The following is a 144,179-nucleotide window of genomic DNA, read 5'->3' as shown; positions in this document are numbered from 1 at the left end:
GTGTGTGCTAAACAGCAGCAGGCGGCTGTGGCCTGCGGGCCGGTTCTAATACTAATCAAATATCATCCCGGGGGCCATAGATATTTATTTCGCGGTCCGGATCTGGCCCTCGTGTCTTGACTTTGACACATAGGATTTAGGATCACTGTGCTTCAACATCTTTGTAGCCTCCCAGTAAATCCAAACAAACTGCTCATAAATATGCTAATAAATAACAAAGTCAACTATCTTACATTCTAAAAATGTATTAAAAAAAACCCAAACAGTATTGTGCTTTAATATTCTCTCAATATGGTGGTGGCACGACATGTCATGTTTATGAAATAGACTGGTAAAAAGGCTATAACATATATCTAAAGAAAACTGTCAACATTTCTGCCCTTTCTTATTTCGTTAGGCCTTTTTTACTCTATTTTCTGTTTTTAACCCATTTAACTTATGGAAGCGATAAAGGTTGTTTGCACGCTTCTGGAGGTTTTCTGCACACTATGGTAATGCAATCTCCCTGGGCTTGTGGTGGCAGATCTCCGCTCTCACTTTCGCAGTGAATTATTTCGTGACCGCTTGTATTTGATTCGCAAAATGCATGACGCATAATAAACCTCTCTTTCACCTTCAATATGTAATTCTACTCGCTAAATATAGCGGCAAAGTTGGTAAAGTGCATCACAGATCATTTTTGCTACGTGTTATTGTTTCCTTCTCGAGCGGAGGATATCTGAGGGTGCGAAGTTGAAGCTTAAAGGCATACTGAAATGCGATTTTCTTATTTAAACGGGGATAGCAGGTCCATTCTATGTGTCATACTTGATCATTTTGCGATATTGCCATATTTTTGCTGAAAGGATTTAGTAGAGATCATCGACGATAAAGTTCGCAACATTTGGTCGCTGATAAAAAAGCCTTGCCTGTACCGGAAGTAGCAGACGAGTAGCGTGACGTCACAGGTTGTGGTGCTCCTCACATCTGCACATTGTTTACAATCATGCCCACCAGCAGCGAGAGCGATTCGGACCGAGAAAGCAACGATTTCCCCATTAATTTGAGCAAGGACGAAAGATTTGTGGATGAGGAAAGTGAGAGTGAAGGACTAGAGGGCAGTGGGAGTGATTCAGATAGGGAAGATGCTGTGAGAGGCGGGTGGGACCTGATATTCAGCTGGGAATGACTAAAACAGTAAATAAACACAAGACATATATATACTCTATTAGCCACAACACAACAAGGCTTATATTTAATATGCCACAAATTAATCCCGCATAACAAACACCTCCCCCGTCCCGTCCATATAACCCGCCAATACAACTCAAACACCTGCACAACACACTAAATCCCACAGCCCAAAGTACCGTTCACCTCCCCAAAAATGCTACAGCACATATATTTCCCCAAAGTCCCCAAAGTTACGTACGTGACATGCACATAGCGGCACGCACGTACGGGCAAGCGATCAAATGTTTGGAAGCCGCAGCTGCATGCGTACTCACGGTACCGTGTCTGCGCATCCAACTCAAAGTCCTCCTGGTAAGAGTCTCTGTTGTCTCAGTTCTCCACAGGCCAATGGTAAAGCTTGACTGTCATCTTCCGGGAATGTAAACAATGAAACACCGGCTGTGTTTGTGTTGCTGCAGTCGGCCGCAATACACCGCTTCCCACCTACAGCTTTCTTCTTTGCTGTCTCCATTGTTCATTGAACTAATTGCAAAAGATTCACCAACACAGATGTCCAGAATACTGTGGAATTTTGCGATGACGCAGTGGAAGAATGGCCGTGCGCGACCCGAGTGTCCCTGGTTCAATCCCCACCTAGTACCAACCTCGTCATGTCCGTTGTGTCCTGAGCAAGACACTTCACCCTTGCTCCTGATGGGTGCTGGTTAGCGCCTTGCATGGCAGCTCCCTCCATCAGTGTGTGAATGTGTGTGTGAATGGGTAAATGTGGAAGTAGTGTCAAAGCGCTTTGAGTACCTTGAAGGTAGAAAAGCGCTATACAAGTACAACCCATTTATCATTTATTTATTTATTGAAAACAGACGACTTAATAGCTGGCCACCATGCTGTCCCAAAATGTCCTCTACAATCCGTGACGTCACGCGCTGACGTCATCATACCGAGACGTTTTCAGCAGGATATTTCGCACAAAATTTTAAATTGCACTTTAGTAAGCTAACCCGGCCGTTTTGGCATGTGTTGCAATGTTAAAATTTCATCATTGATATATAAACTATCAGACTGCGTGGTCGGTAGTAGTGGGTTTCAGCAGGCCTTTAAAAGTTGTGTTGCATAAATATGATTGAAAAAATAGGGGATGTGCAGTATTTGATACTTAATGTATTATTTTAAATCATAGTGTTTATTGCCACAAGAATGAGGCTTGAGCGTGTTTGTTAGACGTCTGATATTTAATTTATTGAAATGTCTGATATGGTAGCTTTAATGACAAGATAAAGGGCCGATCACCACTGGTATTGCAAACATTTGCAATCCTTCCTCCAATTATGAAAGAACGCAGGCTTTTTCTCACTATAAGAAGAGGCTTATTAATTTACCACAGTGCTATACAGGGTTGGGGGGGGTGAGAGGATGAAGGAAGAGGGGCAATAATACCAAGGTGGAAAAAAAAGTTGGGGAAAAGAAAAAGATTGCAGATGGAGGAACATGAAGCACATTGTTTAAAAGTGAGCTCATGGGGGAATAATGTGATTTATAATCAAGCCAGTGCGTTGCACAGTGAGCTGACGTACATCCAACAATAGGAACCCCTCCTCCCAACGTCTTCCGAAGTCTTTTGGGGGTTTTGATGTCAATGGTGAGGAGCATCACGATAAAAACTGGACCAAACAGTGACTGTCTTCCGAAGTTCTTCCTTCCATATGCTAAAGCCTGGCAACACCAGACCCAATGCGCCCAAACGGGTCTGGGACTACTCAGTCTCATTTTCCATTTCCCCTAAAGCGGCTTTTCAACAGTGTGCAGACCAAGACAAATGCCTTTAGATAAACCTACGACCAGTGCATTGGCGGCTGACTGCGCAAACGGAGTGTGTGATAGAGTGCAGAGCAAGTGAAAAATGTAAACGTTACATTACGGCACAGTGCAGATGGTTGCTGTTCGTATAGAGAAAGTGTGCTATCCACTTGGGTTAGCCATTCAGGCGCCTTGAAAACTAGGTTGAACTTTTTACTCGGGATGGGTACCTTTTACATTGCATTTCAGTACCAATTCCCGGTATCTGGAAACCGATGCCATTACTCAACGGTACCAATTTCCGTAGTTTTGTGTGTGGTCATGTCTTAATAAATCCATCTATCCATCCATTTTCTACAGCTTGTCCCCCTTGGGGTCGCCGGAGCCTATCTCAGCTGCATTCGGGCGGACATTTATCAGTGACAGAGTATATAGTTATATCTTGTTTTCTTACGCTTCTAAGCCTCATTTGCAAGCACTATATAGTAGGCTTTGCATGCAATTGCAATTTCAAGTCGTTAGATGGCAGAAGTGTATAGACTATGGTGTGTTGCCTAACAAGGAAGTAGTCTTTGCCATAAAGCTAAATGTGCCAGTACAGTCTTATATTGCATGTTTATACTGTAAGTATTGCACGTATTACACACTGGCTATTTGATTGTAATGTGCATCTTAGCTGTGGTTTTTATTACCAAATTTAGAGGTTTTGAACTTGCCATGTAAAATCGCTAATGCTAATTACGAGCATGTATATGGCCCAGCCTACGTAAATTAGCATCAACGAAAAAGTGGAGCCTTACTGTACATTTGAGCGTTTTCTCTCAGACATACCGTATTTTTCGGACTATAAGTCGCAGTTTTTTTCATAATTTGGCCGGGCTCCAGTGCGATTTACATATGTTTTTTTCCTTCTTTATTATGCATTTTCGGCAGGTGCGACTTATACTCCGGTGCGACTTATACTCCGGTGCGACTTATACTCCGAAAAATACGGTACTTGCTTTGTTGGCATTGCTTGTTTCTCGAGCCAGTGTTTAGTCTGCAACCTGTCCTGACGTCACAAGCAACAAAGGTATCGAAATATGCCATCGTTTGATTTTGCATGACTCGATACCCAGTAGTACCAGCGGAATTCGGTAGGTACAGAATTCGATACCCATCCCTCACTTTTTACTCTAAAGAGGAACTGCACTCACAATCCTTATGTGAGACAAAACAATATATATATTTTTTTAATGCATTCTAACTCGTAAATAAACGCAAGCAAGAGTCAGCTAAAAATGGAGGTCCTGGACTTCGCTCTATTCCGCCTGTAAAGACCTCTAAAAAAACTTCCATAAACCTCCATCAACGTTTCATATACACGTAATATATATTTAACGTAGTAACAGGAATATTCATAATAACATGTAATATTTACAGTATTTTGCCCAATTAAAGCATACAGTGGCGCATCAATTTCACAGACCCATCACATAATTCGCTATTTCCTTCAACAACTACTACAACTAATTATGGCAGACTTCATGAGAGCCAACGACTACTACTTTGAGACAAATCATTATCCAGAACTTTATATTTTTGAGCCTGAATATAAGGAGGATACGCTACAAGTTTTAGAAGCTGTATGATAAGCAGATCCAGTAAGTAGCACTTTTGCTAAGTGTTAAACAGGAAATACCTATGAATAGGAATACCAACATAATAAAACAAACACTAACTGTACAATGTTTACTCTCACTGGGATGCCGACTAGTGTAATGTTGATATCTTCCCGTTTAGATGATGAATGTATCATAATTCTCACACAGGTAGAAAAGAAAATCTAGAATCATTCAATGATCTTGAAAATTTGAAGTATCAAAATCAGCATTGGTATGACCAATACTGCCCCTGAAACTACTTGGTATTGGATAACCAAATTTGTGGTATCACCATAAACTAATGTAAAGTAGGGCTGGGCGATATGGCCGAAAACTATATCACGATATATGTTTTTATATTGATCGATATTGATTATTGATACTTTTTATGACTTATATAAGCCTGCCAATAAATACAGTAAAACAATTTCCAATTTACCAAGGGTACTATTTATCAGTGGAGAGGGTGTCTGGTAGCCAGGAAAGGTATAGTTGATACTGTTACGTGATTGGCTGTTAGTGTGTCCCTACCATTGCTCAGTGAACTCTGCTAACTGATTGGCTGTTGGCGTGTCCCGCAAGCGTGAGTAGCTTCATGAAACGAATCTTGCTTCATAATTTCTGGTTTATTCCGACCAAAAAATATAAATGTATATCGAATATTTTATCGCATGCATTTTATATTGATATCTATCATGTGTCTATCGCAACATATATCCATACCGTATTATCGGACCAGCCCTAATGTAATGTATCCAAAAGAGAATGATAGGTGCTTACTACATTCAATCAATCAATCAATCAATGTTTATTTATATAGCCTTAAATCACAAGTGTCTCAAAGGGCTGCACAAGCCACAACGACATCCTCGGCACAGAGCCCACATAAGGGCAAGGAAAAACTCACCCCAGTGGGACGTCGATGTGAATGACTATGAGAAACCTTGGAGAGGACCGCATATGTGGGTAACTCCCCCCCCCCAGGGGAGACCGAATGCAATGGATGTCGAGTGGGTCTGACATTATATTGTGAGAGTCCAGTCCATAGTGGATCCAACTTAATAGTAAGAGTCCAGTCCATTAAAACAGAAGTAAAGATAGAAACATGTTACAACAGAATAATCACCAGATATTTACAGTAGATTATCAATTAGATTAATAATAGTTTTAGTAAATAACTCAACTGGAAATGACACAATCTGTCAACAGTCAAATTAGATGCTTTTGTGACCCATTTTGAAATGGTTGTATCATTTACATACCAAATAATATATTGTGATATATGTCGTTATCACAAGTAGCTGCAATTGATATGACAATATACATTTTAGGCGATTCCCAAATGGAAGTAAATGGATCAAATTGGTGCTCAGGGTAAAGACAGTGGGCAATTACCATACTGCTAATCACTTATTCTGTACAACTTAAAAACATAAAATAGTTCACCTAATACTATAGGCTTTATACAAGTGTTCCTAAAATAAATACTGACTATTGAGAAAGCCATGATATAAATGTCATCATTTACTTTGATTAGTCGATTGAATGTTTCTCAAGAATGTTGTCAGTCTAGCCCTCGTATTAACAAATATTTAGCTGCGGGTACCAAAAAAAACACAACACAATTCTACCCAATGGACTGACAAGCATTAATACGCAATTACACTGTCTCACAGTGTTGGAAGCATTCAACGGACTTGGCATGAATCCGGTCTGTCAGGGAGGAAGATTGATCGCGCTAGAAGTTGAGCAAGCCTTGTAATTACTGAGGGTTCTGTGCTCTGCTAATAAATCAAAGACTGTAGTGTAATATCAGAAACAAACAGGTACATGTATTTATTTGCTGTGTGGGTCTGTACTTATGGTCATCTGAAGAATGTAGTCAGAGAGTCTGAGGCTCGCAGTCAGTTGAGGTTAAGAGGTTTTGAGTTGCACATAATTCCCCACTCGAGTGAGACGTCCACAGGGAAAATGGACACTTAGGAACAAAACATTTGGCTGCTCCGGTTCAAAGTTAAGTCCTTTAGCATCAGCCTGTGGTGGACTAATGCAGATGCCAGTGGAGATCAAACTGCAGGCGTCCAGCCCTGTAACCTTTTAGATTGTATCATAAGGCGAGAAAAATCTAAAACTTAGCTCACTTCTCTGAGCCTTAAAAAAACGAGGCCTAAAATCATGTTGACTGCATAAAGCGTGTCGAAAGTTGTAATCAAGTTTCATGACACAATTGACTCATAACGTTGGCACAGAAGCGCATATTTTCTATTCCATTGTTTTTACCAGAAACAAAACACATAGCAGTGGAGAAAAGTGCAATACTCTCTGAAAAACTACATCATCATAACTAAGGCTGCAACTAACTTGATAATCGATTCATCTGTCAATTATTACTTTGATTAATCGATTAATAATCGGATAAAAGAGACAAACTACATTTCTATCCTTTCCAGTATTTTATTGAAAAAAACCAGCATAGTGGCACCATACTTATTTTGATTATTGTTTCTCAGCTGTTTGTAAATGTTGCAGTTTATCTAACCAGCAGCCATCAGGAGCAAGGGGTGAAGTGTCTTGCCCAAGGACACAACGGACGTGACAAGGATGGTAGAAGGTGGGGATTGAACCCCAGTAACCAGCAACCCTCCGATTGCTGGCACGGCCACTCTACCAACTTCGCCACGCATGGCAGCTCCCGCCATCAGTGTGTGAATGTGTTTGTGAATGGGTGAATGTGGAAATACTGTCAAAGCGTGCGGAGTTCCTCAGGGTTCGGTTCTTGGCCCTGCACTCTTTAGTATTTACATGCTGCTGCTAGGCGACATCATACGCAAATACGGTGTTAGCTTTCATTGTTATGCTGATGACACCCAACTCTACATGCCCCTAAAGCTGACCAACACGCCGGATTGTAGTCAGCTGGAGGCGTGTCTTAATAAAATTAAACAATGGATGTCCGCTAACTTCTTGCAACTCAACGCCAAGAAAACGGAAATGCTGATTATCGGTCCTGCTAAACACCAACATTTATTTAATAATACCACCTTAACATTTGACAACCAAACAATTACACAAGGCGAATCAGTAAAGAATCTGGGTATTATCTTCGACCCAACTCTCTCCTTTGAATCACACATTAAGAGTGTTACTAAAACGGCCTTCTTTCATCTCTGTAATATCGCTAAAATTCGTTCTATTTTATCCACTAGCGACGCTGAGATCATTATTCATGCGTTCGTTACGTCTCGTCTCGACTACTGTAACGTATTATTTTCGGGTCTCCCTATGTCTAGCATTAAAAGATTACAATTGGTACAAAATGCGGCTGCAAGACTTTTGACAAGAACAACAAAGTTTGATCATATTACGCCTATGCTGGCTCACCTGCACTGGCTTCCTGTGCACTTAAGATGTGACTTTAAGGTTTTACTACTTACGTATAAAATACTACACGGTCTAGCTCCGTCCTATCTTGTCGATTGTATTGTACCATATGTCCCGGCAAGAAATCTGCGTTCAAAGAACTCCGGCTTATTAGTGATTCCCAGAGCCCAAAAAAAGTCTGCGGGCTATAGAGCGTTTTCTATTCGGGCTCCAGTACTATGGAATGCCCTCCCGGTAACAATTAGAGATGCTACCTCGGTAGAAGCATTTAAGTCCCATCTTAAAACTCATTTGTATACTCTAGCCTTTAAATAGACCCCCCTTTTAGACCAGTTGATCTGCCGTTTATTTTTATTTTATCCTCTGCTCCCCTCTTCCTTGTGCGCTGCTGACCCGTCTCCGCTCGGGATGGTGTCCTGCTGGCCCCACTATGGACTGGACTCTTACTATTATGTTGGATCCACTATGGACTGGACTCTCACAATATTATGTCAGACCCACTCGACATCCATTGCATTCGGTCTCCCCTAGAGGGGGGGGGTTACCCACATATGCGGTCCTCTCCAAGGTTTCTCATAGTCATTCACATCGACGTCCCACTGGGGTGAGTTTTTCCTTGCCCTTATGTGGGCTTTGTACCGAGGATGTCGTTGTGGCTTGTGCAGCCCTTTGAGACACTTGTGATTTAGGGCTATATAAATAAACATTGATTGATTGAAAGCGCTTTGAGTACCTTGAAGGTAGAAAAGCGCTATACAAGTATAACCCATTTATCATTATTTATTTATAAATAAAGGTTTATTTAAAAAAAAAAAAAGTTTTAAAAAGAAAAAAAGAAAAAGAAAAGTAGCCTCTGCGCATGTGCATAGCATAGATCCAATGAATCAATGACTAAATTAATCGCCAACAATTTTTATAATTGATTTTAATGTTTAGGGCACGTCCGACTGGTAGGAGGCCACGGGGAAGACCCAGGACACGTTGGGAAGACTATGTCTTCCGGCTGGCCTGGGAACGCCTCGGGATCCCCCGGGAAGAGCTGGACGAAGTGGCTGGGGAGAGGGAAGTCTGGGCTTCCCTGCTTAGGCTGCTGCCCCCGCGAAACGACCTCGCATAAGCGGAAGAAGATGGATGGCTGGATGGATTTTAATCGATTAGTTGTTGCAGCCCTAATCATAACCTCTGACTATGCTCAGTAAACCTTCAACAGAGCTGCATTTGCAGTGTTTGTACGCCTCTGGTTCGGCTTGCAAATGTGCAAACCACATGTTAGCGTATGAGGATATGCCACACAATAAGAAAACAACACGAAACAGGAATTAATATACGGGGGAATATCCAAATAAGTAAGAATTCTACGGTCACAGACAAAAGTGCACAAGATGGAAACAAACATCATGGCAAGACTCACTGGCTCAGCGAAATAGTTTGCGTGAAACCAACAACAATAACAACATTCCTTCCCAGCTCGCATTGTTGTGAGTTAAACAATGTAACCACTGGTCTGGTTTGAAAAAAAAAAAAAAAGTCAAATAAAATCGAATTATATTAAACGGCTTGAATGGGACAAAATCAAATGAATGGGAGAAGTGAGGCTGCTTTTTGTTCCATGTGTTTTAGCCTCCCTTCAAGCAGAGAAGACAATATTGCTCAACACACCTCTGGTGCAACATACAAATGAATCACGGGGGAAAGCAGAGCACACTTTGACGTCTTTTTATAACAACAACAAGTCTTACAATAACAAGGACACAGCGACTTGCCGTTTCCTTCTGTCATCAATCACAGGGCCGACTAATAGAAGGCGACCATTCATGGTATGGGCTATTTAACGGTCCATATTAAAACAAGCTTGTTTTGTTTTTGTTCCCTGGGTGCACACGGGCTGTTGCAGCAGGTCCAGCAACATATTAACACATCTCTCATTGCCTGACGCGCAACAAAAAACATGTGAACTTTTCAAAGAAAAGGGAATGTTATGATTGTGTAAGCGTGTTAAACCTCCTCTCGTGCGCCTATGGGGGAGAATGGAGTCATACATTTTGGAATTTGACCGCATTTCTTTGGAAAAACATCTTAATAATAGCATAATAACTGGCATTTAAGAATTGATTGCTGATAAATGCCATCTTGAAGCAATTCATACAAACTGTAATGCACTGCAGGTTAGGCGTGCACAAATAAACGATTCACATCCGAATCGTGATTATTCATATCTATTCTAAATTGATTTTTTAATTTTTTAAATACTTTTTTTTTTTTTAAACATCTTAAAATCTGTACAGTACAGGCCAAACGTTTGGACACACCTTCTAATTCAATGCGTTTTCTTTATTTTCATGACTATTTACATTGTAGATTGTCACTGAAGGCATCAAAACTATGAATGAACACATGTGGAGTTATGTACTTAACAAAAAAAGGTGAAATAACTGAAAACATGCTTTATATTATAGTTTCTTCAAAATAGCCACACTTTGCTCGGATTACTTTTTCGCACACTCTTGGCATTCTCTCGATGGGCTTCAAGAGGTAGTCACCGGAAATGGTTTTCACTTCACAGGTTTGTTTGAAGCTCATCGAGAGAATGCCAAGAGTGTGCAAAGCAGTATTCAGAGCAAAGTGTGGCTATTTTGAAGAAAATAGAATACTAAACATGTTTTTGTCACGGCGCATGAGCAATCCCTCATTTCATCCGCTGCAAGCGCCGCCGGCAGCTCCGCGGGGAGCGCCCTGGGACACGCCCCTGCTCGCTCCTCCCGCTGCGGGCAATCTACAATCAGCGCACCTGAAACCGATGCCATAAAGACCAGCGGACCCGAAGATCCAGTGCCAGAACGTAGTTCACCTTTAGTAGTAAGCATCCCGTCTCTGGCTTCCCTCTTTGTACCTGCTCTCTGTGTTTTCCCTCTGCACGTGTCTTACATGTCCTCGCCGTATTCCTTCCGTCTCCATTGATCGAGCTGTGCGCCTCGTTTCATTGGACTTCCCTCCGGATTTTGGACTACTTCCCTCGATCCCCGTTTGGACACAGACCTCGACCTCTCGCCTGCCTACGGACTTCCTTCTTGCATGCAGAGTTACACTTGTGAGACAAGTGTAAGTTTAAGCTAACAATTTGACCGAGTAAAAAATGTATCCTCCAGATGGCCGACATTCCTCCACTTTTAATGCGACCGTATCACAGATATAGTGTCATGAAAATAAGATATGCTGGGCAAAATGAGCAAGGTAGTCATCATTTTAACAAGAATAGGAAGAAATATTCCCACACGTTACATATTTTCACCCGCGTCCTCCAGAAAACGAGGGGTGACGTCACGACTATGTCGGCTGCCGATATTATCGTCCGATAAATGCTTTAAAATGTAATATTGGAAATTATCGGTTTCAAAATTATCGGTATCGGTTTCAAAAAGTAAAATGTATGACTTTTTAAAACGCCGCTGTGTACACGGACGTAGGGAGAAGTACAGAGCGCCAAAAACCTTAAAGGCACTTCCTTTATCACATAATATCTACGGCTTTTCACACACACAAGTGAATGCAACGCATATTGGTCAACAGCCATAAAGGTCACACTGAGGGTGGCCGTATAAACAACTTTAACACTGTTACAAATATGCGCCACACTGTGAACCCACACCAAACAAGAATGACAAACACATTTCGGGAGAACATCTGCACCGTAACACAACATAAACACAACAGAACAAATACCCAGAACCCCTTGCAGCACTAACTCTTACAGGACGCTACAATATACACCCCCCGCTACCCCCTACCCCCCGCCCACCTCAACCTTCAGGGAGAGCATGTCCCAAATTCCAAGCTGCTCTTTCGAGGCATGTTTAAAAAAATAATGCACTTTGTGACTTCAATAATAAATATGGCAGTGCCATGTTGGCATTTTTTTCCATAACTTATAAATAAATGATAAATGGGTTGTACTTGTATAGCGCTTTTCTACCTTCAAGGTACTCAAAGCGCTTTGACACTACTTCCACATTTACCCATTCACACACACATTCACACACTGATGGAGGGAGCTGCCATGCAAGGCGCTAACCAGCACCCATCAGGAGCAAGGGTGAAGTGTCTTGCTCAGGACACAACGGACATGACGAGGTTGGTACTAGGTGGGGATTGAACCAGGGACCCTCGGGTTGCGCACGGCCACTCTCCCACTGCGCCACGCCGTCCCTATAACTTGAGTTGATTTATTTTGGAAAACGTTGTTACATTGTTTAATGCATCCAGCGGGGCGTCACAACAAAATTAGGCATAATAATGTGTTGATTCCACGACTGTATATATCGGTATCGGTTGATATCGGAATCGGTAATTAAGAGTTGCACAATATCTGAATATCGGATATCGGCAAAAAAGCCATTATCGGACATCTCTACCCACAATAGTAATAGAGAATGATGATCGTAAAAAAAAATTTTTTTTAAAGGAGGGTCACGTTTTTATGCATACTCCCTCACTCTAAATGAATTGGTGAACTTTTTTTTACACTTATGACAGCGAATAATGTACCTTGATTGTGTACAATACATATATTTTATTATGATGTCAACTCATTCATTCTTCTTCCGAGGCTGAGAATTTCAAAATATCCAACTGCACAACAGATTGATGTTCCCACTGTATCAAACTTTTTTCCAAAGACCGAATATCCTAAAATTCTTCAAATGACATCAAGTCTGCGTCTGAGGAGAATGTGATGTCGTTATATGCTTATTAATGGGGGAAAGAAAGAACCATAAATTGAGCGTGAGTGCTTATTTTCCATGTGAAAGTAAGAACCAGCCACATCGCTGGCATTTGTTCGACCGTGAAGACACAGAAGCCCCGCGATGATTTATACATTCACACCTGTTTTGAGTGGTCACCAGTCAGTACAAGGTGGACTTGATGAGACGGGAGGACACACTCGCTAATGTGTGTGTGTGTGTGTGTGTGTGTGTGTGTGTGTGTGTGTGTCCATTAGCATGGACGGTTATGGAGAGCACGGACAGGGGCGAGCCACTCGGGAGCGACCACCCAACAGCTGGCATGTACGGGCATTACTCCGAGGCGCCTGCTGCATGGACGCCTAGGAGTGTCAACACACACACACACACACACACAATCTTCAGGACCCAGGGGGATCATAGAAGGAGATTTGGTGTCTAGACTGTATAGATTCCACACCTTCCTGCCAAGAAAGCGCAAGTTACACACTAAAAGAGATCGGCTTACTGCACTTGAATGCAGCTGCTGCTAATGCGAGGAGAGAGAAAAACACACATGCACAAATCTAATGATGTCATCGAATGGCTACATGAGTGAGGAAAGGGGGGGGTCTCACTGTCAAACCTATTTTCACAGGCATGAATATGTGTCACCACTGGAGGGCAGAATTCCTCATATCCAAACATACCAGACTGAAGGAACTGATTTCCTATGCAGCCTTTGCCAAATGTGACTGTAGCTTCAATGCTAATGAGCTGTATTTGTTTCAGCTTCCCTCCACTTTTTACATATACACTGTAAAAAAAAAAAAAAAGGCGTAAAATATTTCCGTCACATATCAACATGCAGTGTTAGCATGTTTAGTAAAAAAAAAAAAACAGAACAAAATGAACAAACTTGCTACTCGGATGTCTGTGGCTGACTGACGGATACAACCCCCGGAAAAAACACCTGACTTGGAGTGTTCATTCAGTTGTTTAATTTTGTAGGGGAAAAAAGCAGATACCAGACATGACAAAACTGCAGTCATTTCAAATGGCAACTTTCTAGCTTTAAGAAATAAGAAAATAAATTTTGGTATCAGTAACAGTTTCATATTTAGATCAAGCAGAGTTAAACACTAAATTATGGAATTAGGGCTGGGCGATACGGCCTTTTTTTAATATCTCGATATTTTTAGGCCATGTCACGATACACGATATATATCTCGATATTTTGCCTTAGCCTAGAATGAACACTTGATGCATATAATCACAGCAGTATGATGATTCTATGTGTCTACATTAGGGATGTCCCGATCCGATATTTGGATCGGATCGGCTGCCGATATTTGCCAAAAAATTGCGTATCGGCAAGGCATGGGAAAATGCAGATCCAGATCCAGTTTTAAAAAAAAAACTCCGGTCCGTGTTTTCCAACGCACCGATTTAAATAATACATTCCACTTTTCTGCTGCTCCATAATTTCCGTTCCGCATTTTCCAGCACACCTTCAACACATCCACAGGTCTGTGAATTCTCACGCAGTTGCTTTTAGCTGCTGGCATTACACGACAGGCTCTTCTCACTCTTTCCTGTGTCTCCCTCTCACAGACAGCAAGTGCACCTTCTTACACACGTCACATACTGTCACGTCATACGTCACATACGTATACGTCCTCCCCGAGCAGAGAGGTAGCAGCATGGCTAACGTTAGCTGTGATGCTAGCGCAGCAACGCTCCCTCTAAGGTGCTCGCCTGTGCAATTGCGCACTGTTTAAGCGTCCTCTGCGCATAGCAAATCTATGCCACGCACAAAATCAAATAAAAAAATAAGCGCATAACAATTTTCGACACACGGACACGACAGAGAAAACAGTTTTCGTCATCATTGTTCAAATATTGTGACGTCTGTCGAGACGCTTATCTCCATTCGGTGCCACACGTCCACACCATCAAAATGCCCAGGCAAAAATTTCCACATCAACACCGTATGAAAAAATTAGTGACTTTTTTAGTTGTGATTTCCTTCTCTGCATGAAAGTTTAAAAGTAGCATATATTAATGCAGTATGAAGAAGAATGTTTTAATGTAGACATGCAAGCCTTGAAAGAAAATTTTGAAAATCAAGACTACATTTCCTGCAAATGGGTGCATTTCTACCCTATATTTTAACTTTAGATTTATTCTCATATCAAACTCTTTTGGCTGTCTTTTTGACACTTACATCCGGCGCCCCCCTCCACACCCTGGATTACAAATAATGTAAATAATTCAATGTGATTATCTTGTGTGATGACTGTATTATGATGATAGTATATATCTGATAGTATATATCTGTATCATGAATCAATAAACAATGGACCCCGACTTATCTGTATCATGAATCAATAAACAACAGTGGACCCCGACTTAAACAAGTTGAAAAACTTATTCGGGTGTTACCATTTAGTGGTCAATTGTACGGAATATGTACTTCACTGTGCAACCTACTAATAAAAGTCTCAATCAATCAAAACACATAGAATCATCATACTGCTGTGATTATATGCATCAAGTGTTCATTCAAGGCTAAGGCAAAATATCCACATATATATATCGTGTATCGCAATATGGCCTTAAAATATCGCAATATTAAAAAAAGGCCATATCGCCCAGCCCTAGTTCAATGATGCCATTTCTGTTTGTCATGTATAATTTTGTCTATTTTGTGTTTATCCTTGAATAAACAGGTCAGTTTCTTGTTACCAACCATTGTGTATTATTCAAACTCCCCTAATTCAGATGGCTAGTTGTTATCAAGAGTACTAAAACCCTTTTCAACATGATTCTGACAACTAAGTAGGCTAAATAACTTTAAACTTTAATACATGCTCGGATAGGCCAGTATCAGTCAGTATCGGTATCGGTCAGTATCGGTATCGGATCGGAAATGCAAAAACAATATCGGTATCGGATCGGAAGTGCAAAAACCTGGATCGGGACATCCCTAGTCTACATTAAAACATTCTTGTTCATACTGCATTATTATATGCTCATTTTAAACTTTCATGCAGAGAGGGAAACCCCAACTAAGTCAATTTAGCAAAACTGTATTTATTAAACAGTTATTAAGCAGTGGCACAAACATTCATGTCATTTCAAAACAGAAAGTGCAAGATTGTCAGAGACATTTTAAAACAAGCTATTAGTGCACTTTTGTGCATGATGTCACTAAGATGACATATCAAAACAACACTAAATTAAAGTGCACTTTTTGTACAGAACGCCACTACAATAGTTTAAAAGAAATAAAGTGCACTTTTGTGCATGATGTCTGTAACTCCCTCCAAATAGCACAGACACAATGGCTTTCTTGAACTGATTTATTTGAAGGCTTCTTTTCCCTTCAAATTCACCGTGAAAACTGAAATAAAATAAAGCACGCTATAAACGTAAAAATAACAACATGCACAGCATGTGGATCAAACATTTTACCGAAGTAAATACAAACAGAAGTGACAAACAAATACCTCATTGGCCTGCATGCTTATTTTAGGAGGAAATTGTGATCTTCAGGCTCTTATAGCCCAAACGCTTAGAGTCCTTGTGACACTTTTTAGTCTTTGTGACGGTCAGTCTCTCTCTTTCTGCCTTCACATGGCATCAAAAATGTTTACTCATACCCGGAAGTAGCTTCCTTACATCAGACGACAGACCAAACGAGACACTTCAAAATAAAAGTATGCCCACAAACTTAACAAAAAGGCATGAAATTACATTTTTAACCATAGTAACTTAAATATAGCCTTCTTATGAACTTTTATGCATTTTGATTTGAATTCCCTTTTATGAACTTAACTTATTATTCTGTTTTTAGAGAAATAAAACAAATTATATTAATTATTAGTAGCAACAGTTACAATGTCACACAAGATATTTCAATAACTGTCAAATAAAAATGAGCTGCATAATAGGAAATCCAATAGTGTATGTTCTTCACTTTGTGGTAGGTTACCTCGTTACCTCCTTCTGTTGTTGACTATTTTTTTCATACGGTGTTGATGTGGAAATGGTTGCTTCGGACAGATGTTTACCGTATCCCAATAAACATCTGTTCAGTATTTTAACATAAAAGTGTTTGATTGTGAGGCATTAAAAGCCACAAAATGCGACGGGTCCACCAGACCCACAAACGCTGGCTGAGTAACAACAATATGCACGGAAAATTTCTATGCCAGTCTCTGCATCCCACAGGGATTCTTCTTTTGTGTTTCTGCACCTGCGGTTCCCACACAAGGTTGCAACATTGTTTGTCAACACTGTCTGCTCTCATTTTCTCGCACATTTGACCCTCTGATGTTCTGTGTACCTACACTCTGTCCCTCCTCCTGTCTAGGCCTGTTGTGTGTGTGTGTGTGTGTGTGTGTGTGTGTGTGTGTGTGTGTGTGTGTGTGTGTGTGTGTGTGTGTGTGTGTGTGTGTGGTACACAGAATATCAATTTCCACACTTCTACTAGCCCCGGGTCCAGTGGACCCGGACATCTTATATGTAATAGAAATGTGTAGGGGGGTGTATGGTGTGTGTGGTCATTAAATATGTATTCTGATATATGTTCTTCACAGAAAATGAGCCAAAGTTAGTGAGTCTCAGTTTGAAACATTAATTAATTGTATCATTTTTCTTTTAATAAAAAATGAAAATGGGTCCCACAGACCCGAACACCACACAAGGGTTAAGTTAGGGTCCACGTTAATCAATTCACGGTAAAATTCTGCAATCATGCAACATTTTGGTAGATACAAGTGATGAATTGTGTTGAAAGTCAACAACACAGAGTAATGCAAGAGTACTGGCCTCACATTCAATGTACCGTACCACGCCAGAGTGTACTCGGCTACATGCGGCGGCCGTGCAATCTGAAATCAAGCACGCCGACGAGATGGCAGCACAAGACAGGTCCTCGCTTGCCTCCCGCCTCGCTTTCCAGCCAGCGGCAGGCGTGAGGTTTGAACCTGCCTGTGGAGAAGCCGCACGGTGTCGGCACTTAGTATGCTTGACTCGAGCACTACGGGCAGCAGGAGGGGATAAAATAAAATAAAAAAACATACAAAGACGTAAAATGATGTGTTGACACTACCCTCCTCGTGCACTGTGACTCACATCCCCTCGGACGAGCCAACCTGCTCATCGTGAGGGGAAAACCAATAGGAGCAACTGTCACCCACCCGTTGCCAAGTTCGATCCATTTACCGGCAAACGCGCTCGCTCTATTTTTCTGACCTTCCCTGTGCTGCGTCCACCCCCCCCACCGCGGCTCTACGTCTGCCTTATGCAAGAGGCAGTGGAAAGTATTGTCTGCCAAGGCAATCACAGCTCTACACACACATTTGGTAAACTTATCAGTTAGCGGGACGCTTGGCATGCATCCTTCCCTTAAACGACCAGGGATCATTTATTGTTTCTTTGTCAACTATACTGCAATATTGGCCATTTCTGCAAGGTCAACTCATGTCTTAAAATTAACTCCAAATAACTGTAATGTCCAATTAAATAAATACTGTATCTCCTTTTTTTACCCAAGTGTATTTATCAAAATTTTCAGACTATAATATGCACTTATAATCCTTTCATTTTCTCAAAACTCGACAGTGCGCCTAATAACCCGGTGCGCCTAATGTACGGAATAATTTTGGTTGTGCTTACCGACCTCAAAGCTATTTTATTTGGTACATGGTGAAATGATAAGTGTGACCAGTAGGGATGTCCCGATCCAGGTTTTTGCACTTCCGATCCGATACCGATATTGTTTTTGCACTTCCGATCCGATACTGACCGATACTGGCCTATCCGAGCATGTATTAAAGTTTAAAGTTATTTAGCCTACTTAGTTGTCAGAATCATGTTGAAAAGGGTTTTAGTACTCTTGATAACAACTAGGCAGCTGAATTAGGGAAGTTTGAATAATACACAATGGTTGGTAACAAGAAACTGACCTGTTTATTCAAGGATAAACACAAAATAGACAAAATTATACATGACAAACAGAAATGGCATCATTGAACTAGGGCTGGGCGATATGGCCTTTTTTTAATATTGCGATATTTTAAGGCCATATCGCGATACACAATATATATCTCGATATTTTGCCTTAGCCTTGAATGAACACTTGATGCATATAATCACAGCAGTATGATGATTCCATGTGTCTACATTAAAACATTCTTCTTCATACTGCATTAATATATGCTACTTTTAAACTTTCATGCAGAGAAGGAAATCACAACTAAAAAAAAATCACTATTTTTTTCATACGGTGTTGATCTGGAAATGTTTGCCTCTGCATTTTGATGGTGTGGACGTGTGGCACCGAACGGAGATAAGCGTCTCGACAGACGTTACAATATTTGAACAATGATGACGAAAACCGTTTTTTCTGTCGTGTCCGTGTGTCGAAAATTGTTATGCGCTTATTTTTTTTATTTGATTTTGTGCGTGGCATAGATTTGCCGTGCGCAGAGGACGCTTGAGCAGTGCGCAATTGCACAGGCGCGCACCTTAGCGGCTGCGCTAGCATCACAGCTAACGTTAGCCATGCTGCTACCTCTCTGCTCGGGGAGGACGTATACGTATGTGACGTATGACGTGACAGTATGTGACGTGTGTAAGAAGGTGCACTTGCTGTCTGTGAGAGGGAGACACAGGAAAGAGTGAGAGGAGCCTGTCGTGTAATGCCAGCAGCTAAAAGCAACTGCGTGAGAATCCACAGACCTGTGGATGTGTTGAAGGTGTGCTGGAAAATGCGGAACGGAACTTAGGGAGCAGCAGAAAAGTGGAATGTATTATTTAAATCGGTGCGTTGGAAAACACGGACCGGAGTTTATTTTTAAAACTGGATCTGGATCGGCATTTTCCCATGCCTTGCCGATACGCATTTTTTGGCAAATATCGGCGGCCGATCCGATCCAAATATCGGATCGGGACATCCCTAGTGACCAGTAGATAGCAGTAACACATAAGAGATACGTGTAGACTGCAATATGATGGCAGTCACATATAAGATATACCGGTATGTGTAGACTGCAATATGACTCAAGTAAACAAAACCAAAATTGTACACTGTATGTTCCATTGAAAATATAGAACATTACACACGGCGCTCAAAAATCTATCAAAATGTTTTAGTACGACTTTGGTAAGCTATGAAGCCGCACCGCTCGATGGATTGTACTGTGCTTCAACATATGAGTATTATTATGAAGTGTGTGTATAAGGTAAGACATATTATCTGGCGTTTTGTTTCACAATATCATGAAAAAGCAACTTTTCTTACCTTCTGGTACATGCTAATCTGTCTTTGGGATTTTCATAAGTCCTGAAAATTTGCGCACGTCTGCCTTTGTAGTCCGTGACGAGACCGTAGTCGATAAGCTTCTTCTTTTTCTCGATCTTCTTGTTATGGGACATTCATCCTCCGCTGTTGTCATTTCTAACACAAAGTAGTGTAAAGTTGTAACTCGTATCGGTCAGTAAACTCGCCATGAAAGTTCACATGCATGGACAGCCCCTTTTAGCTCTTATTTCCAAAATTGTGTACACGACTGAATTGGAGTCTTATGGCCACTTATGTGGACACTTATACTGCCATCTGGTGGTGTCAGAAGAGTATAACATACAATGGAATTTGGGGGGAAAAAGTGTACAAATAAGAATTAGCATGTCACTAAACATGAAGTACACGTTTGTGTACTTATGGACTAAGTACATCATATCGAAAGATGATTCTTAGTTTTTATTCTAATTAGGGTCCAATAAGCCCAAATAGCAAAGAGAAATAAAAAAAGCATGTAAAAAACAGCTTGGGCCTTAAGAGGTTAAATTAATATCCACATAACTACCTCGTTAGACCCTCCGAGCGTGGCGCTCCAAACTATAAGCGACAGTTGTGGTCTTATACAAATAATAAATGAACCTACTCATCGTAACAGTAATATGATAGATTTAGTCCTGGTCAGGGTTATCACCTCCTCTAAAAAGGTATAGATCTCCCTTACACCAAAGTCATTTCTGATCAGTACCTCCTAAAATATAAAGTTAATGAATTGTTCATAACCAATGCTTTAGCAGACGTAACAATAACGCTGCTACAACTATGATTCTCTCCAACCTACTGCTCTGGGTAATGGCGCCGTTCCCAAATTATGTAGGCTCCATTGACAGCCTCACTAACAACTTTAATGATCCCTTGCACAACACTATTGATGGTACACAGCACCATTAAAACTAAGAAAAGGCCCCTAAGGCCCCTTTTACACTAAGGTTAGGTGGGATTTACCCATGATAACCTTAGCCCGGCTTAGTGTCGAAGGGGCCTCAGTTTAACGTACCCCTTAGTTTACGGAACAAATCAGAGCTCTTAAACTATCATGTAGAGAGCAGGAAAGCAAATGGTGAGCGACCAAACTTGAGGTCTTCAATCAAGCATGGAGGGATATTTTAACAACCTATAAACCTTAGCTAAAATTAATTATTGCTCTAATCTTATTCGCCTCAATAAAAATGATCCTAAATTATTGTTTAACACCATAGCATCGCGAACCCAACAAGGGTCTTCTCCCAGTAGCACCACCCACTCAGTTGATGACTTTATGCCATTATTACAATTAAAAGAATTGAAAATTAAAAATAAGCTCTCTCGTTTTGAAGAAGTAACATATAAGGAACTCTTACAACTCGTTAGTTGAACAAAACAAACATGTTGTGGAGGGGGGCGTGGCCTGCCGGCCTGCCACAGAACGGGGTGTGCAAGGACCGGCCTCGAAGACAGCGACAGGTGAGTGGATGGCCCAGGTGGGCCTTGTTATCTAATCACCTGTCGCCTTTATTAGCAGCAGCTGGAACGAGACACATTGTTGGAGCTGGAGTGGGAGCGAGAGAGAGAGAGCGAGACACGGACAGAGAAAGCTGTAAAGCAAAACACGCGCACTATCCAGGCTCTCGTGACAGTGTTTGGTGGTCCAAGGAACCCACTGGAGGGTAACCTCCACACATGTCTATTCAACCCGCCCTCTGGGAAACTTATCATGGACACATAATTAGCTGCTGGCCGCTTGACAGCCGGAAGATAAAAATTTTAAATACAGTGTCAGTAAATCGGCGATCGGTGTTTGTGAATCGGCATTAAAAGACATAAATCGGCAAATACATTCGTCCGATACCTATCAGCAGCCGATCAATCGGCACATCGCTGGTATTTAATGTCAATATTTATCATTTAAAATGTAAACGGGTATTTGTGCAAATTGCAAAAAAAAAATATTTAAAAAAATAATGAACTATATTATTAAAATACAAAAAATGGTTCACATAAAAAACATGAGAAGGTGACACTGTATATTTGTGTCACTATGGTCAAAATCTTACAAGGCATACCTCGGTTATACTGTGCATTACATGCAAAAATTTCATTAATTTGTCATTGATGGACTCACTTCACATTTTAACTTTGTTTTCTATGCAATGCACAACCTACCAAATGTCACAAAAAAACCATAAAAACCCGAGGTAACGATTGTATTAGAGCAGGGGTGTCAAACTAATTTTAGCTCAGAGGCCGCATGGAGGAAAATCTGTGCACAAAAACTATTAAAATCATGGCATTAAAACTAGAAAATAAAGACAATTTCAGATTGTTTTCTTTGTCTTACTTTGGCCAAAAATATTACAATAAAAATATAGAAAAAAATACCGGCAGCGGTAAAGTTTAGGAACAAAGAATGTGAATGAATGTTTATAACTGAATACATTTACATATGCGCCCTACGATGAGTTGGCGACTTGTCTGATTGTAGCTGAGATACGCTCCAGCGCCCCCGCGACCCCGAGGGAATAAGCGGTAGGAAATGGATGAATGGACATTTACATATGCATAAAAACGTGTTTTCTTTTGTACTTTTATTTTTTTAATGAATTAAGTAATGTTTATGACAACCTTTTTCCAAAACACAATATAGAATGTGAGATGTAACAGGATAATGCTTACATTTATCATATGTTTTCAAAAATGGTTACAAAAAAGTGGGACCCCAAAAATTTACTGTGGGACCCATTTTTATGACTTGATGGGGTCCCTAGGACCCATTTTAAGACTTGATGGGGTCCCTGGAACCCCATTTTGAAAATTCCTAGCACCAACACTGATGGAGTATTGGTGCGTGCAAAACAGGCGGCTGTGGCCTGCGGGCCAGTTCTAATACTAATCAAGAGAACAGGTTGTCAGCTAATACTCTAATATTGTTCAAATCAGTAACCGGTAGTAAAACTCCTGCTTTTCTCATGGCCCAAACAGTTTACAGTAGCACTATACATAATCATAATACCAGGGCGTCTAGTGAGGGGCATTTTGTACTCCCTTGTCCCAGGAAGAATGCTTTGCGGAAATCTTTTATTCATAGGTCTGTATCGCTCTGGAATAACCTGCCTCGAATTCTCACCGGCATTGAAAGTAAACAGGTTTTTAAAAGGAAAGTAATATTTTATCTGAGTCTGTAAATGAGTTTGCTTGTTGATGATTTTTGTTTGGTTTTGTATTGTGTAGTTATATTTATATGGTAATTATTATTCTGTGACTGTAAATTGTTTGCTTGTTTTCTTATTGATGCTTTTATTTTTTTTCTCTATTGTGTAGTTATAATTATATGCTTTTACTTGTAATTGTATTGAGTTTGTGGACCCCAGGAAGACTAGTGGGTTGTTGTGGTAATCATCTAATGGGGATCCTTAATAAAAATCTAATTAAAATCAAATATCATCTTAGATAACAGATCATTCCGGATCTGGCCCGGTTTTACAGGATCGCCACATAATACTGAGAGCTACTTAGGATATTTTTTCTTAAGAGCATTCAGTCTGAGCACGGTCTGCACACTAGCATCAGTCAAAAGGCGCACACTTTCACTCACAAGTGCTCTGGGATTTTTCTTTTTTATACTAAAACTGTGAGCTGCCCATACGTGTTGAAACCGGCGACGTTACGCAACATCTTCACTTTCTCACCAGCTCCAAGGCATTCTCAGCCACAGGATCAATGAACAGGCTGTGCTAATGCAATCAAGCAATGACTGCAGAGTGACTTCAATCAACAGATGTACAAACAGCAACAAAACACCCTTGGTGGATCAGCTTCATGCTCGACTTTGCTTTTAAACGACTCCTGCGACAGCAATAATGACAACTTTTTAGATGTATGGACAAGTTTATAGAACTTTGAAAACATTTGCACGCTAAGCTGCAAACTTGGGGTTAAACTAGGTTTTTCTTGCCGACTATGTAAATTGAGTGCCTCTCAAATCCAAACCCGTAATTAATTACATTGCAGGGATACAAGGTAGACAAATAAAAACACAGCGGCTGCAGTTTATCACACGTCATCATAAAACAAACCAGACTGACAATGTGATGTTTGCATTTCATCATGGAAGCCTTCACAATGAACGCAATCACTGCAACACAATGGTCAAACTTACAGCTGCTACGTCTGCAGCTGATTGATTCATTTGCTTTATCTTAGAATGTGTAGCGAAGCCAGCCTATTGTCTAGGGGGCGTGACAAAACAACTTGTGCTTTTGTATTTGAATTCAATAACAAGAGTATGCTATAATCAGGTTTAGCGAGGTTAGCTCAGTGAGGAATACATTACATTACAATGCTATACAGTATGTATGTTTCTAGAGATGTCCGATAATATCGACCGATAAATGCTTTAAAATGTGATATCGGAAATTATCGGCATCGGTTTCAAAAAGTAAAATTTACGACTTTTTAAAACGCCGCTGTGTACACGGACGTAGGGAGAAGTACAGACCGCCAATAAACTTTAAAAGCACTGCCTTTACGTGACGGCCCAGTCAAATAATATCTACAGATTTTCTCACACACAAGAGAACGCCAAGCATACTTGGTCAACGGCCATACAGGTCACACTGAGGGTGGCCGTATAAACAACTTTAACACTGTTACAAATATGCGCCACACTGTGAACCCACACCAAACAAGAATGACAAACACATTTCGGAAGAACATCCGCACCGTAACACAACATAAACACAACAGAACAAATACCCAGAACCCCTTGCAGCACAAACTCTTCCAGGACGCTACAATATACACCCCCCGCTACCCCCTATTTAACAAGTAGGTTTAATATTTTTAGCCATTGTAACATTACACACAGTTTGAACAGTAACACTGTGTGGGAACATTTAATCAAGTAATTACCACAGTTTGAGAATCCCTGCCATAAACTATTATTAATCTACTTATCATTTTCTCGGGAATATTTCCTTACTTTCTGCTGCAACGTGTATCTATCGCCACTTCTTAAACTTTATTAAGCACTTATTTATTTTCTTTTTTTAACTAAGCCAGTGTGCCGTGAGATACAGTCTGGTGTGCCATGGGAGATTATGTAATTTCACCTATTTGGGTTAAAAATATTTTTTGCAAACCAGTAATAATAGTCTGCAAATGATGTGTTGTTGTTGAGAGTCGGTGCTGTCTAGACCTCGGAAGAGTAACCGTGTAATACTCGTCCATATCAGTAGGTGGCAGCCGGTAGCTAATTGCTTTGTAGATGTCGGAAACAGCGGGAGGCAGTGTGCAGGTAAAAAAGGTGTCAATGCTTAAACCAAAAATAAACAAAAGGTGAGTGCCCCTAAGAAAAGGCATTAAAGCTTAGGGAAGGCTATGAAGAACCAAACTAAAACTGAACTGGCTACAAAGTCAACAAAAACAGAATGCTGGACAACAGCAAAGACTTACTGTGGAGCAAAGACAATGTACGTACGAACATGACATGACAATCAACAATGTCCCCACAAAAAAGGATAAAAACAACTGAAATATCCTTGATTGCTAAAACAAAGTAGATGCGGGAAATATCGCTCAAAGGAAGACATGAAACTGCTACAGGAAAATACCAAAAAAAGAGAAAAAGCCACCAAAATAGGAGCGCAAGACAAGAACTAAAACACTACACACAGGAAAACAGCAAAGAAACTCAAAAGAAGTCACGGCGTGATGTGACAGGTGGTGAGAGTACACCTACTTTGAGACAAGAGCTATCAATCAATCAATCAATCAAAGTTTACTTATATAGCCCTAAATCACGAGTGTCTCAAAGGGCTACACAAGCCACAACGACATCCTCGGCTCAGATCCCACATCTATTGTGATGCATGCTTGGTTATGGTTTAAAGTCATATCCAACAATTGTGACAACGACTTTTCACTGTCAATAAGTTTCGTTTTTTAATGATTTCTGCTGGTGGTGTGCCTCCGGATTTTTTCAACGCAAAAAAATGTGCCTTGGCTCAAAAAAGTTTGAAAAACACTGAACTAAGCTATTAGCATGCATGCTCCTGACTTGTTCTCGGCGTGAAACATGTTTAGCCCCGTCCTGCGGTGATGATAATAATACTTGATAATGATACTTAAGATACTAAGAAATGCAGCTTATTTGGCGTGATGGAGGTGATTACGTGATGGCTCACGGGAGCAACGCGCCGCACTGTGTATGGAGACACATAATTAGCGAGCTGCTTGTCAGCCGGGGGAATAAAAATAAATACAGTGTCAGTCAGAGGGGATCTGCTTTTCTGATAGTAATTAAAAGGCATTCATCAGCAGTGGCGATCACATACTTTTTCATGAAAATCGTCTGATACTGATCAACAGTAAACAAGATTTTGGATGGTGACAGTTTGATCATGGAACAGATTAGGGATGTCCCGATCCAGGTTTTTGCACTTCCGATCCGATACCGATATTGTTTTTGCACTTCCGATCCGATACCGACCGATACCGATACTGACCGATACTGGCATATCCGAGCATGTATTAAAGTTTAAAGTTATTTAGCCTACATAGTTGTCAGAATCATGTTGAAAAGGGTTTTAGTACTCTTGATAACAACTAGCCATCTGAATTAGGGGAGTTTGAATAATACACAATGGTTGGTAACAAGAAACTGACCTGTTTATTCAAGGATAAACACAAAATAGACAAAATTATACATGACAAACAGAAATGGCATCATTGAAACTAAGGCTGGGCGGTATGGCCTTTTTTTAATATTGCGATATTTTAAGGCCATATTGCGATACACGATATACAGTATATCTCTATATTTTGCCTTAGTCTTGAATGAACACTTGATGCATAATTGACATCAGTATGATGATTCTATGTGTTTTGATTGATTGATTGAGACTTTTATTAGTAGGTTGCACAGTGAAGTACATATTCCGTACAATTGACCACTAAATGGTAACACCCCAATAAGTTTTTCAACTTGTTTAAGTCGGGGTCCACTTAAATTGATTCATGATACAGATATATACTATCATCATAATACAGTCATCACACAAGATAATCACACTGAATTATTTACATTATTTATAATCTAGGGTGTGGAGGGGGGCGCCGGATGTAAGTGTCAAAAAGACAGCCAAAAGAGTTTGATATGAGAATAAATGTAAAGTTAAAATATAGGGTAGAAATGCATCCATTTGCAGGAAATGTAGTCTTGATTTTCAAAATGTTCTTTCAAGGCTTGCATGTCTACATTAAAACATTCTTCTTCATACTGCATTAATATATGCTACTTTTAAACTTTCATGCAGAGAAGGAAATCACAACTAAAAAAATCACTATTTTTTTCATACGGTGTTGATGTGGAAATTTTAGCCTCGGCATTTTGATGGTGTGGGCGTGTGGCACCGAATGGATATTTGAACAATGATGACGAAAACTGTTTTCTCTGTCGTGTCGGTGTGTCGAAAATTGTTATGCGCTTATTTTTTTATTAGATTTTGTGCGTGGCATATAATTGCTATGCGCAGAGGACGCTTAAACAGTGCGCAATTGCACAGGCGCGCACCTTAGAGGGAGCGTTGGTCACACGGCTGCGCTAGCATCACAGCTAACGTTAGCCATGCTGCTACCTCTCTGCTGGGAGAGGGCGTATACGTATGTGACGTATGACGTGACAGTATGTGACGTGTGTAAGAAGGTGCGCTTGCTGTCTGTGAGAGGGAGACACAGGTGAGTGAGAAGAGCCTGTCGTGTAATGCCAGCAGCTAAAAGCAACTGCGTGAGAATCCACAGACCTGTGGATGTGTTGAAGGTGGGCTGGAAAATGCGGAACGGAAATTAGGGAGCAGCAGAAAAGTGGAATGTATTATTTAAATCGGTGCGCTGGAAAACACGGACCGGAGTTTTTTTTAAAACTGGATCTGGATCGGCATTTTCCCATGCCTTGCCGATACGCATTTTTTTGCAAATATCGGCAGCCGATCCGATCCAAATATTGGATCGGGACATCCCTAGAACAGATCATTGTTATTTTGTCGTTAGGCAAACACAAGGTTCTACAGCGCTATCAATGGAGGACACAAAACAGGTGAACACATGAAACGGCCTTCAAGGTGGCGCTTGGTTCTTACCGTGCACAGCAAACACATTGCAGGGCTGGTTCCCGTGGCGCGTCGACTCCCTCTTCACCCCCTTGATGAAGGCCGGCAGACTGGGTCTCCTCTGGTCCCCTACAAACTTCCCCGGCTGCTGCCCCATAAGGGCAGGATGCCAGGCCGCAGCCGGGACCGCGCCAAGCTGGATTGGGTCGCACGCCGTCCGACGGTTGAAGCGTTTGAGAAGAGGGAAAACAGGAGGAGTCCTTTTCCTTGGCTTCCTCCCGGAGTGTCAGGGGTGCAGATTGGTACGACTGCAGTGTGGCTCTTTTTATCGTGCATTAATGGAATTTGGGGTGTTTCACGGGAATCTGGGAGGAAATACAGGATTGTTATTTTTAATATTCAGTGTTTCCCACGCCGTATATTCATTCCACCACATATAGTTTTGGCGCTACCTGCCCTTTGCTTATAAACACATTATAATGAGACTGTAAGTCTTGTCTGTCAGAGAATATAAGACGGAGTAAATGTTAGACCCCTTTATGAGATACTATTTTTCAAAAAAGTAAATGGCGACAAATATAGGAAAGCGGCTTTTGCGGACTAAAAAGCAGAGGCTCTCAAAAGGGTGAAACATGTCAATTGGTGGATTTATTAAAGGGGAACTGCACTTTTTTATTTTTTTATTTTGCCTATCGTTTACAATCATTATGAGAGAAAAGAACACACGTCTTTTTTTTTTTTATCAGGATTTTAAAGATGATAAAAAAACGCTTGGAACATGCGGCTATCGGGAGTCACCAGTGGTGCCCATTACGTCAATCGTGAGCTACCAGTCAATCGTGGAGGGTGAGTCAGTTGATCGCCGTCCAGGCATTAAAAAAATAGACCTTATAATTAGCGATCATCAATCTTCACTTATACGTCACTTTCGTCACTTGATTGACATTCACGGCACCCGAGGGTCTTGTGAGATGACGCTGGCTGCTGCCAGTTCATTATTAAGAAAAAATGACAGACAGGAAGGCAAGAAACACTTTTTATTTCAACAGACTCCCGCGCCGTATCTGCCGTCAAAACTCTAAAGACCGACTGCACAGTCCCTATCTTCACAATAAAAGCGCTGCTTCATCCTGCCTGCGCTAGCAAAATAAAAATCTCAGAAAGCTAGCGTGCACAAAGTAGACGCCGATATATTTCTTGTAAAGCGTATAAACACAAGTATTGAAGCTGGACAAATAAGATGACAAAAATCAACCACTTTCATGTGGTATTGGACAGAAAGGAGGACTTTTTTTCTCCTCCATTTGAAAATTAAAGTTAAAAGTTAAGTTAAAGTACCAATGATTGTCACACACACACTAGGTGTGGTGAAATGTGTCCTCTGCATTCGACCCATCCCCTTGTTCACTCCCTGGGAGGTGAGGGGAGCAGTGGGCAGCAGCGGTGGCCGCGCCCGGGAATCATTTTTGGTGATTTAACCCCCAATTCCAACCCTTGATGCTGAGTGCCAAGCAGGGAGGTAATGGGTCCCATTTTTATAGTCTTTGGTATGACTCCGGGGTTTGAACTCACAACCTACCCATCTCAGGGCGGACACTCTAAAATGTGGACGTTATCATCACTACTGTCTGATTCCAATCAATGCAAGTCATCGTAATCAGGTAATTACACCAACTTATATTCTTGTCTTTATAAAAGAAAGGAATCTATATGGTTTAAAGGGGAACATTATCACCAGACCTATGGAAGCGTCAATATATACCTTGATGTTGCAGAAAAAAGACCATATATTTTTTTAACCGATTTCCGAACTCTAAATGGGTGAATTTTGGCGAATTAAACGCCTTTCTAATATTCGCTCTCGGAGCGATGACGTCACAACGTGGCGTCACATCGGGAAGCAATCCGCCATTTTCTCAAACACCGAGTCAAATCAGCTCTGTTATTTTCCGTTTTTTCGACTGTTTTCCGTACCTTGGAGACATCATGCCTCGTCGGTGTGTTGTCGGAGGGTGTAACAACACGAACAGGGACGGATTCAAGTTGCACCAGTGGCCCAAAGATGCTAAAGTGGCAAGAAATTGGGCGTTTGTTCCGCACACTTTACCGACGAAAGCTATGCTACGACAGAGATGGCAAGTGTGGATATCCTGCGACACTCAAAGCAGATGCATTTCCAACGATAAAGTCAAAGAAATCTGCCACCAGACCCCCATTGAATCTGCCGGAGTGTGTGAGCAATTCAGGGACAAAGGACCTCGGTAGCACGGCAAGCAATGGCGGCAGTTTGTTCCCGCAGACGAGCGAGCTAAACCCCATTTCGACCCTAGCTTCCCTGGCCTGCTGACATCAACTCCAAAACTGGACAGATCAGCTTTCAGGAAAAGAGCGCGGATGAGGGTATGTCTACAGAATATATTAATTGATGAAAATTGGGCTGTCTGCACTCTCAAAGTGCATGTTGTTGCCAAATGTATTTCATATGCTGTAAACCTAGTTCATAGTTGTTAGTTTCCTTTAATGCCAAACAAACACATACCAATTGTTGGTTAGAAGGTGATCGCCGAATTCGTCCTCGCTTTCTCCCGTGTCGCTGGCTGTCGTGTCGTTTTCGTCGGTTTCACTTGCATACGATTCAAACCGATATGGCTCAATAGCTTCAGTTTCTTCTTCAATTTCGTTTTCGCTACCTGCCTCCACACTACAACCATCCGTTTCAATACATTCGTAATCTGTTGAATCGCTTAAGCCGCTGAAATCCGAGTCTGAATCCGAGCTAATGTCGCTATAGCTTGCTGTTCATTCCGCCATGTTTGTTTGTGTTGGCTTCACTATGTGACGTCACAGGAAAATGGACGGGTGTTTATAACGATGGTTAAAATCAGGCACTTTGAAGCTTTTTTTTAGGGATATTGCGTGATGGGTAAAATTTTGAAAAAAACTTCGAAAAATATAATAAGCCACTGGGAATTGATTTTTAATGGTTTTAACCATTCTGAAATTGTGATAATGTTCCCCTTTAAACATGATTGTATTATCATTAAACACCTTTAACTTGTTAACAAAAACGTATCTTTCATAAATAAATAAATATAAATGATATATATGAATGAGGAAGATCTCCTCGGCTTGGTCAATTGAAAAGTGTGCAGAAAAGGTGTGTGCACCCCTGCTCTAAGACACCTTCAAAACCCTCCATCAATGTTTTGTATACACACAGCAAGTATAATGTAGTAATAGACAAGTTCATGGCAATATGTAATATGTTCAATATTTACTGTATTTTGAACATTTTAATCATTTCCTGGGTTGAATTGTTCCGTGCATTGATTTCTGTTTCCATAGCAGCGCACATCCGACTTCCAGTGTGTTCCTACTTCCGGATACAAAACGCTTGTGTGCTCTAATCACGGCAGACTTGGCAACAAACAACAAAGACACCTATTATTCAACAAATGAGGATTCACAACCTTATCTTTTTAAAGCGGAATGAACGAAGGATTAACTGCTGCTTCCAGAAGCGAGCACGAAGAAGAGGGTGAAACGTTGGAGCAGACAGAAGCCAGTAGAGTGAAGTGAAATCGATTCGGAGCCCCAAATGTGGAATTTGGAGACGAGCTATTTTGACATAAATGGTGTGCTTACCAGAAATAACCAGGAAAAAATGTCCCCCGGGCAGCTGGACCAAAAAGACAACTGTCCATCGAGTGAGTCACACTTTATATTGATCATGATACATGCAGCACGTCATGCGTGTATCATGACAGACAGCGTACTAACAAAACATGAAAAAATACTTTACAGATACTGTAATATGATTGTTCATGTTTTTCAGTCCGTACAGATTGGGGTCCTATCGAATTGTGTTTCGCATTAAAAACTCAAACGCGTTTCCTGTTGATGTGGAAGCTAGCTTATCTCTTGCTGTAGTTAGCTTTTACAGCTAATACCAAAGCATGCCGATGTGTTACTACGTTAGAAAGAGAGTTCCTCGGTGTTCGCTTTTACAATGACAATGTCGCTACAGCTTGGTTATTATACAGGTTACAGAGCGTGAATAAAGTATCGGTGACGGGTTTTGAATGCATTTTTAAAGAGATTTAGCGGTAGAATTGATTGCTCCCACTAGCTACCTATAACGAGACGATTTTTACATGTTAGAACGCAAAAAAATATATATATATATATATATTTTGTATACTTCTAATGATTGTGAAAAAACGTGAAGTTCCCCTTAAAGATGCTGTATTGTTGTTTTCATATCACATAAATGTGGTGTGTTCAAGAATTGTCGAAAAAACAAACTAGGGAAATTTTAATTCTTTGACAAACTAACATGACAGCCCGTATCGCTCTCAACGGGCAGTGGGTGTTTCTGTGGGCCCCTGACCGGTCCGTCTGAAGGCCCTAACAAAAAGAAGCATTGGAAGAAAGCCACAAATAGAAGGCAGTCTAATGGGAAACACGTGTTGTTGTTATGCAGATCAGTGCACACCTCCAGAAGAGCTGTATCAAACAAGCCGCCATAACCAAACATGATAATGCTCACTTTTGATACAAACTATCATTTGTGTTCATGTCTGTGGTTGGACAAGTGATATTAAACCTGCACTCTATCATCATTTGGGAGTCATTTCTGCTACTTTTGATAGTGGCGTCTGAATAAAACTCTCACTTCCAATACGATACCGATATTGGAGCCTTCAGTATTAGCCGATACCGATATTGATCTGTTATGATATCATAAAAAATTTGACATATTTGCATTTGTAACGTGGGATGTTACAAAAAGCTTGATCAAGTGAAATTACTCAAACAGTGAACAATGGTGGGTTTGAAAAACACTAACCTATGTATTATTGTGTGAATGCTTTGGAGCATTCAAACATATGGTTTTTCTTCTTCACCAGATTTTGGCGCGCTCTACTTTCCACATTTTTCATCCGATTCAAACCGTTCCAACTTCAAACTGTTCAGCCTATTCAGGAATCGCAGCCCTTGACAAATTCCAAAAATTCCCAGAATTCCCTGTTTTCCGGGACATTTTTCCAATTCAAAATGAATTGGCCATTTTTCAAACTTTGACCATTTCCACATTTTTCAACCAATTCAAACCATTTCACCTTCAACATATTCTACTCATCCTGGACATTCAAACTATAAGTTTTCCAAGTTCAAAAGAATTCCAGGAATTCTCAGAATTCCCGGTTTTTCAAAACCCTATTTTCACCTTTCTTCTGGCGACTACTCCTTCCACATTTTTCTACCCACTTCAACCGTTCCACTGTCAAAACATTCTTCTTAATCAGGACAAAAAAACTAAGTTGTTTTTTGAACTGGAAAATTTCCCGGTTTTCCCGAAATTCCGTAATACCATTTCTCAATAAAAAATTTTACTACTTCAACATTTCTCGACCGTTTTGAAAAATCCCAACACCAACCATTTACACTTAAACAGAAAATGCTAATTTTTTAGCATTTTCTAATAAAAAAAATTAAATTAAATTAAAAAAACAGGTTTTCCCAAATTTCAATGAAATTCCCATTGAAATGAATGGAACGTTTTCTCCAGGTTGTACAATTCCCACATTTTCTATCTGATTCAAACCGTTCCAACTTCAAAATATTCCACTCATCCTGGACTTTCCCAAGTTCCAAACCAAATTCTGTTTTTCCTGGAAATTCTAACTCTTCAACATTCCAACTATTTTAATATTCATACTACATTCTATCAGCATTTCAGTTCAGCTTCAGCATTGGAGCACTCACACGCAATTCCTTCAGGAATTGCTTCATCTAGGTAATTATAAAATTATACTGTCTTTAAGTTGAAGTGGAGAGGTAATTATTTTTGGACGACACTTAGTGGCCAGATTATTTCATTAAGTTAAGCTTATGATGCAGTAAGTTAAATGATGCGGTCACGTTTGTTACTGTATATTTTCTGATATGCTTATGCATTGAATACTTTGTATGTGTACGTTCTCTGCAACAATAATGATTTGATCATTGTTTATAGTGACAAATGCCTTGTTTTAGATTGCAATATTGTTCAATTAAAGACACTTATCTAGCTGTTGTGTAGCCGCTAGCTACTAATAGCCTATCAGCCTTCTAGGTTTACCTTTTGTAAATGACTTTACTAAAATGCAAGAAAAACCCAACCTACATACAATGTCAATATCAAATTGCCCCAAATACTTTACATTCCTTAGCTAAAGTAGGAGAAGGGAGCGTCAGTCAAAACACCCACGGTACAATGAAGGGGTCGTGCGGAATTCTAGCGATTAGCTGCGGGACAAATAGGGATGTATAGAGTACTGGTATTTTTTTGTACAGGTTCATTATTAGGTCAGTCCCGAACTGTGAAAACTCTGGACTAGCGATACTGCCATCTGTGTTTTTTGTTCCAGCAGACCGACGTAATTATGACACGCTGCCACATTCTGCTACACATTACAATCAGCTTTGAATTATGACAAATAAGGAAGCAACACCACACAAAAGTTTGTACCACAACAATAGTTCCTCCTCAGAAGTTCCTCAAAGTCACGCAGGCTGTGTCAGTTTGAGGCGAAAAGTGAAAAATTGAGGTAAGATAATAATCCATAAAGTTACTTCGAAGCAAGATAGCATCTGTTGTGATTGACAGGTCTCCGGTTGCCGTCTGACGTCACTCCATTGTGCCGCGTGGCATTAAAACACATCTTGCTTAAATGTGTTTCAGTTTGTTCCGTCTCTTGACTACCGTATTACATATGTTTTATATTCTAGTTTCTTCAAATTTGCCACCCTTTGCTCTGATTACTGCTTTGCACACTCTTGGTATTCTCTCGGTGAGCCTCAAGAGGTTTTCATGACTATTTAGAAGAAGAAGAAGAGAAGAGAGAGTTTTTATTGCCATTGTTTAAGAACGGGTTCACAAACTAGGAATTTTACTTGGCGCAATCGTGCAACATAAAACACAGACATAACACAGAATAGAATAACATGAGCTGTAACTGAGCTATTTACATTGTAGATTGTCACTGAAGGCATCAAAACTATGAATGAACACTAGGGGTGTAACGGTACACAAAAATTTCGGTTCGGTACGTACCTCGGTTCAGAGGCCACGGTTCGGTTCATTTTCGGTACAGTAAGAAAACAACAAAATATACATTTTTTGGCCATTTATTTACCAAATGTGTAAACAATGGCTTTATCCTTTTAACATTGGGAACACTATAATAATTCTACCCACGTTAATCAACATTAAACTGCCTCAAGTTCTTGCTCAGATTAAATAAAATGACAAAACTTTTCTTCTACATATAAAAAAGTGCAAAATTAAACAGTTTCAAGTCAACTCATCATGCTTCTCCTCTCTGAGCTGCCACCTTACCGTGGTAGAGGAGTTTGCGTGTCCCAATGATCCTAGGAGCTATGTTGTCCGGGGGTTTCTATGCCCCCTGGTAGGGTCTCCCAAGGCAAACTGGTCCTAGGTGAGGGATCAGACAAAGAGCAGCTCGAAGACCTCTATGAAGAACACTAACAAAGGACCCAGATTTCCCTCGCCCGGACGCGGGTCACCGGGGCCCCCCTCTGGAGCCAGGCCCGGAGGTGGGGCACGGCCGGGCACAGCCCGAAGAGGCAACGTGGGTCCCCCCTCCAATGGGCTCACCACCCATAGCAGGGGCCATAGAGGTCGGGTGCAGTGTGAGCTGGGCGGCAGCCGAGGGCAGGGCACTTGGCGGTCCGATCTCGGCTACATAAGCTGGCTCTTGGGACGTGGAACGTCACCTCGCTGGGGGGGAAGGAGCCTGAGCTAGTGCGTGAGGTGGAGAAGTTCCGGCTAGATATAGTCGGACTCACTTCGACGCACAGCAAGGGCTCTGGAACCACTTCTCTTGAGAGGGGCTGGACTCTCTTCCACTCTGGCGTTGCCGGCAGTGAGAGGCGACGGGCTGGGGTGGCAATTCTTGTTGCCCCTTGGCTCAAAGCCTGCACGTTGGAGTTCAACCCGGTGGACGAGAGGGTAGCTTCCCTCCGCCTTCGGGTGGGGGTACGGGTCCTGACTGTTGTTTGCGTTTACGCGCCAAACAGCAGCTCAGAGTACCCACCCTTTTTGGATTCACTCGAGGGAGTACTGGAGAGTGCTCCCCCGGGTGATTCCCTCGTTCTACTGGGGGACTTCAACGCTCATGTTGGCAGCGACAGTGAAACCTGGAGAGGTGTGATTGGGAAGAATGGCCGCCCGGATCTGAACCCGAGTGGTGTTCTGTTATTGGACTTTTGTGCTCGTCACAGATTGTCGATAACAAACACCATGTTCAAACATAAGGGTGTCCATATGTGCACTTGGCACCAGGACACCCTAGGCCGCAGTTCCATGATCGACTTTGTAGTTGTGTCATCGGATTTGCGGTCTCATGTTTTGGACACTCGGGTGAAGAGAGGGGCGGAGCTTTCAACCGATCACCACCTGGTGGTGAGTTGGCTGCGATGGTGGGGGAGGATGCCGGACAGACCTGGCAGGCCCAAACGCATTGTGAGGGTTTGCTGGGAACGCCTGGCAGAGTCTCCTGTCAGAGAGAGTTTCAATTCCCACCTCCGGAAGAACTTTGAAAATGTCACGAGGGAGGCGCTGGACATTGAGTCCGAGTGGACGATGTTCCGTGCCTCTGTTGTCGAGGCGGCCGATTGGAGCTGTGGCCGCAAGGTGGTTGGTGCCTGTCGTGGCGGTAATCCTAGAACCCGCTGGTGGACGCCGGCGGTGAGGGATGCCGTCAGGCTGAAGAAGGAGTCCTATCGGGTTCTTTTGGCTCATGGGACTCCTGAGGCAGCAGACAGGTACCGACAGGCCAAGCGGTGTGCGGCTTCAGCGGTCGCGGAGGCAAAAACTCGGACATGGGAGGAGTTCGGGGAGGCCATGGAAAAAGACTTCCGGACGGCTTCGAAGCAATTCTGGACTACCATCCGCCGCCTCAGGAAGGGGAAGCAGTGCAGTGTCAACACCGTTTATGGTGGGGATGGTGCTCTGCTGACCTCGACTGCGGATGTTGTGGATCGGTGGAGAGAATACTTCGAAGACCTCCTCAATCCTACCAGCACGTCTTTCTATGAGGAAGCAGGGCCTGTGGAATCTGTGGTGGGCTCTCCTATTTCTGGGGCTGAGGTTGCCGAGGTAGTTAAAAAGCTCCTCGGTGGCAAGGCCCCGGGGGTGGATGAGATCCGCCCGGAGTTCCTTAAGGCTCTGGATGTTGTGGGGCTGTCTTGGTTGACAAGACTCTGCAACATCGCGTGGACATCGGGGGCGGTACCTCTGGATTGGCAGACCGGGGTGGTGGTTCCTCTCTTTAAGAAGGGGAACCGGAGGATGTGTTCCAACTATTGTGGGATCACACTCCTCAGCCTTCCCGGTAAGGTCTATTCAGGTGTACTGGAGAGGAGGCTACGCCGGATAGTCGAACCTCGGATTCAGGAGGAACAGTGTGGTTTTCGTCCTGGTCGTGGAACTGTGGACCAGCTCTATACTCTCGGCAGGGTCCTTGAGGGTGCATGGGAGTTTGCCCAACCAGTCTACATGTGCTTTGTGGACTTGGAGAAGGCATTCGACCGTGTACCCCGGGAAGTCCTGTGGGGAGTGCTCAGAGAGTATGGGGTAACGGACTGTCTTATTGTGGCAGTTCGCTCCCTGTATAATCAGTGTCAGAGCTTGGTCCGCATTGCCGGCAGTAAGTCGGACACGTTTCCAGTGAGGGTTGGACTCCGCCAAGGCTGCCCTTTGTCACCGATTCTGTTTATAACCTTTATGGACAGAATTTCTAGGCGCAGTCAGGGCGTTGAGGGTATCTGGTTTGGTGGCTGCAGGATTAGGTCTCTGCTATTTGCAGATGATGTGGTCCTGATGGCTTCCTCCGGCCAAGATCTTCAACTCTCACTGGATCGGTTCGCAGCCGAGTGTGAAGCGACTGGGATGGGAATCAGCACCTCCAAGTCCGAGTCCATGGTTCTCTCCCGGAAAAGGGTGGAGTGCCATCTCCGGGTTGGGGAGGAGATCTTGCCCCAAGTGGAGGAGTTCAAGTACCTCGGAGTCTTGTTCACGAGTGGGGGAAGAGTGGATCGTGAGATCGACAGGCGGATCGGTGCGGCGTCTTCAGTAATGCGGACGCTGTATCGATCCGTTGTGGTGAAGAAGGAGCTGAGCCGGAAGGCAAAGCTCTCGATTTACCGGTCGATCTACGTTCCCATCCTCACCTATGGTCATGAGCTTTGGGTCATGACCGAAAGGACAAGATCACGGGTACAAGCGGCCGAAATGAGTTTCCTCCGCCGAGTGGCGGGGCTCTCCCTTAGAGATAGGGTGAGAAGCTCTGTCATTCGGGGGGAGCTCAAAGTAAAGCCGCTGCTCCTCCACATCGAGAGGAGCCAGATGAGGTGGTTCGGGCATCTGGTCAGGATGCCACCCGAACGCCTCCCTAGGAAGGTGTTTCGGGCACGTCCGACCGGTAGGAGGCCACGGGGAAGACCCAGGACACGCTGGGAAGACTATCTCTCCCGGCTGGCCTGGGAACGCCTCGGGATCCCCCGGGAGGAGCTGGATGAAGTGGCTGGGGAGAGGGAAGTCTGGGCATCCCTGCTTAAGCTGCTGCCCCCGCGACCCGACCTCGGATAAGCGGAAGAAGATGGATGGATGGATGGATCATCATGCTTAATTTAATACAGCATTTGGGAAGCCTGTAGTTGATTTGTTATGTAAATATTATATTTTTATCAACATGTGATAGCAGGGACCCTGCCATTCAAAACTAGGCTGCTCCATTACTAATGATTAATGTAACTATAGCTGAACAAATAGTACAGAAGCAATAGGAGAGACCACACACACACACACACACACACACACACACACACCGCAAAATGAGCTAACGTTACGCTAAAAGCTAATTAGCCTTCACCTCAAGCCAGGACTGCGAGCGAGCTGAGCTGCAGTTTAAGTTTCTAGAACGTCAACATGCTCATAGTGATGTTACTAGTAGTTGACTGGGAGGTGTTTATTTTAATTTGGGGAGAGTATGCTGCCTGATGATTACCTGCTCAACGCTAAGCACTGACTACATGCGCTCTGAATACGCACTGCTGATTGGCTGTTACCGCTTTGAATACGCACTGCTGATTGGCTGTTACCGCTTTTTGTGTAACCAATCAGATGGTTGTGTGGGTGGGACAATGCTGGGTGCTGAGAAAGAGGCAGAAGAAGCAAAGCAGCTTGTTAAGACTTTAGCTTAGAAACTCGTTCGGTACACCCCCGTACCGAACCGAAACGGTTCAATACAAAACACGTACCGTTACACCCCTAATGAACACATGTGGAGTTATGTTCTTAACAAAAAAAAGGTGAAATAAACATGCTTTATATTCTAGTTTCTTCAAAATAGCCACCCTTTGCTCGGATTACTGCTTTGCACACTCTTGGCATTCTCTCGATGAGCTTCAAGCACACCTGTGAAGTGAGAACCATTTCAGGTGACTACCTCTTGAAGCTCATCGAGAGAATGCCAACAGTGTGCGAAAAAGTAATCAGAGCAAAAGGGTGGCTATTTTGAAGAAACTAGAATATATAAAACATGTTTTCAGTTATTTCAGCATTTTTCGTTAAGTACATAACTCCACATGTTCGTAGTTTTGATGCCTTCAGTGACAATCTACAATGTAAATAGTCATGAAAATAAAGAAAAAGCATTGAATGAGAAGGTGTGTCCAAACTTTTGGCCTGTACTGAGCATACCTAGGGACCAGTTACGTGCAGTCACTAGAGGCAGGTGAGGGGTGGCCTCACCTGCCATCATGGAAAGAAAAAAAATGTAAAAAGAAAAAAATGTTATTAAATTGTTATATGTATCCAGTGATTATACTATAGGCTTATTTTCCATTTAACTTCACCAGTTTTAGATTATTTGTATTTAAAATCGCTGAATTTTCACTGCGTTGTGCCTCAACATGGATTGCGGACTCGGCTAACTGCTGGCCTGCTGTGCAGTGAGACTGTATTGCTATATGAATTATATTATACATTTCCATAGTTTAGTTAGCTGAGGTATATAATGTACAGTGTATTTTGTCAACAACTGTATGTGTGTAACGTATTTCTTGTGCTGAGCGATCATAAAACGGCTGCAAAAGACGCACTGGCTGAGGCTCGCAGTAATCCCGCCTCCTGCACCCCCGCCGTAGAATGCACCCCCTGACAGGAGTGTTATATCAACTAAAGCCCACACTTAAACTTTCCACGTGCAAGATTGAATCTATTTAAAAAAGTTATTTCATAAGAAGCCAAAAAGTGCAAACACAATATTGTTCGTGTTGGAGGAGTTGTGAATGACTGCAGGGCCACAACATTAGGTACACCTGCAGACTGCAGGTGTATCTAATTCACAACTCCTCCAACACGAACATTATTGTTTTTGCACTTTTTGGCTTCTTATTAAATAACTTTTGTAACCTATTTTTATGGGATTTCCTCTTTGTGATGTTAAGTTCCTGTTATGCGCTGTTGTACAGTATATGCCTTGAGCTCTTATTTTGAAGGCGCTAAGAGCGGAAGTGATGACACGTTGGAGTGGAGCGGAGGTTTTTGGAAGAATGTAAATAAAGTGGTCCTCGTGTAAACTGGAGCCTCCGTGTTTGTTATTTTGTAGTTTCATACAGTATAGGCCACATTTATAAACCCTCGATTACACTTTTTTAAGTCGATATAACACTCCCGTCAGGGAGTGCATTAATCCAACACAACAGCGGCGCATGGACTTCATTTATAAGTAAAGGTAAGACCATAATAACGTTTTTTTTATTAAATGTGCTTTTTTGTGTGCTACAGTTTGTATGTGTAAAGTTAAAGTTAAGTTAAAGTACCAATGATTGTCACACACACACTAGGTGTAATGAAATTTGTCCTCTGCATTTGACCCATCCCCTTGATCACCCCTTGGGAGGTGAGCAATGGGCAGCAACGGCGCCGCGCCCGGGAATAATTTTTGGTGATTTAACCCCCAATTCCAACCCTTGATGCTGAGTGCCAAGCAGGGAAGAATGCTGGTATGAGCTTTTAAACATAACCCGTTAACTGCTGCCAATCAAATGGTGAATAAGATACTCTTTAGGGTTCATATGTTTGTAAATCTGACTGTGATGAAGTCAGTGCCTCACCGCACGTCACTGCTAGGGACAAATGTCAACGTCGGGTGAAATGACAGCTCGAAGTGAAGTGTTCCAAAACAGAAGTTGGTTTTCAAGCTCCGCCTTCTCCTTGGCATTTGTTGGCGGAGTAGACACATTCCTGTCTGTCGCTTAAGGTGCACCTTGTGGGAACTCTGTAGCACCAAGAATGCAATTACAAATATACATGTGCTACTTCACCCCTAATTAAATAATTAAATATTAAATAGTCAAGTTGCTATTTAGCACGGAGTCCAGTTAGAGTAGTAGTACCTTTCTGTCAATTATAAACAAAAGTGCCTTCATTGAGTTACTTCTGTTAGTTTGTAAAGTGCTGTGTCTTTTTACTTTGAATAAAGTGTAACATGAAGTCAGCCATTATCAAATGTATTTTCATATTTATTATGTTGAAGAATAAACAACAAAGTATGTTGCAGGAAAGTTAGCATAGCACTATTGTTTAAACTTAACCGTCCCGAGACTTTAATGTTGCCGAATGTGACATTTAAAACATTGAGAAGTGGAGTTGAATATTCTTTCAAAACTCTTTTCAACACTTTTATAGATGTCAAATAAAGTAGTAAAAAAAAAAAAAAGTAACTTACGTGGTGATATAAAGTTGTGTTAGCGTGGAAAGTAGCCATGGAGGCTAGCTAGCGTTAGCCGCTGGTTCCTTTGAAGGCAGACCGAGGAAGTCAACAGTTGGCTGCGGCTTCTCGGCGGCACTTTCGCCACCAAATCTTCCAAATTAAAAAGTTGTTTTTGTTTTAATCCAACAACCGGGGTTAGGACTTTTCCTCCAGGCGTCCGAGCTCCTTCCCCACCCCGTGCCGGGAGACTTTTTAACTTTAAGCGAAGACGAGATATAGGCGGCTCCTCCGTCAGCCGGACGCCGCCGACCGGCCGGCTTGTGTCCGCATCAAGGCCGCGCTGCTCTTCTTCTTCTTGCCCTGGGCCGTGGCTGACTCATCCTTCTCATGCGGGACTCGGAGCGGCAAACTTCTGGCCGAGCACTCGCCGAGACGCCTCCTGGGCCGCCATACTTGCGATACACGCAAGGTGGTTGACAGAAATATGTGGGTGGGGCGACGTGTGACGTCACATGCGTGCGTGGGCTAGTCCTGCCAGAAACCGGAAGTCGGGAGTGCAGCAGTCCTGAGTTGGGTACATTTATCTAAGAAACCTTTACATTAAAGATGTTCAATATATATCGCAAAAGACATCAAATCGAAATAAAAAAAATTTTAAACAGTAATTTGAAAAAACTCCCGCCCAAGAAACGATAATAAATATCATGATAAGACACATAATTGATAACAAAAAAAAATAGGAAAAAGGCCAATAGGACTGGGCGATAAAAGGATATCAATATATATCATTACAGACACATAGATATAAAAAATGGGGGAAAAAAATTGGGGGAAAAAATGGAAAAAGTCCGATAAGGCTGGGCGATAAAACAATTGCAATATATATTGCAAAACACATAAAATCGCTATCAATAAAAAAAAAAAAAAACATTCTGGAAAAAACACACATAACATTTTATCAATTTATATCACAAAATAAATAAAATCAAAATCAGTTCAAAAAAATTTAAATATTCTGAAAAAATCCCCATAGGGCTGGGCCATAAAACTAAAATAAATATCATGATAGACACATAATTGATAACAAATAAATTGAAAGAAAAATATTTTTTTTGAAAAAGGCCGATAGGGTTGGGCGATAAAACGATATCAATATATATCATTACAGACACATAGATATAAAAAAAAAAATTTTAAATGGAAAAAGGCCGATAAGGCTGGGCGGTAAAACAATTGCAATATATATTGCAAAAGACATAAAATCGCTATCAATAAAAAAAAACATTCTGGAAAAAACACATAAAATGTTATCAATACATATCGCAAAATAAATAAAATCAAAATCAGTTCAAAAAAATTAAAATATTCGGAAAAAATCCCCATAAGGCTGGGCCATAAAAGACAAATATATATCATGATAGACACATAATTGATAACAAATAAATTGAAAGAAACATAAAAAAATAAAAAAAATAAAAAGTCTGATAGGGCTGGGCGATAAAACGATATCAATATATATCATTACAGACACATAGATATAAAAAAAAATGGAAAAAAATGGAAAAAGGCCGATAAGGCTGTGTGATAAAACAATTGCAATATATATTGCAAAAGACATAACATCGCTATCAATAAAAAAATAAAAATAAAACATTCTGGAAAAAACACACGTAAAATGTTATCAATATATATCGCAAAATAAATAAAATCAAAATCAGTTCAAAAAAATAAAAATATTAGGAAAAAATCCCCATAGGGCTGGGCCATAAAAGACAAATATATATCATGATAGACACATAATTGATAACAAATAAATTGAAAGAAACATAAAAAATAAAAATAAAAGGCCGATAGGACTGGGCGATAAAACGATATCAATATATATCATTACAGACACAGTTATAAAAAATAGAAAAAATAAATGGAAAAAGGCCGATAAGGCTAGGCAATAAAACAATTGCAATATTTATTGCAAAAAAATATAAAATCACTATCAATAAAAAAATAAAAATAAAACATTCTGAAAAAACACACATAAAATGTTATCACTATATATCGCAAAATAAATCAAATCAAAATCCGTTCAAAAAAATAAAAAATACTCTGAAAAAATCCCTATAGGTCTGGGCCATAAAACTAAAATATATATCATGATAGACACATAATTGATAACAAATAAATTGAAAGACATTTCTTTTTTAATAGGCCGATAGAGCTGGGCGATAAAACGATATCAATATATATCATTACAGACACATAGATATAAAAAAAAAGGAAAAAAAATGGAAAAAGGCCGATAAGGCTGGGCGATAAAACAATTGCAATATATATTGCAAAATACATAAAATCTCTATCAATAAATTAATTAATTAAAAAAATTAAAATCAAAAAACATTCTGAAAAAACAAACATAAAATGTTATCAATATATATCGCAAAATATATGAAATCAAAATCAGTTCAAAAAAATTTAAATATTCTGAAAAAATCCCCATAGGGCTGGGCCATAAAACAAACATATATCATGATAGACACATAATTGATAACAAATAAATTGAAAGAAAAATATATATTTTTAAAAGGCCGATAGGGCTGCGCGATAAAACGATATCAATATATACTGCAAAAGACATCAAATCGAAGTAAATTGGATGGAAATCCTGCCCTCATTTTAATTGAGTTCATCCAATGAGGCATTTTTTTTGAGTGTGTGAATTTTGTCTGTCTATCTGTGTTGGCCCTGCGATGAGGTGGCGACTTGTCCAGGGTGTACGCCGCCTTCCGCCCAAATGCAGCTGAGATAGGCTCCAGCACCTCCCGCGACCCCAAAAGGGACAAGCGGTAGAAAATGGATGGATGGATATATGAGGGTAGTTTTAGGACAATATTTGTTTCCAAGCACAATTCATAGACAATACAAGAGTTTACTAAAGTAGAAATAGGTCAACTGAGGCAGTGTTTTTCAACCTTTTCTGAGCCGAGGCACATTTTTTCCCATTGAAAAAATTCTGAGGCACACCACCAGCAGAAAACTTAAAAAATTAAACTCAGCAGCCGATATTGACAATAAAAAGTCGATCTCGCAATTGTTTGATATGAATTCAAACCATAACCAAACATGCATCACTGTAGCTCTTGTCTCAAAGTAGGTGTACTGTCACCACCTGTCACATCACACCGTGACTTATTTGGAGTTTTTTGGTGTTTTCCTGTGTGTAGTGTTTGAGTTCTTGTCTTATGCTCCTATTTTGTTCTTGATTGTCTGTTTTTGAAACACAAATGTAACAATTGTTGATATAATTCTAATTGAAAACAGAAATATGTATCAAATGTACTGAGAAAATATGCTATTAGAAACAGTACCAACATGTGGCAAGTGTAAATACTATGATAACCATAGAACCATAAAATAATCTAATTGCAGCATTTTTTAAATGTAGTTTTGTAAAAGTTGAACCTTTATTTTTACTTCCGTATGCTTGGTTAGAACAAATCTTTTAAAAAATAAGAAAAAAAATTGCTGCTCAATTCTGCAAGTTTATTCGATTTCTGCACTTAAATGTATTAAGATTCAATAAAGAACACCTGGTTTGAGACTTGTATGTTTTTCTTGTTTAGCAATTTTACTTCGAGTAGAATTAAAAAAATAAATAGTACCGTAGTTATCGTTCTACTTCTGAACATGGGAAATAGTCTGGCTTCTCAGTATATGAGTGTAATAAATATAGTACTGAAAAATACAGCAATATTTATTGTATAGTTAAAAAAAAAAAAAAGGCATACAATGAGAAAAGGTTACACTTCTTGATCTTCATCGGCACAACTATGTAAAAGCAGGAAGCATACACAAAAAAAGAGGAACTGGTCCGGTGTGTTGTATTTGGTCAGCGTATGACTCGCCGCTGGTGTTGATAAAACTGTCTTTAACCTTCTTGCGCAATCAGCTTATGCTGTGTCAGCATCACGATCTCCTCCATCACTTCCGGTTTCAAGATGTCCTTCACCTGCAGAGACGCACGTACATCACATGAGACTAACAGAATAAAAACGACATGCTCTTATGTCTTCTAAATGGAAGTAGAATTGTATCACATCAACTTATATATATATATATATATATATATATATATATATATATATATCAATATGACATTAATACATGTGCATATATTAATAAATATACAAATACAAATTTCACATAAAAATAATTTGTATAAATAAACACATTTGTAAATATATTTCTGAGATTTGAAAATATATACAAATAAAATGTATAAATAAAAAAATGTGACATAGAAATAAATCAAGAATTTGTATAAACAAACGTGTATTTGTAAATATATTTTTGAGATTTGAATATAAATATGCTTGATTTTGTATTTGTATTGAATTTGCATATGTGGATCACTTTTTTGCTTTTGTGTCGATGGGACATTCCTCCCACAAACAAGATGCACAAATAAATGTGACCTACACACTCCCCTGAACAACCAGCAGAGGGCACTGCAGCCAGAGCGGTCTGGGTCACAGAACATTATATGCATTATATGCAAAATGCCCGGAGTTCTCTGCACAAAAACAATCCAATCCAAGCTCGTTAACGTTGTATTAGCTAATGCTAATCTATCCAGTTAATCTGAAAGGCCGTGTTAGCTGCTTATTTTATTGTATCAATGCTGTTTAATGACCTTGTCTTGATGTAGATACTGATCTCTTACCAGTGCAATGTGAGTCAAATCATACCAAAAGTCATGACGTAATATGACCCTCCCTAGTGTGCCTCTGATTGGCTCGCCAGTTGTCAGACCATGTCTGCACGCTCTGGCTGCAGTGCCCTCTGTTGGTTGTTCAGGGGAGTGTGTAGGTCACATTTATTTGTGCATCTGGTTTGTCTCATCGACACAAAAGCAAAAAAGCGATCCACATATGCAAATTCAATACAAATGTTGTGTTACGGTGTGGATGTTCTCCTGAAATGTGTTTGTCATTCTTGTTTGGTGTGGGTTCACAGTGTGGCGCATATTTGTAACAGTGTTAAAGTTGTTTATACGGCCACCCTCAGTGTGACCTGTGTGGCTGTTGACCAAGTATGCGTTGCATTCGCCTGTGTGTGTGAAAAGACGTAGATATTATGTGATTGAGCCGGCATGCGAAGGCAGTGCCTTTAAGGTTTATTGGCACTCTGTACTTCTCCCTACGTCCGTGTACAAAACGGCGTTTTAAAAAGTCATACATTTTACTATTTGAAACCGATACCGATAATTTCCGATATTACATTTTAAAGCATTTATCGGCCGATAATATCGGCAGTCCGATATTATCGGACATCTCTAATAAATTATATATACACACACAGAATGGAACTTCAGTTTTTTACTGAATGGGACACCAAAAATGCACATTAAAATAAAGAAAGCGGGATTTACAATATTAACTATGAACAATAAAACACTGAATATTAACAACATACGAACATCACTCCTCTTTTACTTCTCAGTCCAGCTCCTCCATAGACATCTTTTACAATCCAGCAAAACACAACAAAATGTAACAAACAGCAAAGGGTAATGAACACCTACAATATGACATCTTATCACTTTTATTCAGAAACTTGTTGTAAAAATCTGCTTCCGCATCTGTTTGACCCACGCGTTTCGGGCTGGCTGCTCTGAAAACAAACCCCACCCACTCTGCTTTGTTCCTTGTCGGAGCTGCTGTGACGTAGATTACCGTAATAACTCCTATAACACCCAAAAGCGCAGATTTCAACGATTGAAATACTTTCTATAGTTCATTTAAAAACAGCACTGCACATTAGAGATGTCCGATAATGGCTTTTTTGCCGATATCCGATATTGTCCAACTCTTAATTATCGATTCCGATATCAACCGATACCGATATATACAGTCGTGGAATTAACACATTATTATGCCTAATTTTGTTGTGATGCCCCGCTGGACGCATTAAACAATGTAACAAGGTTTTCCAAAATAAATCAACTCAAGTTATGGAAAAAAATGCCAACATGGCACTGCCATATTTATTATTGAAGTCACAAAGTGCATTATTTTTTTTTAACATGCCTCAAAACAGCAGCTTGGAATTTGAGACATGCTCTCCCTGAGAGAGCATGAGGACGTTGAGGTGGTTAGGGGGTAGCGGGGGGTGTATATTGTAGCGTCTCGGAAGAGTTAGTGCAGCAAGGGGTTCTGGGTATTTGTTCTGTTGTGTTACGGTGCAGATGTTCTCCCGAAATGTGTTTGTCATTCTTGTTTGGTGTGGGTTCACAGTGTGGTGCATATTTGTAACAGTGTTAAAGTTGTTTATACGGCCACCCTCAGTGTGACCTGTATGGCTGTTGACCAAGTATGCCTTGCATTCACTTGTGTGTGTGAAAAGCCGCAAATATTATGTGACTGGGACGGAAAGGAAGTGCCTTTAAGGCACGCCCCCAATATTGTTGTCTGGGTGGAAATCAGGAGAAATTCGGGAGAATGGTTTCCCCGGGAGATTTTCGGGAGAGGCACTGAAATTCGGGAGTCTCCCGGAAAAATCGGGAGAGTTGGCAAGTATAACTGGGAGACGCAACTGCTCTGTACTTCTCCCTACGTCCGTGTACCACTTCGTACAGCGGCGTTTTAAAAAGCCATTAATGTTACTTTTTGAAACTGATAACGATCATTTCCGATGTTACATTTTAAAGCATTTATCGGCCGATAATATCGGCAGTCCGATATTATCGGACATCTCTAATTGAAACACTTTCTATAGTTCAATACTTACGGTCATTTAAAAACTGCACTGCACATCATAATGGCTTTGACAGTTTGGATGTTAAAGGGGAACATTATCACAATTTCAGAAGGGTTAAAACCATTAAAAATCAGTTCCAAGTGGCTTATTTTATTTTTCAAAGTTTTTTTCAAAATTTTACCCATCACGCAATATCCCTAAAAAAAGCTTCAAAGTGGCTGATTTTAACCATCGTTATAAACACCCGTCCATTTTCCTGTGACGTCACATAGTGAAGCCAACACAAACAAACATGGCGCATAGAACAGCAAGCTATAGCGACATTAGCTCGGATTCAGACTCGGATTTCAGCGGCTTAAGCGATTCAACAGATTACGCATGTATTGAAACGGATGGTTGTAGTGTGGAGGGAGGTAGCGAAAACGAAATTGAAGAAGAAACTGAAGCTATTGAGCCATGTCGGTTTGAACCGTATGCAAGCGAAACCGACGAAAACGACACGACAGCCAGCGACACGGGAGAAAGCGAGGACGAATTCGGCGATCGCCTTCTAACCAACGATTGGTATGTGTTTGTTTGGCATTAAAGGAAACTAACAACTATGAACTAGGTTTACAGCATATGAAATACATTTGGCAACAACATGCACTTTGAGAGTGCAGACAGCCCTATCTTCATCAATTAATATATTCTGTAGACATACCCTCATCCGCGCTCTTTTCCTGAAAGCTGATCTGTCCAGTTTTGGAGTTGATGTCAGCAGGCCAGGGAAGCTAGGGTCGATATTCTTCTCTTGATCATCTTCGGTGGCATAAGGGACGGTGTGAGTCAAGACATCCAGGGGGTTTAGCTCGCTCGTCTGCGGGAACAAACTGCCGCCATTGCTTGCCGTGCTACCGAGGTCCTTTGTCCCTGAATTGCTCACACACTCCGGCAGATTCAATGGGGGTCTGGCGGCAGATTTCTTTGACTTTATCGTTGGAAATGCATCTGCTTTGAGTGTCGCAGGATATCCACACATTCTTGCCATCTCTGTCGTAGCATAGCTTTCGTCGGTAAAGTGTGCGGAACAAACGTCCAATTTCTTGCCACTTTCGCATCTTTGGGCCACTGGTGCAACTTGAATCCGTCCCTGTTCGTGTTGTTACACCCTCCGACAACACACCGACGAGGCATGATGTCTCCGAGGTACGGAAAACAGTCGAAAAAAAACCGGAAAATAACAGAGCTGATTTGACTCGGTGTTTGAGAAAATGGCGGATTGCTTCCCGTTGTGACGTCATCGCTCCGAGAGCGAATAATAGAAAGGCGTTTAATTCACCAAAATTCACCCATTTAGAGTTCGGAAATCGGTTAAAAAAAAAAAAGGTCTTTTTTCTGCAACATCAAGGTATATATTGACGCTTACATAGGTCTGGTGATAATGTTCCCCTTTAAAGGTCTAAAAAAATGATGTCGAACGTCCGGCGGGCCGGATTGAAAATCTTAATGGGTCGTATTTTGCCTAAGTCTGCTCAAGTGTGACAAAAAAGGCAAAAAAGCAAGGCAAAAGCACCCCCAACCCATGCTGCTTCCCACCTGATGTTGAAGCGAGGATTCATAGCAGTAGAGAACGCTGGTGTCGAACAGGAGGACCTTGTGTGCAGCCAAGGCCAGCAGGCAGTTCCTCAAGCGCGAGATCACCTCCCGGTCAGACAAAGTGACAGGCTGAGACACAAACCAGACATGATAAGCGCACACACGCACCAGAATGAGTGAATACAAGACTCAAAATAACACCTCGATGCTGGTGTAGAAGCCCCCGGCCTCCTCTTCCTGCTGTCCCGGCGTGGGGTAAAGCCACACAAAGCCGTTATTGCCCAGGATGATGGAGGCGCCGCACGGGAGGTTGTGGAAATGTGTCTTCTGACGCTTGATGAGGGACGGAGAAAGCTGGACCAGGACGCCCTGACCCAGCTGCAGTCCAACGAGGGCAGTGTTAGGAAATGTGGAGTCGTCCGCTTCCCGTCAGACGATCGACTTACTTTGCCGTACTTCAAGCTGCGGGTGTGAAGCGACAACGCTCCATCGGAGAAGACGGACTGCACCTCCGCCTAAAACGTACACAAAGTGAGGAATACAAAACAAACATGAAAAAATGCCATAAAGCAATGGTCTTCAACAGAGATACTGCAATTTGTCCACAAATGTAAAAGTCTTTAAAGGGAAACATTATCACCAGACCTATGTAAGCGTCAATATAAACCTTGATGTTGCAGAAAAAAGACCATATATTTTTTTTACCGATTTCCCAACTCTAAATGGGTGAATTTTGGCGAATTAAACGCCTTTCTATTATTCGCTCTCGGAGCGATGACGTCACAACATGGCGTCACATCGGGAAGCAATCCGCCATTTTCACAAACACCGAGTCAAATCAGCTGTTATCTTCCGTTTTTTCGACTGTTTTCCGTACCTTGGAGACATCATGCCTCGTCGGTGTGTTGTCGGAGGGTGTAACAACACGAACAGGGACGGATTCAAGTTGCACCAGTGGCCCAAAGATGCAAAAGTGGCAAGAAATTGGACGTTTGTTTCGCACACTTTTACCGACGAAAGCTATGCTACGACAGAGATGGCAAGAATGTGTGGATATCCTGCGACACTCAAAGCAGATGCATTTCCAACGATAAAGTCAAAGAAATCTGCCGCCAGACCCTCATTGAATCTGCCGGAGTGTGTGAGCAATTCAGGGACAAAGGACCTCGGTAGCACGGCAAGCAATGGCGGCAGTTTGTTCCCGCAGACGAGCGAGCTAAACCCCCTATCGACCCTAGCTTCCCTGGCCTGCTGACATCAACTCCAAAACTGGACAGATCAGCTTTCAGGAAAAGAGCGCGGATGAGGGTATGTCTACAGAATATATTAATTGATGAAAATTGGGCTGTCTGCACTCTCAAAGTGCATGTTGTTGCCAAATGTATTTCATATGCTGTAAACCTAGTTCATAATTGTTAGTTTCCTTTAATGCCAAACAAACACATACCAATCGTTGGTTAGAAGGCGATCGCCGAATTCGTCCTCGCTTTCTCCCGTGTCGCTGGCTGTCGTGTCGTTTTCGTCGGTTTCGCTTGCATACGGTTCAAACTGATATGGCTCAATATCTTCAGTTTCTTCTTCAATTTCGTTTTCGCTACCTGCCTCCACACTACAACCATCCGTTTCAATACATTCGTAATCTGTTGAATCGCTTAAGCCGCTGAAATCCGAGTCTGAATCCGAGCTAATGTCGCTATAGCTTGCTGTTCTTTCCGCCATGTTTGTTTGTGTTGGCTTCACTATGTGACGTCACAGGAAAATGGACGGGTGTTTATAACGATGGTTAAAATCAGGCACTTTGAAGCTTTTTTTAGGGATATTGCGTGACGGGTAAAATTTTGAAAAAAACTTCGAAAAATATAATAAGCCACTGGGAACTGATTTTTAATGGTTTTAACCCTTTGAAATTGTGATAATGTTCCCCTTTAAATACACATGAACATTAGGCAAACACACTCATGTAGTCCAATGTGAATAAATAATATATTACATGAATATCTAATTATATTATTATAGTAATGTTAGCATTTAAGATAGCTAGCGACTAGCGCTCTAGTTGTCAGCTTGCGATTAGCTCTCTAGTTGCCAGCTAAGGGTTAGCACTTTGCCAGCTCGCAATTAACACGTTGATTGTCAACTAGCGATTAATGCCCTAGTGGTCAGCTAGCAATAAATGCCCTAGCTGTCAGCTCGCGATTAGCACTCTAGCTGCCAGCTAGAGATAAGCACTCTAGCTGCCAGCTAGCAATCAATGCTTTAGTTACTAGCGAGCAATCAGTGCTGTATTTACCAGCTGGCGATCAGCGCTGTAGTTGGCAGCTACAAATACCACAATAGTTGCTTTTGGGAAAATAGCAGGCTAGTTACCAGCTAGCGATTAGTGCGCTAGTTGCTAGCTGGCGATTAACATGCTGGTTGTCTTTAAATACACGTGAACATTGGGCAAAAAACACTCATGTAGTCGAATGTGAATAAATAATATATTACATGAATATCTAATTATATTAATGTTAGCATTTAAGATAGCTAGCGACTAGCGCTCTCGTTGCCAGCTGAGGGTTAGCACTTTGGCAGCTAGCAATTAGCGCCGTATTTGCCAGTTAGCAATTAGCACTCTAGTAGCCAGCTAGCGATTAGCACTCTAGTTGCCAGCCAGCAATCAATGCTTTAGTTACAAGCGAGCAATCAGTGTAGTTGGCAGCTAGCAAATACCGCAATAGTTGCTATTGAGCAAATAGCATGCTAGTTACCAGCTGGCGATTAGTGCGCTTGTAGCTAGCTGGCGATTAACATGCTAGTTGTCTTTAGATACACATGAACATTGGGCAACAACACTCATGTAGTCGAATGTGAATAAATATTACATGAATATCTACTTATACTCAGGTTAAAATTTAAAATAGCTAATGATTAGCGCTTTGCCAGCTAGCTATCATCTCCCAAGTTGTCAGCTTGCTATTAATGCCCTAGTTGTCAGTTTGCGATTAGCACTCTCGTTGCCAGCTAGCAATCAACGCTGTACCCCCAAACCCTCCACACGACACCTCCGCTCCGGACAGGCTAACCTCCTCCAACCTCCGAGGACAAAGCTACGAACAATGGGAGACCGGGCTTTCTGCTCCGCCGCTCCCAGTCTGTGGAACGCTCTCCCTGACCACCTGAGGGCACCACAGACTGTGGATGCTTTTAAAAAAGGCTTAAAAACCCTTCTTTTTAAAAAAGCCTTTTTTTTTTTTTAAATACATGCATACTAGTTTTAGCTATTTGGCTGTTCTAGTTTTATTTATTTTTTATTATCTTTTTATTTTTTAATACACTGTAGCACCTTGAGGTTGTTTACTCAATGTAAAGTACTTTTTACAAATAAAATCTATTATTATTATTATTATTATTAGTTGCTAGCTAGCGTTTACTAGTTACCAGCTAGCGATTAGCATGCCCTAGTTGTCAGCTCGCAATTAGCACTCTAGCTGCCAGCTAGCGATTAGCACTGTAGTTGCCAGATAGCAATCAAAGCTTTAGTTACAAACGACCAATCAGTGCTATCTAATTATATCATATTAATGTTAGCATTTAAGATAGCTAGCGACTCGCGCTCTCGTTGCCAGCTGAGGGTTAGCACTTTGGCAGCTAGCAATCAACGTGTTGTCAACTAGCAATTAGCGCCCTAGTTGTCAGCTAGCAATAAATGCCCTAGTTGCCGGATAGCAATTAGCACTCTAGTTGCCAGCTAGTAATCGATGCTTTAGTTACAAGCGAGCAATCAGCGCTCTCGTTGGCAGCTAGCGATTAGCTCCCTCGTTGTCAGCTCGCAATTAGCTCTTTAGCTGCCAGCTAGCGATTAGCACTCTAGTTGCCAGCTAACAATCAATACTTTAGTTACAAGCGAGCAATCAGTGCTGTGTTTACCAGCTGCCGATCAGCGCTCTGGTTGGCAGCTAGCAAATAGCGCACAAACTCATTTACAAGTACCTTTTAAACAATTATACTCTATTCTTGAATCGTTTGAATCTAGTAAGTTCTCAGCTAGCGATTAGCACGCTAGTTGCCAGCTCGCCATTAGCGGCAGAATACTGTTATTTGCATAGCGTTAGTATTTCACCATACACAAGGTACATTTAGGACCAGTTTAACGTAAAATACAATCATTAGGGATGTCCGATAATGGCTTTTTGCCGATATCCGATATTCCGATATTGTCCAATTCTTTAATTACCGATACCAACCGATATATACAGTCGTGGAATTAACACATTATTATGCCTGATTTGGACAACCAGATATGGTGAAGATAAGGTACTTTAAAAAAAATAAAATAAAATAAAATAAGATAAATAAATTAAAAACATTTTCTTGAATAAAAAATAAAGTAAAACAATATAAAAACAGTTACATAGAAACCAGTAATGAATGAAAATTAGTCAAATTAACTGTTAAAGGTTAGTACTATTAGTGGACCAGCAGCACGCACAATCATGTGTGCTTACGGACGTATCCCTGCAGACTGTATTGATATATATTGATATATAATGTAGGAACCAGAATATTAATAAAAGAAAGAAACAACCCTTTTTTGTGAATGAGTGTAAATGGGGGAGGAAGGTTTTTTGGGTTGGTGCACTAATTGTAAGTGTATCTTGTGTTTTTTATATTGATTTAATTTATAAAAAAACAAAAAAAACAAAAAACTGATACCGATAATTAAAAAACCGATACCTATAATTTCCGATATTACATTTTAACGCATTTATCGGGCATCTCTAACAATCATCATTTTTCAACAAGATACACAAGTAAGTTGATGACCCCCTGGTGTGAAGAAGACTTACACTGATGAGGTCACCCTCTTGGAGATACTCCCTCATGGTGAGCTCGTCTTCCGCTGATCTTCTCCTCTGCAAAACAGCAAAATATCCTCAAGACTGCTCCCACTGGTGGACATCTTCTGCCTTTCTACTTACCAGCTCCCCCCCGGGCAGGTTGACAGAGGACAATAAGAGGACCGAGTCCAATCGGGAGTTTGTCTCCACCTTCCATCGCTTCTGTTGTACCTAAAAAATAGCAAGCAAGCATGCAGTCAATGCATATTGATTATTAAACACCTGTCGGTCTTACCTCTGTAATTCTACCAACCACCACGTCACCAACCTCACCGTTAAACCTGCGATATCACAACAATAAAGTCATAAATACAGCTTTTTCAGTACTCATCACCATGCATTACCTACAGTGTCCAACAGGGGGGCAAACGCACAGCAACGTCCAAATGATGATCAGATTAAAAAATGCATTGGTAAAATACTAGGGGTGTAACGAGTGATCGATATATAGATTTATAGCGCTTAATGTCAAGTATATCATTCTGTCATCAACACTTTTGCCTTGCAAGAGTACTTTTATGGATAGTTTCCTTTTTAATATTTACTAATAATTAGAGATGTCCGATAATGGCTTTTTTGCCGATATCCGATATTCCGATATTGTCCAACTCTTAATTACAGATTCCGACATCAACCGATACCGATATATACAGTCGTGGAATTAACACATTATTATGCCTAATTTTGTTGTGATGCCCCGCTGGATGCATTAAACAATGTAACAAGGTTTTCCAAAATAAGTCAACTCAAGTTATGGAAAAAAGTGCCAACATGGCACTGCCATATTTATCATTGAAGTCACAAAGTGCATTATTTTTTATAACATGCCTCAAAACAGCAACTTGAAATTTGGGACATTCTCTCCCTGAGATAGCATGAGGAGGTTGAGGTGGGCGGGGTTGGGGGGGCCGGGGTTGAGGTGTGTGTGTGTGTGTGGGGGGGAGTTGCGGGGGGTGTTTATTGTAGCGTCCCGGAAGAGTTAGTGCTGCAAGAGGTTCTGGGTATTTGTTCTGTTGTGTTAATGTTGTGTTACGGTGCGGATGTTCTCCCGAAATGTGTTTGTCATTCTTGTTTTGTGTGGGTTCACAGTGTAGCGCATATTTGTAACAGTGTTAAAGTTGTTTATACGGCCACCCTCAGTGTGACATGTATGGCTGTTGACCAAGTATGCTTTGCATTCACTTGTGTGAAAAGCCGTAGATATTATGTGATTGGGACGGCATGCAAAGGCAGTGCCTTTAAGGTACGCCCCCATTATTGTTGTCTGGGTGGATATCGGGAGAAATTCAGGAGAATGGTTGCCCCGGGAGATTTTCGGGAGAGGCACTGAAATTCGGGAGTCTCTCGGGAAAATCGGGAGGGTTGGCAAGTTTGACTGGGAGACGCAACTGCTCTGTACTTCTCCCTACGTCCGTGTACCACTCCGTACAGCGGCGTTTTAAAAAGTCATACATTTTACTTTTTGAAACCGATACCAATAATATCCAATGTTACACTTTAAAGCATTTATCGGCTGATAATATCGGCAGTCCGATATTATCGGACATCTCTATTTTTAACCATCTAAAATTGCTCTTTGAGTGCATTAGGAAACATATGTTTAATGTATTGTAAGACTTTCTGTTAAAATAAAGACAATATTGACATTTTCTGTAGTTCCCTTTATTTTGAAAAGCATCGAAAAGTATCGATATACATTATGGTACCGATACCAAATTATTGGTATCGGGACAACCCTAAAACAGCCTTAAGCACTTTCTAATTTAATTGATTTAATCGATTAATCGTGGCAGCTCTATCACCAATACAATGTTTACAAAACTATTTACTGGAGATGTCCGATTATATCGGACTGCCGATATTATCGGCTGATAAATGCTTTAAAATGTAATATCGGAAATTATCGGTTTCAAAAAGTAAAACTTATGACTTTTTAAAACGCCGCTGTGTACACGGACGTAGGGAGTAGTACAGAGCGCCATCCATCCATCCATCCATTTCCTACCGCTTATTCCCTTTGGGTCGCGGGGGGCGCTGGAGCCTATCTCAGCTACAATCGGGCGGAAGGCGGTGTACACCCTGGACAAGTCGCCAACTCATCGCAGGGCCAACACAGATAGACAGACAACATTCACACTCACATTCACACACTAGGGCCAATTTAGTGTTGCCAATCAACCTATCCCCAGGTGCATGTCTTTGGAGGTGGGAGGAAGCCGGAGTACCCGGAGGGAACCCACGCAGTCACGGGGAGAACATGCAAACTCCACACAGAAAGATCCCGAGCCCGGGATTGAACCCAAGACTACTCAGGACCTTCGTATTGTGAGGCAGATGCACTAACCCCTCTACCACCGTGCTGCCCTACAGAGCGCCAATAAACCTTAAAGGCACTGCCTTTGCATGCCGGCCCAACCACATAATATCTACGGCTTTTCACACACACAAGTGAATGCATGCATACTTGGTCAACAGCCATACAGGTCACACTGAGGGTGGCCGTATAAACAACTTTAACACTGCTACAAATATGCGCCACATTGTCAACCCACACCAAACAAGAATGACAAAACACATTTCGGGAGAACATCTGCACCGTAACACAACATAAACACAACAGAACAAATACCCAGAACCCCTTGCAGCACGAACTCTTCCGGGACGCTACAATATCCACCCCCACCTCCTCAACCCCGCTGCTGTTTTGAGGCATGTTTAAAAAAATAATGCACTTTGTGACTTCAATAATAAATATGGCAGTGCCATGTTGGCAATTTTTTCCATAACTTGAGTTGATTTATTTAGGAAAATGTTTAATGCATCCAGCAGGGCATCACAACAAACTTAAGCATAATAATGTGTTAATTCCACGACTGTATATATCGGTATCAGTTGATATCGGAATCGGTAATTAAGAGTTGGACAATATCGGATATCGGCAAAAAAAGCCATTATCGGACATCTCTAGATTTAATGCTTTTTCCGTGCTGCGCGTTCGCCCTTCTCGGCCACCGTACTCACCTGGTCTTGAGCGGCTTCACACAGATGAGCTTGTCCACTCGCTGCACCTCCCCAGCCACAGAAGCTGTCAGTTTCTCCTCGTCGACATAAGTGCCATGACCCCTACAATAAACCACCATTTTATTCATTTCAATTTTAACCGTACATACAGTGTAATATGCTACATGACACAGGTGTGTAACTTGTATGTGTCTTTTGTGCTGTATTAGAGATCGCTTTTGTGTACATTTGTATTGTACCCGTAGTGTTTTATTTTGACAGCGTTAAAGGAAGTTGCAATGCATGATGGGAAACTAGTGAGTCCCAATTAACATAGTCAATATTATGTTTTCAGCTCTCATACGCTTCAGAAAGCCATGTCTGTAAGTTAGTGATGGGTCCGGCAACACCGATGCATCGGCGCATGCGTCGAGCTCAAAGAGCGAAACCCTGTGTCGGTGCGCGTACCGCTTTTAGAAAGTCACGTGACCGATCATGAGCTGTTTTGGTCACGTGACCGATACGCGAACTGTGTCGCACTGACGCCTCCTCTGTGCGGCTCTTTTCTACAGCCGGAGAAATAATAACTAAGAAGAGAAAGCGTCTAAAATTGAATACGTTGGAAAAACTGTTTTTTTTTTTAATAAAAATGTGTAAAAAAAAAATAATAATAATTTCCAGGTCCACAAGCATCCTCATTCACAACACGTTCTCTTAGATTTCCATGTTATGATACATGTTCACATTATTTATTGACTGTATCTAAAAAAGACAAAAAATATATTTTTATTTAAATGAAGTTATGAAATAATCCTAAATGAAATACAATGACTTGGTTTATATTATTGTATATACTAGGTCAGTGGTTCTCAACCTTTTTTTCAGCAATGTACCCCCTGTGATTTTTTTTTAATTCAAGTACCCCCTAATCAGAGCAAAGCATTTTTGGTTGAAAAAAAAAAAGATGAAGTAAAATACAGCACTATGTCATCAGTTTCTGATTTATTAAATTGTATTACAGTGCAAAATATTGCTCATTTGTAGTGGTCTTTCTTGAACTGTTTGGAAAAAAAGATATAAAAATAGCTAAAAACTTGTTGAAAAATAAACAAGTGATTCAATTATAAATAAAGATTTCTACACCTAGAAGTAATAATCAACTTAAAGTGCCCTCTTTGGGGGATTGTAATAGAGATCCATCTGGATTCATGAACTTAATTCTAAACATTTCTTCACAAAAAAAAAAATCTTTAACATCAATATTTATGGAACATGTCCACAAAAAATCTAGCTGTCAACACTGAATATTGCATTGTTGCATTTCTTTTCACAGTTCTTTTTAGTGACAAACCTGAGCTTGTGCTTCACTGAGTTTATGAACTTACATTCATATTTTGTTGAAGTATTATTCAATAAATATATTTATAAAGGATTTTTGAATTGTTGCTATTTTTAGAATATTTTTAAAAAAATCTCACGTACCCCTTGGCATACCTTCAAGTACACCCAGGGGTACGCGTACCCCCATTTGAGAACCACTGTACTAGGTCATAAAATCAGTGTCAGTTGAGTCGGTCCATAGGTTGCCTGTAGGGATTTTTAATGTCCAGCAGATGTCAGTATTTAGTGACACAGTATCGACACAGTATCAATACAGTTTTGCAATGTGTCGAAACGCTTCATGAGGCCTTTATTTTTTATTTTTACACAACTTTGCCACTTTTAGACAAATTATTTACTTACACTGTAAGTAAATAATTTGTCTAAAAGTGGCAAAGTTGTGGCAACTTTGCCACTTTTAGACAAATTATTTACTTACAGTGTAAGTAAATAATTTGTCTAAAAGTGGCAATGTTGTGTAAAAATAAAAAATAAATGGTACATAACAACACAGGAGCTAGCGTACGCAGCTAGGCTACATGCTAGCAGCTAGCACGGATGTGTAAGAAAAAGAGTAACCTACCGCATAAAACCAGAGTCTGAAGTTATCACATCACCAGGCACGACTAAATCGCTCCTCTCGCCGCTAGAAACGCATAAAGATACCGTTTTTCTAAAAGCTGGTAATCTCATGTCAGCCGCCATGCTTGCTATAATGTGTTTATGTTGCGTCGCTTTTTTTCTTCTTCGCCGTTTCCGGTGGTGGCAGCTATGGTATTTACAAATAGGTCGCCAACTAGCGGTTGGGTGTTGAATTGGAGCTTTATCGCAATAACAGTAACACCACGTAATAGTGTTGTATTATTACGGATGCCCTCAATAATATAAGACATGTATTTGACAATTAAAATGTTTTCAAAACGGTTAAATATGTCAAACACAATTATATATATTTAAAAAAAAACATAGTTCAATAGTTTGGATCACCAATTATGCTTTTAAAAGATCCAATGAGTGTTTTTTGTAGCAATTTATCACATTAAATGTATACATAGGCGCCGATCTACATTTTTGCCAGTGGGTCCTCGGTGTGTGTGTATTAGTGTACCAATATTTTGGTACCGGTACCAAAAGTATTTATGTTATGGTTTGTACTTTTCTAAATAAAGGGGACCACAAAAAAATAATTATTGGCTTTATTTTGACAAAAAAATCTTAGGGTACATTAAAAATATGTTTCTTACATAGCTCAGTTGGTAGAGTGGCCGTGCCAGCAAATTGAGGGTTCCAGGTTCGATCCCCGTTGCCGCCATCCTATAGTCACTGCCGCTGTGTCCTTGGGCAAGACTCTTTACCCACCTGCTCCCAGTGCCACCCACACTGGTTTAAATGGAACTTAGATATTGGCTTTCACTATGTAAAAGTGCTTTGAGTCACTAGAGAAAAGTGCTATATAAATATAATTCAATTCACTTAACTTATTGCAAGTTTGTCCTTAAATAAAATAGTGAACATATAAGACAACTTGTCTTTTAGTAGTAAGTAAGCAAACAAAAGCTCATAATTTAGTCTGCTGACATATACAGTAACATATTGTGTCATTTATCATTCTATTATTTTGTCAAAATTATTAAGGACAAGCGGTAGAAAATTAATTATTAATCTACTTGTTCATTTACTGTTAATATCTGCTTACTTTCTTTTTTAACATGTTCTATCTACACTTCTGTTAAAATGTAATAATCACTTATTCTTCTGTTGTTTGATGCTTTACATTAGTTTTGGATGATACCACAAATTTGGGCATCATTCCGATACCAAGTAGTTACAGGATCATACATTGGTCATATTCAAAGTCCTCATGTGTCTTTATAAACATAATTAAATTAAAAAAAAACCGAAATAACATTTTGTGATGTTAAAAAAAAATCGATGTAATTAACCATAGTAGTATCGACTAGATACGCTCCTGTACTTGGTATCATTACAGTGGATGTTAGGTGTAGATCCACCAATAGCGTTTGTTTATATTTGTCAGGTTCAAACACCGAACTATCTATTACACAAGACAAGAAGAAGGAATCAAGCAGAGACAGAGTTGAATTTTACTCATGAGGAGAGACATATTGGGCTGCACACTCAGTTACAGTTTCACCCTACGCTCTAAGGTACAGTCCCACGTGCTCCTCTAATTATTTGGGAGGTCCCTAGTCAACATCACTAGACACATTACATGATTATTGAGAATGGAAATGTGCTGACACTCGTGATTTCGCCCTGTCTCTGTCCTGTCCACGCCGAGGCACTCGATGTCTGTCCTTGGCTGTCAGCAGGCAGGGTCTGGAACCAAACTGCTGACAAGAGAAAACTCGCAAAGCAAAACCACAAGTTGTGTCTTTGCACAGATAGAAAAGTACAACTTCAGCACAATTGATAATAACTATAGCAACGGCCTTTAAGCATAAGTTGTGTGATAACTTATACATAATTATTCTAACAGTATTGTAGCGTCCCGTAAGACTTGGTGCTGCAGGGAATTTGTTCTGTAGTGTTTATGTTGTGTTTCAAATATATTTCCAAAATGTGTTTTTTGTCGTTGTTTAGTGTGGTTTCACTATAGGGCACATGTTTGACAGTGTTGGCATTGTTCATACTGCCACTTTTAGTGTGATATGAATGGCTGTTGACTAAGTATGTCCTTCATTCGCTCATGTGCTGTGTGTTCAAAGTGAAGATGATTGCGTCATTGGTTCATTATCAGCAGAGGTGGGTAGTAACGCGCTACATTTACTCCGTTACATCTACTTGAGTAACTTTTGGGCTAAATTGTACTTCTAGAGTAGTTTTAATGCAACATACTTTTACTTTTACTTGAGTATATTTATAGAGAAGAAACGCTACTTTTACTCCGCTACTTTTATCTACATTCAGCTCGCTACTCGCTACTAATTTTTATCGATCTGTTAATGCACGCTTTGTTTGTTTTGGTTTGTCAGACAGACCTTCATAGTGCCTGCGTTTCAACAAATACAGTCACTGGTGACGTTCACTCCGTTCCACCAATCAGATGCAGTCACTGGTGACGTTGGACCAATCAAACAGAGCCAGGCGGTCACATGACCTGACTTAAACAAGTTGAAAAACTTATTGGGGTGTTACCATTTAGTAGTCAATTGTACGGAATATATACTGTACTGTGCAATCTACTAATACAAGTTCCAATCAATCAATCAAAAGTGTGAAGGAAAAAAGACAATTTTTTATTTCAACCGTACACCCCGTCAAAAGCCTAAAGACTGACTGCACAGTTCCTGTCTTCACAATAAAAGTGCCGCTCCATCGTGCCTGCGCTTTCAAAATGAGAGTCTCCGAAAGCCTGCGCAAACAAGCTAGCAAGCTACGGAGTTTGCCGCCAATGTATTTCTTGTAAAGTGTATAAAAACGAATATGGAAGCTGGACATATAAGATGCCAAAAACCAACCACTTTCATGTGGTATTAGACAGAAAGGAGGAACTTTTTTTCTCCTCCATTTGAAAACGTGGACGTTTGTCATCACTACTGTCTGATTACAATCAATGCAAGTCATCAGAATCAGGTAATACACCAACTTATATTCTTGTCTTCATGAAAGAAAGGAATCTATATGTGTTAAACATGCATGTATATTCATTAAAACACTATTAACATGTAAACAAAAACGGCAAAAAAAAAAAATATAAATTATATACTGTATATATCAATGTATGTATATATATGTATATATGTGTGTGTGTGTGTGTGTGTGTGTGTGTGTGTGTGTGTGTGTGTGTGTGTGTGTGTGTGTGTGTATATATATATATATATATATATATATATATATATATATATGATATGTGTGTGTATGTTACTCATCAGTTACTCAGTACTTGAGTAGTTTTTTTACAACATACTTTTTTACTTTTACTCAAGTAAATATTTGGGTGACTACTCCTTACTTTTACTTGAGTAATAAATCTCTAAAGTAACAGTACTCTTACTTGAGTACAATTTCTGGCTACTCTACCCACCTCTGATTATCAGGCACATTCACATCTTGGTTAGACTTTGTTAATTATAGACTAAATTATTTGTGACTTTTATATTATCCAAAACGGACCAAACTCGCCACAAACAACAAGATTGATTTATCAAAAATTATTTGAAAGTTTGAAAGTTGCCATTATTCCCACGTGGGTGCTCGGCGCTTATGTAATTTATTTATATTAGGAGTTTATATTAATAATCACAATCCTTATTTGTGGGAATACACTATATGGTTTGTTTCATAAAGGAATTCAACATAGTATGTATAGAATAGTGGCCCAGGGCATTTATTTACACAACTGCAGTCAGTACTGGGTGTTTATTAGTGATAAGGCCTTTATTACCCTACAAATAAATGTAGTTACACCAAAAATTGTGAAAAAGGAGGCATCAATTTGAGCATGAAGGATTTGTTCAAGCTCAAATTGACCCCTCCTTCTTTCCATGGAGTTATTTGAGGTATTGCGTCTAACTTATTTGACATAAATGTAGCTATTCACAGTAATAACATGGATATTTACACAAATGTACACAGAACAGATATGGTATTAGAATAGAGCACAGTTGTCAAACACAAGATTTAGGACGCCACATTATTTAAGGCGGCCCGCGAAAGCCCTGAAATAATATGAGTCAATGAAGCATTTTATCATTTACTGAATGTAATCTTTCCATTGTGACAGATAGAAATACATGTATTGCATGCTATTGAGTATATTTTAAACTTTACTATCTAATAATGCAACAAATATAATACTATATTACATTAAATCAAAATAAATACCTGCCTAAGTTATACATACTTGCCAACCCTCCCGAATTTTCCGGGAGACTCCCGAAATTCAGCCCCTCTCCCGAAAACCTCCCGGGACAAATATTCTCCCGAAAACCTCCCGATTTTCAGCCGGAGCTGGAGGCCACGCCCCCTCCAGCTCCATGTGGACCTGAGTGAGGACAGCCTTTTTTGACGGGAGGACAACAGGGTGACAAGAACTAAATCATCCAGACTAGAGATAAATTGTATTATGTTTATCTTACCTAAAAATAAATATATTTATTAATTTAAAAAAAAAAAAAAAAACTAAATACATTTTTACTATATTTTATATATAAAAACATCAAAATTAATTGTATTTTTATTTTTTCTGACTCCTTATTACATCCAGCCATAGAATTATACATTAAAATAAACATATTTGAAATAATTACTTTTAAAGTATCATAATAATTCATTTAAAATGACCATATTTAATTATTAAAATAATTGCTTGTTCATCAACAACTTTGGCATTTTATTCATTACATTTTGAAGCTCTCAGAAGCCAATTAATGTTATATTCCTTAATATTTATTTATGCAAGTTTGAAGTATCAATTATCCAAACACTGTTTTGTTTGCATATTTTCAGGATGTATATATATATATATATATATATGAAATACTTGATTTGGTGAATTCTAGCGGTCAATATACACCTCCCCTCTTAACCACGCCCCGCCCCCAACTCCCCACCTCCCGAAATCGGAGGTCTCAAGGTTGGCAAGTATGGTTATATCAAAGCAAGTTATTCATCAAATTGTACACGGTCGAAATGACAATAGATTTTACAGTAGGAAAAAAAAACTATAGTGCTGTTTTTTCCATTTACAGTAATATTCTGTAAAAACCATCATAAATTTTACGGTGAAGTTGCCAGTTTTTTGGGGTTTTTTAACTGAAAAATTGTTTTTTTACAGTGTATACAAATATAATAATTAAATGCACAGCAATTAATTTTATAATATATAATATCAATATTTATATTCATAAATTATACACGGTTACAAGCGGCCCTTTTAGGGCAGCCACAACTGCAATGTGGCCCTCAGTGTCACCGTGTTCGACACCCCTGGAATAGAGGAAAGGCTATTTAACACCTTTTGTTTTTCAAGCCAAATCTGAACTTTAATAAAAAGAAGAAGAAGAAAAGATGTCTGTTTGTCATTGGATGACCGTGATGAAAAAGTACACATTTTGAAGACTTCAGACACTAGAGAGGCGTTGTCTGGAAATGACAAGGTGTTGTTTACCAAAACATGAACACTTGAGTTTGAGAGCACCTTTCTTTAAAAAATAATTTATTGGTCTGTATGTACAAGCGAGAAAAAAAATGAGTAGAAAAAATGTACAAGAGAGCGTGTTTTGTTTCCACAGCGTGATGAGGATGTGCTGCTCTACAACTGTACACATTGCATTGGGATGGTGGCGGGCTGCGGCGTCCATGTTAAATGAACGCCAGAGTACCTCAAGTCGCATCATTAGGTACACCTGTGCCGTCTAACGATGCTCACAGCGAGCTCTGGAGATGCAGGTGTACCTAATGTTGTGTCCGGTGAGTTAGTTCTTAGTGTCATTGACAGCAATGAGAGTATTTTTTTTTTTTATATTAATAATAATAATCATAAAAACAGAAGGCCACCGGACTTAAAAAGTCTTTGGTTCATCAAGTTACCGTTTCTCCCAGCACCTAACATGACAAACGTTTTGAATCCCACACTCACAATTTTGCATTTTGGTCGATTTAAAAAAAAAAAGAAGAAGAAAGAATAAAGCAAAGGGGCTGGCAGGGAAACAGACAAAGCAGAGTAACATTTCAATACATTGCACAAGATAATACTGACGCTTTTATACCACCTGGATGAACTTTTTTTTCTCAAATAAAAGTGTGTCGCGGCACATTGAAAACAAGCTATTGAATTAGGAAATGATGCTATAAGTCCAATAAATAACCCTAATAATAACATTAATGTTGACCAGTACAATAAAAAGTCATTGCATGCTCAATACAATGTGGTATATTTAAAAAAAAAAAAAAAAAAGCAGTCCAGCAATGCATTGTGGGAAATGAAATTGTAGAAATCTTTTTTAAAGAATTCATAGCATGATTTTCTCGTGTAAAAAAATAGCGTCCTATTGTGTCATTGAAAAAATAATAAGTTTAAAACCATATGAGGTATGAAAGTATCAAACGTCTCCTCACTGCACGGCTCGCACGTTTTGTTTCTTGTCCAAAAATACAAAGTGCGAGAAAAAGAAAAGAAAAAAAATATTTGTCTGTAACGGCACTTTTTTTTTTTTGTTGTCCTTAAAAAATAGATTAGCCGTCAAGACTGAAATTCCTCCTGCTATGCAAAGCAGGGTGGATGTAATACTGAGTGGAGTAAGTACCTGCGCGCGCAGGCACACACACACGCACACACGCACACACACACACACACACACACACACACACAAATAGCATTTTTTTGTGTGGACAAGCCAAAATGTCTACCAAAAAACAAAAAACAAATACCGCAAATAAACAAATGACTTACCGGTAATAAAATACAAAGAGACACAGAGGAAAGCCAAAATGTCCACTACAAAAATTGTCCCCACAGCCAATAACAGTCCTCACAAAGTTGGGCTGGAAAAGGACGCCTCACAAGAGCGCATACTTGTCGCATTTTACCTTTAGTGGACAAGTCAAAATGTCCCCAAAAGGGAAACAATTGTCTCAAAAGGGTGGGATGACAAAAGTTGCCACACAAAGACAAAACTACAGACACACACACACACACACACCCAGCATTTTCTTTGTGCAGACTAGCCAAAAAGTCCTGGCAGAGAATTATTTCCCCACAAAGACAACACATACCGCCTAACACCCCACTCCAAAAAAATGGCCACACAAGGGTGAGATGTCAAAAATTACCTTTCAAAAGAACACAAAACACACACGTACCGTTTTCTCAAGTGAATCATCCAAAATTTCCTCACAAAAGGTGGGAGATCAAAAGTTGCCTTACAAAGACAACACACACACACTCTGAGCTCATTGTCATATTCTCCTTAAGTGGACTGGTTGAAATGTCTCCACACAAAAAAAACGTCCCTAAGAAGATGACAAAACACACACACACACACACACACACACACACACACACACACACACACACACACACACACACACACACACACACACACACACACACACACACACATTTTCCTTATGAGGTCTAACAAAAGTCCCCACAAAAAAACCTGCCCCTACCAAGGTGTCCAAGAACACACACACACACACACACACACACACACACACACACACACACACACACACACACACACACACACACACACACACACACACACACACACACACACACACACACACACACAAAGTGTATTTTCAAGCATCCAGCCAGGGTGTCCAGAGGTGGTGGTGGTGGTGGTTCAAGATAAGATGCAGTCATAGGTCCCCTCCTCTTCGCCAAATTCCTCTGTCTGATCCGGGGACCGGTGGTCCTCGGTGGGGGCCGTCCTCAAAAACCCACCGGCGGGCTCCAGGGACGGGAGCGCCAGCAGTCCGAGAGGAGCAGCGGCGCACCGGCTGTCTTCGGGCCGAGCCGAGGCGGAGCCTCCCGGGCCTCCTTCTGCGGCGCCGAGCTTGGAGCTCTGGCAGGCGGAAGGCTGGAAGGCTTCGGGCTGCACCTGCTCGGACGCCATGGAGGCCATCATGAGCTGCTGAAGATGAGGCTGGATCAGGCTGAGGAAGGGTTTGTAGCCCAGGCTGGACAGGGATGGAAATGTATTAGTAATTCATAATTACATAGTTTTATTTTCATTTTATGTGGTGAACAAATAGTCAATTAATTGTTGGATCCACTATGGACTGGACTCTCACAATATTATGTTAGATCCACTATGGACTGGACTCTCACTATTATGTTAGATCCACTATGGATTGGACTCTCACTATTATGTTACATCCACTATGGACTGGACTCTCACTATTATGTTAGATCCACTATGGACTGGACTCTCACTATTATGTTAGATCCACTATGGACTGGACTCTCACTATTATGTTAGATCCACTATGGACTGGACTCTCACAATATTATGTTAGATTCACTATGGACTGGACTCTCACACCATTATGTTAGATCCACTATGGACTGGACTCTCACAATATTATGCTAGATCCACTGTGGACTGGACTCTCACAATATTATGTTAGATCCACTATGGACTGGACTCTCACACTATTATGCTAGATCCACTATGGACTGGACTCTCACAATATTATGTTAGATTCACTATGGACTGGACTCTCACACCATTATGTTAGATCCACTATGGACTGGACTCTCACAATATTATGCTAGATCCACTGTGGACTGGACTCTCACAATATTATGTTAGATCCACTATGGACTGGACTCTCACACTATTATGCTAGATCCACTATGGACTGGACTCTCACAATATTATGTTAGATCCACTATGGACTGGACTCTCACACTATTATGTTAGATCCACTATGGACTGGACTCTCACACTATTATGTTAGATCCACTATGGACTGGACTCTCACAATATGATGTCAAATCGACTATGGACTGGACTCTCACAATATTATGTCAGATCCACTATGGACTGGACTCTCACACTATTATGTTAGATCCACTATGGACTGGACTCTCACAATATTATACTAGATCCATTATGGACTGGACTCTCACACTATTATGTTACAGAAAAGTAAAAAAATGATTTAACTAACATTTATTAAAAGTGTTTTAGTTTAACATGTGAATGTTGTCTATCTGTGTTGGCCCTTTGATGAGGTGGCGACTTTTCCAGGGTGTACCCCGCCTTCCGCCCGAATGCAGCTGAGATAGGTTCCAGCACCCCCCGCAACCCCGAACGGGACAAGCGGTAGATAATGGATGGATGGATTTATCAAACTACTAGAGTAGTTATTACATCTACTTGACCAGCATAATAGTTGTCCTCTAGCACCCCCTGTTGGCTACTTCCAAGTACTGCATTCCATTGCCTCAAGGCAATACATATATTCCTTCTTGACTGCACTTAAATGTAGAGTATATGTATAATATATTTATATTATTCATATATTATATATATAATATATTATATTATTTATTATTATTATTGTCTATTGTGAGCGAACTGTGGTGCTGAATTTCCCCCAGGGATCAATAAAGTACTATTCTATTCTAAAGCAACAAAACCAATCAATGAAGTCATTGAGTGCACTCACCAGTCAGTGGAGGCCCACGTGTCAATAGACAACAGGCCACTTCGTATGCTCTGTGTTGTTTCCGCAGGAACTTCAGGACTGTCAAGGAAACCAATGACCTGCTTGATGACGTTTGCTTCTCGCAGGATCAAACCGATGACAACGCACCACTCCAGGCAGCCGGCCTCCATGAAGACGTGCAGGAGGTACCTGAAGGCAGCACGGGGTTTAACACTTCAGCTTCCCGGTTGTGCGCTGGCATCCATCTCGCGCCGCTCCTTACCTGAGCTGCACCTGAGACTTGTGCGGCCCTTTGTTGGCCAGCTCCATGGAGATGTGCTCCAGCTCGGCCTGGCTCAGACTCAGCGTGGAAGAGTTCTCGTCCACCATCGTCCAGTCGCCGTCCACCACCGAGCTGCTCTCGGTCAGGTCTGTGGCTGAGCCGATGCTGTACTCCTCAACTAGGGGGAGAACAAGTTTGTTAAAAAAAGAGTGATGGGTTAGGTACTAGCTGATTGATTAACTGTCATACAAGTGTAAACAGAAGTAAGGCACTTTAAAGCCAAACAAAATAAAACAAAAAGGCAAACACATCACCATTCGAAAACATCGGAAAATAATGCATGGTCAAAATTAAAGCTTCTGTCAGAATAATTGTATCTAAGTTATCACAAAACTTTGTGTTTCAATGAGTTCCCAGCGAGCAGACAAAAGCTGTCTTTAATTCTACCAAGCAGAAGGCTTGTAAAACTCCACTGTGTAGGATGGGAAGCAACATGTAGGTGTTCTGTTTCTTTCATGTATTGTAATCAACAGAAAGATATTGTCGTGACCCAAGAACTACAAAGCGGAGAAGAAGCAGGGCCTGACTCCCCTCAAGGCGACCTTTTCTGTGAATTGTTTACGACCTTTTCTTTGAACTGTTCTGTAAGCAAAGGCGATGGCTGTTTACGACCCACGTCCCTTAGAAACAGCTGTTGCCATGTAATCAGGGAAAGTCCAAATAAAAGAGGTGGCGTACAATCTTTCGCCAGAGCGTGTTGAGACACTGTGCAAGGGTACAGTGTCCAGGCGTCTCTCCTCAATTAAGCCAAATTTAATTCTGTCTCTGTTTAATTCTTTGCTTCTTGTCTTGTTTAATATATGTCATCAGTGTTTGAACTTGACAGCTTCTCTGGGAATTTTTATGCTTAGGGGCAATTTTTTTCTGGTTCAACTCCAAATTGCTGGAGAAAAAAGAATGAAAAAAATACAACAAAAATATTTAGAACATTAAGTAACTTTTGGAACAAATACTCCTAATTGTGCCACTTTATAGGTTCTACAATAATAATACACACCAGGGCTAATCAACTGGTGGCGCAGGGGCCAAATCCTGCCCAAGAATGACACCATACCGGTCCCTAAGTTCAGTTCAAAACTTGGGAGACAAACATTTTTGCAGAAAATTCCAAAAACCCTAGAGTGCTCCTGTTGTAAAGAGGAACTTGGACCACTGTAAACACATTGGCAGATCCTTGCATTGACATTTTAACCTTGCTAGCAAACAAAGAACACTGGGGTCCAAATTTGTGATTTACATAATTGAGGCGTTCCTCAAGGCACTCTTTCAAGTCCTCTCCTTTTTGGCAGGTAGGCTTTGTTTTCATAATGTTATTTATGTAACTAAGGTGTTCTTGTAGCTTGTTTACTTCAGATACAGTTAGTAATCATTTGGAACTTCTTTAGTTATACTAGTGGTGTTCCTCAAGGTTCCATTTTAAGGCCTCTCTTTTTCATCATTTAACCCGCAAGTTCAGTTCATAAAACTTGTTAGAGACTCACATTTTTACAGAAGATTCTTAAAAAGACTTGAGTACTGTCCTAGAGATGATCTTTGACTACCTTTTTTTGCAGAAGGTCCTTAAAAACCGCAGAGCCCTCCTATAACCCTGACACAATAAATAGACCAAAATCAAATGTCTACTGGAGCAGATGCTGTTTTTTCAAAATATACAAAACAAGACTTATAGTGAAGGTAGAAATCCAGCTCCTCTGTCCTTACCTTTCTGGAGATTGCAGACTATAAGCCGCTAATTTTTCCTACACTTTGTACCCTGCGGCTGATAAAACGGTGCAGCTGATTAATGGATTTTGTTTTCGCTAATTGCCACAATGTTTTGTGTGTTAAGTTGTTTTTATTACTTGCATTCGGTCTCCAAGGTTTCTCATAGTCATGCCCTTATGTGGGCTCTGTACCGAGGATGTCGTTGTGGCTTGTGCAGCCCTTTGAGTGACTTGTGATTTAGGGCTATATAAATAAACTTTGATTGATTGATTGATTGATTGAACCCACCCAAGCATAGGAATGGAATTCTGTTTTATTGTTTGTGCTACGGCGCCATCTTTTGGACGAGTTTGCTCACTGCAGGCGCTGCGAATTGAAAATGTACTTCCTGTTTTGCCTTGAACCGAAAGTACAACCGTCCATACCGCTTCTGCTCAAAATGATCCTTCATTCATCACACCAAACAATGTTTGTAAGTTTCACAATATAAAAAAACAATTATTACTTACTAAGCAACAGCACCCCCCCACCACTCCGAGATGGACAAGCGGTAGAAAATGGATTGATAGACAAACCATCCCATGTGTGATGTCTGTCGGAGTGTTTTCATGCATGTTTGTACGTGCTATTGTACTGTACTGAAGCTAGCGTCGTTAGCATTAGCTAATATGCTAACACATTTACAAGTGTCTATTAACTTACAATGGCATTATTTCTTGTATTGTTTCAGTTTCACAAGTTCCTCAGTAAATTCACCAAAACGTCACCGTGGAGTTATTGAGTCTGTTTAGCTGACTGGAGAGCTAGCTTTCAAAGCTAGTGGGTCGGTAATTGATTGATTGAGACTTTTATTAGTAGGTTGCACAGTGAAGAACATATTCCGTACAATTGACCACTAAATGGTAACACCCGAATAAGTTTTTCAACTTGTTTAAGTCGGGGTCCACTAATGACAATGACTTCTGTTTTGTTTGATCAGCCGCTTTACTGCCATGTTATAGGCACCGTTTGGAAACAATTAAGGAACTTAAATTACAAATTATTTGTGTGTAATTAATTTTACAATGTATATATCTGCGCCTAATAGTCCGGGGCGGCTGTATGGAAAATATTTTTTTCTTCTAAAATTTAGTGTGTGCTGCTTATATTCCGGTTCGCTCTGTAGTTCGGAAAATATGGTACACCTCTCCCCCTGTTGTTATTCCTTTTGCATTGGTGGAGGTCTGAGCTGCATTGAGCGACACTGTAGTTCAGTTCTACAAACCTTTGTTGGTGAGAAGCGACAGGAAGGCGTCGTGCGTCTGCGGGGAGTGCCGGTTGGAGTTAGCGGACGAGCCGGCGTCCATGTCTTTGCTCCTCTGGCTGAGGCCGTCCATCCAGGTGTGGCTGCTGGGGCCCGGCGGCGGGGGAGCTGTGTCCATGTGCAGCAGGCTGTCAGCCGACTGGGATTTGAGGAGCCGTGTGCTCAGCACTGACAACAGCAAGACATATTGTCAACAAATGCAGTTTGGAACAACATCAGAACGTAAACCCTACGGTCCCTTACCTGGACGGCAGCGTCCGTTCTTCAGCGGCGAGCTGACGTTCCCCGCGGAAATGACCGGGAAAGGCCAGAGGAAGTCCTTGTGGAGTCTCTTCAGGGCCAGGACATAATCGTCGACGCGGGCCACGCGGTTCCTCTCGCGGCACAACCAACCGATGAGCTCAAATCCCAGTTGTGCGGAGAAGCAGCCCAGGTCTCGGAGGCGGACCTGCTCCAGGAGGCGGCGTGCGTGGCGCCATAGCATCATGTCAATGTACATGTTCTCCGCACATTCGCCGTCACGCCTGGTAGGAAGAAGGAACACTTAGAAGATGTTTCCTAACACCAAGTTAAGTGAAGCTTGAGTGACTTTTTAATGATGTTCTAACAAGAATAGGTGTCCCTTGAGTCTGTTTATTTTTGAAGCCTAATTGTTGACGGTCCCTGACACAAGGCTGAAGCTTTGAGGTGACAGAGCTTTCGCCGCTGCTGCTCCCAAGCTCTGGAACGACTTACCTTTGAGTGTTAGACAGGCCTCCTCTCTTCCTGTTTTTAAATCGCTCTTAAAAACACACTTTTATTCCATGGCCTTTAACACTCTGTGATCTCCATCCTGCTATGGTGTCCCATAATGCACCTGCTGTGCACCTGTTTTATGTTTTATTTATTTTTTATCGTGCTCTGTTTGTGTTGTGTTGTGTTTGCTCATTTCTCTTGTGTTATCTTTTAACCTGCCTATTGTACAGCACTTTGGCTACCCCTGTGGTAAATTTTAAATGTGCTTTATAAATAAAGTTGATTTGATTCCTTTTTTTCTTAAAAAAGAGGCTTCACTACATATCTTAAAATAAAGCTCTGCCTACTATCGAGTCACATGAGAGCTGTAAGTTGGATCATTTTGTTAGCATGATATTAAAATATGACAGCAATGTTAAGCGCTAATTACTAAACTAGTTACATTGTATTATTTAGAATTGGTGAAAAATAGTTGAGTATGCCACCTTTAAAGCATGTGTGTGGGTTCGTACCCTTTACTTGAAGGCCCAGTTGGCATGCTGAAGGTCTTCTGCAGGCTGAACTTGCCCACCGTGACGGAATCTGCAGACTGAGACAAACTGATGCTGCGATTCCGGAAGAACTCGAAGCCGCCGGTAGAGCTGGGCTCCTGCACAACAGGCAAACGGGCAGAACAAATGAGGTTGAAGTTGGTATGGCACACAATTACCTGAAGTTTCCTTTGTCAAAAGGTATCAAAATACATTCTTATTAACCATGACACTTTTTGAGTGAACTCAATTAAAAATGTACCGTATTTTCTGCACTATAAGGCGCACCGGATTATAAGGCGCACCTTCAATGAATGGCCTATTTTAAAACTTTGTTCATATATAAGGCGCACCGTATTATAAGGCGCATAGAATAGACGCTACAGTAGAGGCTGGTGTTACGTTATGCAACCCCTAGTTGCGAGACCTGTTGTGGCTCAATATTGGTCCATAAATAAGGTGCACCGGATTATAAGGCGCATTGTCAGCTTTTGAGAAAATTTGAGGTTTTTAGGTGCGCCTTATAGTGCGGAAAATACGGTAATTAAAAATCGCTAATGTAAAAAGCAAAACTTTTCATCTTCTGACAGCAAACTAGGCTGAACCAAAAGTGCCTCTACCGGTTGCAGACAAGTAGTGTACCCCATTTTTTCCCTCAAAGCATCAACAATCAAGACACGACTGCCAGAATTCTTGAAGGGCAACTGCACTTTTTTGGGATTAAGCCTATCATTCTCAATCCTTATGTAAGACAAGCACACATGTTTTTATGCATTCCAACTAGTAACTAAATATTAGCAAAACTCCTTAGAGTGTCTGCCCTGAGATCGGTAGGTTGTGAATTCAAACCCCGGCCGAGTCATACTAAAGACTAAAAAAATGGGACCCATTACCTCCCTGCTTGGCACTCAGCATCAAGAATTGGAATTGGGGGTTAAATCACCAAAAAATATTCCCGGGCGCGGGCACAGCTGCTGCCCACTGCTCCCCTCACCTCCCAGGGTGTGAACAAGGGGATGGGTCAAATGCAGAGGACAAATTTCACCACACTTAGTGCGTGTGTACTTTAACTTAACGGAGAATATGGGAGTTGTTCTACTGTGCCTATAAAGTGCCTAAAAAAACATCCAAACACTTCCATCAAACTTTTATATACACACTAAGTATATATGTAATTTAGTAACAGACACAATCATATTAACATTTAATTTACGTATTTTGCTCATTTTAAGCATACGGCGCAGTTATTTCACAGACGCATCACATCGTTCGCTTTTTCCTTAAACAACAACAAGTACGACTACTCAGTGCAGACTTCATGAGAGCAAATAAACATAATAAAAACATCACTTCCTGTACAATGTCTGGTCTCACAGGGATGCCGACAGATCCATCCATCAATTTTCTACCGCTTGTCCCTTTCAGGCGGAAGGCAGGGTACACCCTGGACAAGTCGCTACCTCATCGCAGGATGTTGATATATTCCCATTAAGATAAAAAATGACTCATAATCCTTGCAAAGAAAAAAAGGGGGTGGAACCAAGCGTCCTTTTGGGTCTTTTTGTCATTTCTGTGTCTCAGTTGGCTGTCAAAGTTGACCAACTTCTCGGTATGTGCCTACGTCCTTTTACAATTAAGGTGGGAAGTCAATACAGCAGATGAGGTAGTAACCTCTCTTGATCAATGCTCTGCTAAAAAATGGTACTTAACATTAGCGCTTATAATAACAATATCACATACTTGGATAATATTCAGATCACAAAATGTAAATAAAGGATTGTCGGCGCTTTTTAGATGTTTTTTAGTGGGTTTTATGGTCGGAATAGACACAATGAGGTCATGACTTCATGGCTCCCATTTGCTCCATTGTAAGCTGACTTTTATTTACGAGTTAGAATACATTAAAAATAAAGATATGTGTTCTTGTCTCTTATAAGGATTGTGAATTATAGGCAAAGTTCCAAAAAAAAGTGCACTTCCCCTTTAATAATGAATTACTTTGATGAACTGGCCTGCCTATGTTTCCATGACAACAATATAGCAGCATCACTTTAATCAAACAGTGAAGAAAGAACACAAACGCTACACTAGGCCTGGGCCGATAATACATTTTGCTGGATGATATATTGTCCTACACGTTTCTGCCAATAAACGATATTGTCAGCATTATTTCCGGATCAAATTAAGCAACCCTTTCGAACGCAATAAACTTTTATATTTCATTAGTAATTTTCACCATTGTACCGGGAATTGGAAAGAGCTTTTAACTATCCTAAATAAGTACAAATAAACTGAACTGTCAATCACTGTTAGCAAAGATTTTACTTCAATAAATATTAAAACGTCTCGCAGTCCAGTTTTTTTCCACCAAGTTAGAAAAACTGGGTCATGTGTTTTGTTTGCCATCACTTTCCAACAGATTCAGCATACTGATTAGTTCAACCGTGTCAATAGGTTCATCTTGCTCTTTTGTTTTGAAGCTGACATATTTCCACAATGGAACAATAAATATGGCTTTGCAATCAACTGTTTTCCTCCTAATTTTTGTTCACTTGAGGTGCTTCTCACGCGAGACTAGCGAGGCTCTGTTGCGGATTCCTGTGTGTGTGTGTGTGTGTGTGTGTGTGTGTGTACGTCACAGAGATAAACATTGTGGATGACTGACAGGAGGGTTCACTCCTTTCATTGCATTCTGCTATTGAACGAACTCGCACAGGTGCAATGTACAGTGAAACCTCTTGCACACTGTTTGGAAGCAAAAGACGAAAAAAACAGACCCACGGCCATGAAAACGAATCAATGCCGGTAAAATTATGAAGTTTGTTTTCATTTATGATTCGATTAATTCACCTATTGATTATCGGGCCAGTTCCAAACTACACGCCCTCTATTGTTCTCCATTTCCAGAATGTGCACTGCGGCGTACCTGTGTGGTGGGGGTTGGGGGCGGAGTCTCCGTTTCCCCCGAGCCGATGGCTTTCAGGAAGCGGATCATGTGACGACAGAGGTCCCACTTGCTCTGCTCGAGCGCCGTGTTGAAGAGCAGCGTGGCGTGCTGTCTGCTCACGGCCGGAACCTCCATGTTCTTTGAAGACGGAGAAATGCGACTCAGTTGAGGATATGAACCGTTCTACCGTTCACAAGCACTATACCTGCAGGATGATCAAGTAGGAGGCCGCCGTGTCCAGATCTTGAGCCATTAGGCACTCCTCGAACAGATCCTTGGGGTTCCCCACGGCAGCAAACAGGTAGTTCCACAGGGCGTACTCCGTCTTGCGGGCGCAGTGCACGATGGTCTGGAGGAAAAGCGGGAACTCGGTGATGAACTTGGCCACGGTGGGCAGCAGTGGGTCGGGGATGGGCTCCCGAGAGGTGGCCTCCTCCTCCAGGACCACGTGGACCATGAGCTCCATGACGTGAGGGAAGTAAGGGAGGGAGGCGCATGATTGGGCCAGCATCAAAGCCTGCAGGGACCGGAAACAGTCAGGAGGGTTACATGCCAAATAGTGTCATTCACTTAATTAAAAAAAAATTTGTTTTCTTACTTTTTCAGTTTAAAAAATCTTTTTAATTTCTCTCTAATCATTGCCTGCTTTTTGGTTTAAGTAAACAAAGGATTCATGGTAAATAAACATCAGAATATTTTTTTAAATATGCGCCCACATACCTGCTCCCCCAGATTGCGAACCAGCAGTTGTCTCAGGATGTGATGCAGGTAAATCTGCGAAGTCCTCTCCACGGTGCAGAAAGGAAACAGCACCTCCAGTGGCTCTGAGGAACCTTGCATCCCGTCGTACAGCACCGTCTCGTTGGTGGCGCCAAGCACCAGGGCGTCCTCGAACAGCACGGCCAGCGGGTAGATGTTGATGTAAAAGGGCAACATGATGCGCCTGGAGAGGAAGGAGTGGGGCTTGCGGTGGTCACGGGGGAAGAGCGGCATCCACACCTTCATGCCCGCCTCGCCGCAGGAGAGCCACAGGGCCTCCAGGAGGTGGCGCTTTTTCCTGTCCGAGCGGCAGGTGGTCCAGACGTTCTCCACGCACTGGGCGAGGACCACCGGGGGGCAGAAGGGTAGCTAGGATGGACAGACAGAAGAATCCCTCACTAGTTTCCATGCACTAAATTAGTCTGATTTCTCGTATAGTTAGTTTTTTTGTGTTTTCTTGTGTGCATGCACTCTCTCTATGCCGCGTGCCTCCCGTACACTGGGGGGCCCTTCATCCCTTTTAGTATAGATAAATGTATTGCATTTCCGGTTGACCTATAACATAACACCAGGCATCTGCGGCTCCACACAAGTAAACAGCCTAGCGCTGCAGTAACTGATGTCCGGTGTAATATTCACACATGTTAAAAATATTACACCTCTAATGGCTCTGCTGATGTTAAATAGCAGACAGTTGATTTTAGATTGTGCTACGGACATAATGCTACTACCAAGAATTAGAGATGTCGGATAATGGCTTTTTTGCCGATATCCGATATTGTCCAACTCTTAATTACCGATTTCGATATCAACCGATACCGATATATACAGTCGTGGAATTAACACATTATTATGCCTAATTTTGTTGTGATACCCCGCTGGATGCATTAAACAATGTAACAAGGTTTTCCAAAATAAATCAACTCAAGTTATGGAAAAAAATGCCAACATGGCACTGCCATATTTATTATTGAAGTCACAAAGTGCATTATAAATGATAAATGATAAATGGGTTGTACTTGTATAGCGCTTTTCTACCTTCAAGGTACTCAAAGCGCTTTGACACTATTTCCACATTTACCCATTCATACACACATTCACACACTGATGGCGGGAGCTGCCATGCAAGGCGCTAACCAGCAGCCATCAGGAGCAAGGGTGAAGTGTCTTGCCCAAGGACACAACGGACGTGACTAGGATGGTAGAAGGTGGGAATTGAACCCCAGTAATCAGCAACCCTTCGATTGCTGGCACGGCCACTCTACCAACTTTGCCACGCATTATTTTTTTTAACATGCCTCAAAACAGCAGCTTGGAATTTGGGACATGCTCTCCCTGAGAGAGCATGAGGAGGTTGAGGTGGGCAGGTTTGGGGGAGCGGGGGGGGGTTGGGTGTAGCGGGGGGTGTATATTGTAGCGTCCCGGAAGAGTTAGTGTTGCAAGGGGTTCTGGGTATTTGTTCTGTTGTGTTTATGTTGTGTTACGGTGCAAATGTTCTCCCGAAATGTGTTTGTCATTCTTGTTTGGTGTGGGTTCACAGTGTGGCGCATATTTGTAACAGTGTTAAAGTTGTTTATACAGCCACCCTCAGTGTGACCTGTATAGCTGTTGGCCAAGTATGCTTTGCATTCACTTGTGTGTGTGAAAAGCCGTAGATACTATGTGATTGGGCCGGCACGCAAAGGCAGTGCCTTTAAGGTTTATTGGCGCTCTGTACTTCTCCCTACGTCCGTGTACACAGCGGCGTTATAAAAAGTCATAAATTTTACTTTTTGAAATAGATACCGATAATTTCCGATATCACATTTCAAAGCATTTATCGGCCGATAATATCGGCAGTCCGATATTATCGGACATCTCTACCAAGAATGTATGGGAGCAGATGCAGGGCAGAAGCAAAGAAAGACCGGCGGCAGAGGTTTTCGAAGGAATTTTTGGATGGAGAATAATGGAAACAAAACTTTCCAATGTCTCCGAGTTAATTCATAAAGCTCCCTGAATTGATGGAAGGAGTTTTAAATACGAAAAAAAAGAGTTTGATGCCAGATGAAGGTTGCTATTGTTATGGACTATATTGCCAGTTGTGTGAAATACAGAGTTATTGTTAGTCCGTTCGGAGTGCACCAATGCAGCGTGTAGAGGTTTGTGTACGCTTTATTACTTGCCTTGTAATATACCTGCTTTGTTCTCTTTCATCTTTTTCGTATTTCCTTCGGGAGTCCAAACAGAAAAACTGTCAGCTAAGTTGCCAGAATAAAAAAAGAACTTGTACTGTTTTTCCATTCACAATATAATGTTGTAAAAACCAATGTAAATTTAAGACAAAAATTCTGGCAATTAAGCTGCCAGCTTTCACCGTAAAACCGCCTCCAAAAACCAGTGGTATTGTTTTTCTATTTACCGTAACATGTTGTAAAAAAAACAAAAAAAACACTATATTTTACAGTAAAATTTTGTAAATGTTAAGTTTTTACTGTAAAAGCGACAGTCTACTTAAAACAATTTATATAATTAATCATGAAATCCAGAGCCAAATTCCTACATTAGTCACTGTTACAAGTAGAGATGTCCGATAATATCGGACTGCCGATATTATTGGCCGATAAATGCTTTAAAATGTAATATCGGAAATTATCGGTATCGGTTTCAAAAAGTAAAATGTATGACTTTTTAAAACGCTGCTGTACAGAGTGGTACACGGACGTAGGGAAAAGTACAGAGCGCCAATAAACCTTAAAGGCACTGCCTTTGCGTGCCAGCCCAATCACATAATATCTACGGCTTTTCACACACACACAAGTGAATGCAATGCATATTTGGTCAACAGCCATAGAGGTCACACTGAGGATGGCTGTATAAACAACTTTAACACTGTTACAAATATGCGCCACACTGTGAACCCACACCAAACAAGAATGACAAACACATTTATCCTCACCGTAACACAACATAAACACAACAGAACAAATACCCAGAAACCATTGCAGCACTAACTCTTCCGGGACGCTACAATATACACCCCCCGCTAACCCCTACGCCTCCCCCCCAAATTGCATGTCCCAAATTCCAAGCTGCTGTTTTGAGGCATGTTAAAAAAAAAAGCACTTTGTGACTTCAATAATAAATATGGCAGTGCCATGTTGGCATTTTTTTCCATAACTTGAGTTGATTTATTTTGGAAAACCTTGTTACATTGTTTAATGCATCCAGCGGGGCATCACAACAAAATTAGCCATAATAATGTGTTAATTCCACGACTGTATATATCAGTATCGGTTGATATCGGAATCGGTAATTAAGAGTTGGACAATATCGGATATCGGCAAAAAAGCCATTATCGGACATCTCTAGTTATCTCTAGACACCTGCTCAGTGGTCTAGTGGTTAGAGTGTCTGCCCTGAAATCGGTATGACGTGAGTTCAAACCCCGGCCGAGACATACAAAAGACTATAAAAATGGGACCCATTACCCCCTGCTTGGCACTCAGCATCAAGGGTTGGAATTGGGGGTTAAATCACCAAAAATTATTCCCGGGCGCGGCCGCTGCTCACTGCTCCCCTCACCTCCCAGATGGGTCAAATGCAGAGAATAATTTCGCCACACTTGGTGTGTGTGTGACAATCATTGGTACTTTAACTTTAACTTTACAAGCGGCCCTCTGATGGCAGCCATAACTGCCATGTGGCCCTCAATGAAAACCAGTTTGAAATCCCTGGGCTTAGGTGTTTCCATGGACTGTTGGATGCTTATTTAGACCCGAACTATTTGACAAATTACATTCATTTAGTGCATGAACACGTACCGGCTGACCGTGTAACCCTTGAGAAAGTGCATTAGTTGTAGGCGAGCACAATGTACACCACTGGGCAATTGTCTTACCAGCTTCTTGCTGTTGGCAGGGGTCTCTTTCTCCCGTACCTGCGGTCCTGAACGATCCCTCTGTAGCATTATTAACTGACCAGCTAGATTCAACATGATGCTCTCTGCCATGCAGGCCTGAGGTAAGCCAACACAAAATCATGAAGATAGGACTATTTTTCTGAATGTGTGTGTCTTAATAAGTTACCTGCTGCGGGGCTTTCAGCGTGATGCCGGTCTCCGTGCGCACTGATGTGAGCGTGACAGAGACCACCAAAGCAGGATGAGGGATGTAGCGCGACATGGAGACTTCCTGCAGCAGCTCCACACTGACGGTCGGTTTTGGACTAGACCAGGAAAAAAAATACAAGTTCACATGATGTACGTCACGGGAACACAAAGAGTACCGCGACCCATTTCGTACCCGTCGCTCCTCCTCTCTATGCTATAGAGGCAGATGGAGCAGTCGGCTCTGAACAAGATGACCATGTCTCGGAAAACGTTGAGCAGCAGCGTGTCGGATTGCAGCTTGGTGACCGAGGCGAAGGCGTTGTCCAGGTTGGACGAGCGCTGATATAGCCTCAGCTACGCGGGAGAGAAAACACTTTGTGAACACCAAGAGGCCGTATAAATATAATAAAATAAGGTCTCACCTCCTCTTGCTGGTCTATGAAATTGTAACAGGCCACCACCACAAAGTCGTTCCACCACGCCAGACCACCTGTCACCGTCATGTTCTGCTCCTACAAACCAAACGCAGACTTTGGATTCTATTACTGAGCATACCAAAGTGGAAGTTTCAGCAGGCATTTTTAATACAGTATATTTTAAAACAATAGAAAGTAAATTTGTGATGCACTTGAGAGCAGTGAGTGCACAGCTTGTATAGCATTGAGTCAACACACTGCCATTATTAAGCCTCTTGGACATGAAATTCACCAGAGCTGCACAAGTTGTACGGTAATCGGAGTCCTCCATGATGACATCACAATGTTCAGACTTCTGGAGCCTTCCTTCTGCCAAAGCGCATGTTGGAATTCACGTGTACCCTCAATGAACTACAGCTCCCCATTAGCAACAGCACTCATGCAGCTGCAGATTATGATGCTACCATCACCATACTCGATTAAAGACTAGATACTTTCTTTCCTTCTTAAGTTCCGTCGTCCTTTCCTTTTCTAATTTCCGTGCGTCCTTCTGCCCTTCTTTTTCCTAAATTCCTTTTCTAACTTCTTTCTTTTCTTCATTCATTCCTAAATTCCTTCAGAACGTCCTTATTTCCTTCCTAATGTTTTTCCTTCCTAATTGATTACCTACCTTCCTTCTTTTCTTTACACCCTTATTTCTTCCAATGTATTACCTTCCTTTCTTCCCTAATTTCCTTCCTTTTTTCTTTCCTAGCTTCCCTCCTTCATTTCTTCCTTCCTTCTTAATTTCTGTTCGTCCGTCTTTCATGTTTTCCTAACTTTATTTGTAACTTCCTTCCTAATGTCCTTCTTTCCTTCCTAATTCCCTTAATTCCCTAATTTCCTTACTTCTTTCCTTTCAAATGTTCTTCCTTCCCAATTTATTACCGATATTCCTTATTTCCTTCCTTTCCTCTTTTCTTCCTAATGTACTACTTACCTTCCTTCCTTTCTTTCTTGTTTCCTTTCTTAGCTTCCGTCCTTAATTCCTTTTTTCCTAGTTTCCTTTCTTCCTTCCTTTCCTAATTTCTGTCCGTCCTTTGCTTTTCCTAACTTTATTTGTAACTTCCCTTCTAATGTCCTTCTTTTCTTCTTCATTTTAGTTTCTTCCTTAATTTCCTTCCTAATGTTCTTCCTTCTTTCCTTTCTAATTTCCCTCCTTTATTCCTTCCTAAAGTTCTTCTTAATTTCTTTTCTAAAGTTTTTCCTTCTTAATTTATTCCCACCTTACTTCCTAACGTATAAACTTTCTTCTTTTTTTCCTTATTTATTTTTTCTCTACTAGCTTCCTTCCCTATTTCTTTTCTCCTAGCTTCCTACCTTCATTATTTCCTTTCTTTCTTCCTTATTTCCTAATTTCCTTCTGTTAATATGTTCCCTAACTTTCTTCTTTCCTTCCTTCTTTCATAACTTCCTTCTTAACTTCCTAATTTCCTTCTTTCCCTGCTAATGTTCTTCCCTTATTTGCTTCCAAATGTATTACCTTCTTTCCTTCCTTCTCAATATATTACTTTCCTTACTTCTTAATTTATTACCTTCTTTCCTTCCTTCTGTCACAGTGCATGCTGGAATTAATGTTTCTCCTCAATGAATCATGCTTGACCGTAGGCAAGACAATTATCTTGTGTTGCCAACTATTTAGACAGTAACAGCTGTGTGAGTGACTACTACCATTTCTATAGTGTTATCCTCTGAGAAGATATACTGTATAGAAAATAGTTGCTGAAATCCCCTTTGGGAAGACACGGTATATTCTAAATTTGCATACCTGAGTGATGTTTCCAAAGAGTTTCCACTTCCTTGTGAACAAAGAGTAGTGTGCAAAGCCACGTCGCCCTGCTACAGCCATGCACTGCCCAGCTGTGTTGATGGCTGCAAACTGCACACAAAAAGAACATCATGACATGCAGTAAATAAAGGCAATTAAAGTGTACTAGCCACAACTTAAAGCACTGTGCCTTACCCGTATAGGCCAGTTACTCTCGAGGTATGTGCTATGAATCTGTAGGAAAGAGCATACAATTAATGCTGACTGAAAAGAAGGAGCATCACTAAATAGCTTACCTGGACCACATGCCAGTGCTTGTGTCCCAGTAAAGTGCTGAGTCCCTGAGAGAGCGAGGAGTCCGGGTGGTGGTGGTGGTGCGGTGGGCTTCCGTCGTGCAGGTGCAAGCGTGAGTGCTGTTGCGTCTCAGAGCTGTTGTGCGCCTGCGCCGGGTCGCCGCAGGTCAGGTAAAGGCGGTCCTCGCCATGCAGAAGCACTTGCTCCTGGTTACTCTGTGCAGAAAGAAACTTGTATGTCTTGACTGGACATTGAATGCACCACGCGTTGTGTTTGGTCACTTACCGTGCATGGGTTGACCGTGAGGGCGCTCTTGATGAAGTGGAACTGTAGGATGCCCGCCTGCAGGGAAGATGGTGGAGGTGACACGGTCTCCTCTTCTTGCTGCGCCTCCTCCTGCTTAATCTTTACGCGTTTGGTGTGCAGCACCCACAGATGGTAGCCCTCCGCACCCCAGCTCTGCACCAGAGGCATCTTTCAGTACACAAAACTTTCTAAATACACATTATAAAAATGGCCAAGAGTACAAACCATAGAGCTGATTTTAAGGGGATCCTTCTTGGTGCCATCGGAGCGATACCTGCTCAAGAAAACACAAATGTTAAGACTCCATGTGTATGTTTGCCAAAAGAAAAAAGAAAGGTGTCAACAATGTTCCACTCCTGTCCTTAAGGGGGTAGTAATGTGTATTACAAAATAGTACACATGGAAACAGCTGTGTTCGTGTTGATGTGCGTCCACCCACGCAAAGTCCTCTCCGAGCGTGCAGATGAGTTGAGCTCCAAAGACGCTCCACAGCGACAGGCCGCCACACTCCCACGTAACCATGGCAACGCTATAGTCGGGGGACCAGCATATGAGCTTGACCGGACCCGTCTTGTTGTAGATGTCTATGGGAACATACAATTACATTGAAGACTTCCTTTTAAAAAGGTCCGCCATTAGGCAAAATATACTTTCTTTTTTTTTCAATTGAGCATTGATTGTGCTAAAATGTATGCATGCAATCATACATACACGCAGTAAATACGGATCTTTAAAACACACAGTATATAATTAATTGTGGCGCACCGCCACTGCAAAATAAAACAAACCACACCTTAATAATTAGAGGTTTTATGTGAAAACAAATGTAAGCCCTTTTGGCTGTCTGCCGAAAGACTGATCAGCGAAACAGCACTGCCCAAACGATTGTTTAAAGCGGAGGCAGCATGTCTGCGATGTGGAGGTATTTAAATGTATTTATTTATTTGTTATTATTCTTCGGTCAATGGTCAACAAAATAAACAAACAGTTGTACATTCATAGATTGAAAATGAAAATGTTGCAGACCAAAAGGGTTTAGGCTGAAGTTGAACACTTATTGCGCCGAACCCTATAAACAATGTCAAGTACAAGATGAACTTCCGAAAATTATGAAATGTCCTTTGTACAACATATTATAAATACACATTATACACAACATAAACACAGTTCAATTATATAAACAGTAAAGGCATGTGAAATATCCTCGTACACATCCTCTGCACCAATTATGTACTATATACAAACAATCCATTATTATTTATATCCCACATTTAGTTTTTAATTAACATTGATCATAGTATTAACTACAGTGTTGACTCAAGAGTGATATATTTTTCCAAGATATATAAATGTGCAATGTGCAAAGAGGGCAGTGGCCCTCCATAAAAGGAGAGAAATCTGTGGGAAACCCTGCATGTACATAGAAGCTAATTGTTTTTCTATTTAGAACAATGTAAACAAAGCACACAGGTGAAAGGCCTGTCTCACCCACCCACAAACCAAAGAGGGCACCAAACCAGAAGAATAACAGCAATAAATAGGCAAGTAAAAAGATAACAATGAAAAAAGTGCTCCTTAGTATTAAGTGTAAGTATTAAATGACAATCATATGATTTATAATAAAGTAAATAAATATAATGGAGCTGTGTGTCTGATCTCAACATAATTCAATAATACTGACTGCTCAGTAGTAATAACTGGGAATAGTTTTAAGTCTATTCAAGCATGTTGACACAGGGTCCCAGATGAAAAATAATTTATCCCTCGATCCCCTAAGTGAATATTTAAATTTTTCTAACTGAATGTGTCTTATAGCACTTTTAAACTGTCTAAATTCCATCATCCAGGCTAAACACGCTTCCAATACTCTATTGTGGGAACTTTGAAACATATTCAAAAGTGTTATAAAATACTTCAATGTGGGGCCTTTAAAGTACTTGTATTGTCCGATAGCCTTAAAGGCCTACTGAAATGAATTTTTTTTTATTTAAACGGGGATAGCAGATCCATTCTATGTGTCATACTTGATCATTTCGCGATATTGCCTTATTTATAAAGGATTTAGTATAGAACGACGACGATAAAGTTCGCAACTTTTGGTCGCTGATTAAAAAAAGCCTTGCCTGTACCGGAAGTAGCGTGACGTCACAAGTTGAAAGTCTCCTCACATTTCCCCATTGTTTACACCAGCAGCGAGAGCGATTGGGACCGAGAAAGCGACGATTACCCCATTAATTTGAGCCAGGATGAAAGATTCGTTGCTGACGAACGTGAGAGTGAAGTATTAGAGTGCAGTGCAGGACGCATCTTTTTTCGCTCTGACCGTAACTTAGGTACAAGGCCTCATTGGATTCCACACTCTCTACTTTTTCTATTGTGGATCACGGATTTGTATTTTAAACCACCTCGGATACTACATCCTCTTGAAAATGAGAGTCGAGAACGCGAAATGGACATTCACAGTGACTTTTATCTCCACGACAATACATCGGTGAAGCACTTTAGCTACGGAGCTAACGTGATAGCATCGGGCTTAACTGCAGATAGAAACAAAAGAAATAAACCCCTGACTGGAAGGATAGACAGAAAATCAACAATACTATTAAACCATGGACCTGTAACTACACGGTTAATGCTTTCCAGCCTGGCGAAGCTTAACAATGCTGTTGCTAACGACGCCATTGAATCTAACTTAGCTACGGACCTCGACAGAGCTATGATAAAAACATTAGCTCTCCACCTACACCAGCCCTCATCTGCTCATCAACACCGTAGCTCACCTGCGTTCCAGCGATCGACGGAGCGACAAAGGACTTTACCCGATCATCGATGCGGTCGGCGGCTAGCGTCGGATAGCGCGTCTGCTATCCAAGTCAAAGTCCTCCTGGTTGTGTTGCTGTAGCCCAGGGGTCGGCAACCCGCGGCTCCGGAGCCGCATGCGGCTCTTTGATCACTCTGATGCGGCTCAGCAGCTTACTTGCTGAACCCCCCAATTTTCCCGTGAGACTTCCGGATTTCAGTGCCTCTCGCAGAAAACTCCCGGGATTAATATTCACCGACTTTCACCCTTACGGCTATAATAAGGGCGTGCCATGATGGTACAATATTTGGCGCCCTCTACAATCTGTATTAATAGAGTGCCAGCCCAACACTTGTTATAAAATATACATCTTCTGCTTGCACACGTACCTGACAGCAAGGCATACTTGGTCAACAGCCACACAGGTTACACTGACGGTGGTCATATAAAACAACTTTAACACTCTTACTAATAATGCGCCACACTTTGAACCAAAATCAAACAAGAATGAGAAACACATTTCGGGAGAACATTTGCACCTTAACACAACATAAACACAACAGAACAAACACCCAGAATCCCATGCAGCCCTGACTCTTCCGGGCTACATTATACACCCCTGCTACCACCAAACCCCGCCCCCACCCCAACCCTGCTCCCTCACACATAAACCCCCCCGTTCGTCGGTTGAGATGGGCGGGGTTTGGAAGCGGGGGTGTATAATGTATCCCGGAAGAGTTAGGGCTGCATGGGATTCTGGGTATTTGTCCTGTTGTGTTTATGTTGTGTTACGGTGCAGATGTTCTCCCGAAATGTGTTTGTCATTCTTGTTTGGTGTGGGTTCACAGTGTGGCGCATTATTAGTAAGAGTGTTAAAGTTTTTTTTATACCGCCACCGTCAGTGTAACCTGTGTGGTTGTTGAGCAAGTATGCCTTGCTGTCACCTACGTGAGCAAGCGGAAGCCCCATTCAACATGTGGCTGATCAGGCACGCTGGTTGTAGTGGGCGCTATATGCTGTACCATCACGGCACGCATGACGCTGGCAAACGCTTTTCATTTAAAACCCGCGTGCCGCACCAGCTTAGAAATTCCATAAAAAAGTGTGGGCAGCGTGTCTGAGACCCCTGGTTTATACATAGCACAAAGCAAAAAAAAAACTTCGTATGCAGTGTTATTTCATTTAAAATTTCAAACATTTTTTGCGGCTCCCATTGTTTTCTATAATTTGTGAAACTGGTGAAAATGGCTCTTTGACTGGTAAAGGTTGCCGACCCCTGCTGTAGCCAGACGCTAATACACCGATCGCATCTACAGCTTTCTTCTTTGCAGTCTCCATTGTTCATTAAACAAATTGCAAAAGATTCACCAACACAGATGTCCAGAATACTGTGGAATTTTGCGATGAAAACTGAGCTTTTTGTATTGGATACAATGGCGTCCCAATACTTCCGTTTCAACCATCGACGTCACGCGCAGACGTCATCATACCTAGACGTTTTCAACCGGAAGTTTCGCAGGAAATTTAAAATTGCACTTTATAAGTTAACCCGGCCGTATTGGCATGTGTTGCAATGTTAAGATTGCATCATTGATATATAAACTATCAGACTGCGTCGTCGGTAGTAGTGGGTTTCAGTAGGCCTTTAACTCATGTTCAATGAGCCCAAAGTGATGCTTGTGCTGAGCTCCACAAGGGGGAGCTGTGTCATTATTGGACTGCTGACTCCCAAGTGTTTGAGAGAAAGAATGAGACCACTGAATACCTGGGTAGTGTTTTGGGGTGAGCTCCAGCTTGTGGGAGAGCTGCATAGATCCGGTTGCCGTGTCAATCATGTAGACCAGCACTGAGCCGCTGTAAAGGGCGTTCTGATTAGTGCACATCTTGCAATACGTAGATGACTTGTTGTAGTATGTATGCAGAAAACAATGGCTACGTCTACTCAAAGCAAGGTACAGTATAGGAAAGAGAGAAAGACGCCTGTCGACTTGGCAGACGTCCAATGTAGGGAGACGTTTCTGACATGCACACACTAGGGAGCCTGGGCAAACACAGGCCGACACATACACACCCGGCACACTCAGCAATTACCCTCTGTGGCACACAAGCAAACACGCATGCAGATTCCAGCACTGCATTGTGGCCACCTACCTTGCGCACCCAAATGCCATCAGTCTGTACTTGTTGTTGACGGCCAGGCATGTGCCATCGCTCACATCTGCGGCCCAGACGCCCTGCAGTTGCTGGACACACAGGAGTTGGGATTTAGGGATTGGATTCATTTGATGTACAAATGAAAAAAACTCACACTGCCTGAGAGAGGTTATTGAGAGGTGACCGATGAGACGACTGAGAAACAGGAAGTTAGTGTTTAAAAACAAATTTGCAACGATTAGAGAGTGAAATCTTCTCCCGAGTGGCGAGAACACCGTTTGCTAACAAGAGCAGGCAATAGTTCCAACAATAATGTCGGATAGCAGCGGAGTCCTCTGTTAGATCTTAGCCTAGTGGGCTAGCATAACAGAAATGTCCCGAAATAGATACTGTACATTTGCAGAATTGTTCTAAGTCTTGCTGTTTTTAGGTTAAGAAAAAAGATATAAAGTGTTAATTTCTTTTACACCCTCTTGAGATAGTTAAGAATGATCCTTTAACAAGCCTCGCGCTGTATACGCTACATCGGGGGGTGTCCAAAGTGTGACCAGGAGGCCAAATACGACAAGTTGTTTGCACACAGCATATTGTTCAAATAAAATCAAACAAAAACCAACAGTAAAAATGTAAGAAAAAGAGCAAAAAGATGTAACGTAATAGGAAAAAGGCTGACATTTTGATAGTAATTAATAATAATACGCTTTGATACTTATAACACAAAGCTGACAATGTTTGGTTTGAAATAGAAATGTCTGTTTTGGGAAATGTTTAACAAATAGAAAAAAAATTCTAAATGGCCCTCGCTTGATTTGACTTTTTAGTATTCGGTGAAAATAGCTCAGACATGCAAGTCAAATGATACATGGATATCATTTTTTTAAAGTTACATATTTACACATTAATTGCCTTGATGTCGCTTCAGTTAATGTGTACATTTTACATGTTACTGCACCGTGGGTCTCGCAATTGAAAAACTTCTGCCCACATGTGGCAGATCTGACAATACAGCAGCCATTGACTTAACTTATTTTTACTGAAATGAATGTTCGGAATAAAACTTGACAACTGAAACAGTTCAGAATGTGAAAATGGTCTGCAAAGTTTATGAAGCCTTCAAAAAGGTCGACATTAACACTGGAATTAAAATGATTTACGTATGGCAAATTGACCAGTATGTATTTTTTTGGTACAATCTATTGTAGAGAGTCTTTTCTTACTTGAACCATGGCTTTTTACATGTCAAAATCCTAAAGAGGATTTCTTTCAGCAGCTTGGCATGCATACAGTTAGAGATGTCCGATAATATCGGACTGCCGACATTATCGGCCGATAAATGCTTTAAAATGTAATATCGGAAATGATCGGTATCGGTTTCAAAAAGTAAAATTTATGACTTTTTATAATCTCCCGGGGTAACCATTCTCCCGAATTTCTCCCGATTTCCACCCAGACAACAACATTGGGAGCGTGCTTTAAAGGCACTGCCTTTGCGTGCCGGCCCAATCACATAATACCTACGGCTTTTCACACACACACAAGTGAATGCAAGGCATACTTGATCAACAACCATACAGGTCACACTGAGGGTGGCCATACAAACAACTTTAACACTGTTACAAATATGCGCCACACTGTGAACCCACCCCAAACAAGAATGACAAACACATTTTGGGAGAACATCCGCACCGTAACACAACATAAACACTACAGAACAAATACCCAGAACCCCTTGCAGCACTAACTCTTCCGGGACGCTACAATATACACCCCCCTCAACCCCGCCCACCTCAACCTCTCTCAGGGAGAGCATGTCCCAAATTCCAAGCTGCTGTTTTGAGGCATGTTAAAAAAAATAATGCACTTTGTGACTTAAATAATAAATATGGCAGTGCCATGTTGGCATTTTTTTCCATAATTTGAGTTGATTTATTTTGGAAAACCTTGTTACATTGTTTAATGCATCCAGCGGGGTATCACAACAAAATTAGGCATAATAATGTGTAGGGCTGAAATGACGCGTCGACATAGTCGACGTCATCGGTTTTGTAAATACGTCGATGCCGTTTTTGTGCGTCGACGCGTCGCATATTTACGTCACACTACCGTCATGGCGGAGCGCAAAGCAGACGATGCGAGCGAGGGGAAAAAAGCACGCCAAAAGTCGTCAAAAGTGTGGGAGTATTTCAATAAACGGCCTAATAATCAGAGGTGGGTAGTAACGCGCTACATTTACTCCGTTACATCTACTTGAGTAACTTTTGGGATAAATTGTACTTCTAAGAGTAGTTTTAATGCAACATACTTTTACTTTGACTTGAGTATATTTATAGAGAAGAAACGCTACTTTTACTCCGCTACTTTTACTCCGCTACTTTTATCTACATTCAGCTCGCTACTTGCTACTAATTTTTATCGATCTGTTAATGCACGCTTTGTTTGTTTTGGTCTGTCAGACAAACCTTCATAGTGCCTGCGTTTCAACAAATACAGTCACTGGTGAGGTTCACTCCGTTCCACCAATCAGATGCAGTCACTGGTGACGTTGGACCAATCAAACAGAGCCAGGGGTCACATGACCTGACTTAAACAAGTTGAAAAACTTATTCGGGTGTTACCATTTAGTGGTCAATTGTACGGAATATGTACTGTACTGTGCAATCTACTAATAAGAGTTCCAATCAATCAATCAAAAGTGTGAAGGAAAAAAAAAACTTTTTTATTTCAACCGTACATCCAGTCAAAAGCCTAAAGACTGACTGCACAGTTCCTGTCCTCACAATAAAAGTGCCGCTCCATCGCGCCTGCGCTTTCAAAATAAGAGTCTCCGAAAGCCAACGCAAACAAGCTAGCAAGCTACGGAGTTTGCCGCCAATGTATTTCTTGTAAAATGTATAAAAACGAATATGGAAGCTGGACAAATAAGATGCCAAAAACCAACCACTTTCATGTGGTATTAGACAGGAAGGAGGAACTTTTTTTCTCCTCCATTTGAAAACGTGGATGTTATCAGCACTACTGTCTGATTACAATCAATGCAAGTCATCAGAATCAGGTAATACACCAACTTATATATATACTTCCGTTTTGCACGTTATCAGCACTACTGTCTGATTACAATCAATGCAAGTCATCAGAATCAGGTAATACACCAACTTATATATATATTTCCATTTTGCACTTTTTTGTATTGGATGTTTATCTTTATTTTTGCACATTTTAAAGCAAAATAAGCAATACTTTTACTTTTGAAATGCTAATACTATTGCAGAATATTAAGATTTGCACTGGATGTTTACTTTTATATTTGCACATTAAAAAGCAAATAAGCTACTTTTAATTTTGTTAAATGTTAAAAGTTTTTAATGTTTACATTGTTACAGAATATTTTGTCATGTTGTTGTCAATGTTGACTGAGTGGCCATACTTTTTTTTTTGTAAATAAAAGCCATGCCTTTTGAAAAAACTGGCCTACATTTATTTTTTCATCTTCATTTTAAATTAAAAAAATAATCGGTAAAAGGAAAAATAATATATAGATTAATCAAAAAAATAATCTACAGATTAAGCGATTAATCGAAAAAAATTATCTATAGATTAATCGATAGAAAAATAATCGTTAGCTGTAGCCTTAATAATGTGTTAATTCCACGATTGTATATATCGGTATCGGTTGATATCGGAATCGGTAATTAAGAGTTGGACAATATTGGAATATCGGATATCGGCAAAAAAGCCATTATTGGACATCTCTACATACAGTACATACTAAGGAATATGGCTGCACCAAATACATTACATGACCTATCTCAAACTAATTATTTCCTGTCACCATGTCCTTGTGAGAGAAACCATTTCAGCATAAGACAGCATGTTGTCTCATTAAGCCTCATCGTGTATGCTCGGTTATATCAACACACGCATTCTTACATCCGCAGTGATGCTGCTGCTTAGGGGCGTGATGAAGCCCAGGCGTCCATCACTCAGTACCACAGCAAAGCCGTCCAGGGTCTCGCAGTACTCCATGCAGCGGATGTGAACACCTTCCAGGTCCAGGGACGGGCCACCTTCACATGTATAAAATAATACTTTATACAGAACAAAGAGAGGACATATTTGTTGAGTAAAAATCTGTGCAGCGTGTTTCACCTCGAGCAGACTGGAGGTCTAGAGAGAAGGGGATGGTGGTGAGGCAGATGGCCTTGCGTCCGTTGCCGCCGAGCCCGTCCCAGTGCAACACGTGGAGGTAGCCGTCTGCCGTGCACACCAGCAGCTCCTCATGGAGGGACTGTAGACTAGCAAGAAGAAATGCAGTTTATTAGAGAGTGTAAAAGTGTGCCTGTGCCATACAAAAGGCCACAGAGTGCATTGTCTTTGAACTGTAATCACAGCTAAAGATAACACGACCAAGAGAACAGTGCAGAGGAGGGAAATTCTCCTGGCAAAACTGTGAAAATATCAAATGCGCCCACTCAACGCCCGCGCAAGCAAGCTGTCTCTGTTGAGCGATAACTGGGCTGAGTAACGGCTGTCAAATGAAGACGGCGGATGAAGTGACGCTGGAGACCAACACAATGGCTGACAGGAGACACGCAGTGTAACAAAAGGAGACAACAGTCAGCAAATAAAGAGTGTGCGATGCAACGGCGAGCATTGCAGTTTACACTTACTGTGCAGTCAAGGGCACGTGTTCTGGAATGTGGGCTGCTCCGATTATAAATTAACAAGACAGAGAACGTTGAGGAAATAGCCAAAAGCTGATTTTGTCTCATCTGACGAAACAGATGCTCTTGTTTTAATCAGTAAAACTACTATTCATTTAAATCTTTAGTTTTTTGCCCTCAAAGTCCTCCTGTGTGCCACTGTCTAGACCATTTTACTTGAGTTTGTAAACATTAATAAAATAAAAGATTTTGAGAAAATAAAAATATTGACCTAATCCCTCTGATAACACGCCTTCCCCTTACATGTCGTGGACTGACTGAGACAATGCTGACACTCCAACAGTTGCTATATTATCCCTTTCTTATTTACTTACCATAAATTCTGGACTATAAGCAGCTACTTTTTTCCTAAGCTTTGAACCCTGTGGCTTATAAAACAGATGGAATTTTCTTGCCTACGGCGGGCAATAAAGCAAAGAGCTTTCAACTATCACATGCAAAGACACTTAAATGCTGTGTTATTGTTAATGATATGGCGCCATTTTTTTTTAGACGAGTTCGCTCACTGCAAGTGTAGCTTGATAAATGGCTGTGAGTTTTTCCTGCTGTTTAAAGCTTTGGACCGGAAGTAGAAGTACCGTTCTCTCTTCTAATCATCTATAGTGTTTCTACTCGTAAGGATTCATCACTCCAACAATGTTTGTAAGTTTTATAACTAAAACAATTCTTACATACTAAACCGTCCCATGCGTTTTCGTGTGTATATTTGTACGCGCTATAATAATGTAATGAAGCTAGCATCGTTAGCATTAGCTAATACGTTTAAGAGTGTCTGTGTTAGTATTATTTCCTTACAACGGAATACTTTTTGTATTGTTCGTTTCACAAATTCCTAAGTAAATTGAGTCTGTTAAGATCAGTGTTTTTCAACCTTTTTTGAGCCAAGGCAAAAAATGTTCATAAAAAAAATACAGAGGCACACCACCAACAGAAAAAGTTAAAAAATTAAACTCCACCAGGTTGTTGTGCCTTATTTTGAGTTTGTTGTTTTTTCCTGTGTGTAGTGCTTTAGCTCCTGTCTTGCGCTGTTATTTTGATGACCCTTCCTGTTTTGTTGGTGTTCTCCTGTAGCAGCTTCACGCCTTCCTTTGAGTGCTACTGCCCGCACCTGCTTTTTTTTTCGCAATCAAGACTATTGAAGTTGTGCGTACGCTATCCTTCTTTGTGGGGACATTGTTGATTGTCATGTCATGTACAGATGTACTTTCTGGACGCCGTCTTTGCTCCACATGCCGTAAGTTTTTGCTGTCGTCCAGCATTCTGTTTTTGTTGACTTTGTAGTCAGTTCAGTTTTACTTTTGTTTTAAATAGCCATCCTTATGCTTCAGTGCCTTTTCCTAGCGGGACTTGCCTTTTGTTAATTTTTGGTTTAAGCGTTACATACCTTTTTACCTGAACACTGTCTCCCGCTGGGCTCTGCATATTGGGATCACGACAAACCATCCTCGACGCGTTCCAACTTCTACAAAGCAATGAACTACCTGCTGCCACCTACTGATATGGAGTATTACAAGATTACTCTGCCAAGCTCTACACAGCACAGGCACTAGACAACGGCACATTATTATGATTATTATTATTATTATGACAGCCATCAGACTGTATAACGCATATGTTCCTTCTTGACTGCACTTAAATGTAGAATATATGTAGAATATATTTATATTATTCATATATTATATATTATATATCTTGTATTATTTATTATTATTGTTGTGTATTGTGAGCGAACTCTGGTGCTGAATTTCCCCCAGGGATCAATAAAGTACTTTCTATTCTATTTCTTATTGATTTGCAAAAAATATTTTTTGGACCAATTAGGTGAAGTTGCATAATTTCCCACGGCACACCAGACAATATCTCACGGCACACTAGAGGTGGCTTCCGCAGCGAGTGGGTCAATGACGATGACTTCTGTTTTCTTTCATCAGCCGTTTTACTGTCATGTGAAAGGCACTGTTTGGGAACAATTAAAGTAGGTAAATAAATATTTAGAATTATTATTTATTTGTGTAAATAACTCATTACTGCAACATATATACCTGTGGATTATAGTCTGGTGCGGTTAATATATGGAAGAACAGAAATGTTCCCAAAATTTAGTGGGTGCGGCTTATACACCGGTGCGCTCTAGAGTCCAGAAAATGCGGTACGTAATACCTCATTAATAGCTGCTTACTTTCTGCCCAGTGGGTCCATCTACACTTAAAATGTACTAAGTGTAAACATTTTAAGCGCTCCCCCATCTGGCCAACATATGTAATAACAAGTGAGTGTAAGAAATTGAAATGCGCCCCCTTTGGCCAAAATTAATACAAAATTAATAAATATGTATATAGAGACATACTATAATAACTTGAAGTAAATAATGACGATTAAAAACCAATTATAAAACAAAAAATTGTGTCGATTTTTTCCTTATAAAATCGGGAACAATTTGTCATATTCTTTCTGTTTCTGTAATACTGCAATATTTTCTCAGAAACCTATTACTTTTTTTATGTAAAAGTATTACTTTTTAAAGCAAAATGGTGACATTTGTCAGATACAATTCCGACTTGTATCACAATATTGCCAATTTGTGTGTCGTTCTTGTAAAATAGTGACATTTGTTGAGTAAAATTATGACTTTTGTCATAATTTTGCCAAGTAAAATTTCGATTTTTATTATAATATTGGCAACATTTTAAAGTTTTCTTATAAAATTGTGACTTTTGTCGAGTAAAATTAGAACTATTTTCATAAAATTGCCAAAATTTGAAGCTTTTCTCGTAGAATTGCGATTGTTAGAGTAAAATTCCAACTTTTGTCATAATATTGCACAAATAATCCGTTTTTTTTGTATAATTTTGACATATGAAATAAGTGTGTGTAAACATTTGAAGTGCTCCCCCATCTGGCCAACATATGTAATGACAAGTGAGTAATGACAAGTGAGTGTCTGATTCTGGCTTGCTCTTGGCGTGTAACATGTTTAGCCTCATCTCTCAGTGGAGCGGTGTTTGTGATTGGCATTAAAAGGCATTCATCGGTAATGGTGATTACATTCTTTTTCACGAAAATTGTTTGACTCTAATCGGTGGCCGATCAATTGGCAAATCCCTAAATAATACTTAAAAAACTGAACAAAAAACAGAAACAAATGTATGTCTGCATCAGCTAGGTAAATAGCACAGCAGCCAACCAATCACCGAGCGCCATCTTCACGTAGCGAACAAAGCAAACGCAGCAAAGATGAATAGATTAAAAAAAAATCAGCCTACCTGGTGATGGGGGCCTCCAGATCAACAGGCTTCTTTATCTCGAGTGACAAAGCAGGGGCACACTGCTCCTCCTTCAAACCCGGTGTTACCTTCACGCGAGGGCTCCCCCTGTTCCAGCACATGAGGATAAACGCAAGAAAGGATATGTCACCACTTGCCCACATCTGCTGGTACGCCATTTCAGAATGTGAAACACAAGCGATTGTTTCCGTGGCTCTCTTGTATGTTGATATTTGAGACGAGAAGGTGGAGGCCCTTACTTTGGGTAGACTGGCTCGTAGAGGTACTTGTCATCCCCACCGCCGAGCACAGAGAACAGGAGGATGTAGCCTTTGGCGGTCTGGAAACACAAAGAAAAACGTTGAATTAACATCAGGTATCCAGGAGATCGCAAAAAGCCGCTGCCTGACCAGGGCTCAGAAAATATGCAGAGACTCCTCCCACCCCCACCAAGGACTGTTTTCACTGCTGGACTCTAGAAAGACGTTCCGTAGCCTCCGTAGCAGAACCTCCAGGTTCTGTAACAGCTTCATCCCTCAGGCCGTAAGACTCTTGAACGCATTAAAATAATCCCTTCAATTCCCCCTAAAAATGGATTAACTCGCTGGAATATAAAGACAATATAACATACATCCATAAACGTGGATGCATATGCAAAAGTGCAATATATTTATCTGTACAGTAATCTATTTATTTATATCTGCACCTTATTTCTTTTTTATCCTGCACTACCATGAGCTAATGCACCGGAATTTTGTTCTTATCTGTGCTGTAAAGTTCAAATTTGAATGTAAATAAAAAGAAAGTCTAAGTCTAAGTCTAAGAATACGTTTGCCTCTAATATTTTTGTGATAAAAGTCATTCATGGTTTAAATAAAGTTGGTATGGTATGGTTTCAAGTGTGTCAAAGGGCTTCTGATACACTTCTCTTTAATTAAGCAAATATGGTGTGTAGAGTTTTATACAAGGATTCACCCATCAGTATTGGCCGATTTCTGTGGGAAAAGTACTTGATCGGCCATTGCTGATTAATGCCAAGCACAGAAGCCACCTTTGGCTGAAACTATCTTTTGTCCTTTGGCTAACAGAGGCAGCTAGCAGCTACCAGTCTGACAGGAGTCACTCCTCTAAGTTAATAACCATCTCCTCTTTTGCGGCACATAAACTGCATTTCTTAGTATCTTAAGTCCCATTATCACTGGAGAAAAAAAACAGCGTATCAAAACACGTATTGGTATGTCAGACTTAGCCTTGTCGTGGTTTAACTCTTATCTTACTGACAGGATGCAGTGCGTTTCCCATAATAATGTGACCTCGGACTATGTTAAGGTAACGTGCGGAGTTTGGTTCTTGGACCTGCACTCTTAAGTATTTACATGCTGCCGCTAGGCGACATCATACGCAAATACGGTGTTAGCTTTCATTGTTATGCTGATGACACCCAACTCTACATGCCCCTAAAGCTGACCAACACGCCGGATTGTAGTCAGCTGGAGGCGTGTCTTAATGAAATTAAACAATGGATGTCCGCTAACTTTTTGCAACTCAACGCCAAGAAAACGGAAATGCTGATTATCGGTCCTGCTAAACACCGACATTTATTTAATAATACCACCTTAACATTTGACAACCAAACAATTACACAAGGCGAATCAGTAAAGAATCTGGGTATTATCTTCGACCCAACTCTCTCCTTTGAGTCACACATTAAGAGTGTTACTAAAACGGCCTTCTTTCATCTCCGTAATATCGCTAAAATTCGTTCTATTTTGTCCACTAGCGACGCTGAGATCATTATTCATGCGTTCGTTACGTCTCGTCTCGATTACTGTAACGTATTATTTTCGGGTCTCCCTATGTCTAGCATTAAAAGGGGGGGGGGGCACAGGTCCGGTGGCCATGGATGAAGTGCTGGCTGTCCAGAGTCGGGACCCAGGGTGGACCGCTCGCCTGTGCATCGGCTGGGAACATCTCTGCGCTGCTGACCCGTCTCCGCTCGGGATGGTTTCCTGCTGGCCCCACTATGGACTGGACTCTTACTATTATGTTGGATCCACTATGGACTGGACTCTCACAATATTATGTCAGACCCACTCGACATCCATTGCATTCGGTCTCCCCTAGAGGGGGGGGGGGTTACCCACATATGCGGTCCTCTCCAAGGTTTCTCATAGTCATTCACATCGACGTCCCACTGGGGTGAGTTTTTCCTTGCCCTTATGTGGGCTTTGTACCGAGGATGTCGTTGTGGCTTGTGCAGCCCTTTGAGACACTTGTGATTTAGGGCTATATAAATAAACATTGATTGATTGATTGAAAAAGACTAAACATGTTGTACGCTTGACAGAGCAAGCATGTTAATATATAAACTAGCCACTAAGCTAGTTTGAAACAACAGAAAAATTAAGTGCTTAGTAAACTTTAAGATGTGTAGATGGAACCACAGCTAGTAACAGGAAATAAACAGGTAGATTAATAAGAGTCTAGGAGACAGAGGATAGTGAAACAGCTACTGTGAGTATTGTACGTAAATCGGTTGTTCAAACAATTGTATATGATAAAAAAGAATAAGGAACTACTGTAGTTAAAATTTTGTGTTGATATTGCTATTAAAACATTTACCCTGTATAGTTAATACATGTGATCGGTATTGGCGGATCACACTCCTGGATGATCGGTATTGGAATCGGCAGCATAAAATCCTCATCGGACATCAACCCGAGTTTTAGATCAACATTTGTGCATTTGCATGATCAGCAGCTCAAACTACAAGTCTAAAAACAAGTACAAACATTGTGGTCAGGTTTGATCAGTATTTAGGAGGTATGTCACAGTCTAACTTTTCTTTGCATCTTCAGTTATGACTGAAAACAGGAAGCACAACACAAATCATGTGTACTGTATGCACAAGAGGACACGCTCCAGTGCTCAGCACTCTCAAAGTCACTTTGTGTTATGTCCAAACATACCCTTTACATGACATTTGCAACATTGGTTGTCTTTAAAATGGTTTTGTAAGACATGTTAGCATACATCCCAATGTTTAAAAACCATGAGACGAACGACATATGACCAATTAGTTGCAATGTGTTTACTTGATGGCAGCCATGTTTTTGCTTAAACTTCACAGATATGTGCTTGCCAGTCACCTAAAGGTATGAACCAAATTAGGACTGGGCGATATGGCCTTTTTTTAATATCTCAATATTTTTAGGCCATGTCACGATACAAGATATATATCTCGATATTTTGCCTTCGCCTTGAATGAACACTTGATGCGTATAATCACAGCAGTATGATGATTCTATGTGTCTACATTAAAACATTCTTGTTCATACTGCATTAATATATGCTCCTTTTAAATTTTCATGCAGAGAGGGAAATCACAACTAAGTCAATTGACCAAAACTGTATTTACTAAACAGTTATTAAGCAGTGGCACAAACATTCATGTCATTTTAAAACAGAAAGTGCAAGATTGTCAGAGACATTTTAAAACAAGCTATGAGTGCACTTTTGTGCATGATGTCACTAAGATGACATATTAAAACAACACTAAATTAAAGTGCACTTTTTGTACAGAACGCCACAACAATAGTTTAAAACAAAAAAAGTGCACTCTTGTGCATGATGTCACACAAGATATTTCCATAACTGTCAAATAAAAATGAGCTGCATAATAGGAAATCAAATAGTGTATGTCCTTTGCTATGTGGTAGGTTCCTGCGGATGTTATCTCCTTCTGTTGTTGACAATTTTTTTCATACGGTGTTGATGTGGAAATGGTTGCCTCAGCATTTTGTTGGTGTGGCACCGAACGGAGATGTTGACATGCGGAGTAAGCACTCTTCATTCTCTAGCAGGTGACTTTTCAAAGGATGCTACATATTAGCAGTAATGCTACTTTTTGTAGCAACGCTTTTGCCCCACACTTGACAAATTACGGTAGTCTGTTCGAAATATTCCCACTTGAAGCCAAACCACCGCCAGACGATGGACCCCGTGCTGTTTTTCTTGGGAATTAATTCTTCCTTCATTTGTTACCAGAGTCGCACCTTCTTTCTCTCGTATTACCACTCGCACCACAGCTAATGTTACCCAATGCCGCTACCTCTCTGCTCCGCGAGGGCGTATATGTATGTGACGTATGTAAGAAGGTGCGCTTGTGAGAAGGAGAAACAACAAAGAGTGAGAAGAGCCTGTAGTGTTATACCCGCAGCTAAAAGCAACTGCCTGAGAACGTATACTCGAATATCACGATATAGTCATTTTCTATATCGCACAGAGACAAACCCGCGATATATCGAGTATATCGATTATTCGCCCAGCCCTATACCGAATTACGAAAAAACACCTTCAAGTAACAGTGGATGTTGTATAGAGGATGTGTGAGAAATTTCAAATTGATCCGACTTATTGGACTTAACATAACATAACATAACAGCGCCACAATGTGCTATATTTGTCGGGAAAATATCATGTGGGAAAGTAGAGGTGTAGATTTTTAAATGTTCTCCTTTTTGCTTTCAGCGGTTCAGGACTAGAGTTATCTGACGTAAACAAATGCATACGGTCATTAGAGATGTAAAAATACACATTATTACCGACGGTTAGTACTACCGTTTTAGATTTAAAATGATCGAAAACGGTGATTGAAAACTGCACTTTGGTAAACTCACAGACTGACCAGCCAGCTTGCTATTTTAAATGCTAACATTAAAACAAGAGACATTAACGTCTTTCCTAAGAAACGACATAATTCAATCCAATCTTGAAAAAACACATTGCTGTCTGAGCAACTAAGCTATTCAATTTTGCACATTGAACCTACAAGAGTGATTGTACTCCGAGGATTAGAGACAGAGGTGTTTTTACGGTGCGTTCAAGGACCGCTGAACAGAGTAGGATGCCACAAGGCATAATTTGAATTGTTATGCACTTTTCATTGAAATAGCCAGGTGTATAGTTCACTAAAACGTAGCAAACGCGAGAAAATGGCTCCATTTTTGTCAGTAATTACAAGTGTTTGCCACAATGCAACCGTAATTACCTTAACCACAGCACACCAAGAAAGGCCTCTATAAAGCTGAAGTTACAACTGCGCAGCAGCTTGTCTTTGAACAGGATTTGCCAAAGAAGAGCAAAATGGGCTGACTGACAGATAGTTGGCAAGGATAAATGATTTCTTTTAAGATGTGTAGCAAAGCCTGTTTTATTACACAGATTCCCTCCTTTGGGTTGTGGGCGTATAGCTAACAGAAAGTAGAAAAACTGAACAAAAACAAAGTACAATACTGCCGAATGGAAACGTAGGTCTACAACCACATGTGATAAACTGAGGATTGGCTTTCTTTGTTTTAATTGATTCACTAGCGAGCTCAGATGCAAGTGGTATTCAATGCCAACCCCCATTTTTTCCAGCTGTTTTTTGCACGACAGTACGAATTGGTAGGAGACCAGAAGATCACCACAGCAAACATAAAAACCAGAGGCTTAAACCAGAATAGCAGAGCCAAATGAATTCTGCAGATCAAATGCAAGTCCTACAGGACAACTGGTGAGTTACAGTACAAAGGGTCTACAAACGTTCTTCAATAACTTCAAAAGACTGTCTCACACGGCAAGCAAAGGCCTGAAAATGTATGACAAAAAGGGTCTTTTAGTGGCAGGATTATGTCAAGTGGTTTTGCAGTTCTTTCCAAGAATTATGTAAAAGCTGCATTTTGAGCTTTCGCTCAGTTACAAAACATTACTAGCAAACAGTGTGACGGGGCCGACACGATGCAGCCGAGCATCCAAAAAAGCAATCCTTGAATTTTTATTAGAGGAAAAAAAATTATACTGAACTGCTGACTGTGACCGAAATCACGAGTTGCTTTCATGCACTTCAATATAAAATAGACTATTTGCAAACGTTATCTCTAACCTTGTCCTCTCCATAATAGGGCTATTGTTTTCTGAAATATGTAACTCAAAAGAAATCGGACACTGGTTCTCAGGACGATATATAAAAGGAATGCTCTGCTATTTTTCAGAATCTACTGGATAAACATGAGTCAAAGGTTTTTTATTTGCCAAGAGCGATTAGGTGTTTTAAAGGATATACTGCCAAAATGCAACAATCTTCTATAGGACATCGGTGCTTAAGTGTTTTGAAGGAACAAATGTTTTGAAGGAACATTTAAGCAACAGCAATTCGGACATTAGACGATTATAAAATCGTTTAGTAAACGTCAATAATGGATAATACGATTTATTTACTGTAAATAAAATAATGCAGACCGTTCTGACTGCACGCAATGCCACCAGCTCCTTTATTATCTAGCACTCATGTTCCAGTTTTGCACACATTTCCATTTATTTAATAAATCTGATGGGAATTTATTTTTACAAATGCACTATTTTGAAAAGTTGCAAGTGATAATTAGCCTGACTCTCACCAGATCCTTGTAGACCCGCACTGAGTAGAGATGTTCGATAATATCGGATTGCCGATATTATCGGCCGATAAATGCTTTAAAATGTAATATCGGAAATTATCGGTTTCAAAAAGTAAAATTTATGACTTTTTTAAAATGCCGCTGTGTACACTGACGTAGGGAGAAGTACAAAGCGCCAATAAACCTTAAAGGCACTGCCTTTGCGTGCCGGCCCAGTCACATAATATCTACGGCTTTTCACACACACAAGTGAATGCAAATCATACTTGGTCAACAGCCATACAGGTCACACTGAGGGTGGCCGTATAAACAACTTTAACACTGTTACAAATATGCGCCACGCTGTGAACCTACACCAAACAAGAATGACACACATTTCGGGAGAACATCCGCACCGTAACACAACATAAACACAACAGAACAAATACCCAGAACCCCATGCAGCATTAACTCTTCTGGGACGCTACAATATACACCCCCCGCTACCCCCTACCCCCCAACCCCGCCCACCTCAACCTCCTCATGCTCTCTCAGGGAGAGCATGTCCCAAATTCCAAGCTGCTGTTTTGAGGCATGTTAAAAGAAATAATGCACTTTGTGACTTCAATAATAAATATGGCAGTGCCATGTTGGCATTTTTTTCCATAACTTGAGTTGATTTATTTTGGAAAACCTAACAATGGTAACACCCGAATACGTTTTTCAACTTGTTTAAGTCGGGGTCCACGTTAATCAATTCATGGTAAAGTTACATTGTTTAATGCATCCAGCGGGGCATCACAACAAAATTAGGCATAATAATGTGTTAATTCCACGACTGTATATATCGGTATCGGTTGATATCGGAATCGGTCATTAAGAGTTGGACAATATCGGAATATCGGCAAAAAAGCCATTATCGGACATCTCTAGTCAGGACCTCCTTTGAGGGTATGGGACTTTCCCCCCCACCTCCTGTACTAGAAAGGTGCTGAGGAAGCGATGTGAAAAAAGGAGACTTTGCCTTTTGCTGCTTTGCAAGAGGAATACAAAAACAGACATGCGATGAACCGAGCCATCCTCCATAACTTTAGTGGTCTCTGTACATTTGCAAATAAAAATGAACTCACACAGGAAGTGTTCGTCATTGTCTGCTGAGGACCCATTCAAGACACACAAAGGGGACTCTGGTGGTCTTTTGTAAGGCTATAAAATAACCCGAGAGGTGCCAAGCACTTTAAACTTCCTTTGCTCTTGTGCTTTGTGCCTTTTTACAACGCAACGCTGCAATTGACAAGGCCACAGTAACTGCTGACCTAGTCCTGAAAAATGCAGAAGCGACTCCGCTAGTTGGGGCTTGCGAGCAGCCAAATCAGCAAAAGCACCAAGTCAGCCATAAAAAAAAGTGTCTTCTTCTGCATGTTTGAACAGGCTTCGGAGGTCAACGGCGTACATGCCTGTGTGAACGTTCAAACTCATACCCTTAAGTTCACTATGGGAATGCTTTCCCAAAAGAGGGGCGAGCAGTCAAACAGGAGACGAGACAGTCGCTGCCATGCAGATGTTAAACAACGCCAACACGCAATGAATGCAGACGTCTGTGTCCAGGGGCAAGAGTACTAGTAGGTCATGCACATGATGTCAATAGATACTGATACACTGGTATGCAACTAAATTATTTTAGAACGCTAAGAACAGAGAGACAGACGTGTTCCTTCAATGTTGTTTAATAAATTGATCTTATTTTGAATAAAACATCAATGTAAGGCTCAAATCACTCTGTTGAAATTAAGGAGCTACTGCAAAGTACTAGTCAAAAATCCTTCATCTTGCAAGAGTGTTCTGGTTATTTTAGGCATTTACTTTACAACCCTTACATGGCTTCTCTGTATATGAAAACAGCAAATTCTTGGTCACTGAGAAAATCCGCAGTAAAAAAAAAAGAGTGCCCTTTGCGTGACTGTATAATAACACAGACGGGATCATTTGGGCCAAGAAATTGGATGTGAAGGCACAATACATAAGTGCTGCATCGCTTCTTGACTCCTGCCACAAACAAATCCATATTTTGCTCTTCCAGGGACTAAAGGCCTACTGAAACCCACTACTACCGACCTCGCAGTCTGATAGTTTATATATCAATGATGAAATCTTAACATTGCAACACATGCCAATACGGCCGGGTTAGCTTACTAAAGTGCGAAATATCCTGCTGAAAACGTCTCGGTATGATGACGCCTGCGCGTGACGTCACGGATTGTAGAGGACATTTTGGGACAGCATGGTGGCCAGCTATTAAGTCGTCTGTTTTCATCACAAAATTCCACAGTATTCTGGACATCTGTGTTGGTGAATCTTTTGCCATTTGTTCAATGAACAATGGAGACAGCAAAGAAGAAAGCTGTAGGTGGGAAGCGGTGTATTGCGTCAGGTGTTGTGCCGGATAACGCACACCCGCCGTAGAATGCACCCCCTGACTGTTGTGCCGGATAACACAGCCGGTGTTTCACTTTTTTACATTCCCGAAAGATGACAGTCAAGCTTTACCATTGGCCTGTGGAGAACTGGGACAACAGAGACTCTTACCAGGAGGATTTTGAGTTGGATGCGCAGACGCGGTACCGTGAGTACGCATGCAGCTGCGGCTTCCAAACATTTGATCGCTTGCCCGTACGTGCGTGCCGCTATGTGCATGTCACGTACGTAACTTTGGGGACTTTGGGGAAATATATGTGCTGTATGAACTTTGGGGAGGTGAACGGTACTTTGGGCTGTGGGATTGAGTGTGTTGTGCAGGTGTTTGAGTTGTATTGGCGGGTTATATGGACGGTGGTTGTTATGCGGGATTAATTTGTGGCATATTAAATATAAGCCTGGTTGTGTTGTGGCTAATAGAGTATATATATGTCTTGTGTTTATTTACTGTTTTAGTCATTCCCAGCTGAATATCAGGTCCCACCCGCCTCTCACAGCATCTTCCCTATCTGAATCGCTCCCACTGCCCTCTAGTCCTTCACTCTCACTTTCCTCATCCACGAATCTTTCATCCTCGCTCAAATTAATGGGGAAATCGTCGCTTTCTCGGTCCGAATCGCTCTCGCTGCTGGTGGCCATGATTGTAAACAAAGTGCAGATGTGAGGAGCTCCACAACCTGTGACGTCTGCTACTTCCGGTACAGGCAAGGCTTTTTTATCAGCGACCAAAGTTGCGAATTTATCGTCGATGTTCTCTACTAAATCCTTTCAGCAAAAATATGGCAATATCGCGAAATGATCAAGTATGACACATAGAATGGACCTGCTATCCCCGTTTGAATAAGAAAATCGCATTTCAGTTGGCCTTTAAGGCCCTGTCTGTATTAATAGGATAACTCCTTAAACGAATAACTATTTAGCCTAAACTCCGTGTTAGCCACACTAACCCATCGTTCAAGGTTCCCCTCCTTGGATAAATTTTTACACGGGTAAGTGCACCGTCTATTTCTTGAATCTCCGAATCTTAGCTCTGTATGGACTAATTGATCGTTTATAAACGGAGTTCAGCGAGGAAGTGACGTCAGAAAGAACGCGCCACAGCCAGCTTCATAACAACCGGTTTCCACTCGGAGGTAACCACGAGAAAGATGGAGGCGAATCATCCAGATATGCCCGTGTTTCTCCTCCTTCTACATGTACAGGCGCTTGTAGAAATCACACATGAATACCTTAAGAGAAGGAAACGTGCGATTGCAGCTATTTCGGATAAAACACATCTCAGACGGCAACATAGCAATGTTGAGTGACGGTTTTGGATAAGGTTTGAAGAACGGCAGCCTGGTGGGATATGTTTGTCAACAAGTGTGTTGTGCCAGAGGAATGGCAAGATAACTTCCGAATGTCCAGGTCAGCTTTGATTCTACTTAGCGAAAAACTTTGTCCATTTGTCGAAGGAGAGACAACGAGAATGAGGGCTCCAATGGATGTGATAAAAAAAAAAGTAGCGTGTGCTTTGTATTACTTGGCCGACCAGACTTGTGTGTGCTTGTTTTGTACCCCATAACTACTATGAAGCCATGAAGGAGCTGCTAAACGAAGTCAGTGGTTGCGGCCGTCAGGTACGACCGCCAATTTGGGCCTTCAAGCACAGGCAGGATTGCAAGAATGGACAATGAAGGTGAAGGCATAAGAGTGAGGAATGTCCTGACGAGAGATGCCCAATAATATCAGACTGCCGATATTATCGGCCGATAAATGCTTTAAAATGTAATATCGGAAATTATCGGTATCGGTTTCAAAATTATCGGTATCAGTTTCAAAGGCTCCAGCGCCCCCCGCGACCCCAAAGGGAATAAGCGGTAGAAAATGGATGGATGGAAAACGCCGCTGTGTACACGGACGTAGGGAGAAGTACAGAGCGCCAATAAACCTTAAAGGCACTGCCTTTGTGTGCCAGCCCAATCACATAAAATCTACGGCTTTTCACACACACAAGTGAATGCAAGGCATACTTGGTCAACAGCCATACAGGTCACACTGAGGGTGGCCGTATAAACAACTTTAACACTGTTACAAATATGCGCCACACTGTGAACCCACACCAAACAAGAATGACAAAACACATTTTGGGAGAACATCCGCACCGTAACACAACATAAACACAACAGAACAAATACCCAGAACCTCTTGCAGCACTAACTCTTTCGGGACGCTACAATATACACCCCCCGCTACCCCCTATCCCCCTCCCCATCTCAACCTCCTCATGCTCTCTCAGGGAGAGCATGTCCCAAATTCCAACCTTTGAGGCATTTAAAAAAAAATAATGCACTTTGTGACTTCAATAATAAATATGGCAGTGCCATATTTTTTTCCATAACTTGAGTTGATTTATTTTGGAAAACCTTGTTACATTGTTTAATGCATCCAGCGGGGCATCACAACAAAATTAGGCATAATAATGTGTTAATTCCACGACTGTATATATCGGTATAGGTTGATATCGGAATCGGTAATTAAGAGTTGGACAATATCGGAATATCGGCAAAAAAGCCATTATCGGACATCTGTAGTCCTGTCCAGATATCTAGATCCCTAGATTGATTGTTGTAAAATGTTCCTTATCACATTGTTTACTTTCACATGTCCATTAAAGATTTGCTTAATTTATGATGGGCTCAGGTGTGATTCACTACAAAAGGGCTAGTCCAGAGGTCAGCAACCCGCGGCTCTAGAGCCACATGCGGCTCTTCAGCGGCACTCTGGTGGCTCCATGGAGCTTTTTCAAAAATGTATGAAAATGGAAAAAAGATGGGGGTAAAAGTATATATTTTTTAATTTGGTTTCTGTAGGAGGACAAACACGACACAAACCTTCCTAATTGTTAGAAAGCCCACTGTTTAATATGTTTGTGTTTATCCTTCACTGATGAGAGTATTTGGCGAGCGCCGTTTTGTCCTACGAATTTCAGCGGCCCTTGAACTAACCGTTGTGTGGACTGTGACTCAACAGTTTGTTTACATGTATAACTTTCTCCAACGCTGCCACAGAAAGACATGTTTTATGCCACTCCTTCTTTGTCTCATTTTGTACTGTGTGTGAATGCACAAAGGTGAGCTTTGTTGATGTTATTGACTTGTTGGAGTGCTAATCAGGCATATTTGGTCAGTGCATGACTGCAAGCTAATCATGCCATTTAGGCTAGCTGTATGTACATATTGCATCATTATGCTTCATGTGTAGGTATATTTGAGTTAATTTAATTTCCCTTACTTATGTCCTCTGTGTATTTGATTTATATTTACATTATCTGTATGTAATATTAGCTGCCAAGTTGTCCAGACCACAGCAAACGTTACCCAGCTTGCAAAGATTGTAATAAATCCATTAGAAGAAGACAGCCTGCCGTTTCCTTTAACTTGGATACACACATATATTCTAAGAAAGTCATTTCCAGGAGTTATCTCACCCTCTGAGAAGTTTTCCAATGTTGTAAAAATGTGTAGAATAAATATTACATTTCAACATTTCTGTCAACGAAGATTTGCATCAGCCTGCGACACAGTCATTTTGATAGTAGGCTAATATAGCTAATTATCCACTTACATCATGTGTTGCCATCATTATAACACTTATAGAAGTCTTTTAATTTTTTGCGGCTCCAGACCGATTACTTTTTTGTATTTGTGGTCCAATATGGCTCCTTCAACATTTTGGGTTGCCGACCCCTGGGCTAGTCTAACAGCTTCAATGTTTATATGCCGGGTAAGGATATACTTCTATGGTAACTATGACGTAATATATTACTGCCATTTTTCACGCATGCCTACTAGGTCGCGTTGTGCCGGCGGGCGGGGGAGGGAGGGGACCTTAATGTAGAGGCAACCTAAAACACACAAATATGTGCAGTTTTAGCAAGGGGTTCTGTGGGGGGATTACATTAAGGTCTGCACAGGGTGTGAACAGCTAAGCATCTGGTGAACAGCTGGTGGGAAACACCAGGACTACAGTTAATGTGTTCACTTTTTATTCAACCATCAATGTAAGTAATGGGAAAACGTGTTCACTACTACATCCTGTTCAGAATCAGCCACAACATATCTAAACGTTTTGTCTATGAGCATGAGGTCATAGTGACTTTAGTGACCTTTAAGCACCCAAACAATCCCATCAGTTCATCTTTGAATGTTAGTGGCAATTTGGAATTGCCTCAAGGCGTTCCCTGATATGCACACAATAATCGCAAGGCGAGGCAATAGGTCCCTGGTATTTTTAACTCCCGCCGCCGCTGCTGTGGCTGCTCCCTGTTGTTTTTGGCTGGACCCATCTGGAAATGAGCCTGACCTTTTTCCTCAGTCACATTCACTGCATTCATCCGGGTGCATTTTAACCCACAAGTATGGAGGAAAAAAAGGGGGCCACGACACAGACTCGGAACAGGACACCGAGAGATGCCAAGCTATGATGTCATTTGGGTACAAACAACAGAACACGAGTGGCATTCAAATGGGGAATAAAGGACTTGAGTGTACTGTGGCACCTGACGACACAAACATGACCTCTTCGGAGCTGAAAATGCAAATGCCCCTGGCAGCCTTTTACAACACACTGCACATCTAGGCCGAATGAATCTGATGATGCATGAACACGCTAAACTGAACCACAGGAGAAAAACATTTACACCAGCCATACTCCATACGCAAACATCATGAAAACCTCACATAAGGATTACAAATTATTTTCTGTGCGTACTAAGGTACTGTAGTGTAGCGGTTGGGTGGCTGAAAAGTAGTTTTAAACTGAGAAGCCAGCAGCTATCACCGCAGTTAGCGAGTAGAAGCTCCGTCTATCCTGCAACAATCGTGAGGAGGATATAAACCTAACATTTATAAACAAAATGAACAAAAATTGCTTTGACTTATTAACGGCCAACTTATTACTTATGAAAGAATAAACAACACATTACGTTGCTACTTACAACAAAAATAATCTGAGTGCTCTCAACACTGGTTATCCAGCCATAAAACACTGAGGCAATCTTAAGCACTTTGAACGTTTTATTAAATTTTTATTATACTGGTATATATATTGTATACTTATTCAAACTAAAAATACCACAGTATCAGTTTTATATTTTGATAAAGGCTATTCCCAGTGTTGGCGCTAGGAATTTTCAAAATGGGGTCCCACAGTAAATTTTTGGGGTCCACTTTTTTGTAAGCGTTTTGAAAACAAATGATAAATGTACCGTATTTTCCGCACTATAAGGCGCACCTAAAAACCACAAATTTTCTCAAAAGCTGACAGTGCGCCTTATAACCCGGTGCGCTTTATATATGGATTAATATTAAGATTCATTTTCATAAAGTTTCGGTCTCGCAACTACGGTAAACAGCCGCCATCTTTTTTCCCCGTAGAAGAGGAAGTGCTTCTTCTTCTACGCAAGCAACCGCCAAGGTAAGCACCCGCCCCCATAGAACAGGAAGCGCTTCTTCTTCTACTGTAAGCAACCACCCACCCGCGTAGAAGAAGAAGAAGCGCGCGAATATTACGTTTCATTTCCTTTGTGTGTTTACATCTGTAAAGACCACAAAATGGCTCCTACTAAGCGACAGGGATCCGGTTCATGAAAAGACGCAATCTCTCCATCCGCACACGGATTACTATTTCACAGCAACTGCCTAAAGACTTTCAAGAAAAGCTGGCTACTTTCCGTGCATATTGTAAAAACAAGATAGCTGAAAAAAAGATCCAGCCAGAGAACATTATCAACATGGACGAGGTTCCACTGACTTTTGATATTCCTGTGAACCGCACTGTGGATACAACGGGAGCACGTACGGTGAATATTCGCACCACAGTGAATGAGAAGTCATCCTTCACTGTGGTTCTAGCTTGCCATGCTAATGGCCAGAAACTTCCACCCATGGTGATATTCAAAAGGAAGACCTTGCCAAAAGAGACCTTTCCAGCCGGCGTCATCATAAAAGCTAACTCGAAGGGATGGATGGATGAAGAAAAGATGAGCGAGTGGTTAAGGTAAGTTTACGCGAAGAGGCCGGGTGGCTTTTTTCACGCAGCTCCGTCCATGTTGATATACGACTCCGTGCGCACCCACATCACGCTGGTTTTTAATATATTATTAAAGTTTGACTGACCTATCTGACTGTTTTTTTGACATTCCTTTAGCGCAGTTGGATGCGGCTTATAACACGGGGCGTCTTATAGGTGGACAAAGTTTTGAAATATGCCGTTCATTGAAGGCGCGGCTTATAACCCAGGGCGCCTTATGGTGCGGAAAATACGGTATGCATCATCCTGTTATATCTTACATTCTGTATTGTCTTGGGAAAAGGTTGTTATAAACATTACTTAATTCATTAAAAAAAACTATACAAAAGAAAAAAATGCATTCAGTTATAAACATTCATTCACTTTCTTATTTCCTTCATGGATCTAAACTTTACCGCTGCTGCCCCAAAATAAAATTTCTCTATCTGACGAGGACCCCTGACACATCTAATCTCTGCATATTTTACGAGAATACCCTTATGAGCATTACATATATCAAAATCAAGTACCTACTGTACTGTTTACTTGTTGAAATACCCTTTGTAGAGCTAAAATCTACCCAAACGACCCCTTTTCTGCTGCCAAAAGTTGATTTAAAGGGTATTTCAACAAGTAAACAGTACAGTAGGTACTTGATTTTGATATATGTAATGCTCATAAGGGTATTCTAGTAAAATATGCACAGATGAGATGTGCCAGTAACAAAATATTACTTGAAATCAATTTTTGGTAGCAGCAAAGTGATCGTTTGGGTAGATTTTAGCTTTGTAAAGGGTATTTCAACAAAAAAACAGTACAGTAGGTACTTGATTTTGATATATGTATTGCTCATAAGGGTATTCTAGTAAAATATGCATAGATGAGATGTGTCAGTACAAAAATATTACTTTAAATACATTTTTGGCAGCAACAAAGTGGTCGTTTGGGTAGATTGTAGCTTTGTAAAGGGTATTTCATAAAGTAAAACGTACAGTAGGTACTTGATTTTGATATATGTAATGCCCATAAGGGTATTCTAGTAAAATATGCGTGTGTAAATATGCGATGTGTAAATACCAAAATATTACGTTGAATCACTTTTTGTCAGGCAATATTACATTTCCATCCATCCATTTTCTACCGCTTATTCCCTTTAATGAACATTTTACATAAATGAATACATCCAAACACTTTATAAATATTTATTATATGCAGGAAGAAATAACAGTTACAATTGTATGTATCTTCCAAACAAGAAAGAGGATTATCGCATCAACATTGGACCTTTAAATCTCATTAATACCACAGAAAAGACAAACTGTCATTTTCCAGACACGATAAAGACTTAAATAATGTCAAACACGTAGCGTTACAATAACCACGAGGATAAAGTGTTTGTCTTACACCTAGTAATCCGCTGTGGACAGACCAAGCCAAGCAATGCAGGTTTAGCGAGCGGTGCACGCTCCCGCGAAGGAAATACATGTTTGGCAGGCAATCACATTTTGGCACAACACCGGCAAATATAAACTAAACAAAACACCGGCGGAAAGTGATAATCAATAAAAAAACAAGCAAACAGGTGTTTTGACCTACAGAAGGCATGGTCGGTAAAAATAACAAAAAAATTGCGCAGACTTCCGGAAATTCGCATCCTTTCTGATTTCAATGCGTAAAAAGACACAAAAAGTGCGTTAACGCCAACATTGTATTCTGCATCGGAGTGATGTTGGCGTAAATGTGTTGTCATGTTTGTTGCATTTCCACTGTTGTAGTTTATCGTTTTGTCCACGACAAGCTTGCCATCACGATTAAACCAAAGTAGTTTCACACACCAGATCTGAATGACGGTAGAGGATCTTGGATTTCATGTATATTTGAGGCATTAGTCATGTTGCAACATGCTTTAGAGCAGGGGTGCTCATTACGTCAATCGCGAGCTACCGGTCCATCTCGGAGGGTGTGTCAGTCGATCACCAGCCAAGCATTAAAAAAATAGTCCTAAAAATGAGCGATCATAAATCTTCACTATGACGTCACTTTCGTCACTTGATTGACATTCACGGCACCCGAGGGTCTTCTGAGATGACGCTGGCTGCTGCCAGCTCATTAAAATTACCGACTGGAAGGCGAGAAACACTTTATTTCAACAGACTCTGGCGCCGTACCTGTCGTCAAAACTCCAAAGACCGACTGCACAGTTGCGCTAACAAAATAGGAGTCTCAGAAAGCTGGCGTGCACAAGCTAGCAAGCTACGGTGTTTGCCGACAATGTATTTCTTGTAAAGTGTATACAAAGGAGTACGGAAGCTGGACAAATAAGATGCCAAAAAGCAACCACTTTCATGTGGTATTGGACAGAAAGGAGGACTTTTTTTCTCCCCCATTCGAAAATGCGGACCTTATCAGCACCACTGTCTGATTCCTATCAATGCAAGTCATCAGAATCAGGTAATACACCAACTTATATTCTTGTCTTCATGAAAGAAAGGAATCTATATGTGTTAAACATGCTTGTATTATCTTTAAACACCTTTAACTTACTAACAATATTAACTATATGTGTTAAACATGCTTGTATTATCTTTAAACACCTTTAACTTGTTAACAATATTAACTATATGTATTAAACATTCTTGTATTATCATTAAACACCTTTAATTTTTTAACAATATTAACTATGTGTTAAACATGCTTGTATTATCATTAAACACCTTTAACTTGTTAACAATATTAACTATATGTATTAAACATGCTTGTATTATCATTAAACACATTTAATTTTTTAACAATATTAACTATATGAGTTAAACATGCTTTCATTATCTTTAAACACCTTTTACTTGTTAACAATATTAACTATATGTATTAAACATACTTGTATTATCATTAAACACCTTTAATTTATTAACAATATTAACTATATGTGTTAAACATGCTTGCATTATCATTAAACACCTTTAACTTGTTAACAAAAACATATATTTCATAAATAAGTAAATATAAATTATATATATGAATGAGGTAGATCCCCACGACTTGATCAATTGAAAAGTAGCTCGCCTGCAGAAAAAGTGTGAGCACCCCTGCTTTAGAACCTTTAGTTTCGCATGTAGCTTCCGTCTCAGCAGCTTGTTTTGGTCTGAATTAAATGTGGGAGGCGCAGCTTAGTGGATCTGCGCTCGAGGTGGCATAGTCCAGTGCAGATCCACTGAACTTTTAGCACAGAGCATACCATCAGAAGTTTATAAACCGAGCCGAGATCATTGTATCGAACAGTTCAATACGAATACATGTATTTTGCACCCCTAATATAGATATATATATGTATATAGGCATATATATGCATATTGTACTTACACCCAATAGCGTCATTGTTAGTCTCCTCGTAATTGACGTGTATTACAAATTGGAATTAATAAAAAAATTACATACTGTATGTGTTTTTGTTTTATACAGAGATTGTTAATGATAGGGCAGCACGGTGGAACAAAGGTTAGTGCATGTGCCTCACAATACGAAGGTCCTGAGTTCAATCCCGAGCTCGGGATCTTTCTGTGTGGAGTTTGCATGTTCTCGCCATGACTGCGTGGGTTCCCTCCGGGTACTCCGGCTTCCTCCCACCTCCAAAGACATGCACCTGGGGATAGGTTGATTGGCAACACTAAATGGTCCCTCGTGTGTGAATGTGAGTGTGAATGTTGTCTGCAATGAGGTGGCGACTTGTCCAGGGTGTACCCCGCTTTCCGCCCGAATGCAGCTGAGATAGGTTACAGCACTCCCCGCGATCCCGAAATGGACAAGCAGTAGAAAAATAATGGATGGATGTTAATGGTAGGCAAAATTCCCCCCAAAAGTGCAGTTCCCTTTAATATGACAAACACAAATTTGATCTTTGTTTTTGTTTTTATTATGTAAATACCTCACTTTCCGGACTTTATAACCCACCCAAGTTGAGGCAAAGGCACCCTTTAGATCAGACCAACAAGCATTGTTAAAAGCCTCTCGATTTTCCAGACAAAGGCGATTATGCTATTGTGGGCCAACAACGGCATACAACAAACTGTCGGTTAAATGCCTCAATGGGGAGCTTTCGCTGAGATTTATGAAGCTTTTGCTTTCCTTTCATTTGTGCATGTTGCGCTTTGGGCCTGACTGCTCTGCATTAAACAATAAGGATTGCAAATCACAATGCAGTTGTGTGTACTTACCGCCACGGCAATCATGGAGTCGTCGGGTTTCCATTCTGCCCTCTGGTAGAAGCCAAACTGTGCTATTGCCTTGGCAGAGTCAATGTAGCTCACAATCAAAACACTGGGCTGTGGAGGAAGAAAATAAGTTCTTTAAAATAGCCTGCTAGTCACACAAACACGCGCACGCACACGCACATACACGAGACGGAAAAAAAACATTGGCAAATTCTTGTAAACCCAACTATATTACATTCACAGACATTTAAGGGTCATTGGGTTTAAACTGGAGCAATTAGTAATGTCTAAAAGGCACACCTGCACAGTAAAGTAACATCATACAGTCCACTCACACCACCAGTCGAGTGAGCGCACACAAATTATGGATTGTCTGTCCTGTGAAGAAGTTGCCGTTCATTTAGGCTGTGTGGTCCAGACAGAAAATGTTAAATACTTGGTGCGCACTTCGGTCCGCTTAGCATTCACACTGGTATTTTTGTCATGGGACCAAAGGCTGCACATACAGAAGATATGCATAAAGAAAAGGCTTTACTGGGCAACTATCATGAAATGTTATATGAAGCAACTCAGACATTCCAAAATGCCGTCTGCGGGCTTGAATAAGTAGAATATTTTTATATCCTGCTATATCCACCAGTTCAGATTTGATTAAAAAAACAACTTCTGAATTATACCTTTAAAGGTCAGCTTTCGCAACATATTCCGTATAAGTAATATTTTTACAAACCGAAATGCCATCTGTGGTTTCAATATGTCACTTATTTTATATTAACCGGTTTGGATTTCATAAGAATATTCTAAAATATACCTTCAAAGTGCCAGTAGAATGGAAAAACAAGTTGCCTCTATATTGAAGCTATTATCATATATTTTTGATGTATGACACTGAAAGACTTTGCGAGTACAAAGACATGATCAAAACACTAGCAATCTCAGAGCGATTCCCGAGCCATTTTATGAGATAATGAGCAGATCCCTTTCCCATCAACAACAACGCTAATCATGCAGACTTTGTGAGAGCTAACAATGATTACCTTGGAACATTTGATGATCTAGAACCTTATATTTTTATCCTGAATAGAAGAAGGATGAGCTACAAGTTTTAGAAGCTGTGTGCTAAAAAGAAAACCCTAAGCATCATGTAGCAGTATTGCTAAGTGCCGAACAAGAAATACAAACTATGAAATAATAAAACGATTGCTTACTCAAGGTCTGGTCTCACTGCAATGACGACTGATAGGATGTTCACATCTTCCCGTTTAGATGAAGAATCACTCACAATCCACAAGAAAGGGTTAAAAGGAAAAGCTGCTGCCTGCAGCTACCGTTTTCAGTTGTCTTTGTCTCCATCTCAGGGTATAAATTGAATGTCACAGATGAACAACTAATATATTCATAGCTAAATCCTCATATTATACAGATGAGAGGCATGATTTATAATCTAGAATAACCTTGACGAGTCCAGATGCGATGCAACAGTTGGAGTAGCAGGACATCGGCCGGCTCAATGTTTCAGCATTAAGTCTGTTATCAATGCACCGCTAAAAATAGTTTGTCTTTGTTTGCACTTATAATAACAACATTACTAATACTTGGTTGATTTTCAGGTCACAATATGTATTGTATTGTTGGAGGGTTTTGGACGGGGTTTTAGAAAGTTTTGTGGGCGGAATAGAGAGTCCTCATTGACTCAAAAGTTAGCAGACTTTATCTTTTCATTTATTTATGACATAAAATGCATTTAAAAAAAATATATATGTGTGTTATTGTTTTACAAAGAGATTGTGAATGCTAGACAGTCTCTTTCTAATTTTTGCATATTTCCAGTATCACTGATCTGCTGATATGGTCAGAGTGCAGAAGCCTTGCCATCTTGAAGTCATTCGACCTCGAATCTACGGAAATTGCTGAAGACATTCGGAGCAGAATATTCAAAATAGCCGTCTGAAATTGTGGCATTTTGTGATGTTCAGACGTTATTTTCACATACTTTGCGGATTGGAAATACAATTGGATATGGTTAAATGGATACAATGAAACACATTTAAATTAAATTCTAATGGTACTTTAAGGGAAGCTTTTGTGACATGTTACGTGAAGTTACTCAACTTTTCGAAACCAAAATGCCATCTGCTGGATGAATACTTAATTACTTTTTTATTTCTGCTATATTAAAAAAAAAAAGCTAGTAAAACATTACTTTTTATTGACAGCTTTCGTAAAGTATTACATATTTCACAATTTGATTGGTAACATTTTTACCAAGCAAAATTCTATTTGCTGGGCTGAATAGGTCCCTTATTTTTATGTTCTGCTGTTTCCTAAAAGCTTGTAAAATATATTTTTAAAGCGTTTCATTGTCACACTTGCGCGCACACGAGAGCCCTTCAAACCAATTTCGTCTTAAATCGTTAGAATTTCTGCATACTTTTTACAGTCATATATCAACACAACTCTGTGTCTTTGGTCCGTGTAGCCTTCACGTTTAAGCTTTAGTCAATCGCACCACACCTGAGTTCATTTGCAAGTGAAACTGAGACAAATCTCTGAAGCGGTCTACTTGTTTGGTGCACACCAGGGTTCAGATGACGGTGTTTACACTTGATCCAACCAAGCGAACTAGCAGAACAAATGCACTGGAGTTATCATTATGATCCTTAAACGAAGCAAACAGAGATTTGGCACAGACCAAGGATAAAGAAATAACCAGCTGTCTAACATGACACTGTAAGCAGAGAAGGCTCCAGCTTTGGTTTCTGTGCTGCATTATTAATATTTCATATTGTCACCTGCACAAGCAATAGCTGATTAATTGCAATGTTGCATTGCGGCAATAAAGTTATATTGCACTGGTTGACGCTAAGAATAATGCAGTTCTTGAACATTTCACTGCAATGACCGCATACAACTGCGTATTTGGGAATAGAACACGGCTAAGCTACTGTGCGATACAGATTAGTAATAACACCCTGAATGAACTGTCTGTGGGCTGAGCCTGTGCTGGCTCGAGTTCAGAACTGAAAAGTGATATAAACAAATATAAAAAATAAACTTAAAGGGGAAGGCCAGTGAAAGTGGTAGCAAAACCACTTATGAAATGTAGTCTTGATTTTCAAAATGTTCTTTCAAGGCTTGCATGTCTACATTAAAACATTATTCTTCATACTGCATTAATATATGCTCCTTTTAAACTTTCATGCAGAGAAGGAAATCAGAACTAAATAGATCACTAATTTTTTCAGACGGTGTTGATCTGGAAATTTTTGCCTCAGCATTTTGATGGTGTGGGCGTGTGGCACCGAATGGAGATAAGCGTCTCGACAGACATTACAATATTTGAACAATGATGACGAAAACGGTTTTCTCTGTCGTGTCCGTGTGTCGAAAATTGTTATGCGCTCATTTTTTTTATTGATTTTGTGCGTGGCATAGATTTGCCGTGCGCAGGACGTTTGAGCAGGCGCGCACCTTAGCGGCTGCGCTAGCATCACAGCTAACGTTAGCCATGCTGCTACCTCTCTGCTCGGGTAGGACGTATACGTATGTGACGTATGACGTGACAGTATGTGACGTGTGTAAGAAGGTGCGCTTGCTGTCTGTGAGAGGGAGACACAGGAAAGAGTGAGAAGAGCCTGTCGTGTAATGCCAGCAGCTAAAAGCAACTGCGTGAGATTCCACAGACCTGTGGATGTGTTGAAGGTGTGCTGGAAAATGCGGAACGGAAATTACGGAGCAGCAGAAAAGTGGAATGTATTATTTGAATCTGTGCTTTGGAAAACACGGACCGGAGTTGTTTTTTTTAAACTGGATCTGGATCGGCATTTTCCCATGCCTTGCCGATACGCATTTTTTGGCAAATATCGGCGGCCGATCCGATCCAAATATCGGATCGAGACATCCCTACAAAAGACACTCACGTGATTACAGGCCGCCAATGACTGTTGCCAACGTTTTGCTAATGCTTGGTTTTTTTCGAGGTGTAAAAAGCAACAGTTGTGCAGCACGGGGCCTCTCCACTCGCGAGAATTGTGGAAAGCTTTTGCATCGCTTTCGCCACAACCCGGAAAGAAGACAAGTATAGGAAGTGAAGGTTTGCGGACAACACTGGAAAACCACCAATTACAGCGTTTAGTGCAAGGTAAACACACGACACGACGACTGCGCTTTGTTCAGAAGAGAACACACAGAAGCTAATACAAATAACAGAATAACAGTAGCAGCAGAAGAGAAAATCAAACGCAAATACAGATAGATAGACCAAAAAGAAACCAAAATTTTGGGTGTAATTGTTCTGCCCTCACTATATGTGTTGAGGTTATACAGCTTGGCAGACAGCTAACAAACAATCCAAGACGTTCTAATAAAGTTCCAAAGCAGATGAATCCATTTAGGCTCTTTATTGTTGTTGATCTTGCTTTGTCTTTTTCCTATCTTTACTTTTGTCTTGCACTGGACTTTTATGTAAAACTGAAATACACACAATGACAAATGTATAAGCTATGTGATTCAAATAATATACTGAAATGTAATACACAATATGTAAATATTAGCTTTACACAAATATACAGTACTATCATCAAACAAATACTGCTGAGTGTTGAAATTATTTCGATGGTGGAAATATACGACTGACAGCCATTTTAAGTCCTCAAAACATCCATTAAAACAGTGCACAAAAATCATTTTTCAATAAACATCTTAGTATCAAATTTATCCACTTTTCACCTTCATATTGAGTTACATAAACAAGCTAAACAGTTTACTTACAGACTTATCTTTTCCAAGGCTTGTAAGAGCTAACACAACTTGTCTACTCAATTGTCTCATGAACTGAACTGACATCGTCAACCCGGAAGTGCCCAAACAAATGAAGCGTAGTATTTTCATATCGCCACAAGATGTCAGTAAGAGTCTACAATCAAATGGGCATAACAGTAATAATAGATGAGAAAATTAACTGGAAATCTCATTTAAAAATATACAACATAAAGTGGCAAGAAATACGTCAATAATGAATAAAGCAAAATATGTTCGGGACCAAAGATCACTCCATATTCTCTACTGCTCGTCAATGTTACCATATCTGAGTTATTGTGCAGAAATATGGGGAAATAAGGACAAAAGTACTCTTATTCACTTAGGGCTAGTTCTAATACACCCACTCACCCTACTTTTTAGCTCTATCCCTACATTTTGCCCATTCTGGCGAGGGTAGTGGTGTCCCAATGACTCTTTGCATGTAGGGGTAGTAGACATAACGAGGGGCACGGGGTATGAATATAGCCCTTCAGAATTAGGGATTTCAGAAGCTGACCCGCTCAGGAAGGCCCAGAGAAAAATCACCAATTCATGCATAAGTTATATAATATATTACACGTTAGTTTGTAACGTTAGCCAGCTAGCCACACTAGCTAACGTTAAGCTGAAATACTGACGAAAAGCTTGCAAATGTGAAAACGTTACATACCTTCAAAAAAAATAAACAAGAGACAACAGTCGTAGATGCGTGTAGTTCTTTGTTCATTCATCAACTAAAACATGATGGATGATAAAAAAAAACTATTTCAGCAGTTAACTGCATTGCTGCCTGGTTTGTTGTGTAATAGTAGGACTAGGATTGTACGGTACACCGCTACTAATAAAGTACCACGGTACTAATGAATTAAAAAAACTATTTAGGTAAACATAACGAACATTCAAATATGCACAAGGAGTTAAAAGAGTGGCAGCTAATACAGTTAACAGCTTCCCCGTGCACATACAGATACGTAGATGTTCAAACAGCTGGTTGGCTTGTTAAAAATTATTAGCGCAGTCAGAAACCGCCAACCTAGTGTAAACTAATGCAAGTAATTTGACCGAATTTCGTAACAAACTCCCACTATTTTATTTGTGTTAACAATGTGTGTTTTACCTGCTACATGTCTTATGTGTAGTTTTAGCCTTATTGTTTTCAGTATTTACTAGATTGTATTTGGCTTAAAGCACAGAGCTAAATTGGCATCCATAAATCATGAAGCATTTAGTACAATGTCACAAAGCTTTCTAGTCTATTCTAACCCAATTCTAGATTATGGCAGGCGATATGTCATATGTAAAATAATTGTGAACTGTTCTTTGAGTGCAATAAGAAAAACCCATGTGTTTAATGCAACTTTTAATTTTAATTCCAATCTTTTAAAATTGTTATTTGAGTACAATAAGAAACATTTTTAATCATAAGTTTTATCATAAGATTTTAGGTTAAAATTAAGCCAATAATGAATTTTTTTGTGGTGCCCTTTATTTTGAAAAGTATCAAAAAGTATTGAAATACACAACGATATACATTTTGGTACCAAAATATTGGTGTCGGGACGACTCGAGGTGAGACATATGTGCAAACATAACTATTTAGTTGCTTACGTGCCCGAACGTAAACTATGCAGTGACGTAGCAAGTGGTGCCCCAATTCCTAGGCAAGATTACAAAGCTCTACCCCTTGCTGCTTCATTTCGAGGGTGTAATGGTAGTGAGTGAGGGCTAGTGGTAGTGAGTGAGGGGGAACATTGGGATTGGGCCTTAGCCTCTGTATTCAGTTTATTTCTCTGCTACTGTTAGCATCCATCCATTTTCTACTGCTTGTCCCTCTCTGTTAGCATGTTACAGAAAAGAAAAAAACAGTTATAGTATAATAAATTAATAATGAGTGATACAGGAGTAGGGATGGGAATCAAAAACCGGTTCTTGTTCAGAACCGGTTCGCAGTATTAATTCCTTGAAATAGCTTGCTATTTTTTTCCAAACGGTTCCTTTAACAATTCTTCCGGGTGGGGATGACTACGCATGTTGCATAATGACGTCAGATTGCAATAGCGCTTCTTGTAATAATTAAAAGTCTGCTATTTCATTAAAGGGGACATACGACCAACATGCTGAAACATTTGAACGGAATACAATAATTATAAATGAAAAAAACATTTTTGAACCACTCTAATCTCATTATTATTTGTTAAATTGAAATGAATGCCTTCCCATTTGACGGGAAACAGATTGAGTCGACTGGCAAATGTGAAACTAATCTCATTACATGCAAAGTGAGATATGCCAAGCGTTTGTTATAATTTTGATCACCACGGTTTACAGTTTTTTAAACCTTACATTTTCTGAGATTTTCAATGAAAAGTTTTCATAAACTGTAAGCGGTAATCATAAAAATAACTTAAAAAGGCTTGACTTTGCAAGTAATAAGTTAATATTAGAGATGTCCGATAATAGATTTTTTGCCGATATCCGATATTCCAATATTGTCCAACTCTTAATTACCGATTCCGATATAAACCGATACCGATATATACAGTCGTGGAATTAACACATTATTATGCCTAATTTTGTTGTGATGCCCCGCTGGATGCATTAAACAATGTAACAAGGTTTTCCAAAATAAATCAACTCAAGTTATGGAAAAAAAAATTTGGACAAGGCGGGAGGGCCAACTTCTAACAGGTGTCAAAATGTTTTAGTATGACTTTGGTAAGTTATGAAGCCACACCGCTTGATGGAGTGTCAGTGCAATACGGCTACCGTAGTTAAGCGTACTGCGCTTCAATATACGGGTATTATTATGGAGGGACACCAAGGCACTTATTATGAGACATTATCAAAAGTTTTGTTTCGCATAATTATACAAAACCAACTTTTCTTACCTATTGGTACCTGCTGTTATGTATTTGGGATCAGCACAAATCACGAAAATTACCGTGCGTCCGCCATTGTAGTCCAAACCGACGCCGTAGTCCAGGGGTAGGGAACCTATGGCTCTCGAGCCAGATGTGGCTCTTTTGATGACTGCATCTGGCTCTCAGATAAATCTTAGCTGACATTGCTTAACACAATAAGTAATTAATCATTCCGCTGGTAATCCCAGTGTTTAGTGTCATGCATTTTAATCCATCCATCCGTTTTCTATCGCACCTGTTCAAGAAGTCGCATTAATGGTAAGAAGTATTATATTTATTATTGGTTAGCTTTAGAATAACAATGTTATTAAAAAGAATAAGAGACTTATCATACTCTAAAAATGTTGGTCTTACTTAAAAATGTTTAATTGTTTAGTTGTATTCAGTGTTAGAAAATATTATATGGCTCTCACGGAAATACATTTTGAAATATTTGGCTTTCATGGCTCTCTCAGCCAAAAAGGTTCCCGACCCCTGCCGTAGTCAATAAGCTTTTTTCTTTTCCTCTATCCTCTTGTTGTGGGGTATTCATCCTCCACTGTTGCCATTTCTAATACAAAGAAGCGCGCAGTTCTAACTAGAGATGTCCGATAATATCGGCCTGCCAATATTATCGGCCGATAAATGCTTTAAATTGTAATATCGGAAATTATCGGTATCGGTTTCATCCTCCCGATTTTCCCGGGAGACTCCAGAATTTCAGTGCCCCTCCCGAAAATCTCCCGGGGCAACCATTCTCCCAAATGTCTCCCGATTTTCCACCCGGACAACAATATTGGGGGCGTGCCTTTAAGGCACTGCCTTTGCGTCCTCTACAACCTGTCGTCACGTCCGCTTTTCCTCCATACAAACAGCGTGCCGGCCCAGTCACATAATACATGCGGCTTTTACACACACATAAGTGAATGCAAAGCATACTTGATCAACAGCCATACAGGTCACACTGAGGGTGGCCGTATAAACTACTTTAACACTGTTACAAATATGCGGCACACTGAGAACCCACACTAAACAAGAATGACAAACACATTTCGGGAGAACATCCGCACCGTAACAACATAAATACAACAGAACAAATACCCAGAACCCCTTGCAGCACTAACTCTTCCAGGACGCTACAATATACACCCCCCGCTACCATCAGATTTTTTAGATCTCTAAGATCGAAACTGTAGCTGCCATTATGATGTGCAGTGATGTTTTCAAATTACTGTAAGTCTTGAACTATACAAAGTATTTCAATGGTTGGAATCTGCACTTTTGCATGATATACTAGTTACTATGGTAATCTAATTAGTTACTATGGTAATCTAATTAGTTACTATGGTAATCTAAGTCACAGCAGCTCAGAGGAGGTACCAAGCAGTGTGGGTGTGGGGCATTTCCATAGAGTTTTTCCAGAGCGGCCAGCCTGAAATGTGGGTGTCAGGGACAGACGCGGAAGGAGATTTTTACAAGGTTTTATGGTTTAATGATATATCAGATGTATCAGATTGTAGGTGGGTTTATTTTTTACCCTTCGCCTTCAGATTTCGCTGTGTTTGTTGCATTTTTATTGCTTGATTGTAAAATATGTCGATCGAGAGAGTGTGACGTTCATATGTTGTCAATATTCAGTGTTTTATCGTTCATAGTCAATATTGTAAATCCCACATTCTTTTGTTTCATGTACATTCTGGGTGTCTCATTCAGTAAAAAAAATGTAAGATTCCATTCCGTTTTTTAAGGTGGTCTGTCACAACGTTTTTAGCTTTCAATCAGACATTATTGTGAGATTTTGTCTTAGTGTTCCTAAAAATAGATATACCGGCCCCCAGACACATTTTTTTCTCAAAATTTGGCCCCCCGAGGCAAAGTAAGTGCCTGGGCCTGTTGTAAGGTGAGGTACCAAAGTAATTACAAACATTTTGAGCATATTTGTATTCTGTCTTACAAACCATTTTTGATACGGCCCAAAGGGCACACCACATATTAGTTTTCACTTACAACACTTTGAGCCATGGCAGTAACGTGTCTCTGCCAGTTACGACTTTATTACACAATGGATTGAACAGATGTGCGAGTCCCATCTGTCAAGAGGAACACGCATTCCGGAGAGAAGATTCTTTGTACTTGGACGCTTCATTGATAACTGCCGAGGGCAGGGGGGAAAAAAAACACGGTCACGTCCTCAGGAAATACACCCTGATCCATTGTTAAAGGTACTAAATGCCTCGCTACAGTAAACAATGAGCTGAGGGGTGCTGTCCTGCATACATGTTTTCCTGCTGGTCATCAACTAATAAATACCTTACATTTTTACTCCTCTGTTTTAAACAATGCTGCTTGAAAGATTATACATGGAAAAGATAATGCTTTCAAAATAGCCCACTTTTAAACTTGTGTGGTGTCTTCCGTGGTTGGTTAAATGTAGGCACACCTCAGATACGCACACGCAGATTATATGACGCGCATGCACTTCTGAATGCGCGCACAAGTTGTATTACGCGCTCACGAATCTGAATGTGCAAAAAGTCACGCAGTGTTTCCCACACATTCATTTATTTGTTGCGGCCCGCCACGAAAGAATTACGTCCGCCACAAATGGATTTTTCGGCTTTTGACTCGCTCGACCGCTCATAAAAGCAATGGGACTTTCTGTGAATGTTGCTTGTAGTTACAACTCCGGTGCAGTAGGTGGCAGTAGCCTACTATGCATTGTAACTCCGCCAATAGCACTTAATTCACCTGGTGGGTCAGAAGAAGAAGAAGAAGAAGAAGAAGAAGAAGAAGAAGAAGAAGAAGAGGGACGGACGGACGGACGGGATCAAAATACGAGGGTAATACAGGTTATAGGTAGATAGGTTATAGCTGCATCGCTCGCGGCACGTCATATATTTAACGTTAATCCGCGATTTCACCGAGCGTTTCACTGACGGTGAGCAGCCTGACGCTGATTCATTAACACCGCCGCTGTTTGACTCGTGGGCCGGGGCAGACGCACGTAGTAACCATCACCTGTTTTCATACCGACGAGCTAACGTGTCCAGGTTATAACCCTGTTGTCAATAAACACACATGGAATGAAGCTAAATTGTCCACTGTCCACTGCAGCATGTGAATGCAATGAAAAGAATAAAATCTGAGCCAACCAGCTGTTAAAATGTTGTCCAGGTTAATGTTTTGGCCATTAAAGGCCCTTCATTTCAAGATTTCAACTATGATCGGGCTTTAAACAGGTGGCTGACCTGTTCAGATGAGTGTAACTGCTACTGGTCAAATAATGTGAAATAGCATTTAATTTTACATGTATGCAATGCCATTTAAATGTAATTATAGATAATAATAATAATAATAAATACTGTGTAGTGTTGTAAATAGTCAACGGGAAGGATTTTAGTAAGATATAAGCCATGAGCACTACACAGCCAGAAAAAAACCTAGGCAGGACAAGTAAAAATATTGGGGCAAGTAGATTTGAGAAGTCGGGCAAGTAGAAAAAAACCTTAACGTTGAACCCTGCATGTGTTGAGCTGCTGCCGCTTAAGGTTAGACGGCACTGTACATAGAGCGGTTCTGCTCGTTAGTAATAAATTCTAATGTTGGATGTTCACTCCTTCACACAGATGAGTATAGAAAAATATTTTCAACGGCCGAAAAGGGCTCGACTTGGAGAGGAGGTAGGCCTACAGTCCGGACCACAGGTGCGACCTGTTCAGCAGCAGCAGGAGGAGGAGGAGGAGGAGGTTGACTGACTGTGGCAGGACACCTCTGCCTCTGTTTCACTTCATGTTGCTGGTAAATAATATGGTTGTAGTAGTAGGCTAAAGTTAAATTATTTAGTATTCACTAATTAAAGGGGCAGAGCTTTAAAGAGACATTTTAGCTTTTATATTTTATAAGATATATTTTTTGTAAGAACCACAATTAATAAATATATTTCAGTGAATCACTAATTGTTCAAATCTGTATATAAATATGTACATAAAATGTTGTAATTATATTCCAACTCCGCGTTCTTCTTGGTCATCGCCGCTGCCGCCGCCACCCCCCAACCACACCACCACAAATAGATGCCTGTCCTGTGGGAAACACTGTCACGTGTAAGTAGACAGCCTATCAAGGGTTCTTTCTGATTAGGGACAGATACACAACTTAAAAACATGTACGGAGATCTAAAACACACGCATGCGAATCTGAATACACACACTCGGATTGATGTACATACACACAAAGTAAACACACGCACGTGAATTGGATTAGACGCGCAAGGATTGAGATAAACGTTTGCAAATAATTTTGCTACAATAATACAAAACCCAAAACCGGTGAAGTTTGCAAGTTGTGTAAATTGTAAATAAAAACAGAATACAATGATTTGACTTCAACCTCTATTCAATTGAATAGACTGCAAAAACAAGATACTTAACGTTTGAACTGGTAAACTTTGTTATTTTGTGCAAATATTAGCTCATTTAGAATTTGATGCCTGCAACATGTTTAAAAAAAAGCTGGCACAAGTGGCAAAAAAGACTGAGAAAGTTGAAGAATGCTCATCAAACACTTATTTGGAACATCCCACAGGTGAACATGCTAATTGGGAACAGGTGGGTGCCTTGATTGGGTTTAAAAGCAGCTTCCATGAAATGCTCAGTCATTCACAAACAAGGATGGGGCGACGGTCACCACTTTGTGAACATATGCGTGAGAAAAATAGTCGAACAGTTTAAGAACAACATTTTTCAATGAGCTATTGCAAGGAATTTAGGGATTTCATCATCTACGGTTCTTAATATCATCAAAAGGTTCAGAAAATCTGGAGAAAATCACTGCACATAAGCGATGATATTACGGACTTTTGATCCCTCAGGCGGTACTGCATCAAAAAGCGACATCAGTGTGTAAAGGATATCACCACATGGGCTCAGGAACACTTCAGAAAACCACTCTCAGTAACTACAGTTGGTCGCTACATCTGTAAATGCAAGTTAAAACTCTACTATGCAAAGCCAAAGCCATTTATCAACAACACCCAGAAACGCCGGAAATAATGTGCAAATCATTGTATTCTGTTCTTATTTACGAATTACACAACGTGCCAACTTCACTGGTTTCTGTTTTTGTACTTCCATAGTATTACTGTTTGAGATTAAAATCATCGAAAAACCGAGATTGATAGCCGCAGTTTGATAAACTCACAGACTGGCTCTAGCTCCCTAGCTTACACGCAAACGTGAAAACGAGAAACATTTACATATTTTCCCAATAAAGGAGTCATATGACTTTTTTCTACATTTAAAACACTTCCCTGTGGTCTACATAACATGTAATGGTGGTTCTTTGGCCAAAATGTTGCATAGATTATGTTTTACCGACCGTTTCCAAGCTTTTTTTTGACTGTCTCTTCTTACATTCTTCGAGGAATACGACACAGGTGTTTTAACGGTGACTTCATGGACTGCTGAACAGAGTAGGACACCACAATGCCCGCCAGAACACTCATCCGTAAAGCATAAGAAACACAAAACGTGAAAAATAGTGGCCGTTTTAAAAAATTTCAGTGTGTAAAAGTAAGTTTTGAGCACAGTCAACAATACCACAACAATAATGATAACCGCAATGATTTTGGTCAAAATAACCGTGATATGAAATGCTGTTTTCGTTACACCCCTAGTTATATGCTTATGAAACTTCACTAAACTGAAGTCTTAAGAGCTAGACTAACATTGCGCATGAAGTTTGACTTTTGAGTCGTGCTTTTCCAGAATAGTTTTGTGGTTGAATTCCAAATTGTACTGCTTTGGAGCATTTTACTTTAAAGCAAAGAGATACTTTAACAGCAGTCAGCAGATTCTAATGTCTTAGTGATTACATAACGGGGTTCAAAGATCACCTGGCAACAAAACATGGCATGATAACCATGCCGGCACGTATATCTATAATTTGTCTGACAGTTTGAAATGACAGGAAAAAGGTATGAATTCAACAATATGTTAATAGTTTCGGCTTAGGAGGTGTTTTTAATATTTTTCTTATTATGTTACTTGCCAAGTGTTTGTGTGGGTTTTCTCCTTGTGCTCCAATAATTCCTGACTTGCATGCTTGTCTAATTAGAGACTGTGCATCAGGGGTGTTAAACTTGTTTTCTTCAAGGCCACATCGCAGTTATGCAAATAATACCCAATATATGAATTTGCCTATGTATTTGATTATTATGTATATATTTTTTTACATACACTGTGTTCAGTGTTTTAACTTCAACTTTATCTTTAGTTTTTAGGCCAAAATGTGTCCGTTCTCCATTTTCTGCCAACACACCGTGTCTGCTTGTAAGTACTCCGTGATTGTGCGCTACCGAACATGCTCCTCTGCTCGTAAACCAGCAATGACACAACGTGGCGACGACAGGGGTGCGGGACCGGTACTTTTCAGAGGCGGTATAGTACCGAATGATTCATTAGTATCGCCGTACTATACTAATACCGGTATACCGTACAACCTTATTAGGGATCTATTCCATTGCATAGCTTTTCTGCTTTTTGCAGGAAGATCTAGGCCCCTTGTGTACTCAGATAGTTTGCCTGCTGCTTGCTGCACAACAGCCTTTGATGGACCACCACAGTTTTTCACTTCCGAGAAGAAGTCACGTCGCGGAATACAAGCAATTGTGCCCTTTCCACAAAGCTTGTTTGGCAGAAGGAGGAAAGAAATTAAGATTATTTTATAAATACTCCACAGTTAGATTTCAAATTCATGGGACTTATGCAGATCGGTTTAATGTATGCATTACTTTCACGGACCGGCTTTCCATATGTGGCATATAAAAACAGCAAAAAAATCAACTCACTATAACGCTGAAGTTGTAATATACATCTATTAACAAACGTATTGGTGTGTTTAGTGGGACAGGCAAAAGTTAAGTCGGAGAAAATGCGGTAGTTTATAAATTTATGTTTCTGTGCCGCCTGGTAGCAAATGTGTCACGGACCAGTACCAGTCCCCGGACTGGTGGTTGGGGACCACTGACATCAGAGCTGTAAATGACCCATTGGCATAGATAGTTTGTTCTAAATGTGATTGACCGGTGCCCCAGTAAGTCAGCTGGGATAGTCTCCAGCTCATCTATGAAGCAGTATTGAATATGAACGGATGGATTCTACCCGTCTGTTCATGATTACCAGTGATGGTCTTGAAATAAAACATTGATCAGGTGTATGCACCTTAATGATTGATTTAGGATGCAGTTGCTTGGAAACGAGCCCCAGGTCAAGGTGTGTAAATGTGCAGAATAGATGTGACTCGAGGGAAATAACACTATATTGGCCACCTGCCTTGACTCAAGTGCCATCTAATTCCTAACCCATAGAATTCAATATGATGTCGGTCCACCTTTTGCAGCTATTACAGCTTCAACTCTTCTGGGAAGGCTGTCCACAAAGTTGCGGAGTGTGTTTATAGGAATTTTCCACCATTCTTCCAAAAGCGCATTGGTCAGGTCACACACTGATGTTGGTCGAGAAGGCCTGGCTCTCAGTCTCCGTTCTAATTCATCCCAAAGGTGTTCTATCGGGTTCAGGTCAGGACTCTGTGCAGGCCAGTCAAGTTCATCCACACCTGAGTCTGTCATCCATGACTTTATGGAACTTGCTCATGTTGGAAGAGGAAGGGGCCAGCTCCAAACTGTTCCCACAAGGTTGGGAGCATGGAATTGTCCCAAAATGTTTTGGTATCCTGGAGCATTCAAAGTTCCTTTCACTGGAACTAAGGGGCCTAAACCCAACTCCTGAAAAACAACCCCACACCATAATTCCAGGCCAGTCAAGTTCATCCACACCAGACTCTGTCATCCATGTTTTGGAATTGGGGGTTAAATCACCAAAAATTATTCCCGGGCGCGGCCACCGCTGCTGCCCAATGCTCCCCTCATCTCCAAGGGGGTGATCAAGGGTGATGGGTCTAATGCAGAGAATAATTTCCCCACACCTAGTGTGTGTGTGACAATCATTGGTACTTTAACTTTAACTTTATGGACCTTGTTTTGTGCACAATCATGTTGCGTCCCCTGACCCCTCTCTGTCAGTTTACGTGGCCTACCACTTCGTGGCTGAGTTGCTGTTGTTCCCAAACTCTTTCCATTTTCTTGTAATAAAGCCGACAGTTGACTTTGGAACATTTAGGAGCGAGGAAATTTCACGACTGGGTTTGTTGCACAGGTGGCATCCTATGACAGTTCCACGCTGGAAATCACTGAGCTCCTGAGAGCGGCCCATTCTTTCACAAATGTTTGTAGAAACAGTCTCCATTAGAGATGTCCGATAATATCGGACTGCAGATATTATCGGCCGATAAATGCTTTAAAATGTAATATCGAAAATTATCGGTATCTATTTCAAAAAGTATGACTTTTTAAAACGCCGCTGTACGGAGTGGTACACGGACATAGGGAGAAGTACAGAGCAGTTGCGTCTCCCAGTCATACTTGCCAACCCTCCCGATTTTCCCGGGAGACTCACAAATTTCAGTGCCCCTCCCGAAAATCTCCCGGGGCAACCATTCTCCCGATTTCCACCCAGACAACAATATTGGGGGCGTGCCTTAAAGGCACTGCCTGTGCGTGCCGGCCCAATCACATAATATCTACGGCTTTTCACACACACAAGTGAATGCAAGGCATAGTGGGTCAACAGCCATACAGGTCACACTGAGGGTGGCCGTACAAACAACTTTAACACCGTTACAAATATGCGCCACACTGTGAACCCACACCAAACAACTATGACAAACACACAACAGCACAAATACCCAGAACCCTATGCAGCACTAACTCTTCCAGGACGCTACAATATACACCCCCCACCCCACCACCTCAACCGCCTCATGCTCTCCTGTCCCAAATTCCAAGCTGCTGTTTTGAGACATGTTAAAAAAAATTATGCACTTTGTGACTTCAATAATAAATATGGCAGTGCCGTGTTGGCATTTTTTTCCCATAAATTTAGTTGATTTATTTTGGAAAACCTTGTTACATTGTTTAATGCATCCAGCGGGCATACTTGCCAACCTTGAGACCTCCGAATTTGGGAGATTGGGGGGGTGTATATTGTAGCCCGGAAGAGTTAGGGCTGCAAGGGATTCTGGGTATTTGTTCTGTTGTGTTACAGTGCGGATGTTCTCCCGAAATGTGTTTGTCATTCTTGTTTGGTGTGGGTTCACAGTGTGGCGCATATTTGTAACAGTGTTAAAGTTGTTTGTACGGCCGCCCTCAGTGTGACCTGTATGGCTGTTGATCAAGTATGTCTTGCAGTCACTTACGTGTGTCTGCAGAAGCCGCATACAACATGTGATTGTTGTATGCTGTTTGTATGGAGAAGAAGCGGACGCGACGACAGGTTTTAGAGGACGCTAAAGGCAGTGCCATCACGGCACGCCCTCAATATTGTTGTCCCGGTTAAAATCTGGAGAAATTCGGGAGAATGGTTGCCCCGGGAGGAGCACTGAAATTCGGGAGTCTCCTGGAAAAATCGGGAGGGTTGGCAAGTATGCCAGCGGGGCATCACAACAAAATTAGGCATAATAATGTGTTAAAGGGGAACATTATCACCAGACCTATGTAAGCGTCAATATATACCTTGATGTTGCAGAAATAAGACCATATATTTTTTTAACCGATTTCCGAACTCTAAATGGGTGAATTTTGGCGAGTTAAACACCTTTTTATTATTCGCTCTCGGAGCAATGATGTCACAACGTGACGTCACATCGGGAAGCAATCCGCCAGTTTCTCAAACACCGAGTCAAATCAGCTCTGTTATTTTCCGTTTTTTTCGACTGTTTTCCGTACCTTGGAGACATCATGCCTCGTCGGTGTGTTGTCGGAGGGTGTAACAACACCAACAGGGACGGATTCAAGTTGCACCAGTGGCCCAAAGATGCGAAAGTGGCAAGAAATTGGACGTTTGTTCCGCGCACTTTACCGACGAAAGCTATGCTACGACAGAGATGGCAAGAATGTGTGGATAACCTGCGACACTCAAAGCTGATGCATTTCCAACGATAAAGTCAAAGAAATCTGCCGGCAGACCACCATTGAATCTGCCGGAGTGTGTGAGCAATTCAGGGACAAAGGACCTCGGCCGCACGGCAAGCAATGGCGGCAGTTTGTTCCCGCAGACGAGCGAGCTAAACCCCCTGGATGTCTTGGCTCACACCGTCCCTTATGCCACCGAAGATGATCAAGAGAAGAATATCGACCCTAGCTTCCCTGGCCTGCTGATATCAACTCCAAAACTGGACAGATCAGCTTTCAGGAAAAGAGCGCGGATGAGGGTATGTCTACAGAATATATTAATTGATGAAAACTGGGCTGTCTGCACTCTCAAAGTGCATGTTGTTGCCAAATGTCTTTCATATGCTGTAAACCTAGTTCATAGTTGTTAGTTTCCTTTAATGCCAAACAAACACATACCAATCTTTGGTTAGAAGGCGATCGCCGAATTCGTCCTCGCTTTCTCCCGTGTCGCTGGCTGTCGTGTCGTTTTCGTCGGTTTCGCTTGCATACGGTTCAAACCGATATGGCTCAATAGCTTCAGTTTCTTCTTCAATTTCGTTTTCGCTACCTGCCTCCACACTACAACCATCCGTTTCAATACATGCGTAATCTGTTGAATCGCTTAAGCCGCTGAAATCCGAGTCTGAATCCGAGTCTGAATCCGAGCTAATGTCGCTATAGCTTGCTGTTCTATGTGCCATGTTTGTTTGGAAAATGGACGGGATTTTATAACGATGGATAAAATCAGGCACTTTGAAGCTTTTTTTAGGGATATTGCGTGATGGGTAAAATTTTGAAAAGAAACTTCGAAAAATAAAATAAGCCACTGGGAACTGATTTTTAATGGTTTTAACCCTTCTGAAATTGTGATAATGTTCCCCTTTAATTCCACGCCTGTATATATCGGTTGATATCGGAATCGGTAATTAAGAGTTGGACAATATCGGCAAAAAAGCCGTTATAGGACATCTCTAGTATCTAGTGATGGGTCCGGCAACACCGATGCATCGGCGCATGCGTCGAGCTCATAGAGCGAAACTCTGTGTCGGTGCGCGTACCGCTTTTAGAAAGTCACTTGACCGATCATGAGCTGTTTTGGTCACGTGACCGATACGCAAACTGTGTCGCACTGACGCCTCCTCTGTGCCCTGTGAGCGGGTCTTTTCTACAGCCGGAGAAATAATAACTAAGAAGAGAAAGTGTCTAAAATTGAATACGTTGGAAAAACTGTTTTTTTTTCCAAATAAAAATGTGTAAAAAAAATAATAATAATTTCCAGGTCCACAAGCATCCTCATTCACAACACGTTCTCTTAGATTTCCATGTTATGATACATGTTCACATTATTTATTGACTGTATCTAAAAAAGACAAAAAATATATTTTTATTTAAATGAAGTTATGAAATAATCCTAAATGAAATACAATGACTTGGTTTATATTATTGTATATACTAGGTCAGTGGTTCTCAACTTTTTTCAGCAATGTACCCCCTGTGAATTTGTTTTTAATTCAAGTACCCCCTAATCAGAGCAAAGCATTTTTGGTTGAAAAAAAAAGATAAAGAAGTAAAATACAGCACTATGTCATCAGTTTCTGATTTATTAAATAGTATAACAGTGCAAAATATTGCTCATTTGTAGTTGTCTTTCTTGAACTATTTGTAAAAAAAAAGATATAAAAATAACTAAAAACTTGTTGAAAAATAAACAAGTGATTCAATTATAAATAAAGATTTCTACACATAGAAGTAATCATCAACTTAAAGTGCCCTCTTTGGGGAATGTAATAGAGATCCATCTGGATTCATGAACTTAATTCTAAACATTTCTTCACAAAAAAAAAAATCTTTAACATCAATATTTATGGAACATGTCCACAAAAAATCTAGCTGTCAACACTGAATATTGCATTTCTTTTCACAGTTCTTTTTGACAGACATTTTAGTGACAAACCTGAGCTTGTGCTTCACTGAGTTTATGAACTTACATTCATATTTTGTTGAAGTATTATTCAATAAATATATTTATAAAGGATTTTTGAATTGTTGCTATTTTTAGAATCTTTTTTTAAAATCTCACGTACCCCTTGGCATACCTTCAAGTACCCCCAGGGGCACGCGTACCCCCATTTGAGAACCACTATAAGCGGTAGCAAAAAATGGATGGATGGATGGATGGATGTACTAGGTCATAAAATCAGTGTCAGTTGAGTCGGTCCATAGGTTGCCTGTAGGGATTTTTAATGTCCAGCAGATGTAAGTATTTAGTGACACAGTATCGACACAGTATCAATACAGTTTTGCAATGTGTCGAAACGCTTCATGACGCCTCATCAACCCATCACTACTAATATCCATGCCTAAGTGGTTGATTTTATACACCTGTGGCCGGGCCAAGTGATTAGGAAACCTGATTCTGGTCATTTGGATGGGATTGCCAATTACTTTTGGCAATATAGTGCACCTTTGCATTTGAATTGTGATTTAAACGTCAATACAGTGCACACGCATTGATGTACTTACCCGACTGAACCAGATGCTGAGCTGCGTGTCGGAAAGCAGAGCGAAGTAGAACCGCTGCGAGCTGGGCTGGATGTGGAAGGGCTCCTCCGCACTCCGCAGCGGACAAAGCAGCCTCCGTGGCCAGCCGGTGAGGAAATACATGACGGCCAAGTGACTCCGGCTCGACAATGTCGCAATGCCAGACTGGCCCTCTTTCTATCACTCCAGCGCTACAAGTGACTTTTGTTTTTTAATCCAGTTAACGCATAATTGGTCGTGTCGGTAGGCGGGAAAAGGAGTTAAATGGAAGGAAAGAATCCAAGAGTGTGAAGTCTGCTGGCTGAGGCTTCATGGAAGATGAAGCTACACGACTAGCCAACTTGAAGCTAATGAGCTTTCCCGAGGCAGTGGCGACTCTCTGGCCCAAAACAAGCAGTGATAAAGCTAGACAGACGTACCAACATCTCGAAAATACCCGCAGAAACGACACCCGTCAGCGCCCACCGCTCAATTAGTCCTCGCGGTGTCCGTAGCGGACGTGTTTACGGGCGGTGAGGCGATCGGCTCGGACTTCTCTGTGCCTTACCGACGCCATTTTTTTACTCGACGCTGATTGGCCCCGGCTGCGGAAGTTTACATGTGACGTCACAGTCATGCTGGGTTGAAACGCAGTGGCGGCACTGCCACCAAGCGGTAGATGTTATGTTTGCAGGCTATTTAAACCTTGAGGCACCTTTTTAGAATAGAATAGTTTTATTTGTCATTATTACAGTGAACAGGTTCGAAGAACAACGAAATTGGAGCAGATCCCCCTAAGGTGCATACACAATAATTTAGTAATATAAATCGTAAAAAAAAAAAAAGAAGATATGTATCTATCCATCCATCCATCCATCCATCTTCTTCCGCTTATCCGAGGTCGGGTCGCGGGGGAAGCAGCCTAAGCAGGGAAGCCCAGACTTTCCTCTCCCCAGCCACTTCGTCCAGCTTCTCCCGGGGGATCCCGAGGCGTTCCCAGGCCAGCCGGGAGACATAGTCTTCCCCGTGGCCTCCTACCGGTTGGACGTGCCCTAAACACCTCCTGAGGGAGGCGTTCGGGTGGCATCCTGACCAGATGCCCGAACCTCCTCATCTGGCTCCTCTCGATGTGGAGGAGCAGCGGCTTTACTTTGAGCTCCTCCCGGATGGCAGAGCTTCTCACCCTATCTCTAAGGGAGAGCCCCGCCACCCGGCGGAGGAAACTCATTTCGGCCGCTTGTACCCATGATCTTGTCCTTTCGGTCATAACCCAAAGCTCATGACCATAGGTGAGGATGGTAACGTAGATCGACCGGTAAATTGAGAGCTTTGCCTTCCGGCTCAGCTCCTTCTTCACCACAACGGATCGATACAGCGTCCGCATTACTGAAGATGCCGCACCGATCCGCCTGTCGATCTCACGATCCACTTTTCCCTCACTCGTGAACAAGACTCCTAGGTACTTGAACTCCTCCACTTGGGGCAGGGTCTCCTCCCCAACCCGGAGATGGCACTCCACCCTTTTCCGGGCGAGAACCATGGACTCGGACTTGGAGGTGCTGATTCCCATCCCAGTCGCTTCACACTCGGCTGCGAACCGATCCAGTGAGAGCTGAAGATCCTGGCCAGATGAAGCCATCATGACCACATCATCTGCAAAAAGCAGGGACCTAATCCTGCAGCCACCAAACCGGATCCCCTCAACGCCTTGACTGCGCCTAGAAATTCTGTCCATAAAAGTTATGAACAGAATCGGTGACAAAGGGCAGCCTTGGCGGAGTCCAACTATGTATCTATATATATGTATATATCCACACACATGCATATATCCATACATATGCATATATACACTGCTCAAAAAAATTAAAGGAACACTTTGAAAACACATCAGATTTCATATACTGATATGGACAGTTAAATGTCTCAGGAACAAAAGTATGCCACATCTTTTGATGGAAATATATGTTTTCAGCCTACAGAGGGCTCAGTATAGACATCCCAAAAATCAAAGTGAAAAAATGATGTGGCAGGCTCGTCCATTTTGCCTAAATTCAATTTCTGCAACTCAAAATCCTTTTCAATCCACATTTAATTAAAAAAACGTTATTATGGTCTTACCTTTACTTATAAAATAAGTCCATGAGCCGCTGTTGTGCTGGATTAATGCACCCCCTGACGAGAGTGTTATATCAACTAAAGCCCTCACTTAAACTTTCCACGTGCAAGATTGAATCTACTTAAAGAAGTGTAACCGAGGGTTTATAAATGTGGCCTATACTGTATGAAACTACAAAATAACAAACACGGAGGCTCCAGTTTACACGAGGACCACTTTATTTACCTTCTTTCAAAAACTTCCGCTCCACTCCAACGTGTCATCACTTCCGCTCTTAGCGCCTTCAAAATAAGAGCTCAAGGCATATACTGTATAACAGCGCATAACAGGAACTTAATAACACAAAGAGGAAAGCCCATAAAAATAGGTTACAAAAGTTATTTAATAAGAAGCCAAAAAGTGCAAAAACAATAATGTTCGTGTTGGAGGAGTTGTGAATTAGGTACACCTGCAGTCTGCAGGTGTACCTAATGTTGTGGCCCTGCAGTCATTCACAACTTCTCCAACACGAACATGATTGTTTTTGCACTTTTTGGCTTCTTATGAAATAACTTTTTTAAATAGATTCAATCTTGCACGTGGAAAGTTTAAGTGTGGGCTTTAGTTGATATAACACTCCCGTCAGGGGTTGCCGTGCATTCTACGGCGGGGGTGCAGGAGGCGAGCCTCAGCCAGTGCGTCTTTTGCAGCCGTTTTATGATCGCTCAGCACAAGAAATACGTTACACACATACAGTTGTTGACAAAATACACTGTACATTATATACCTCAGCTAACAAAACTATGGAAATGTATAATATAATTCACATAGCAATACAGTCTCACTGCACAGCAGGCCAGCAGTTAGCCGAGTCCGCAATCCATGGTGAGGCACAACGCAGTGACGTGCCTCAACTGGCTGCTGATCACCGCACCGTCTCTTCTCAGTATTTGAACGGCAAATGTGAAAATTAAGCGATTTTAAATAAAAAATAATCTAAAACGGGTGAAGTTAAATGGAAAATAACTTTATAGTATAATCACTGGATACATATAACAATTTAATTTAAAAAAAATATTTTTACATTTTTTTTCTTTCCATGATGGCAGGTGAGGCGGGGCCTCACCTGCCTCTAGTGACTGCACGTCACTGCTGTCTGCATACTCTTGCCACATGAGGCCGGGCATTGTCGTGGGCCAGGAGGAACCCAGGACCTACTGCACCAGCGTAGGGTCTGACCATGGGTGCAAGGATTTCATCCTGATACCTAATGGCAGTCAAACTGCCGTTCTCTAGCCTGTAGAGGTCTGTTCGTCCCTCCATGGAAATGCCTCCCCAGACCATCACTGACCCACCACCGGACGGGTCATGCTGAATGATGTTGAAGGCAGCATAGCACTCTCCTTGGCTTCTCCAGACCCTTTCACGTCTATCACAGGTGCTCAGGGTAAACCTGCTCTCATCTGTGAAAAGCACAGGGCGCCAGTGGCGGACTTGCCAATTCTGGTGTTCTATGGCAAATGCCAATCGAGCTCCACGGTTCTGAGCAGTGAGCACAGGGCACACTACAGGACTTCGTGCCCTGAGGCCACCCTCGTGAAGTTTGTTTCTGACTGTTTGGGTAGAGACATTCACACAAGTAGCCTGCTGGAGGTCATTCTGTAGGGCTCGGGCAGTGCTCAACCTGTTCCTCCTTGCACAAAGCAGCAGATATCGGTCCTGCTGATGGGATGAGGACCGTCTACGGCCCTGTCCAGCTCTCCTAGAGTAACTGCCTGTCTCCTGGAATCTAGTTGGGAAAAGGCATGTTCACCACTGTGTTACATGGCCTTTCCTTTTAACAACACTCAGTAAACGTTTGGGAACTGAGGAGACACATTTTTGAAGCTTCTCAGGTGGAATTCTTTCCCATTCTTGCTTGATGTTCAGCTTAAGTTGTTCAACAGTCCGGGGGTCTCCGTTGTGGTATTTTAGGCTTCATAATGCGCCACACATTTTCAATGGGAGACAGGTCTGGACTACAGGCAGGTCAGTCTTTTACTATGAAGCCACATTGATGTAACACGTGGCTTGGCTGAAATAAGCAGGGGCGTCCATGGTAACGTTGCTTGGATGGCAACATATGTTGCTCCAAAACCTGTATGTACCTTTCAGCATTAATGGTGCCTTCACAGATGTGTAAGTTACCCATGTCTTGGGCACTAATAAACCCCCATACCATTACAGATGCTGGCTTTTCAACTTTGCGCCTATAACAATCCGGATGGTTCTTTTCCTCTTTGGTCCGGAGGACACGACGTCCACAGTTTCCAAAAACAATTTGAAATGTGGACTCGTCAGACCACAGAACACTTTTCCACTTTGTATCAGTCCATCTTAGATGAGCTCAGGCCCAGCGAAGCAGACGGCGTTTCTGGGTGTTGTTGATAAAACGGTTTTCGCCTTGCATAGGAGAGTTTTAACTTGCACTTACAGATGTAGCGACCAACTGTAGTTACTGACAGTGGGTTTCTGAAGTGTTCCTGAGCCCATGTGGTGATATCCTTTACACACTGATGTCGCTTGTTGATGCAGTACAGCCTGAGGGATCGAAGGTCACGGGCTTAGCTGCTTACGTGCAGTGATTTCTCCAGATTCTCTGAACCCTATGATGATATTACGGACCGTAGATGGTGAAATCCCTAAATTCCTTGCAATAGCTGGTCGAGAAAGGTTTTTCTTAAACTGTTCAACGATTTGATCACGCATTTGTTGACAAAGTGGTGATGCTTGTTTGTGAATGACTGAGCATTTCATGGAATCTACTTTTATACCCAATCATGGCACCCACCTGTTCACCTGTGGGATGTTCCAAATAAGTGTTTGATGAGCATTCCTCAACTTTCTCAGTATTTATTGTCACCTTTCCCAACTTCTTTGTCACGTGTTGCTGGCATCAAATTCTAAAGTTAATGATTATTTGCACACAAAAAAAATGTCTATCAGTTTGAACATCAAATATGTTGTCTTTGTATATGAATATGGGTTGAAAATGATTTACAAATCATTGTATTCCGTTTATATTTACATCTAACACAATTTCCCAACTCATATGGAAACGGGGTTTGTACTATAATACCTAGTAGAGGCCTGGTATTGGGTATTCTTTGCAGTTGAGCACCAAACAGACACACACAAACAACGTTGTAATAATAAGCTTCTCTTTTTAATTAGAAGTGCTCATTATATTCAAGCTTTGTCATCCTGTAAAATCAATGAAGTATTAAACCCACAATCCCAGGCAAAACAGTTCTTATCAACTGAAGACAACTGCATTTTTTTCCTTTTTGACAAACCAAGACACAAAGCAAACAGCAGTTAGAGGTACAGGGTCAAAACCATCATACACTCAAAACAAAAACAAAACAAAAAAAAGGTCAGTATTTAAAGTTTAAAAAACAAAACAAAGCAGAGGTATCAAAAAGTTACTGAAGAAGGAATGAGCGAAAGGTAACAAAAGTACTAAAACAATACAGAATAAAACTGTCGTCTTGGATAGTATAGCTTGGACTGTTTTTTTTTAAGACTTTCCAACAATCGCTCTTTTCAACAGATGAAACTTTTTCATTTTGTGTTTGTGTGAACCGTGAAAACGATGGTGCTCGGCCGCCTTGTTGACACAACAAAAACTCTTTATATTGACACTCTTGACTCTGCAACTATTTATTTTTGTTTGCCATTTACACCAAGTCACACAAATATATATAAATAAAAAAAACTACAGTGGCACTTCCAAAGTGTTTAATGCTAGAATAATGTAAATTAGGATCAAAGTATTACCACCTTTTTTTGGGTGCAACGTCAGACTAGCCACGTTATGAGAGGGGATCACCTACTGGCATTTTATAGGTATTGCAATGTATTGTACACTAAATATGTTCACGTTCATTTGTGCGTGTCGTTGTGTTGTTCGTATGATACTGGGCAGGCAGTTTAAGTTTATTTTCCTGCTCTATGGTTATCATCCCACTTACCCACCATTTTGGCGAATGAACGAGACAAAACCAAAGCCAAAATGCACTTTTAGGCACTCGCTGAGCTGACTTTTGAGGAACATTTTAACAGGAAAATTAAGGTGCGCTCCAAAGAGTGACAATGTGTTGTTAGACTTTGGAGGTTCCACTGTAGTTTACTAGTAATGTTTTGTGGATTAGTCTCTCCATCAAAAGCGGGTTCGTCTTCGGCATACTTGCCAACCTTGAGACCTTCGATTTCGGGAGGTGGGGGGGTGGGGAGTGGGGGCGTGGTTAAGAGGGGAGGAGTATATTGACAGCTAGAATTCACCAAGTATTTCATATATATATATATATATATATATATATATATATATATATATATATATATATATATATATATATATATACATACATCCTGAAAATATGCAAACAAATCTGTGTTTAGATAATTGATACTTCAAACTTGCATAAATATAACATGAATATAAGATAACTTGGCTTCTGAGAGCTTCAAATTGTAATGAATATAATGGTAAAGTTGTTGATAAACAAGCAATTATTTTAATAATTAAATATGGTCATTTTAAATTAATTATTATGATAATTTAAAATTAATTATTTCAAATATGTTTATTTTAATGCACCGGTATAATTCTATGGCTGGATGTAATAAGGAGTCAGAAAAAATACAAATAAAAATACAATTAATTTTGATGTTTTTAGCAAAATATTGTAAAAATGTATTTCTTTTTTTTTAATTAATTAATATATTTATTTTTAGGTAAGATAAACATAATAATACAATTTGTCTCAAGTCTGGATGATTTA

The 144,179-nt window shown here is 40.8% G+C and overlaps 3 protein-coding genes across 4 annotated transcripts in view; all 3 read right to left on the bottom strand.

Moving 5' to 3' along the window:
- abl1 (c-abl oncogene 1, non-receptor tyrosine kinase) overlaps positions 1 to 42,436 on the bottom strand; it is a 91,184-nt gene extending 48,748 nt beyond the window's left edge. For both annotated transcript variants that reach the window (XM_061926877.1, XM_061926880.1), the window contains exons 1-2: positions 41,965 to 42,436; positions 28,193 to 28,527 (exon numbers count right to left, since the gene is read on the bottom strand). In XM_061926877.1, the coding sequence (XP_061782861.1) occupies positions 28,193 to 28,319 (127 nt within the window). In that variant the 5' untranslated portion in view covers positions 28,320 to 28,527; positions 41,965 to 42,436. The remainder of the gene's footprint in view (positions 1 to 28,192; positions 28,528 to 41,964) is intronic.
- Positions 42,437 to 45,720: 3,284 nt separating this feature from the next.
- Positions 45,721 to 60,314, bottom strand: exosc2 (exosome component 2). Its single transcript, XM_061927115.2, has 9 exons — positions 60,124 to 60,314; positions 58,182 to 58,283; positions 55,396 to 55,441; positions 55,242 to 55,331; positions 55,110 to 55,175; positions 50,727 to 50,795; positions 50,482 to 50,658; positions 50,281 to 50,409; positions 45,721 to 45,952 (listed from the first exon to the last, which is right to left on the bottom strand). Exons 1-9 carry the CDS (start codon positions 60,243 to 60,245, stop codon positions 45,872 to 45,874), a joined length of 882 nt encoding a protein of 293 aa, XP_061783099.1. The 5' UTR covers positions 60,246 to 60,314; the 3' UTR covers positions 45,721 to 45,871.
- Positions 60,315 to 65,704: 5,390 nt separating this feature from the next.
- Positions 65,705 to 137,856, bottom strand: ric1 (RIC1 homolog, RAB6A GEF complex partner 1). The gene is made up of 27 exons (XM_061927411.1): positions 137,265 to 137,856; positions 116,997 to 117,104; positions 98,101 to 98,180; positions 97,841 to 97,948; positions 94,003 to 94,148; positions 93,784 to 93,920; positions 89,854 to 89,945; positions 89,468 to 89,556; positions 85,342 to 85,486; positions 85,128 to 85,176; positions 84,882 to 85,055; positions 84,599 to 84,811; positions 84,498 to 84,536; positions 84,303 to 84,413; positions 82,502 to 82,591; positions 82,273 to 82,433; positions 82,057 to 82,195; positions 81,870 to 81,986; positions 77,951 to 78,358; positions 77,436 to 77,747; positions 77,210 to 77,368; positions 74,266 to 74,402; positions 73,262 to 73,542; positions 72,980 to 73,186; positions 69,952 to 70,129; positions 69,690 to 69,878; positions 65,705 to 68,192 (listed from the first exon to the last, which is right to left on the bottom strand). The coding sequence occupies exons 1-27, from the start codon at positions 137,403 to 137,405 to the stop codon at positions 67,856 to 67,858; spliced, it is 4,347 nt and encodes a 1,448-aa protein (XP_061783395.1). The 5' UTR covers positions 137,406 to 137,856; the 3' UTR covers positions 65,705 to 67,855.
- Between the last annotated feature and the right edge of the window lie 6,323 nt (positions 137,857 to 144,179).

This window comes from Nerophis lumbriciformis, linkage group LG32, assembly GCF_033978685.3.
Source record: "Nerophis lumbriciformis linkage group LG32, RoL_Nlum_v2.1, whole genome shotgun sequence".
Classification (NCBI taxonomy): domain Eukaryota; kingdom Metazoa; phylum Chordata; class Actinopteri; order Syngnathiformes; family Syngnathidae; genus Nerophis; species Nerophis lumbriciformis.
Note: the sequence above shows the minus strand (reverse complement) of the source record. Positions and strands in the feature narration are given on the sequence as shown.

Excerpts from the sequence above, each read along its gene's own strand:
- exosc2 (XM_061927115.2), bottom strand. The coding sequence starts at position 60,245 with ATGGCGGCTGACATGAGATTACCAGCTTTTAGAAAAACGGTATCTTTA. Across the intron at positions 55,332-55,395 it reads TGGTTGGTAGAATTACAGAG|GTACAACAGAAGCGATGGAA; the intron begins GTAAGACCGACA and ends GCTATTTTTTAG. Across the intron at positions 50,659-50,726 it reads GCAGCTTGAAGTACGGCAAA|CTGGGTCAGGGCGTCCTGGT; the intron begins GTAAGTCGATCG and ends GTTGGACTGCAG.
- ric1 (XM_061927411.1), bottom strand. The coding sequence starts at position 137,405 with ATGTATTTCCTCACCGGCTGGCCACGGAGGCTGCTTTGTCCGCTGCGG. Across the intron at positions 93,921-94,002 it reads AGACCTCCAGTCTGCTCGAG|GTGGCCCGTCCCTGGACCTG; the intron begins GTGAAACACGCT and ends ATACATGTGAAG. Across the intron at positions 78,359-81,869 it reads CTGCCAACAGCAAGAAGCTG|CTACCCTTCTGCCCCCCGGT; the intron begins GTAAGACAATTG and ends TGTCCATCCTAG.